This window comes from Tetrao urogallus, assembly GCF_951394365.1.
Source record: "Tetrao urogallus genome assembly, chromosome: 8".
NCBI lineage: Eukaryota > Metazoa > Chordata > Aves > Galliformes > Phasianidae > Tetrao > Tetrao urogallus.
In genome coordinates, this window is record NC_136821.1 from 6501010 (window position 1) to 6602096 (window position 101087).

Consider the following 101087-nt stretch of genomic DNA (forward strand, 5'->3'; position numbering starts at 1 on the left):
TCATAAATTGACTTGCAGTTAATGCACAATGCCATCTAGTGGGAAAATCAACAAGTATGGATGCAAAAAGTTTGTCTAGATATCCCATGAAATGTAAGTCTAATTAATGTCACAACCACTTGTCAGTTTTCATACTGATTTAAATTTAAAGCAAAAGAGCTATAGTTTAATTTTCAAAACCTCCATAATAAAAGATCTTCACCAGATTTGAATATATTCCAAAGATGTTTAATCCGTAAATGCAAGGTATGCAAATCTTGGTCTCAGTGAACTTGTATACACAATGATTGTAGGATATCAAACGGACCTTGGAAGTATCTTGATTTCCTGTTCTAATTTTACTTAAGGGTTGAATTTCTTGATCAATAAAATGAAACACATTTCAAGCTGGTAAGGGAGAGAATTCAAAGAAAAACCTGTGGTTCTGGAGAGTTCCAGATTGAATGATCATCTGCAGAACTATGAGGTCACTTTTCTGTGCCCATAAACAAATAAAAATCAGAAAGAAGATAGTGAAAAAGTGCCTAAAAATCAAATTTATTCAATCTAAAGGAAATAGGCTAGTCATAAGTAGAATAAGTGGCCAAGTGAAGCTACTTGTATCAGATAAGTAACATACTCTGATAATAGCCTTTCTAAAATCGACATCAAGGGAACAATGGAAGAGAAGTAAGCCATCAGAATTTTATCCTTCATAAAAGCATAGCACCTGACATTTATTGGTGAATTAAATCAGTCTCCAAACCTCTGCACATTTTGCATCAATCTGTTTTGATACTGTTCAACTTAGAATTTCCTAGGTAAAAGCTTATGAAACCCTTGATCTTTGTATTATTTCAATCCTACAGATGTAGACAGGAAGGAGCCAGCAGAGATTGCTTAGTTCAGCTATCTCTGAGAAGGATTATTAGCTCCCCTACACATGGTCAAATGTGGATGTAAGTGGATTTTTTCCAGCTGAATTTAGAAATCCTCCAGTGAGGAAGATTCCACCACCTCTCAGTAAACTCTTTTGCTGCTGCATGAAGATCCCAGCAAAGAGTATTTTGTAATGTCCAGTTTCAACCTCAAGCCACAGCTTTTGACCATTGCCCCAGGTAATCTACTCTTACAGGTCTGTTCATTTTTTCCCCTTAGTTATGAGAAGAATACTGAGATACTTTCTTAAGGAAGGGAAAAAGGACAAGCAGTTCTACTGAAGATGTAAAACGGACATTGGTAATAGTAATAAAAAAGTATCTTATGGGCATGAAATGGGTGTGTACAAGCTTTCCAACAGAACAGCGTGAAAATTAAATTAAACGTCTGTGTCTATTGACGCAGTATATACTGAACCCTGATATTGAAAATTCAGGTAGTCTTGATAGTGAAGAAGGAGAAGCTGTTTGTATTACTACATAACTGCACAGCCCTTTAATTTTAGGGCACCATTGACAGCTTTACAGAAAATCCAAACAAAGCAGAAAATGAATTTGTCATAATCCGACTCAGTTATGTGACTGACACCTCCCTCTTCCTTTTTGGTTATGGGACAGTTTTATTGTGGCAGATGTTAAAAACCTCACATTTCCAACTCCAAACAGCAATTGCTGTTCTCTATAATCATCCTAGATAAGCACTCAAGTGCAGATGAACAGAACTCTATTTACAATTTACTTGGCGTAAGAACAGTATAAACATTATATTATTACCTTGGTATAGATCAGTGAAAAGGTATTTCCTCAAATACATACATTGTCTTTTGGTTAGAAAAATAACTGGCAGATGACACTAGTTGCCAAGGAATAAGATTTTAATCCAAGTCACAATTTGGAGAGTTTAAAAGACTGGAAAAGCAAATAGATGTGGGTTGAATACCATTATGCATGGTACATATGCATAAAACACAACATGTTTATTTTCTGGCACAGGTGAATCCCATAATTAAATGCAGCTGGTCCCTTTTCTCATAAAAGTCTTACCTCCAAGGTGGGTATTATCATGTCTTAAAACATATTTTCTGATGCATAAGGTTAGAAATATAAGCTATACATTTGTAATTAACCTGTGGATCTACATTGAACAGGAAACAAATGTGTGTTTATCTTTGTACACAGAACTCTTAAAATTTATGTCTGACATGGTGGGAAAAGATTGCAGTAGGCAGGCATGTCAGAAGGAATGGGCATTGGCTTGGAAATAGGACAGCAGACCCAATCTGTATATAATAAAACATGTTGTGGTTTCTGTGGTTTAAGCATATCAACTTAATGGAAAATTGTGAAAGATACTGGAGTTATGCACATATGTTGGAAATGTCTATCATGAAGATGTATGAATTATAATGAAGAAATTATGAATCATTGAATAAGTTTATTAGAAAATTTTACTGATTCTACTCCCTAGGAATTTCCTAGTTTTCTATTCTTCTGTTCCTTGATGCAGAAATGAAATCTCATCTGCTGATACTCACATATTTATTAAGCTGTGGTTAGAATCTCACTGGAAGAAGACATAGCTCCACATAGCATAAGAAGATCTAGATTTGTCAGAAGTTATTAGAGAAAAAAATAATAAAACTGAAACTCAGCAGCAAAAAAGGAAAACTAGCAATTAAAAATCAGGTTGCCTCCTCTTTAAGATTCAGTTCCCTTTCTTTTCCACCTTTCTTGTACTCTTGCGGATATTATCAATGAAATACTACTACAATTGCCAAATCAGTTTCACTCCATTCACTGGAAACAAAGCATCTTTAGCGATGTAACATAGTTGGGAATGGAGGCACACATCTTTCAGGGCTGAGCAGCATTTATCTGAGCAAAATGGTAAGTTTTGGTTTTGTAGGTAAACCTTTTGGTTTCCCATATTTACACAGAAATTTTAACTCCAATTTACAACAGCTTTTAAAAAAGCATTAAGATGGAAAATGACCGCTGTGAAGAATCTGTTTCCAGAGCTTTTCATTACTGCAAGATGACATATATTGCATGCTGTGTTTTTGTGCCTCCTTTGTTGCAACAACGGCTTTTATTAATGCTGGTGGCTCCTGCTAGCTTGGGCATTTTTTGCAAATATGATCCTGCAATATCATATAGAAGAGTAGGTGCTTATGCGAGGTTCGTCAATTACTTGCCAAGGTCATACATGCTGTATTCCCTGGGAATCATATTATAGGCTCTCTTTCATAGCCTGAAGGAAGTCAGCAAATTATCAAACTCTTTTCTCAAAACAACATTCTGATTATATTTGATCCAAGTTAATAATCAGACTAAAACTATGGAAGTAAGGACTGCACAGCACAGTGAATAATCTATAAAAAGAAAATACTACTTTCATTAAAAGAAGTCTGTTAAATATAGAATCTGGAGGATTTAATCACTAGAGGCATATTTCATCTGTTAGTTTTAGCAGAGAAAGTGTCTCAATGGTGAGAATGATGTAAAGTACCTTACCACTTCATGCACACAACTGAATGAGGATGCTATTACCTCCTGCTGTGGTGCCATGAAGGGCACGTTGATAGAAGTAAGAAATGAACATTTTCTTTCAAATGTCAGGCATAAGGCCTCTGCTAGACCAAACGAAAAAACCTTCCTGGCTAACACCGCCAGAAAAAGGCCATTTTTGTGCTTGGGATGTGTATGAAACAAGGGCCTGAAAACAAAATGGCTAATGGTGACAGAATTGTATTTCTCTTATGTCTTTAAATATAGTAAACATAATCACCAGGCAGGCTGACCAGCTCTTTCCTGATGTGCAAGAGGGCTCCCAGTTGAAGCGCTGCACTCAAGATGTTAGTTAACATGGACTATTGACTAACTAATGTTAATGAAATCAAGAAAACTTTCTTCTCAGAAGCTTCTGGGCACACCACGGTGTTGTTATTTCAGGTGTATGGGAACAGCTGAATCAGGGCCTGAACCTCTGATTGATCACCTGAGGCGAGCAATGAGTCAGCCCTGGGAGTACAGGTGAAGGCAATTCACCCGTGCTGCTGGAAGGGGGGAGCCTGGCTGCGCCTCTCCTGGACCCATTTAAGAGCTGCTACCAGTGGGGAAGGGTCTCTTCTGGAGATCCCTCCTTTAGAGTTTTACAGCGAGCTCAGGACAAGGGTAAGCGCTCTATCTATTCTCTTTTTGGTGTAGTAACCTGCTTAGCTAAACTCTCTTGTTTATTTCATAGTTATGACATCTGTATATTCACTGATTATACACAGGTGAAAGCATTTGTGTCAGTAGTGCTAACAAGAAGATAAAACAGAGAAAGTCCATAGTTTTCTGAATAACTAGTAAACGTGTGATACTTCTGAACTCCACACAGATTGAAAAGGAATAAGAGATGTTCTGCACTTGTACAGTGCAGGCTGAAAGACAAGGACTTATTTCACTGTTGTCACCCATTGGTTCTACTCTCACTCTATATGATACAGTAGCCCCATATTCTTTCTGCCCTTTTGCACTGTGGTACTCTTTGCTGTGCCATAATAGGTGTTGATGGTACTGTGGGGAACATGTTTGAGTGAAACAAAGGGGCTGTGACTCAGGAAGAGAAACTACTGCGCTGCTAAGAGGTTGCTTATTTCCTCAGAAGAATGTCTACCTTGGAAAAGAAAAAATAGATGGGCCTAATCCAAATTTTGTCAAATGTAACAAATTCTGTGGATGCTGGGAGGTAGAGTGGGCCTGAAGGAAAAAGCTCAAATCTGAGAGTGGTTTTTCCGTTTATTCAGAAGAAAGAAGGAGGAAGGTTAGAAAGGAAGAAAGTACAAACCACCACCACAAATAACCTCAGCAAAACCAGACTACAGACAATCCAGATGATGAAAACTCCTGCTTGTCTTCATCTTTTCTGGTTGCTGTAGTGCAAGAGAGCTCCATTTTGTTTGGAGCCACCATTTCATGGAAGCCAGAATGCTATGGAAATTGCAGGTGGTTCTAACAGAGCAAAATTCTGTGAGTGTGTATTAATCTTGCAGCAGCTGCAGCGTTTGGCATAGTATCAGTCTACCCAGACTGAACCCAGGGAAATGGTTCCTTTCCTTTTACTTTGTTCTTGTTCATATCCAACAAAAGGATATTCAAGGGGCCAAGAAATAATATTATATAATTATTATGGTCGGGCCTTTTTCTCTTAATTATCTTTGTGTACACACTTGCTACACAAGAAGTACAACAGGGCTGGAAAATCAGACTCAGGCCTTTAAACCCCCAACTCTACTTTTTTTTTTTATCCAATGGAATATACTTTGGGTAAAGGAGCTATTGTGAGACATAGCAAGCAGTGCTGGAAAGGAAAGCAGTTTCCAGCTTCTGAGGCATGGTGGTCTTTCTGATTTTTCGTAGTTAGCTTATATAAATAATTGCCTGATCTGAATGCCTCTCCATTGTGGAGCTGCTTAAAGTAGCAACTTTGTATTTGTGAAAGGCTGAGTACATCATTTCTCGCATGAGGCCATGTTTCAAAGTACTGAATAGAGAAATTAAAACAAAAAAAAAAAAACAAAAAACAAAAAAAAACAAAAAAAACCCACTAATATTCTTTGCAAGCCTCATATTCTTTGCTATAGCATGAACACTACAGCATTTATCCAGAGACAGCTGCAGACCCTGCCAGTCTGTAAGAACAGCAGCTGAGAACATCTAAAAAAAGAAGGAATATATGAAAGTTGAAAATTGTGGTGAGGTCTTCTTGGCACCTTGTTTTTTCTGCTCAGATCACTTGGAAACCTACTACTTTAACTTCCTTGTAAAGAAGCTGAATTAGGAATCTCCAGGTACTTTCCTCTTGGGACCATTTCTGTAAGTTATAAAAATGCTCAAGTAGCTTAGACAGACTTACAGAAAGGAGGTATTGTTTGATGAGAGTTGCTAGTCTGTCTCCCATTGATGAAAGGAATGGACACATCTCCCTAGAAGAGAAAGGATCCTGCAATAGTTAGGGAGCATTAAACCCCTTAAAGCAATTTCAAGGGACTGTATGAACTCCACAAGGAAGCATACCTCCCAGAAGTACTTGTATCCTTGCCAGATCCTGAAAAGAGATCTGACCCCGATCCTTTGTCTATCACAAGCCTACTAAACTGGTTCTGCTCATTTAAGGATCTTTGTTTCTTTACAAACACATTTTAAGTGACAGTTACTTTAAGAAAATGAAAGAAGGCATTTTCTACTTTTCATTCATATCTTACATGCATACACGTGCAGATGTTTCCTCATATCTTGGAGGTTTAAATGTCACCAAACCTTTGTGAATAATTTGCCAATTAAGAAAAAAAAAAAACCAAACAACAACACAATCATTTCCAACCTCTCCCAACTAAGCCCACACTCAAAAAAAAAAACATTTCCCCAAAATAACTCACTTGTGTTAGCTTATGCAGGTGAGAAACTTTTGACAGTAAGAACAAATAGTCTATAGTACTATAGTATCCATTACTTGAGGGAAAAGTACCCTAGGTATTTCTTATATTCATATTTATGTAGATCCATCTAGTAGAGCAAGAGCCTCACAAAGCAGGGTGGGTTGGCTAAGGGTGAAGATGAAAGGGGCCTGAAGACTTCAAAAATATTTCCTAGGCACAGCAAACTGTACACAAAGGAATCAAGAGATTATGTAAAGAGCAAACACCAACCTCTCACCATGACAGCCAACCCCATTCTGTACAGTTACCTGAATGCCAGCCAGTTCCTAAAATAACAATTGATGTCGCTTTCTTTAATGTTCACTGGTGTTTAATTTTTCAAGTAATCAGTATTTTAAAATATATATTCAAGTGATTTTGAAGATTGCCATACAGGACCAAGAGGTGTTTTAAGGAAAAATTAAGCCATTGTGATGTTCCATGAACCATTCCCAAACTGACATTCCTAAAGCATTGCAAAAACTTTAAGGCAAGATCAACAGTTTATAAAATCATAGTCATACATTTGCATAACTGTTAGGTTCCCCCTGGCCCTTCTGTACTCCCCAAATCTGTTGATTTATTGAGAGAGAAAGACAGCCTCATCTTTATTTAACATAATAGAGATTACATGCATATAGATCAGTGGAGTACTTGGGCTGCAGTGCCTAATGGCCTTCTGATATTTTTCCTAGATGCAAGTCCAAGCACAACGCAGTTCCAAAATTTATGTGCACGCTACCAAGCACGCAACTGGGAGCTGTGCTAGCATGGAAATTGCTTCTGTTTATTTGCACCTCTCGATTTAGTCATTAGAAACCAGCAGAGAAGAAGAAGAAAACAGTTCTGGCACGGATCTATCAGTAACGCTTTCTATTTTTTCCACTTCTGTTCTCCCAAGGCTTTTATTTTTTCCCTCTGTTCCCCAGCCCTGGGAATGGCAGCTGAGTGAACTGGGAGCTCCTCTGGGTGCCGGCAGGCCTCCAGCTCCAACCTCACCCTTCCACGAGACCGCTGTACCTTTTAGGGCAGGTTTTAGCCTAACGTTGTTAACAAAGGACCGTCAGTACAACAAAATTTCTACGTTGTGGGGTCTGGAGAAGGGCGCACATGGCGACAAATGGCTCCGGTGGGCCGAGCGGGCACGCGGCAGCGCTGCCCTCAGCCTTCACCCCAGGGACCGGCTCGGCCGACCGCCTTAATTACGCCCACGGTGCTGGAGCCACCTGCAGGTTCCGAAGGGCGAGAGGCCCGCCGGGGCGGCTCACAAGCAGCCCTTCCCGGCCGATGCCCACAGAAGCAATTCCCGCCCGCCCTTAGGGCAGCCCCGCCGCACGGGACGGCCCATCGCGCGCCGCTCCTCGCGGGGCCGCGCGCCGTACCCGCTGGCGGAGAGCCGCTCCCTGGGGCGGGGAGGGGACGGGCGGCGCGGGGAGGCGGCACCGCTCTCCCACCTGCTCCCCCCCACCCCCGGCGGCGGCGAGGTTAGCGATGAGGCGGCCGTGGGGAGCGGCCGGAGGAGTTTGTTCTCTCCTTGTCTCCCCGATGCTCTGAGCCGGAGTCTCCTCCTCCCTCCGGGCTCGCACCGGGGCTGGATGCTCCGCTCGCTCCTCGCTCCGCAGCCGCCGCCCGATTCCCGCGAGCCATGGAGCCGCCCGCAGCCGCCCTGGACAGCACTCCTGACCCCGCCATCGTGCAGCCCCCCGGGAGCAGCCCGCCCGTGCCTGCCCGGGAGCAGCAGCAGGAGCAGGAGCAGCTACGGATCGGGGAGAGCGGGCGGTTCGGCGAGGGGCCGGAGGACAGAGGTGAGCGCTTCGCACGGTTCCCTCGGGACGAGTCCCGTCACATCCCCGCTCCGTCCCCGGACCCCTCCGAACCGGCATCCGTTTGTCAACCTGCCTCCAACCTACCCCGGGTTTTCCCTTTCCGAGATATTTTTATAAACTCCCTTCGTGGCCGTTCCCACCTCGACCGAAACTCGCCTGCTTGCCGCGGCGCTGCGCGGGAAGAGCCGCTCGGCTGTGAGGGGCGGGCAGGGCGCTGCGGTCCCGTCGTGGCACTTGCGCTACCCCTGCCCCACGAAACTGTTTTGTTATTTACCTGGTTGTCTGACCAGGGATGGAAAGCCGCCGGCTTCCAAACCGCGTCAGTTAGCTTTCCGCCTTAAAGGCGCTGATTTTGGACTCCGTTCCCTGTGTGCGTGGCTCTTGGCTTACCTGCTGCCCCCTGGGAGCGCCGCCAGCTGCCGTTGTAACCCTCCTCCGTAATGCCTCCATAACGCCTCCAGGCTCCCGATTCACGCAATTTGTCTCCATTTTTATTTCACATACCAGGCTTAGCATCTCTCTTGCATTCCTCCTTCCATCCCTCTCCCCTTTCTCTCTCTCTCTCTTTTTTTCCTTTAAGCATCCCAAAGTCACTTCCACGTTCCCATCATACATGTAACCCCGTATCTCCCATTCTTCCCCAGCTCTACAAACTCCTGTTGTGCTTGCTTACATCTCCTGGGTGTGAAGTAGGGCAGCAGTGGGGAAGAGCAGTCACCGTCTTCCTGGCTGGTTTCAGTCACACTGGGGGCATCCGCTTCCCAGGGGAACCTGGCTGTGGTATCCGATGGCGGAGGACAGACATCTTGACTCGGGGCAGTTTGAGGCTTTGGTTCTATTCTAGATCATGGGCACCACAGATTTTGGTTGGGGTTCAGATGTGGATGTTTAAGCGCAGAAATTCTTAATTTGTGCCCAGTATGACAGAGCTAAAGATGAAAGCTGGCCATCTTGGTATGAATTCCTATAAAGGAGAATCTGATATACATAGCCTTATCTCTTCCTTGGAGTGAGAAGAGACTAAAGCTGATTCTATTTCTTTCTCTGTGTTCACACTCTCTCGTAGCCTTTGCAGTATCTTTTTCTCATCACTTTTCCTATAGTCACCAATTCCATCTACAGGCATCATTCCCAGTCGTCATAGAGGAAATCCTGGTATGCTTTTTGCAGGTTGTCCATATTGAAATTGTTACAGTCTGTCCTTTTAGACTGTACTGTTTCTAATGATCCTTTCCTATGAATCATAGCAGATCCAGTTATAGAGATGATACTTCCATGTTTGCTAAAAATAAAAAATAACCTCAAATTTTAGAACAAGATATTTACTCTTTAAGATGCAGATCCAGAATGAGTGGTAATTTTTCAGACGGGGTCTTCTAATGTCTTAGATGAACAATTTTCTATTTGCCTTATCTCTTCCACAAATTCTGTCTTGACATTTTAAAATGATCTCTTAGCCAAACAGAAAAGTACTTCTGGTAAGTCAGCATATGGTAAAGAATATCCTAGAATTGCTTCACAAATATGCCAAGCTTGTGTTCTGCAACTGTTTTTTCTACTTCTGATTTTTTTTTTTTTTTTTTAAGCTGCTAATATAGGAAGGTACTAAAAATAAAAAAATAAAAATCCAGTGGATTTAACCAGCTCATGATCTCTTCTTTACCTCAGGGATGTCTGTGTGTGAAATAAAATATTGGTAGTAAAAACATACAGTATGTTAATTTTAGAATGGAAGAATTTTAGCAGTAGGTATTAGCTTTTCATTTCTGTTGCAATGCAGATTGCAGGTTCTTTCAGAATATCTTTCAGCCTCCAATGGTTGCTTAAAATTTGTTTTGTTATGGTCAGTGGAAAAAAAAATTATGGAGATTTACTTTCTGAATTGTGTTGTTGTGTGTAAATTAATGAGCTGGTGTTGATTTGTGTTATGTGAATCCTGCTATGGGTTTGGCAGTGATGTGAATGAGTTTGTATTATTCCATGCCATCCCCTAGGACACTCCTAAAAACAATATGATCCTTCTAAGGGATTAAAATGTTAAATATGGTAAATGTATTTGAATTCTTATAGGAAGGAAGGGATCACCTCTCTGATAGCTGGAATATACCAGCCATTTTGAGAGAGAGAACGACACACACACACACGGCAGAAGTGGTTCTGTTTTATAAGGATTGCAGTCTCTGTTGTACTGGACATGTGCTTGACACATGAATAGCAATCAGGAGTTCTATGCTAGCCATGGGGCTTATTATTCATTTCTCAATTTAATTAGGATACTATTTGATTTGTAATTATCAACTGTATATGTTGGTCTTCCCAGGTAGTAGTGAGCAGTAGCCATGAACTGTAGGATGTCTTTAAAGAATGAACCAGGTGAGGATGTCTGCCATTCTCTTCTGTGTTTATTTCAGATTTGAGGTCTTGATACTCAGAATTGGCTTAGGGAAACCACCTCGTTTTGCATTCCAACAAGATTTGGGCCTTAATTTAGAATTTTTGAACTGGGGAGAGAGGAGAGGGGGGAAAATACCACAAACATAAGAAGGTGCTCTCTGCATGATTACATTAGTAGAAATTAATTCTTTATTTCAAGATCTGTTTTTAATGACCTCACAGCAGATAGCAATTAAACTGTATATATATACTGAAAAAATATAGGTGAAACATTGCAAAAATACAGACCCATTCCTTTGCACAAGTGAAGGCAGACTGTGTAAGAAATGGCTGTGCAGTCCTGTAAGGGACTCAGACCTTTCAGAGTTGTCATCTGGTAGATTTCAGGTATTAGAAGAACTCACGTAGTAAGAAGCAAACACTGTTTCATAATAGGCCTTCATTTTTTGTTCATGAAGAGGGCAGGGTGTAGTACAAAACGCAGGCAGTATTTTAAGTTTTCTGAGAATACAGGAACAGCATTAAATTAAATTCTCCCAGTTTCTTTCTGGACTCTCATAGAGAAACTCTGTCCACTTTCCTTGCAGGAATAAAAAAGTGTAAAAGATTTTTCCAAGAGGGAGTGAATGTGACCAGCAAGACTTGGATTAGAACTGGTCGTTCTGACAGGCTTGAAATGGCAGAATAAAATCTGGTGGCTGAAATTGTTCCTACCCTTGGACACCTGCCCCTCACTGACACATGCTGCCCCTGAGGCAGAGATGGCTGATCCACTTCTGCATTGATTGCAAAACCAATGCAGTTTACAGCCAGCGTATTACGGTCAGTTGAAATTAATATCTGGTAACATTAACAGACTGAGTTAAGCATGATGTAGAGTCAGGAGTACACCCATAAGCAGATCACTTGTCCTCACCCTCAAAGTGACAATGAGAGAAAGACTGGAGATAAAACTGGGGAAGGTGAGGATATTACAGCTTCAGCTGTTAGATTGTGATCTGCTTCTGTTCTCTAGCCCTTGCCTAAGGTGCGAGACCAGATGAAAGACTGCATTATTAAACTGGTGTTGTGTACACTGGGGGCAGGCGAGATAGTCATCTGAGAAAAGCCACCCACAATTCCTGGAGTAATTTATTAAGAAAGTGAAAAATCATTGCGCCTTCTCTTACCAGCTGAGCAGATTTGAGTTGCAACTTGCTGGTGAAAAGGAAGTATTGGTGTGTTTTAAATGAAATAAGTATCTTCAGCAGGAAAGAATCTGGATGGGATAAACAAAAGACAAGCCTGTTTGGTTATGAATGCAACCCAAAAAGTGGCTTAAAACCCAGGCTGAGAGAACAAAAGCCAATTAAAGCAATTTTATTTTATTTTTTAACTTCAATTCTTTTCTGCTATTTAAAACAAGTGGAAAAAAAAATTCCACTAATGGAAAGCATCAGTAATGAGAGAAAGCAGTCCTGTTTGCTTCTGTTAGCAGACTTTTACCCTGATTGCAGTAAGGCCAGAATTGTTCTTCAATCAGTCCCTAATGCAGCTTCTGGTTGGAGATGTATTCTTGCTATGTGGGACTGTGCTTCAAGGGGTCTTTTCAACTGTGATAGCTTTGCTTCTAAGGAGTGCCTGCTTCTACTTTGATGAGCAATATGCTCACAGTATTTCCGTGCATTGGTAGGTTACTTCTCAGAGACTGTCAGACCTGCATTTTTCTCTGATGTTAATTGTGTTCAGGATCCTGAATTCCTGAAATGATTTTTGGTTTCAATGAGTGTAGCACTGGGCCCTTCATTGTGTGGATGTAAAGGTGGAAAACAGTGATGTAAATTTCTGTTCACTGCTGTACAGTTGCAGTGCTCTTTTAAGTGACTGAGGTGCAAGCTTTCTATTCTTTGTGAAATCAAAACAGCTTGTGTGTGCTTTGCTTGCTTACTCATACATTTTTGATGGCTTCATTCACCTAACCATGATCGTGTGAGGAGGATTTGATTCTGTATTGATTCTAACAGTAATATAGAATGTGAATGTGAGATTTAGGTCTGAACTAACGCAGCTGTGCCTTTAAAAAGAGCAATGTATTGTTCATACCCTCTTTGCTTATTGCTTATCAGGTTTACTAGAAAGCAGTACAAGGCTAAAACCTCATGAAGCTCAAAGCTACAGAAAGAAGGCATTGTGGGTTTCCTGGGTCTCCATTATTGTCACACTGGCTCTTGCAGTGGCTGCTTTCAGTGAGTATTGGGAATATTTTAAATCTTCACGCCTCTTTCTTTTTCTTTTCTCCTCTATTTTTTTTTTTTGTATTTTTTTTTCCTTGTATTCTTTTGGGTTCTCAGAATTTCTCAGAATCTTTGTGGAAGCTTTCTCATGTTTCTTTGCGACTGCTGAAAAGATTTCTCTCTGGGCTGCCTGTGTCTGCAGAGTGCTTATGAATTAGTAAAACTGTTGGTTTTTTTCTGCAAAGAACAAGGTTGTTGAAGGTCGGAGAAAGAAACAGGAGATGTTGATTCCTGCTAGCATTTATGCATGTGAAATTGTTCATTTTACGGAGTACAGTAAAAAATCATTATGCACGGAATTGCCTTTAACCAAAGAGGTCAAATAAGCCTTAATCCACCTGGGATTCATAGTTGCAACAGTATAAGAAATATTAATGAATTATAAGGGGAAATATATAGTTTTTTTTACTTGGCAGGTACTCGAAGACAGTGTTAACGTGGAGGAACAAAACCAGCCTCTTGTTAAGCTGGTGGTTTTCTATAATTCTCAGGACATATTGTCTATTTTGCCTTTACACAAAGAATTCAGGAAAAAAGAACCCAACACATTGAACCAAAACATCTTTACTTTGAAAAATATATTTCTTGTATTTCAAAACAGGAAAAAAACTACTGCGTTGTCTAAATAAAGATATATTTTAGTTTAGTGCAAAAATGCACTGAATTGTCATAAAAACAAAAAGAATTGTGGAACCTGGATCAAAATGTTTGCAATGGTACGTTCTCTACTTAAAGGGGGGGGGGGGGGGGGGGGGGAAGACACAAAAAACCCCATGATTTTTCAGCTTGATAAAGGCAGACTTGCTTTTTTGTTGTGGTTTTTGTTTGTTTTTGAAGCTGCAGCAGCATGTGTTTTATTATCCTAATCTACAGCCTTTGACCTGCTGCTGGAAGTTGGTGTCAGCTCCCAGGAGGCGTTATTAGAATCTGACCAAATGGTCTCTGAAAACTGGACGTACATGACTTGGAGCAATTTTAATAGAAATTCAGGTATAATAGCCTGATTCAAAAAGCAGAGAAAAAGCAGGAATGCTTGAGAGCAAAATCTAGCACTGTAAAAAGAATTTGAATATTAACAACAAAGCAGGACAGCTGAATGAAAAGGCTCTAGTCTGTCTTTTGTACTGAGGAAACTATGTTTTAGAACAAAACAATCTTAGGGAATATTGAGAAATGGCTTGATTTTGTCAGAGTTACAAAATATAAGTACAAAATGGGCAATAAAACACTCAATTTCTTTTAAAAAGATATTTTTAAAAAATTAGGCTGCATAGAAGCTTTTTATTTTCTGTTTTACTTATTTGTGGCAATCATAGTGTTGAGAAACTCTACAAAAAGAAACCCAGAAAAACAACCTAGCAATAAAGAAGGTGGTCTCTGCCTGCATGCACTGTTTCTGCTTGTTCAGTTGCAGTGGATGGCATTGAACTACTGAAGTCAGCTGTTAATAGCAGACTGATTTTTGAATCTTTTCTTGTGATCTGATGGGGCTGAATTTGTGAAGAGCAGAGAGGGAACCAGCTGAAGTATTGTTAGGGCTTCTGCTGTTCTTAACATTAAAACTTTTTAATATTTGAAGAAAATACGGTGGTTCGTCGTTTTGCTTCCCCGTGTCATTTTTGCAGTTCTACTCAGTTTATTGTTTTACACTGGCTGAGCTCACCATTTTTACTGTCCTTTTAGCAGGTTCCTCTAGCCAATCCATGGTTTGGGAGGCATGGCAGCTTACCAGAGTGGTGTCCTGTTTGATATAAATGACGAGTTGTCACTTTTGGGGTGTCTGACACTGCCAGTTCTTTGCAAACACCTGCTATTTAAAGCATCCCATTTCCTTTTTACCCCTTGTCTGTGGTGGTAAGGTGTTAGCAACATATCCCTGATGTTGTATTTCAGTGAAAAATGGGGACCTGCTGTGCTAATTGTGTGACTGCACTGTCTGTTCTCTTGCAGCACTGACTGTATTCTCACTACTCTTTATGATTTCCATAAAAAGTCTCTATGTAAATACTTTCATAGGCCTTAAAATACTTTCTTCTAATGTAACTTACGACACTGCATTTGCAGCTGCAGTTGAAGTCATAAAGATACTTGGCTAGGGAACTGAATTACTTGATAAATGAAGATGAGGCAATGGAGGACCTGAAGGGTAGGAAAAATTCTAAGGGGAACAATGCTTGTTGCATGGTCTGTGTGCAGAATGGGGAGATGGTTCAGAAATCTCCTGGTTCTGTTTTTAACTAGACTTCGTTCTGTTTCTAATGGCCTGCCCCTCTGTATTGGGCTTACTCTTAAAAAGACCTTCTGACCAAAATTTCCACACAGTACAGTGCTGTATGGAAGAGCAGGATGGCTGCTGGACAGCAGGTCTCATTTGGGTCTCTGTGTGTCTTTTCATGACATCTTTCTGCTGCTCTTTAGAACCTATATTCCTGATGGGACATTGCTGGTGGCAACTTTTTGGTAACTGAGGAGGATGGGAAGCAAATTATTGAATGTGTTTTATTTTGGGAGTTAAGTGTGTATAAATTAAAATGATGATATTCTTACATATGCTTGTATATATATATATACATATATATATGTATGTTTTATAATTGCCTCAGGTGATTGGGATTTGTTCTTTCCGATACGGGCTATTTTGTGGGTTTAAGTACTGGAAGGGAGGAGGAGAATTGTTGATGTATGCATCAAAGTTGGGTTTGTTCTCAGCATTTAAGAGGTTGAATTAGTCTAGTTGGGTCTGGAACAAAACAACTGCTTAAGGGAAAATGAAACTGCTATCTTTTGTTCACAAACGTTGAGAAGTAGAACTTCCATAACAGCAAAATCAGGGTTTTCCTTCAACTGAATGAAAAGATCTCTTGCCATCAGGCATTTAATATACTTCATTTTACCACAGAAATGCTGTACTTTTAAAAGACCACTTGGAAGCTTCAGCAGTCTCTAAACACTGCTTTCCCATCTCTAAACACAACACCTGCACTGGATGGTAACTGGGATCCCTTCAGCTCTGGTGCTGCTGAAGGTGTTGCTTGCGAGCACGTAGTTGCACAAGGCTTCTGTGAAGTCCTTAAATACTTCAGTTTGTAAAACTGTTGTTGTCAGCGGAACCTTATGATGTTGTCTACAGTGGCTGTAAGTTAGGCTTGCTTAGGATCAGTTATGCATATTCTGACATTTGTGGGTTTTGTGCAATATGTTTACGTTCAGATACTGAGCAATGCCTGACAGATCAGTCGATTTCACTTTTCATTTCTGTGTTGCCTGAAATATCCATGCTTGTGGAGTTATCATTGAGAGTGGATTTTGATCCTTTCAAATATGTAGTCAGAAACGGAGCCTAGGCACAATAAAAGTTACAAAGATGAATGTTGGCTTGTTGCTCAGCACCCCAAGTAGTAATGGAGTAACCATGTTGATATAATTACATCTCTCTGATATACAGTAACCTAAGAGAAGAACGTTAGCATAATAAAACTCTTTTAATGCATATTTGTGTGTACTATAATAGTGCAATCTTAATCATTTTGTAATAACCATAACTTCTTTCTGTAGCTGCAGTACTGTAAGTTCATAGTGAGCCTTGTTTCAGTGTTACAATAGAGAATGAGGGATTGCTACAGGTGGAATGGAATTTCTGTGTTTTGAAATGTTATTCTTTGTGTCTTGACATTCCTGGTACTAAAGTCTAATTCTGAAAAATACACAAATATGGCTTTTGCTGTTCTAGTTTAGTTTCTACCCAAAGACCTAATCTCTGATAACACTACAAAAGCAGAAAGCATCTCACATTCTCTCTGGTATTTCTTGTCCAGCTTAGATTTGTGATTCACAGAAAGCATTCTGTTCATTCATCTTCTTGATTTGATTAACTAAAATTGATAAAATTGTTTCCCAATGAATGGAGCAGTCATATCAATATATCACAACAACGTACAGATAAAATTCTGCACTGAAAGCCCTCTTTGTAGTCAGAGGTTGGGTAGATTCATAGTCAGAGCTTGATTTAGAATGTATGCCTGCTTTGTGAAGGGTGGCTGTCAAGAAGGAACTTGGAGACAGCCTATCCCAGTGTGGCTGCAGCAGGCCTGAATAGGCTCTGCAAGTGGATGCATCACTGAAAAAGCTGACATTGGGCTATTTGCAAAATGCTGAGGAAAGAGCTGTCAGAAACCAGAAAGTTATTTTATTAAAGCAAACTTCCACGTTGCTGAAATTAGAGAAGCACGTTGCTTAAAACGTGGGGAGAAAGAAGTTTGGGGTTAGAAATTCCTTACAGTTCAGATGGCTCAAGCTAGTTCAGATTCTCTACATTCAAATGCCTACAAACATTAGAAAGTCTGGATCCAGGCCCACTTTTTTTCATTCAAATAACTAAACCCAGCCATCGGATCACATTTTGGCTCACTATAGGACGTGTTTGCTGATTCTTCTCCCCTGTGATGTTATTCTGATGCAGTGAAAATGGAGTTACATGGGAGAAACTGAGCAAGTGAAGATGTCCTCTGGATGCTCAGATGTGGATGTTGTGGTGTAATGCCTCATTTCTCATCTCAGGCATGCTGCCTATACAACTGAGTTGGGGGTGGCTATGTTAATTTATTAATGAATGTATCATTTTCCCAGTGACCTATTCCTAATGTTGCTTGAAAAAAGTTAAATATATGAGGACTTTCCTTCATGTTTGCACAACAACGTTCTCTGGGCACAGAGTGTTAGCACACAGTGCTAACAGAAAATGTAGATAAAGGCTCATGACTCTGAGACTCTTTATTTTGGATGTCCAATTCAACATTCTTTAAAGGTCACTGAATTTTGGAAAAATGCTGGGCATTCTGAACTCAGACCTGTGTAACAGTGTGTCAGCTGTGTACCTGAGCAGAATTCTCCAGGCTCCCCAATGGCATGGAAAGTCTTGGTGTTTTCTCTTCTGGGAGCTGTACAGAATTGCATTTCTCACTCCTGAGGGACTGAGTGCATTTTCAGAAAGTTACGTTTTAGGACAACACCATTCAGAAACTTAAAACCAAATGAAGGGGCTAAATACAGAGTAGAACTATTGTGTGATAGTATGCAAATTCCTTGTTTTTCATTTTCAGGGCAGTTAATTACATCAGCTACACATAGACAGGTGCTTCAGGACTGTAGACTCCCAGAAGTGTTAATGAAATATACAGCTTACGTTCCCAAGGTAAAGTTCTGATAATGGTGACACTTGTGTAGCCCTGTTGACCTCATAGTTGCATCAATACAGTTGAAAACAGAGCTTGGTCCTGTATTATGTTATATGTAAGATGTAAAGGACAAAACTCAATTACCTGTGCAGCACTGGCAAAAGATGGCCTTTTGTACAGGTCAGACCGCACTTCAGAACAGCAAAATACAGTTTTCATTCACTGAAAATGAAATGAGAAGCAAGTAAAAGGGCCTGTCTTTTTTTAGGCATACAAAACTCCAAGTGACTTTCTTGGTAGGAGAAAATAGCATATGGGTGTCAAGTTCAGGACCGATAACTGTTGAAGTGTAGGTCGAAAATCTGCAGCGCTTCACGCATCATGACGTTTTTTACTGAGCTGATGGGCAAATTGTGACAGAAGCCTGTGAGATCTAGGTAGTGTAGATACAGGATGGGATTGTATCTGTATGTTTGAACGGACAAAAATTGAGAAATTGTTGCTGTGCTGGATGTTTATTGAACCAACTGAGTTCATTTTTAAATGCTAACCTTTAAGGTGTAACACCCTGTTCCTTTTTGAAACGTAATAATTCCTTGATCTAAATGGTGACTCCTTCCTGCTGAGAGAAGATGATCTCCAGGAATTAAACTTCAGTGTTGATGCTCAGGGAAAGCTAGAGCTGTAAAATCATTTCATAAAGAATGAGGAACCCTCGAGTGTGCTAAGCTATTTAGTGTACAAATCACAATCGCAAGGCTGTCCCCTGTCCTCCTGTCTGTCTTCGCTGAGATTTAGAGGATTTTTTGTGCAAAGCTGTGCAATAGAGCAGGGCAATATCTAGTCCTAAATAACTGTAACAGTTATTAGCATCTACTGCATTATATAAATCCTATACCATATTAAAAATATATTTATATATTTTCTGGTTTGTTTTCTTCTGCCAGAAATTTTCAAATATTAATGTATTCTAACTTAGTAGACATCAAAATGTAAACTTGTTCCTGATATCAATTTTTAAATAAATGTTCTGCTTTGGTAGGCTCACCTCAGCTCTTACTCACTGTGATTTATCAGTAGCAGTGTTCCTTTTGCTGAAGGTCTGAAGCCTGTTACGTTTTAATACTTTCTGAACATAGATTTTTATTTCCAACTTGCTGGAGGTGACTCAACTTGTTTCGGTATGTGAGGAGGTTATTCTTTTGCATCATTGTCACAAAGCTTGCTGAGGACACAGATGAACAAGTCCAAGCAACTCCTGGTCAACGCTTTGCCTGGAGAACTGTAGGAAGAACTTAATAGCAGTGAAATAATCGCAAGGGCAGTGCCTGCTTCCTTACAACGCAGCTATCAAGTATAGCTCCCAGCAGATCTTTGCCACGTTCCAGTAGAAATACCATTGGTTGACAAATGTGCTTCTAGTTGCCAACACTAGTGATGCACTGGTGGTGATGATGGAAATGAGTGCTTCTGAGAGGCTGAGGGTGTGTATGGAGTGGTAGTGGAGAAAACTGGGATAAGAAAGGGTGGTGTTTCACCAGGTGGCACTGCCTCTTTTAAAGTTGCTCATCCAGAGTTAAGGAAAGGACACTTCTGAAAATCCACCAGCAAGGTCACAAAACTAATTGTCTTGTAGCTCTTATTTCTTACATGCTATGACAGTTTTTAAGAAGAGGCAAGTTAATACTAATCTTGTGAAAAATGCAGTTTGATAAGTTAATCTAATATTTCATTTGAAAATATTTTTTATCACTGTAAGAAGATGTAATAGATGCCCATTACCCTCTGTCAAACTGCTCTGCTTTTCCAGTATGGTGGTAGATGCATTTCTGGCACATTGCAAAATAGTTTCTGTAGTTTGGTCAGTCCATTATTGTAGCTGATCAAAAATGTTACACAGATATAAGTCTAAAACAAAAATAGCTAAAAATACTTTTTTTTTCTTCTTTTTTTTCCATTGGGACAATGGTACTGAGAGATAAAGGTCTGCAGTTCTGATCTCTGATTTACATACTTAGATTTTGATATCCTGTCAAGCCACTGTATTGTCAATTGGTACAAATTATTCCAATTGAAAGACAGGGAGACTTTGTTACGTTGTATTAAAAGGGCAGTGCAACTGGGTGGAATTAGTTTTGTTCCAATAAGGATTATCATAAATCTTTGGCAAAGATGGAAGCCAAATATCTGGAGACTGAGGAAGGCAAGGTAATTTTAAATAAAACATTAACTTTCATTTGCAAATCAACCTCCTCAGAAAAAAGAGGTCCTATGTATTTGTGACTTTCCTGTATGATCTGTTACTATCTTGTGCTCTTTGGATGTGCATAAAAAAAAAAGAAAGAAAAGAGTTCGAGGAGGCAGATTAGTCAGTGCTTAGTCAAAGAAGTGACCAGAAATAACCAGCTGGTATTTTTTTGCTAGACATAAATTGTAGAGGAAGGGGGATAGTCTGACAAATATCATGAAAGTAGACAAGAGCATTGTGCCTTCCAGGAACTGCTATGTGAAAGTGGCTTTTAATGGTTGTAACTGCAAGCTCTGACTTTCTGGAGAGATCTCTGAGCCATTTCTAAGTTAGGTGCAGTGCTGAGATAATGAGATCTTCTGCAGAACTGGATCTGTAGCTGAATCCCAGATGAAGGTTTTTCATTAGATCTCTGTATCTTCTGCTACTGAAGATTATGCATCAAGGAACTGTTAAGTACAATCCATCTTCTCTGTATGCCAAGGTGTGGAAAATGTACTTCCAGGCTCTTTGTCCTCAGATCATTTTTTAATGAAACATATAAATGGTGAAAGAATGACTGCATTTCCCTGAGCTCTGAAAAGAAAAGCTCTCAAATTTTAGAGGAAAGATTTATTATCATTCAGTGGGAGATTTAATAGAATGCAAATGCAGTCTGCAGTTCAGCTAGGATCTGTAACTGGGAGAAATAAAAGTAGTTTCCTGCAATCTCCTGCTAGGCCTGATAGAGTATCTGAATACTGAAGTCTAAATTAGAAAAAAGTTCCTCAAAAATGATATTTTATGGAAGCTGCCTAACTTATGTATGGGATCAAAAGAACGATTTGTGATCTTTCCATGATAAGGATGCTCTTTCAGAACTATGAATGGCTTCAGATATTTAATGACAGATTGGTATTTGGTACCATTAAATCCTCATTGAGTACAAATTTAATGAATCATAGAGAAGTGTTTCTAAATGTTCCGTGCAAAACAGGACAGAGCTGAGTGACACCATCAGACCTGAGCAGCATTATGGAAGTTGGTAACAAAGCTACTAAAGATTGGAAAGGTGAAAGATTGTTTTCTAACCCTGCAGCTGTTCCTTGAGGTGGTGGAAGATCAATTCCTGCTTGGCAAAGAAGTTAGGAGAAAACTGCCAAGCAGCACAACAGTGAGGCAGTCTGTGCTAGCATTGTCTGTGCTGATCAAGTTGTATGCGCACACTGCTGGGGACATAGAAAGAAGGTGAAAGGCATCAGTCTTTGCCTGTTGTTTTGTGAGAGTGTGAATGAGGGCTGGATGGATCACTGCCTACCTCCCAACTTGTTAGACCTCACTGTTCTCTGCCTTGCTGCTGCTGCTAACGTATATCAGACCATAATGCCTAACTGTGTGGAACTAATAGTACCCAAAAGGGCCAATTCGTTTGCTCTTCAATGTGGCACATTAGAAACTAATAATAAACTCTGTATCCTTTTCATTTAGCATGACTTGGTATTTCTGTGTGTAATTAACTGCAACAATAAAAGGAGAGGTAATTTAACAAGTCTCTCTCTAGACATGGAAAAATAGGACAGCAAATTAATTTCTACAGACTGTTAGTTAAGGAAGTAAAATTCATTATGTGCTTTTTACCATGTGAATTCTGATTGTGTGAAGACTGTTGCTATTGCTTGTGCATGGGGGTGAAAAAAAAAGTGATATTAAGACATGGACAGCCAAATGATCCAGTTTTGTGATTTTTGAATCCCAGTGAATGCTTGGGAGAAACCGTGCTCCCTGGAAGAGATTTCTGCCGTTCTCCCACTAAGAGGTGTTTGTTGGGTTGTCGTGTGTAGTTTACCTGCTGAGAAGCATCTGATGGATGAAAACAAGGCTTGGATTTAAGGAATAATGTGGCAAGTGGTTCCTAATGGCCTATGGAGTTTTTTTGGGCTAAGGATCTCCTAAATATGCTTATAATTATTTAAAGGGGGGAGATCTTCAGTTGGAGAAAATTTGCAAGAGATGTTGGCATTCATGGCTTGATATCAATTTAAAACAGATTTGAGCTTTCACGAGCATTTTGAAAGGCTGAGGAAAATAGGTGAAATAACACTAACTCAATTCACAGTGATCTTGCCAAGAATTTACTTCAGGGACTATTCTAGTCCTGGTCGTAGCCCAAGCTTGCTTTGTAGCTTTGGGAAAACTGTTTGCTTTACTGTTGCAAGCTTATTCACCATCTGTACACATCAGGTTTAGGTGCATGAAAAGGTAGATGAATTTTCTGCCAAAAATTGGAGTGTTTTGCTATGTAGTTGATGTGTTTATGTGCATCATATGTCTATGGAAAAAGTGCTCTGAATTTTGCAGTTTTAATTCTAGGAAGTTCTGGCTTTGTCTCAGTACTACTGATTTGTGAGATAATTTCTGTGGTTTGTTGAGGTTTACCTGGTGAAAGCTACTTCAGCATTGCAGGATTTGTTGTGCTGAGGTGGTTGCAATTGAACACATTTAGGAATATTGGACTCACTGCCTGGGCTGTAGTAATTTTACAAAGTGTGCAGTGGAGTGATGTGTTTCGGTTGATGAATTTTGGTTTATATTGCTGTTGTGCTCTAAGGCTGGCTAGCCTGGTAGATTCATCAAGAATATGAGGTAGTGTATGATAGCAAGTTGGATATTAGGAAGAATTAATTTCTTCACTGAAGGAGTGGTCAGGTGTTGGAACAGGCTGCCCTGGGAGGTGGTGGAGTCACTGTGCCTGGAGGTATTAAAGAAAAGAGTTGATGTGGCACTGAAGGACATGGCTTGTTGGCATGGCAGTGATGGGCTGATAGTTGGACTACGTGATCTCAGAGGTCTTTTCCAAACTTAGTGATTCCATAATAATTCCAGTAGCAAAGTACCTCTTTATGGGCATGGATTTCTTTTCTTTGTCCTCCTCTCGTTTGGTAGACAGTAGAGAAGGGTAAATGTTATTAATGTTGCTTTTTCAGTGCTGAGAGAACTATACTTCTAGTTTTGCTCTCAGTAACAGTTTTCACTGGCCAAATAGATTTTGGAAAGGATTTCTTTTAACTTACAACTGCTGTCAAATAAATACCATAGAGAAATGCAGTAAGACAGGAGAATTCTGGGAAATACCTGCCTTGAATTTGAAGTGCAGGGAGGATTTTGATGGCAAAGAGGAGATCCTTATGGAAATTGACTGTTTAAAAAGTTTTTAAGTCTCTTTGAGCAGCAGATAAAAAGCCCTTAGTGTCTGCTGATTGTTGCTATGAACATGTTAGTGAGGCCCTGAATATTTACTTTTAGGAAATAACCCATTTTTTTCCCCTGTCTGACCTGAAGTTTGTAGTAACTTGTCATGTCAGCACAAGTCTGACGTTAATTTTTGCAGGGATGTACTAGGTTTGTGGTACATACAATACTTTTTTGGGTGAACTGAGTAGCTTTTGAAAATGTGGATTGGAATTAGAGAAGCAATACAAAGGAGCTCCTAGAGTTTGAAGGACACATATTAGCACTGAACCTACTTTCTAATGGAAATTAGTAAAATGTATCCAACTGTTGTGTGTGCTCAGGTAGGTCTTGAGAAGGTGTCAGTGTCACATGTGTAGTGGCTGCCAAGTCTTTGTATCTGACTGTTTACAGAGCTGCCATCAGCCTCAGCAGCTTCACTATTCTCATGCTCAGTGTCCCTGGAATGAAAGAAGCCAACGGCTTTTCTGATTATCTTATGGACAGATGACTTGAGTACTTTCAGAAGTGGAAGGTTTTTGCTATTTGCTTTCCTGTAGAATATTTTTATAATCCTGGCTTTGTTGATGTACCATACAGCTGTGAGCACAATCGGCTTTTCCTTTAATGGAAGTCTGAACAATGTGAGCGGTAGGTGGACCTGAAGATTGCCATGGCATTCTCATCATTCAAGAAAGCAGGCATGCTTCCAGTTGAAAAGAAGGACTGGAATCCAGTTGTGTCTATGCTAAACAAAAGTAGAAATCTTCAGTGCACCATCCTGATAAAGAGTCTCCAAACTTGGCTGTACACCACTGTAGAAACAAGCAAGTGATACAAGGAAGTTTTTTTTTATACTCAGCCATCTTGTTCTACACAGGAGACAGCACTAAGGAAAACGGATTTCACAACTGGGTTGCAAAGCTGCAGGCGTAATAATCTGGTTGAACAAGCTGATGTATGTTATAAGGATGCAGGTGCTGTGATTTGGAGCAGTAGTATGTAGTGCATTATTGAATATTGTGTGGAATAGAATTGCATCATGTGGACACAGTGTTTCTCAAGATGCATTCTCAATTTCAGATAAAGTTAGCTCTCAAGAAAATTGAGACAGCTAGGGGTCAGGGTTATAAAACCATTGATTCACTCACATGCTGGTTGGCAGAGTAAGTAAGCTTACTTCTGGCTGCTAGTGAGACAAAACGAATTTAATGAAAAAACAAAAGCTTCCCGTGCTATCTGTTCCTGAAACACATTTAGGAAAAAAAAAAAAAGGCACATTTGAAGGTAAATAATTGAATTTGCTGATGTTCATCCTGCTCAGTTATGTCTTTTTTTAGAATTTCTCATGCAAGTATAAATAGGTTATTTATCAGAAGCAGTGGACACATGAGGGCCTGACCTTTACTTGCAATGAATCGTTTTAGCTATCATCCAAGTGATGTATTTCGCAGTCATCTGTAGTTTAAGAAGTGATATTGCTACCTGAGCCTTACAGCCAGTTTCACAGCAGCATTATTTTGTAAAGCAGTTGATTTGATCTTCAGTTTGAACGTGTCCATCTCTGGGGTGCAATTAGGAGTGGATGCGCATGGTGTCTTTTTCCTGTTGCAGTGGAAAAGGTTTCACATTTGCTATGAGCTAAAAGTGCAAAAGAGTATGTTACTACATATTGCAAGAACAGCTTTTAGACCTAAACATTTACAGTGTGTTCCATGTTTTAATGTTTTGAGTGTACGTATAATGATTTCACTGGGAGGTTAGATAAAATGCGTGGAAATTAGTAAAATGTATCCAGTTAATGATAATGGATAGCTCTTACAGTATGCATAAGCCCTGATTTCACTTGCATGACTTTAATCAGAATTGATTGTGACTTTCACACCCGATGGTGTGAGCCTTGGGATACTGGAACAAAGTGGAGATTGGGAAAGTCACAGCCTGTGTCAGCAGCCTAGTGAAACTAAGAATTAGCCTCCTTCAAGGAAGGACCTTTTTGTTTTGAAGACTCTGCCAGTGAGCATGTGCTCATGCTTTTGAGGTGGGATTTTGGCTGAAGCCAAAATGTATTAGTATTATACCTGTAGTTTCACTGTCACTCAGCTGTCCTCAGATATCTGCCTCTAACTTCATCTATTACCTCGTAAATCCAGTGTAAGGTAATTGTTTTTGCTTAGGTAAATGACATTCTGCTTCTAGTTCTGCTGTTCTGCTGTTGGTTGGTCACTGCATTTTTCTGTTATCACACTGCATTTGGATTTTGAGGGCTTCTATCAGTTCTGGTCACTCTAATTTAAGGTAAAGATTATAAATGAATTAGATATTAGAATTTTAAATGACTGATGCAGTTTTTTGGTTTGTTCTCATGGATATTATTCACATCCTCTTCATGTACCTCTGAAGGATCATGATCTGGAGCTTTGAGTTTTGCTACAGAGGTGTGTATCTAAGTGTTGCTATTATGTACCTTAGAATCTCACGTTTTTGCAGTAAAATTGACTGCTAGTATGGCTATAGAAACTGCAAAAATAGAGAAGATACCTAGGACTTTGAAGGGGATGCTAATGTGGCTGCATATGGTTTTCTTCAATCTCTCTTCTTAGTTCCACCTGTTAAAAAGCAAAAAATAAAAATCATTCTGATTTCTGATGCTGTCTTTTTAAATAATCTTCAGTTCCTCCTGCTGCTGTTGAATGGGGTAAGATCACAGTTTCATGTTTCCATGTCAGCTATAGGTATTGAGTTGAGTTTGAGGTGGGGATGAGAGCCCTGCCCTCTGTAACTTTGTATAAACATCTTCCTCTTCCTTCAGTAGGTCCAGTAGTTCAACAGTAGTACCAACAGTATTAAGACTTCTATGGACTACTTGTCTCTCTCCATTAAAGACATTCCATGTGTCTCATATGGCCTTCCGGGAAAGTTTTCTGCCTTTGGTTGCTCTGCTGAAATCTGTAACTGGAATGAATTGCTCTGTTAATAAATAATTTGCTGATTTGACTGCATTCAGACTCAGCAGTGGCATTAAACTCTAAGTGCAAGAACAAAACCTAACCCTTCATGTCTTGCAGTCATATTTTGTCTCTATCACCTCATCTGTCCCCATGCTTATTTTGGGAGAAATTGAATGGGTTCTTAGTAGAACGCTGTTTTCTTGTTTCTTTCTCTGGAAGGACAAAAGGTGAGAGCAAAGAGGGCTTGTACATTGGTACAAAAGTAGTTCTACTGTTACAGCATCTGAAAGCAAGGCCATTGAAAGTTGCAAATATGCACTCCAAAATTCAGGTGAATTCATATGTTTTATAATGGGCTCTGCTTCAGGGAATTTCTGACATTAAATTTTTATTATCTTTTTCTGCACTAGTGAGAGAATAGTGTGTTGTGGGGCAGTGGGGACTGATGAGAAAATGATGGAAAAAAGCAGCCTTTGATTTTAGTTTCTGTGATTTCTTATTAAATGCAATTTTAAGGTTGTTTTGAAAGGTTTATAATCTTTGACTTATAATGGTGCTCACTGAAACAGAGATGCAGCTGTAACTAGCATTGAGAATGTGGCTATTTTGTTTTAATATTCTCATGTAGAGAATAATAGAAAACAGCCTTTTTTTGTTTGTTTCTGTACTGTAAGACTGACTTTCTTCTAGGAACAAGCATCACGTTTCAGTCCTATGTTACACACTGGCACGCTCTATTTTCTAGGCCAAGTGTTTATGCCCTCTTGTTGCCCTTTTCCCAGTAGTAGATGGAAATAATAACTTTTTATTTCTGTTTCAAAAAGAGTGATTTACAAAGCCCATTAGCACCGCCCAGCAGGAAACGTGCTTCACATCACAGTCTAAGGGAGAAAGCTCCATTGCTGTACAGCTCATTTCATCTTTCCTCCTGCTTCCATCACTACAGACACACGCTCAGGCAAACTGCCATTAAAATAGTGCAGGGTGTTGAGGATCAGTGCGTGGAAATTGTGACTTCAAATATAATGTGAAGGTAATTGCAGTGCTTTGTTTGCAGCATTTACAAGTGTACAGTCTTAGGTACAGCATTTAGGAGTATGCTGGACATATCTTTTATGTAAATTAGAACAAGGTTAAGTACCCATTTCTGTATACGTGTCTGGAGGTTGACTTACCTCACTTGCCCTATTGCTCCCTGCCTCCATCTACACAGGCTGTTTAAAACCTAAGGCTAACATGCTGTGGGAAGCTGCTTTCGGTGGCTCACAGGAAATATAGATGTGTGGCAAGCCTGATTTCCTCCTCCTTTCATACGGAGACAAACTTTCCTCTACTTGGCAAAAGGACAGCTAACATATTTTGGTTATTGAAAATTATTAGTCTTTTCTGTTCAGCTTCTTGTTTGCAATGGCTTCTATGCTCTGGTTTTTCACGTGGGCTATTGCCCTGAGTTATGCAGCTCACAGTGTCTGCCTCTAGTGCCATGCCCCCTTCCACAGTTACTGGTGAAGGATCCAGAACATCGTGTTATTTTTCTGTTTTCTGAAATGATGATTAAATCTGAGCTGGTTTAGAAAATAACATAGTGATTCATAATGCTCTGCAGAGCTCATGTTGAATTTTAAGATTAGTAAAAATAGCAAGGGTGGCTGCTTTGAGCAACTGTCAAGTTTGCGACGCCAAAATTAATTGACAATTTTCTTTCTCCTCTTGTTTGCTTGGATTATAGAAAGGCAGAATTTAGTTTTATGGGATGGTGTGAAAGTAACAGAACCTCGCCTTTAGCCGCAGCTGGGTCAGTGCTGTTAGTCGTGGACTTCAAAGCCATTGTCATTTGTTCAAATGGTTTTCAGCCCCAACAACTGAGTAGCTGATAATCCTAAAAATAAAATTTGGTTTTCCAGAGGTACTTGAGAAGTCAGTGATTTTATACTTGAAGTTTAAAATTGAAAAAGGTTGGAGAAGGAGAAGCAATCTCATTCTGGAAAAGAACGTTAACCTCATGGTGTTTGTTGAGTGAGAGGCTGACTGTGTCCTAAGGCAGACTGGAGCTGTTTGTGTGCACTGCAGCCCCTGGGGGACTAAAGGAGATGAGTGCTCCTCTGTGCATAGTGCCTCCTGACAGGGGAGAATGAGAAAACAGATGCAGTCCAAATACCAATTTTCTGTTGTTGTTCTAATTCCTCTTAAAAGAAGAGGGATATAAATTCAGTGTCAGGTCTGGTGGGCATGGTGGGTTGTTGGGATACAGTGGATAATTTGTCCCCTCTGGTCATTATTTAAATTTTCTTTCTTTCTTTCTTTCTTTCTTTCTTTCTTTCTTTCTTTCTTTCTTTCTTTCTTTCTTTCTTTCTTTCTTCCTTTCTTCCTTTCTTCCTTTCTTCCTTTCTTCCTTTCTTCCTTTCTTCCTTTCTTCCTTTCTTCCTTTCTTCCTTTCTTCCTTTCTTCCTTTCTTCCTTTCTTCCTTTCTTCCTTTCTTCCTTTCTTCCTTTCTTTCCTTTCTTCCTTTCTTTCCTTTCTTTCCTTTCTTTCCTTTCTTTCCTTTCTTTCCTTTCTTTCCTTTCTTTCCTTTCTTTCCTTTCTTTCCTTTCTTTCCTTTCTTTCCTTTCTTTCCTTTCTTTCCTTTCTTTCCTTTCTTTCCTTTCTTTCCTTTCTTTCCCCTGTGGGCATAAATCTTTTGAAAAACAGGGGAAAATCTTTCTTTTGTGAAGAAATAGCATTTAGGATAAAAATTCCATTAGAATCAGATTACATGTTCAATAATTTAAGGTGCTGTTTTAGAAGTTATAAAACTCAAAGGAGCTGCATGTTGCCTTTTTTTGTTTCTCCCCACCTTCTTTTTCTTCCCCCTGTCCCGTCATCCCCACCCCAAAATTGCCCATTTGTTTTGGACCTGAACCTGCTTTCTTTGAGTGCTTACATAGCACGTCTAAAGCTACTCTGATTACTGAACACTGTATTTATTACACTTCTATTTTAGGTGAAATTCTGATCTCTAGGTCAGCTCAGAGAGTAGGGCTGGGATTTCCTCCCTACCCATAAATCTGTAATGTAGTATCTTCATCATTAATGTTACTTTGTAATGCAGTAGCTTCAGGTCCCATATTCTCCAGACTGCCACTTTGAGATTAGAGGAATGTAAGGGCATCCATCCTCCTCACCATAAAGAGCTACAGTTTGATGGGAGCTGCTAAACTCTGATGTCTGCTGATATGGTGTTTGTTGGGTAGTGCTTTGCTGTGAGGTAGCAGGTAGGGCAGAAAGGGGAAGATATTTTTGCACAGATGCTAACTTTTGCCATTGGTAAAACAGAATCACAGAATGGCCTGGGTTGGAAGGGACCTCAAGGACCATGAATCCCCAACCCCCCTACCACAGGCAGGCACAAGATAATTCCACATTTGTTTCCTTCTCTCCCATAATGCAATTCCTTTGCGTTTTGCCAGTTTACATTTATCCACTGCCACACAGATGGTCCTGAAATTACGGTCCCAGTTCCCTCACGCTATTTACCAGGGCACCCACGCACCCAATAGCACCTGTGACTGCTGGGGCACTCTAAGGCAGCGATGGAGCTGACATCCCCCCAAAAAGCTGCATTTCAATACCTCTCATTACTGCCAGCCTGTCCTGATTGGTTCATCTAAATTAACTTGTGAGCCATCCCCATCTGCTGCACTAAACCTTCTTCCATTGTACACCAATTTCTGAGGGACAACACTCATTTTGCAGATTCTGCATATGCTATGAGAACAGCTGTAGATAACCGTTAATAGCATGGGTGCAATACCATCCTTCCCATCAGGATCTCTGATATTTTGTAGCTGAGCATTAACCTGTTGTATTTGGCCACTGGCTATAGGACTTAACAGGTATTTTTTCACCCATTAATAAGTATGTAGACTGCAGCACCACTGTCCCAAGCTTGCAAAATCCATGCCAGTATTCCTTTCCCACTCTTTTGCCGATAGATCTCTAGAAATTCCCTTGACTCTTCTGGAGTATAAGTGTCAGTGATCTCAACCTTTCCATCTGCCCTCTCCTGCTGCCCCCTTGATATGAGGGGTTGTGCTCTTGCTGCCTCCCCATCTGAATCCAACTCAAATTCAACCTCAAAGTCCAAGAATTCACTTCTAATATTTCCATCTCATTCTTTGGGATCTCATGAAGGTTTTGTGGTAAAACTATGAGCTTAGGGAATCAAAAGCTCACGTTTTCCAGAGATCTGCACCTTTGTGGCACTGCCAGCTGTTCTACAGTGCCATGCAGTCTGTGGCATTGCTTTGCTTGAGTAGTAATTTTTGCATGATTGCCTTTACATCTCATAAAGTCCTGACCTCCTTTTCCAGCTCTCTCGTTTTATTCTGTAATGCTACAGCTTTATGCTCCAGAGCTAATAGCCATTCAGTCTCTCCGCTAACTTGGGAGAAGACTTTGATGCTACTTTCCGTAACAATTCATGCACAGACATCTCAATTACCTGGGGGATACCCACCACCCAGTCACTGAGTTCAGGCCACACTTCTGGCAGGGCCATTGTAGCTAGGAAAGCAGCTAGGGGAATCCAGCACTTGTGCCCTCCCCAGTCCGTGACTATTTGCTGGCCATGACATGACTGCTCCCATGTCCTGCACCAAATGTGTGAGTCAGCACAGGCAGGCAACAGGAGCAATCATGGACTCGCAGCTGAAGTGCCAAGAGAAATATGGCCTTCACCTTACCAAGCAGGGGATTACTGAAGCAGCGAGCAGAGAGAAGCACACAAGCGGGGAAGCAGGTACCACTGAGTTCCACACTAGAGGATCCCTGACCTGATGCTGTGAGGGGTTTTGAAAGGTTCACGCAATTGCAGTTTACTACCATGCTGTGTCTTCACTGGGTTTGATCTCCATACCAAGGCAGGTAGCTCTAGCATGTCCAGTACCAAACACCTAAGTTATCTAGCACAGATGTCTTACTTCTCAAGCACACGGCAGATAAACAGCAATCGATAGTGTGTACGGAAAGCAGAGGATGGCAATAGTGCTCATGGGTACTTCCAATAGTAAGCATAATGTGGCTCACCAAAAAAGTAGTCCTAAATGTGCATTGATTTTTGTAAGGAGGAAACAAAATGACTTCCAATGCAATGTTTATTTTATTAGCGCAAGAGTTCAGAAGGTATCTTATAAATTTATAGCTCTGCTTTGAAGCAACCTAGTGGAGAGAAAATGTAATTTTAAAATTACACAAGGAATTAAATTGGTACAAGCTCAAAACACCAAGCTATTTTAACAAGTGGGGTACTGTATAAATGAATAGATTAAAGCTGTGTTTGTGTCAAACCTGAAGGTGCTACCACTGTGGAATTCTACACCATCAGCTTTCACACATCACGTGTCAGCTGTGTAGGATGCATTGCTGTTAAAACAGTAAGAATATCAAAGGAAGTGCTTGTGAGATGTCTGATGTATTATGTCTGATAATTAATGTTAATTATGCGACAGATCATTCATATGAAAATGTTTGGTTAAGGCAGTTTTGGAAATGGTGAGCTTGAGTTGAAATAGGGACTTCTTTGGAAGTACTGGTTTTTTCATCGTTCCTTAAAGTGACGATGCATGGAGGTAGAATAAAGAATAACGATATCATGTTTTGATTCCTTAATACTGACATTTGATCTTCATATATGTATAATTTCAGGAATCTTGTATAAAGATAAGATTGGTTCAGAGATGAAGATTTGTGTTAAAGACTCAGAAAGGACTGATTAGACTATGTGTTTTGCTGTACTGCTGACATCACAGCATGAGCTTTTCTGGTTTGAACTTTTGCTGAAAGCATTTAGAGGAACTGGAGAATCTCACATTTTTGGTAGCTAATATTTTGCCTAAGGGGAACAGTTCCTTCTTACGCAATTCTTATTTCGTATCCTGGAATAGTGCCTTCTGATGTCTTAGCATTTGGAAGCACAAGTGCTACGTGGTATGAATTATTCAGTGTTCTTGAAATACCATTTATAGCATAATACAGTATAGTCTTACTGGTGGTTTCAAAGCATACTTAGTCTGTGGGCTAACTTTATATGGGCCTTGGCCTAAGGGAAGCTACTGCTGCTGTTCAGTTCCTCAGCTCCATCAGTTCCTGATCATGCTACTTGAGAAGGAGGAAATTGGAAGCTACACTGGAAACTTCCTCTCATTGCATCTAATCAACTAATCATGTTTTATTAGGTTTATGAGCAAGTGTGTTTCAAGACTTTGACAAATGTGTGGTTCTTCCTGTACGTGCACAGAAAGAGATGTTGGATTCCTTTTCGTGTCTTTACTGCTGTTCTAATATCAAGGGTCAGCTAGGGCAATGGTAGTTCTCCAGGCACATCTTCAGCAAAAACCTGAAATTAGTAACTGGCAGTATCTCAAGATGTTCTCTGAATCATGTTCTGCTGTGGACAAAGATGTGTAATTGTTGATCAGTGCGTGCTTCAGTTCTGAAGTAGCTATGAATTCAAATTCAGGCTAAGGATTTAAATGTCTCCTATCAATCAATCTGGCATGAGTAACCTCTGTACTTTTCAGTATGTGCTCTTCTAATGCATTTATATCCTGAGAAATGAGATGGAGTTCTATAGGCCCTTGGTCGCTGGTGTGCAATTTAAGGATAGCAACCATTGGTTGTTTTTAAGTATCTGAGCTTTGTATTTTTGCTAATGGAATAATACCTTGTAATGCATGTATATTGAATTGCCTTATTATCAGTTAGCTGTGCAGACACACAAAAGCCACAAATACAATAGAATCATTCAGTGAAGCTCATTTAACCTTATTTAATATAAGAGGGATCACTTATGAAAAGTTATGGGATATTTCATTTAGAGGTTGGTGCTTTGATTTTTTCTTCTTAGAAGAAACTGGCATTTGTAGAATCATTTGAATTGGAAGCAAAAGCACATTTTCTGCTAAAAAACAGCCGAAAGCAAAGCAGTAATTGGACACCCTGTTCTAATAATAAACTGAAAATATGTTTTGTAGGAACCATGCTGTGGTATATACCTCGTTTGCTCAGACTCATCAGTGATGCAACACAAAATGGCATGTCATTGCCTGGTTGACAGACTTTGTGCTGTTGTTTAACTAGAAGCTCCCTTCTACCATTTCAGTTTGCTGCTTCCCCTAAGAGTATTTTAAATGGTGCATTTTTAATGTGACACACCTCAGAGATCAATATCATGAAAATGCATTTTAAGGAAAAGCTATTCAATGATTTATCCAGGAAATGCAGAGCATGGGCAGATCCTTGTCCCTTGCCTATATGAAGCTCACAATCTAAGCATTAAATCTAATGACGATAAGAAATCCCAGAATTTACAGTTGTTGCTATTAAGAAAGATGAATGTAAGGACTTTTAGACCTTAGTTATGCAAAAACCATTTTCAGATAGGAAGATTCTGAATTATTCATCTTGCAGTCATGCATCAACACATATATGGGTCCCTTGAGAAACCAATGCTGCGTGTTCTGTTTGTTATTTTTGGTTTTGTTTTGTCAGTGTTTTGCAGGGAGACTGGCAATTACTAAACCAGTATAACTGAAAACCACTCTTGTAATGGTAGACCTAAGTAATTTGACCAACTGGCAGGGATTACATCTAAAATTTATTTGGATTTTATTGTTTTCTACTTTACATGTATATAAACCTCAGCTAATTTCATTATGCTTTCCTTTTGAATAAAATCAGCTGTAATAGGCTTACAGATCCATTTAAATACATTTTGCAGACTCTACACATAATGGCTGTTATATAAAGTGCTATTGTCTCAGACTGGATATCCCACAGATCCTTGATATTGCATTGTTCTTAAAATTAACACTTTCCTAAAGATGACCATAATAAAGCTTAATTTTTACTTATTGCAGTATGGCCCCTTTCCCAACCACTGATACAAAAGCCTTAATTAGTTTGTATGATGACATATGGCAGCACAGGGATAGCCTGGATTTACATGCATAGGCTGTAGTGTATCTGGGGAGCTCTGATCTGTCAGGAGACACTGTCTGCTCTGGAGCTCCCAGTAGCTGTTGCAGCCTACAAAGTGACTTTTTAGCTGTGGGCATCCAGGTAGTGATTTAGGCATCAGTAACTTTTGGGCTTCTTGCAGTAGTCCTGGATTTAGATGCTTGTTGTAGGAAAACCTTCCCAGTTAACATAGATTAAATCAGCAAGGATCAAAGTGGTTTGTTGATTTGCTAATGACATGTAATTAACTGGCAATTAGTAAATTGTACATTAAGATTCAGTATCAGTAGTACAATAGATAACCACAAGATTAGACACATACAAAATATTTCCGTACAACTTTGAATTTCTAAATACTCTTTTAAAACTGAATCTAAGGCAGTATGCATGCCCCTTCCTCCTCCTAACTGATAGGCAGTATTGGGAACACGTCTTCTCTGGTGATGTGCTGTGCTGTCACATACCTCTCCAACTGGGGATGGGGCTGTTCTTGCCTGCAGATGTTAACCAAATCAAGTTTTGGCTACTGCTGTTTCCACCATTCTTTCCCTCAACACTTTGTTTACTCTACATAGCCCAAGAAATTGTTGCAGTGTTGAAAAATGCTGTATCACGAGAAATGAAATAGGAGGGCTTAGGTTTAGTAATGAGTTCCTTCATGTCTTTATGTTCCCACTTACTGAAATACTTTCACTGGACAAGTTTGTATTCCTGTGCACCCATTCCCCCTACCCTCACCTAACAGCTTCAAGCCCTTTGCTTCCATTTACCATCTGCCCATTAGGCTGATCTTTGACTGGTTAATTGAATAAAATATTTTGTTCTCTCAGACAAGGAATTCTGAAGTTTTGTCACCTTTTACATAAACATTTCAAAGACAGATTGGTGTTTCTTGTTCTGTCTGTATTGAATTCCTAAAAGAAGGCCAAAATTTGGCTGGTTGGCTGGGTCCTGCAGGGATCTTTAAATCATACATTTAGTATCTTACTCTTTGAAGGCACAGAACTGATAAGTAAGCAGAGATGGAAATAGGATGTCAGTGATCAGTGTGCTAGCTCCTGGCCTAAGGACATCCTGGCCTAAGCAATCATCGGAGGCAACTTTACCAATAGCTCTTAGTGAATTACTAATAGTTTTCATGTAGGTAGCTGTGTGATGAGGACCTGCAAAAATATGGCAGTGGAAAGGGGTTTGTTCCAGGGCTTTTGGTCTTTGAGTTGAAGAATAAGAACTGCAGCCTTCAGCATTTCTGGAAACCCTGGGAGGTGTAAACGTTGGCTTAGCTTAAAAGCTGAGTAATTCACTCAGAAAGCAGTGAACAGTCTGCAGTGTGCTTTTTTTTGCCTCTGAGCTCTGCCAATGTATATTATGGAGAAATGGCTAAATGAGGAAATGCATGAAAACATTTCCTCAATTCACACCTCCCACTCAAGTGACAGTTCAAAAACTGAGTCAGAAAGGCTAAGAATCGCTCAAAAGTAGTGCTGGAATTTGGCACTGGCTTTGGATCCAGGATTTCATCTTCATTTTGTAGTATACTACCTGCTGCTGTCATCAACTGCCTTAAATCTTAGCCAGTGAAAGTCCTTCATTGAAGACTGATAGTTCCAAATCAGTAATTTTTTCTCACTTATTCAGATTTCTGGTTGTGGAAATCCTTTGAGTTTCTTTAGCAACAAATAGCAAACTGCTGTTGTTTTAACTTTGATTTTTCTAGACTTGTTCCATATTTGAGTACACAAAATTTAACTGTATTGTCCGTGGCTATAGCTATCCAAAGAAGTAAAATACTGATGGATTGCCCATGTGAAGGTAAAAACTCAGTATGTGTTAGTATTGTAAACATTGTAGAAAGTTTTATTCCTAGATTTGGGGGTTTACTGGCTAATGTCTGTAAAAACTGCTTCTATATAATAAGATGCAACAGCTAATGCTCATCCTTCCAGCAGCTGAATATCAGATATATAGGAGATGCTGAAGCTGAACTACCTAAGAGAGCTGGACTTGCTGCAAAACTGTCTCACAAACACATAGGGCTTTCCTTTTGAGAATTGTCTGTCCTGTTCTTCGTTACCTTATTATATTATGAACCATCATTCTGGCTGCTGGATGGTGGCTGAGGTGTTGTTTTGCTTATCTTAATTGTACTCCATCAAACAACAGCACAGCGCTGCTCAGCTTTTGGATGTGAAAGATCCTGGAACAAACCCGGCATTGCTACAGCTTGGAAATAATGGAGGAGGATATGGCAGTAAGTCAGTCAAGAGCTGCAGCCAAAACTGTGCGCCGTATTTTGGTTAGCAGGGAGTCAGTGAAAGAATAATGCTCTGCTGCTGCTACGATGAGTCTGGCAGTTCTCTCTTCCTGTCTCATCCATTCTGGTTACAGATGTCTCATTCATCAGTGGAGTACCAGTTTGGGAGGGACTTGCTGGATATAGATACAATCTCTGCTGTATCTGGTGGGCATGCAGTAATTCAAAACCCAGAAGGAGCTAGTTTTGTTTCAGGTAGTCATGTGAGCATCCGGAAATAAAAGTGTGGCTTAAATTTTGTGAAGGCAGTAAAGGAGTGTGAAAGGAGGCTCACAGAGCAGTGATAGCTGTAATTGCAATGCTGAGAAAAGGCAGATTTGTTTTGAGCACATTCTGTCTGAGTGGCTGTTTATTTACTTGTTCAGCTTTCACGGAAGCAGCAATATTTTTGTAAAGCCCCTTTGAGCGCTACATTAAGTCATCTTAATACATTTATTTCTGTGGTAGTAAAAAGCATATAGATAGCAAGGGTTAACAAGAACTCATGCTACCTGCTGTCCTTCAAATCCTGAAGATGGTGGTGAGTGAATAACCTTGCCCACATGCATCAAAATCCTCAAATTAGAATTCATCTGTCAATCCTTTCATGAGCAAATAGTAAGGTGCACTTGTTAGTGCTGCTAACATCCCTGTGTGAGATGTGACTCACATAATGCATGTTATGTACCTGGGTTTAAGCTGGCCTGGCAGGGTGAATATGTTTGCTTAGTAATAGGTGTCCTGCTAATAGTTCATATATCTAGCAGAAAAGGCTGCATGTTACAAAAGCAGTCATGTTGCTTGATATAACATGGCCAACAGTAGTATTTCATTGGTATGGACATGCTTCTTGATTGAGTTTCCTATCAAGAGTAAACATTACAGTAAAAACTGCACAGTTAAGGAGTTTTTAGCGGGGGGGGGTTTATAGGGGAAAATTCTTGCTCAAGCGTTTCTGTTTGGGACTAGATGGTGTGGAAATGTTGCCTTGTTTGAGAATTGGTCCTTGGTCATAACAAGTGCAAAAATCTCTCCTCTGCCTGTCATCAGCTCTGCTGGCAGAATGAAAGAAGGAAATTCCCATAGTTAATAAATGACACATAGCCCTTAGACATCACACTTATTTTTTTGTGCCTCTTCCCACATCTGACAAGTAGTTGCTTAAATATGCTGTTTTGTAAAAATAATCTTATTTTAAAGTCCTGTGTGGTGCTGGGTGATTTCAGAGTGTGAGGGACCCTGGCTGCTCCGTTGCCTGGGGAGCAGTTAACACAGCTGGGTGTTACTCCTGGGATGCCAGGGTAGAAGCATCCCCAAGAATCTGTGAGGTATTCCCACACTGTGCTCCATATTAAAATGCCACATTTCTTAGAGAAGTCTGTCTTTGTGTGGTTTCTTTTTTTTTTTTTTTTCCTTCTCTGTATGTTTTTCATTTGCTGAAATCCTACTGAGGATAATTAGCAAATAATCCTCTGAAAGGCTATCTAATTAATGGAAAATTGGAGTTGCATGATTTGGCTCCAGAGATGAAAGGAATCTACATTTCTGGGTGCAAGAATGGCCCTGTGTTATCTTTCCTTAATATATTTCAGGGATGTAAAGTAATAGGTCAGGAAGGCTCCAAATCTTTTAATGCTTACCCCTACAATCTACTGAAATAATGAAGAATACAGAGTTACTTAGGAGAATTTGGGCAATCCTGCCAGTTTAAATGAGATATTAATATTGCTGAGATTTGCCAATTTCTATGGGGGTTTGCAGAATCAAGACAGCTAAGTGACACCTGTTAATTGACTACATTCATCTGTTCATCCTTTCTTGAATGCATGTTATGACTTAACTTCTTCTCTATCATTGTCTCCTTCTAAAGCAACACACCAGCCCACGTGCCAGCAAACGCTATGCTCGTAATCTTGCTATTTTGTAGTAATTAAATTGGAGATGTCTGCATTTATCAGAAAGAAGGGTAATACGGTGATCCAAAATTTTATTCATTTGCTTAATAAAACTCGTATTCTAGTGCTAATAATTAGCATGCTCATTCAGAATAGGAAGGTTGGCACGGTAGATTTAAATCTGCCTTCCCACCATCAACTCCAGCCCTGCACATGCATTCTCTAACTTGCTCATTTGCAGTAGGTGCAGGTTTTCAGATGTAAATTGGGTAATCCTCATTAACTAAAAACTGGACATAGCAGTACAGTTTTAGAATAACCCTAATGCCCTTTTCCCCTCAATCCAAATCAAATTATGGCATACACAGAAATTGCCATACGGTTCAAACATAGACAATGGCTAAATGTGATGCAGAGGCACATCCTGTTTATTCCAGAAGGAGCAAGTGTTGATTGAAACGTGTTTGCTGAACATCCCTTGAGATGTGTGGTTCTGTTTATAGTACTTGCCTTTGCTCTGGAGGGAACTGATTAACTCTATTTAAATGCTACAGCAGAAGAGCGAGTCTAAAAGAAAATAAGATGAAATGTTTTGTCTATTATCGTCTACTTCCTGTTAGTACCTAATATTATCTATTTTATTTGTGTATCTCTAAAGAAAATCCAGGGACTAATAAAGATGAGCTTAATCCTGTCTCATGCATTTCCCTATAGGTCATTAGATCATTACTTTGTATTTGCCAACAAGAAAGTGATGTGCTGTGATGCTCCCCAGTGTCATTTTATTCTGGAATATCTTTATGTAAGTCAAAGATTTACATAAAAGTTATGAGATGTTAGAAAAAGCTCTATATTCTTTGCATGGGAAGAAAAGGGCCTGAAATAGAAAGCTCACACAAGAGGCTGATTTCCATTTTAGTAAAGAAACTAAAAAATGTGGATTATTAGGACAGTTTAAACACGCTGTCTCTAACGAAAACAGCATCTGCTACAGTACATAGCACTCCCAATCCTTTGAGCTCCATTCTTCCTAAATAAGCTGATCCATATTTTGTGCCATCATGGGTGCAAATTATCACCTCTTCCTGCAGGTTGTGTCTTCAGAGGTCCACTCCCAAGAAGACAGTCCTACTGTCAGAAACGAGCAGTTGCAAACCCAGGGATGTAAAATAATAATAACATCAACTGCACGCCAGTTTTAAATTAGAATACCTATGTAAATGTCTCTGTAGGTCTTTGCAGCGAAAAAAGAATTATTTTCTTTTCTTGGAAAAGGTTGGCTGTTCTTTTTTTCTTTTCTCTCCTTATGTGTTTGTAGGATGGTTCTAAAGTTTCTTCAACTGATTATAAAGGAATGAAATTGCAATTTGTTCCTAGGGCTATCACAACTACTTTTTTGAATGTAGATTGAAAATAATGTTGACGCTTAGAGATTAACATGTCCATGGTAGTAGAAGCTGTACACGGTTTTAAGGTTTTTTACAGATTCTCAAGTGCAGAAAGCAGGAAAGAAAGCATGATGTCACCTTTGTACTTTGAAGCTCAGCTGGAAACAGAGGAGTGTATCTATCCTGAGAAATTTTTCAGTGTTTATAAATACTACCAAAAAGGAATTAAAACAATCAATGGAAGATCCCTCTGAAATGCTCACTCTGACTGTCGAAACATTAAAAAAAAATCCTTTCCCCTGAGTTATTGTAAGTTTCCATATGGAGCATAAGTTACAGTGAAGGTCCTCAGTTTTCCAACACAGTTGAATTTTTCAAGACAAAATTTGTTGAAGTTGTCTTTTTCTGAGTCAGGATATGGTGCCTCACTGCTTCTCATAAAAAAGTATGAAAATTATGCTGGGTTTTGTTGTCAAAATTTTTCAGTGTTCAATTAACAACAATATAAATGATTTTTATAATATTTCTCCCTCAAATAATGCTGAGAAGAGGAACATTGCACCCACTTCACAAACAATAGCAGCCCGAGGAATATGAAAGATTTATGTTCATTTATACAATGTTTAAAGTAAGAGCACTTCACAGCATGTGGCTGTCAGTGTTGTCATGGCAGCAACTGAAGATGTCAGAACTGGACAAAGCAGAAAACTTAGGTCTGCCCAAGCTGAAGCCAGCAGCCCGCCTGTTTTGTTGTGCTTGAAAAGAATGAGAGCAGTTTGGCCTGCTGATTTCTTCATTTAGAATCAAGGCTTTCTCTAGTTTAAAAAAATAAGAAAGGATGTGCAAGAAGAATGGCGTGAAACACACAACCCAACCATTGAATGTTGCTTCTCTCGTTTTGCTATGGCAGCTTATGTTGTATTAGAAAAATGGGAAAAGGAATAGCTGGTTTCACTGGTTGAGTTGGCAGACTGCTTAAGCCCTGATATAGTTCCCTTTTCTTTCCCCATTTTAAGAGTTTTTGCGGATGGCACGTGGCTGGGATCTGAGGAAGGATGCCCTACTAATGGGTCTTAAGTGTGGCTCTTCTTTTGGGTTCTTTGGTGTAAGTAACTTCTCACAACTTATCATATAGCCTGTAGGGACCATTCTGTGTATTTCCAAATGTAGTACGTTGCCACATCTGTCAGCTCAGTTTGGTTTGCTTCCTCCCATTTTGTGTGTTTTTGTACCTATGTAAACATGAAGACACACGGCAGCGTATTTTGCTTTGCACTGCTAAACTTTCTTTAGTTGGAAGATGCATACAAATGACTTTGTTTTTTAAAAATTTTTATTTGGCATGAACTGTGCTTTGCTGCACTTTATTGCAGCTTCTCGAATTCTTAGTGAAGCGTAGGGGACCAAGGGCTTAGGGTAACACTGAAAGAGTGTATGTTCTTCCATTCTGTTAGGAGTTGATTAGCTTCAAAAGCAAGACCTGTTATTTGAAGATCTTTTGTTACAGAGCTTTGTAGATCCTTCAAGAGTGACTTAGGACGCTACGTCATGTTTAATAGGTTTTAATGCATTTTTGTGAAAGGTTAACAGTCCACTTATGTAAGTATATATACTTTCTCATTGATATTGAGTGACAATAAAGTAATATTTACAATATAAATTGTTGATCTGTATGCTCAGATCAAATGAAATTGCTTCAATGATTTTGATGGGCACTGGGTGAGATCCGAGTCTAATGATGAGTGCTGTATTACAGTGGGGTATGTAATTACATTTGGTGATTGATTTTCAGTTCTCTCCTTGTTTAACCAATGGCAATGCTATGCTGATCTTTCTCAAAGTGTAGGAAATGTGTACAAGTACAGTGAGTCACTGCATGCCAGCAAGGTTTTGTAAATGCCATGGTGCAGAAGGTGACTAACAGGGATGATGAGTCTTTGTTGTTGTCGTTAGCCTGGCTTTAAAAAGGACCTAGAAAAGGTGTTAGGTATTTCAGTTTTAAAAAATAAAAAGGTAACTAATCTCATTGTACACAAATACAACAGACATATAAAAGCAATCAAGCATTATTTGAAGTTCTGTTTAAATCTGTTTTGCAGTGAGATTTTTTGGTAGTGATTTTTTTGTATGGAGCTGTGCAAGTTCAGAGTGGTGCTGAGAGGAAAAGGATGCTGTACATCCACTGCAGGTCACTGCAAGATAGAAATTAAAACAATCCTAACACCAGGGGAACATGAGGTATGAGGGGAAACTGAATTGTTGCATGCAGAGACAGTATGCACTAGTATATAAAAAGCTAATTTTATGGTGTTTATAAAATTGTTTTGATTTGCTTCATACATGCGTTTTTTTAACTTTATTTCTGTATCAATGAACTTTTCTCTTAAGAATTGCATTTTTTGACACTTGCCATGAAATTAGTAATCTAGTCTTTGTTGTATTCAGTTATGTACAGCTCCCAGACACCTGCACCTTGTTTTACAAATTATTTCCCAGTAGAACTTAACAATTCATTGATTCCACTTGCATCAGTATAAAGCTACAGATTTAATCCAAAACCTGTTAGGTCATCTAAGAACATCGAAGTTATGGATCAAAAAACCATTGCTGTGTGTGTTCCGTGACAGAAGTAAACAACTGAGAAAAATCATTTCCATTGAGTAATGTACAGCATTAAAAAAATCATTCACAGTTTTATTTAAAGTTCTTGCCATTGTATTCACTTACTAACTCTTCATGAAAATTTCTTCTTAGTCTTGATGCCATTTCTTTCTAATTAAAAGCTTGTATAACAAAAAGAGCGACAGCAAAACCCCTTTGTTTGCTAAAAGAGAAGGTGTATACTGTTGGACATGAAGGGGTTTATCCTGGGATTACGCTGCGTCTTAGAGTAGCAGTGCATGGAAAACAGAAATTAACTGGTGTTCTTTGAGTTTTATTAATTTGATTACATGTTGTAAGTAGTAATTTGAAGCCTTTTAATCTACTAATGTTTTAACATCACATCTTATCTGATGTTACTTGGACCACTTTTTTGTCCAAGTAAATTAAACTCCTCTAACAGAGACAGAAATGCAAGTTTGATGACTTTGATTGAAATTAGCAGTGGACGTGTCAAGTTAATTACTCTAAAACTGGAGAAATGCAAAGGAGTGTGCTATGTGTGGTGATACTGAGACAGGTTGCCCAAGGAGGCTGTGGATGCTCCAGCCCTGGAGGCACTCAAGGCCAGGCTGGATGTGGCTCTGGGCAGCCTGGTGTGGTGGTTGGCAACTCTGCACATAGCAGGGGGTTGGAAATGGATGATCATTGTGGTCCTTTTCAACACAGGCCATTCTATGGTGCTATGATTCTATGTTTATCATTTACTGTTTCAGAACACTGCATTCTCCAGAGGAGCTGTTAAGACTGTCCTGATTTTGTATATTACAGAGTAGGATTTCATGCTGCTTCCTACCTATTATTAAGATTGTGCAACTAGAGGAAGACTGGAATAGTTTCAAAATGTTTTTATTAAAAACAACAGTATCACATACTTCCAATAAACTTTTATTTGTAATTACTGCATTATAAAGCTACAAAGCCTTATTATAAACACAGAAGAAAAGGAATTTGTTACTAAGACTCGTGTTTAGTTGTAGGTTTTATTGAACGTCTCAGAGCCCACAGCTAACCTAATATATTGGCTTTGTGCACTAAGCCCAGTTGGAGTGCAGTTCTGTGTGTTCTGGGTGCCTGTTTTCTGTGCTGTCCTTGCTAGTAGAATGTCTGTGTTACAGCACCGAAGGACTGATGACAAGCTTCTTTATTGTGGCCCTTAGCAATAGGTTGCTAAGATTAGCACTCTGAGAAAGTGATCTGTGTGAAGGGCTTTCAATTCTTTCCTACAATCATAGTCAACAGAGAACTATCAGACAGCTGCTTCTCCATCTGACAGGTTTGCTTATATATCAGCCCAGAAAGATAAAAAAAGATAACACAGGATCTCCTTTTCTTCTTCCTGACTTTTGATTTCCTTGGCAGAAGTGTCTGTGTTCAGAACGTGGATTTCTAATTAAATCTGGCTATGGATGCTGAGTTTTCACTGTTAGGTGGTCTGTACAAAAGAATTAATAACCCAGTCTTTTTCACATTCTGGCAACGTATGAGAAGTAGAGGGTTTGCAATCTTTTAGTTGCTGAGCTGAACTCACGCTAACAAAAGGAACAAAATATCTTTTATTTAAAAAAAATATGGGCAAACAAGGTCCAGCAAAGTGAAAGCCTTCTGGACTTGCACAGCTTAAAGTGCATTTGGGAACAGAAAATAGTGAAGTTATTAGATAGTGAAGAGCTAACATGCCTTCCACTAAAGGCAAAGCTAAATACAAGTAAGAGATGATTGCTTTTGTAGAATGAGAGCTGGATATCCAAGCTATACTTGGGCAGCTTACTATATTTTCTTCTAAGCTTACAAAATGGCCTTCATTAGGAAGAACCCAGCAAGCACCATTTCATCTGTCAGAGTTAGAGAACTCTAAGATGCTATATCCTGGGAATAACCACACTTGGCTGGAAGTCAATACAATCAACAGCTTGCTTACACGCAGCGAGTAGCAACATATATGTACAAGCCTGCAATTCTCTCCCTTTTTAATCAGTAATTTTACTTGCAGTTAACTGTATTACTTAACTGTTTTGTACACAGAAGATAATCTTCTCTAACAGAGGTAGGAATGTAAGTGAAATGTTACTTTGATCAGATCTCATGATTTGCTATTGAAATACAAGATAAAATCAGCCTGTTGGTCTGAATGAACAGCAAGATGACATTTATGATTGTCACTTGCTTTCCAGTTAATTTATCATAGAAATGATTAATAGGGTAAGATTCTAGGCAATAATGTGCCATGAGATATCCAGTAATACAATAAATCTAAATAGATGTTGATAGCACAGCACAGAAATAAAATTAAACGATAATCGTATTTGCAGATTCAAAGCTATAGTAGTCAGTTGTATATTTATTCATATTAGCAAAATTGACCAGTAAATAGAATGTGCAAAGTTGTGGCAGTTATTCCAGTTTCCAGATAAGTGTCATTTTATTCCAGCTTTTCTATTTTTCTTTTTCTTATTTTATTTTCTTATTTTATTCCACTTTTTCTATGTTTGAACTTATGTGTCTGACAAATACCCCAAAGAGATGAGTTCTTGAACGTGCAGACCAGTAAGAGGATTGCTGGTGGTTTTACACTTTTAAAAAGAAGATTCTGAGAATGTGGGAACTCCCCTGTGAGGATTTTACAGGTGTGAGTTGCTAAATGGCTCCATGCCAACATTGGCTGCATCTACAGCCCTAAAAATCTGAATGGCCTTTTCCTGCAGTCAGTGGGAGTATCTAAAACTCCCTACACCAAAAAGCAACTTAAAATTAGAATAATGTTTTTAAATAAGAAGACAGACTTAACATTTCTCCATTAATTTACAGAGGTGTCTGGAATGCTTTGCATTCTTATTATCCCTTTGTAACGAAATCTCTACACTATTGCACTATATTCTGACAACTGTTTAATTGTATTTGGCAGCTTGTTTTGGTTCTGGAACAGCTTGTTAGCCATCTAATTAAAATGGGGATTACTGTGATATGTAGTCTGTCTCTTAAATTTATAGGGAGGATGAAAAAGGATGTAAAGAAGTCAAATTATTTTTCAATGATAAAAAAAGCTCCCCAGCTCAAATCTTACTTCTTTTTCATATTTGTAATGTCATTACAGTGCTCAGAGACCAAACATTTAATATGAGACTCAATGACATGAGTATGAATTTCTTCTAGCATTATCTTTGCATACCATGTTTCAATCTCTGTACGAAAGCAGTGTGTAGGGAAATAAAAACAAGCATAATTAGGCTTCCCTCTTGCACTGCTCCCATTGTTGATGGAGGGACACAGTTGTGACGGGAGTCTCTGATTAGTCTAAGAAATGCTGTGGATGGTGCTGGTCTGCATGGAAGAACAGTTGGCTCTGGAAAGAAAGCTTGCTGCCCTGCTGTGTTGGGTTGTGCTCTGTTCCCTCTGGCTTCCAGGTTGCAGTGACCATTCCCTGTCCCAGGATCCTTCATGAACCAGATCAGGTCACAAATGGGCTCCCGTGAAGGAAACAGCCTTGAATTTTTAAATCACAAATGTGTATTTGCAGAGAATTTATTCTAGTTCTGTTTATCTTCTAGAGCAGGACTTGCCACCTGTTAGCTGAGGGAGGAACCAGACAAAAATACCAAGGGAAGTGTCAAGCAAATACCTTAGCTTACCCCCACTCCTTCTAACAGATTTCCTGTTGCTTTTATATGCAATGGCAAAATAGAGCACAGCTAAATCTTTTTGCCAGAAATTGTTTAAAGCAAGGAGTCAAAACCAACCAGCCTGTTTTATTTCTTCTCATTTAACTGAGTTTGAACACAGTTTATAATAGGTCTTTCACATAATTAATTTGGGTATCTTCATTGTTAGATGTCCAGCTGAAAGTTTTGTGAGGACTTATTTTTCTGTGTTCCGAATTGAAGAACTTTGAAAAGTATGTAAACCTGAGGTTGCCAAAAATAATCACTTTTGTGTTCCAGAGTCTCACTGCATTTGTTTTACATAACTCTAAAAGAGAAAAGAAAAACTGCTCATAATAACCATAAAAAATGCTCTTAATAACAGCACATCAGTGGGTTTGCATTAGTCGCGTCAAATATTAGGACAATTAATTAAAAAAAAGTTAAAAAAAAGTTATAATTACATTACAGTAATGTATGATAAAGGACAACCCAAAATTATTTTCATTATGTTTTATTCAGTGCCTGTTACACTTTTACAGTGCTGCTGTATTCCTATAGAAAAGCGAGTCTGCTTTGGTTTTCAGAGGTCTGTTGAAATACTTGTGTAAAAATAGAGCATCTTACAACTGTTAAGGGAATGCTATAAAGATCATTTTTAACTGGGTTGCCATTTTCAGTATTTAACTTTTGCGTTTCTAAAAGTTAAGGCAGTGCTTTTAGAATGTGAAATATCATAAAAGGCAAATTACCATACTAAACAACTTATCCAAATAGATGTGACGTTCTTGGAGTCTGCTGTCATTCTTTGCAGAATCTCTAGATGCTTCCATATGGCAAACTGCTTTTCGTGTGTGTAATATCTTGAAATGTTGAAATACTTCAGTGGCATGTTATAGCTAAGAACTCTAAAAAAGGGAATGTTTAAGGCCTTTCCAAAAGTTATGCAAGAAGGGAGCACGATGTGTGATGTGACAACCACGTGGATCTAGCAGCCTTTCTCAACAGCTACACTTCAGAGTGCACTTATTCTGGTTCCATTACCCTCAAATCTCTTAGAATCCTCTATCCAGTTCTCTTTCCTTACCTGTGAAATGAAGGGACTGCTCTGATTGTTTTAGATTATTTTTGAGGTCATTGTAAATACAGCTATATGGCTGTGATCTTCTGTTGGAGAGCCAGTCAGAGTTGTCCCAGATGTTTACTGTAAGATTTTAAAGTGAAATTCATGGTTTTTCACTTTACTAATTAGAAACCAGGTCTGTGGGGTGCTGGACAGGCATTCTGGTTAGTTACGTACATCCTTTGTTGGCCACAGAATTTTGCAATTTAATGCTACTTCTACTTTTTTTTTTTTTTTTTTTTTTTTTTTTAACATACACGTGTGTGTGTGTGTGTGTAGACACATTTATTGTTGGTTGGGCTGTACAGTTAGCCTAAATCCATGCATGTAAATTCTACAGTTATCTGTCTGAGCTGGAGCTTGCCTATGAAATCATTTTTTCTTTGATTTGTGAGGATGTCTCAGTCTTTCCAGTGTGACCCCAGGACACAGACTTCCCAGGACATGAGAAAAGTGACAATATTTCAGCTCAGCTCAGCTTATTAACAGTTCAGACTCCTGCCAGCAGCATCCAGCCTGGGCATTCTTGTAAGCTAAAGGCTGGATGGCTCTGCTGATGGATTTCCAGTAAAAGATATTTAGCCTCAGTTGAAGCTGTTAATGACTTGAGCACAACTTGTGAGCATGAGTTGCCTGGGTTTCTGTGAAGCTTCCAAAAAGCTCTTGCTTATTCTGCTTAGGTAGGTTAAAGCAACTGACTAAATTCCTAAGAATTCATTACACTGTAGATCTGAACAGTTCCAACTTTACCTCCAGTCAGTAAAACATCAACAAAATAGGAAAGAAGTTGCCACCAGAGAGTCTCCTAAGTGGAATAACCTTGATTTGGATACAGAGGGTTACAAATCTTGGCCCCATGGCTTTAGAAACAGCTGTTGAGTTTGTTCAGCATCGCATCATTCAGCATTTCTGGTCACTTGTGGTGTTTTTCAGCCAAAGTAACATCTATTCCTTGTTTGTGTTCAGAGCCAAACTGCCTTCTTTGGCTTTGGAAGCTGGTGTCAAGCTTGAAATTGCAAAGCTTTTGGGCTGTAATTACAAACAGGAAAAGCTTCCCAGGGAAATATGGAGTTACGGACATTTGCAACATTTTAAACTTTTTCGGTTATTGTCATTGAGTTTCAGTAGCATGATATTACTAAAGGGCACTGTGCTTTAATGTCACTGCACTGAATTATTTAGAGGTGATTCAACTGCCACCATTTGAAATGCAGCAGGTTAAACTGTGCACCTGTACATTCAAATATGCGGTGTTTTCACCATGTGCATGCAAGGACATGTCTCTTACACAACGTTAAGTGTTAAAAATAGCCCTATTCTTAAATGCAAGCATTTGCATTTAGCATCTTTACAAAGCTCAGCCTGAGAAAACTGGAGCAATAACATATGGATGCTCTTCTTCTTCCTGCCCCCTGCAAAGCCACAACTAAACTAAAATTGCGCTCCTCCTTTTCTAGCTCTCTCTCTTTTTTTCTTTCCCTTGGTATGATTTATTTTCAGATAATGTCATTTGAAAACAGAAAGTTGGCATGTGGGAAAGGAAGCACAGGAGAATGTGAAGCAGTGGGATGGTGAGCAGGAGGCTCCTGCTTCCTCCCTGAGTGGACACTGCAGTGACTGCTCTGCATGGTGCTTGAGCTCATGGCACGGGCTCCTGAGCAACCTTGGTAACTCTGCCTTTCTGTAGTTGCCTACTTCTGTTTTTTTGTGTGTTTTTTTTCTTTTTTTTTCAAAAGGCTTTCCCTTTCCTCATGTAATTTAGCCTCATTGTGTTGAAAGAGTGACATGGACCAGACTGCTGTGGTGTATTTGATTTATCAGGTTTTAGTGCTGTATGAACCAAAGTGTGTCAGGCAAGGCTTGTTGTTTATGGGAGTAATTTCAGCAGCTGTTAGAAGAGACATTACTACTACTGAAATCTGGAACTGATTTACTCTTGATCTGCGTCCCTTTGTCATTCACTGTTTGCTTGCTTTTCACATTACTGGTACTCTCTAGGGAATTGTCTCGTGTGTACTGTAGACAAAAGTGATTGATTGTTCTCTCCGCATGGATAACTTTTCCATCATTTATAAAGTAATTCATTGGTTTTTTTGCAGTAGGATTTTTTCATAGTTAATGATCTAAAAACCAGAGCGCGTAGTTCAGTCCTGCTAAGTTCCAGAGCTGGTGTGCTCACTGGTGGCACGGGCCAGTGAAAGCATGAATCTCAGAATTGCAGAATATCTGAAGTTGGAAGGGACCCACAAAGATCGTTGAACCCAATTCCTGGCTTCACACAGGAAATTCCCAGAATCCAAACCCTATGTCTGAGAGCACTGTTCAAACACTTCTTGAACTCCTGTGGCTTGAGGCTGTTATCACTGCCCTGGGCAGCCTATTCCATAATCACCACCACTCTCTGGTCAGAACCTTTTCCTAACACCCAGCCTGACCCTCCCCTGGTGCTGAGTGCTCTTCTCGTACTAAATAGGAACATGAAGGCAAATTATTTGAAGTGAATCAACAGAGTAAGTCAACTTTCAGTCTGGACAGCTTTGCTATTTGAGATTGCTGCAACTGGTGAGCACCATGGTATGCTGAATAGCCTTTTTGGGAAAACTGTATCCACACTGCCTGCTTGAAAGCTAGTACTGTGGCTTTTTATTATTGGAAATGGAAGTTTCACGGTACTTTACCATTAAGCAGTGATGCAGTGGCGAGAAAAATACTCTGAGAAAATGTATGAACAAATGGAATTAAGGGAGAACTGATTGGTTTTATTCTTTGCAAGAACCACAATAAGTAGATTATTTAAAAGTTATGAAACCGAAGCTTTGAAAAATAAATAGTTTCAGAAAAAGAGGTCTGAGAATCAGAGGTGATAAGAATAATTATTTTTTCGAAGATGTCAGCAAATTGGAAGTAATTTTTTAGGTTAAACAATTCACAATACTCTGAGACAGTACTGTTTATTAGTAAATTGGGAAAATAAATGATATACAATGTTGTAATTTACAGAAGTCAAGAATGTTATGGAAATCTGTAGTTACTAAATATTTTACCATTGCAATAGATTAAAACAATCAAAAAATTCTATTACATGAGTGTATGAATGGAAGACATGCCCAGAAGATGTTGTTGCCACTGATGACATGTACATAACACTGATGGATGGCACTGGCTCTGCCCATGCAGATTAAATGTCTGGCAGTCATCTCCCAGATCCTGGCTGTGCCATGGTTATTTGTAGCATATTGCAGGAACTGTGGATGTGCACATAAACTCCATTTATTTCACTCTAGTAAAATTTCTATGTGGGGGGAAAAAAGGTACCTGGGGAAATAAGTGTGTACCAGCTGGTATTGGCACACATCAGCTGAATTTACATCAAGTTTTAATGGCAATAGAGCCGTGATTGTTCTTTGCTTTGGTTGCTGTGGGGGGAACGTTTTTGTGGCTTTTTAAAAAGGTATTTCTCATTTAGTTTCCCAGGTTTGGAATGGAATTATTTTGAAGTATTTATTTTTGATGTTTTACCGACACTGGGATCTAAAACCAGGCTGTAATTCAGTTCCAGTTCTGATGCAGTACAGCTTCCAGTCCTCTCGCTCTGCTCTGCACAATCTGCAAGATACGCACAGTGCTACAGTAGTAAAAAACCTGACATTTTCAGTGATGTTTAAATGATTTCTGCTAAGTGAAGGTCATGTGTTTTGAAGCCCCAGCATTTTATGTGCAGGCATACAGGTGTATCTGTCAAAAGGTTAAAGTTAAGATGAATGTGCTATGTCACAGAATCACAGAATCACAGAATCACAGAATCACCCGGGTTGGAAGGGACCTCAAGGATCATGTAGTTCCAACCCCCCTGCCTAGCAGGGCCACCAAACATACACATTTAGATCAGTCCCATGTCCCACCAAAAACTTCCCAAAAATAGTGTCCCCTCTCCAAGTAGATAACAGAAGATTTTCTGACAGACAGAGGAGATGTTTTTGTGAACCATTCATTGCAAAGCAAAGATGTCTGGCTGGGAGAACTGGAGGCAGAGTTAATTCTCTGTCCTTTTTCTTGCCTTATCTGTTTGTACAAAAAGGTACCAGGTGCTCTCCCTACACAGATAACGGAGAGCCCTGGGGTTCCTGTGAGTGCAGAATCTCTGGGAGCACATTTGAGACGGTTAAATTTGGCAAAGGCTAGCAGGAGACCAGGCAGCTGGGGGCTTACATTGGTGCCATTTTGTTAGGGGCCTGACCATAGGATTTTTGAGGCACGTAGGAACAGGAATGAAAGAAATTTGTGGTTAAGGGAGTATTTTTCTTTATTTGGAATTAGTTTGGTGGGAATAAAGGAATTATAGGATAATTTGACCTGTGCTTTGGCAGACCTCACAAATTGATGTTGCTGTACAGGTAGAAGCAGTGGTAGATTTGTGTCTTACTGCGCTGCCTCTATTTTTAGTTTCTGACCGCTTGCAAATTCTGTTTACAAATGTCAGGAAAATGCATTAGGATTATCTGCATTGTTGTAGAGGTAATGAAATGCTGGCCAGTTTAGCCGATAGAGCAGCTAAACACAGGCTCCCACTGACATGTCAGTGTAGCTGCTAAATGCACACTGTGGCTCCACGGGACTTCTAAGCTACCTGTGCTACTCTTTCCTTATTGCTTGTTTCCTGTCATCCTGATTTAATATGGAGATTAGGAATCTTTTAATTATTTTTTTTTTAATTCTTTTAACATCAGAAGCTCATCTGAGAGTAACTAAGAATGTGCATTGAGGAGAAAGGAGGGGCTGGGATGAGGGTTCAGCAAGAGCTCCTTAATCCATTCCTGCAATGCTATGTGTAGCTCATGGAGCATGGCAGTTATACTGGAGGCACAAGGACTGAGAGTCCCTAGCCCTTCTGTCAGCGATCTCTAGCACTTGGTCTTTTATTGTAGCATTTTACAAGGGATTGCTAGGGATACCAGCCCTCAGAAAGTCTTTTCTGCCACTCTTATTCACTAGCCAGCAAGAGGCTAGTGAATTCCACTTTGAAGGCAGTCTAGAAGTAGAAATAGGAGGAAAGTATGGCTTTGAATGAATGTTAGAGTACAAAGGCAATAACTCCCAGAACAGAGCAACCTTGTGTGTACCTGTGAATGCCCAGTTTTGGTAGTGCGATTTCTCCAGTTTTTGAAGCTGTGTGTCTCTAAGGAAGCATGCAATGGAAATCTGATGGGAAACATATTTTTATGCCATGAAGTGTTTAAACTTGCAGCTGGAACACTGCAGGCTCACGTCAGCTTGTCAAGTGTAGCTGTTGCCTGGCATGTCTGACCAAGAAATAGAGGCTTTTTTTTCACCTAGGTGATGAAGGGTGGGAAGTCTTGATTTAGTAGTGAGAGGGAGATGTAAATCCATGCTTACTGTCCGAATACTTTACAACTGAGAAAAAATGAACCTGGAAAGGAACTTGCCTTTTCTTCATGTTTTGTAACGAGAGTCTAAATATTTGTGATATATGGCATGCATGTGTCCAGAGCTAGATGTTAGATGAATAAACAAAGGGTTATTTATTCCAAGATTTTAATTGCTGTTTATTCAGATAAGTACCACAGAGCTGTAGCTTGCAATTACTGAAAAGAACAGTCACACCACAGCAGCTCTGTTCTGCCAAGCTGTTCTAATGAATGATGAAATACTGAAAACTAGCCATTGCTTTTGTCAGCCTGATACTGACAGTTGTTGATGAGTCTTTTTTTTTTTTAGCTCTTTATTTTTATGAAAATGTACTTTTAATAGTAAATTAGCAGATAGCTGTTGATGAAAAAGTGGTAAAATTAATCCTGTGCTTTATTCATAGTCAGCTTTAGTACTGGAACTGGAGTGCTGTGTGCATTTTGATCAGGGAGAACAGGTTCACTTAGTCCTGCTCTCAACCCTCAGTCTGCAAAATGCAGCAAGGAAACCACAGCTGCTCGGTGCCTGGGGGCTTGCTCATAGCCATAGCAGTGCTTTTGGCCTCCAAAAGCAGTTTGATGCAGTCCCAGATCCAAGTGATGGCATTTTCTCTTCTGTGCTTCTTTGTTGGGATTCCTCTGTGCTATTGGGGGTGGTTTTTTTTTTTTTTTTTTTTTTTTTTTTGCAGAGTACTGTCTACAACTGGAAACTGTGAGATGGTGGAACTAGGATGCATAGAATCAAATGATTTAAATGACACATTTTTTCCTCCTAAACTTTAGCCTATTTTTAAAGAGTCAATTTAGAGGCAAAATGCTGTCAAAAGTGAAGCTGGTTAAAATGTTTCCCATTACTACTTCTGCTTTTGGAAATCATTGTTTCAGTGGAATTTGAAACATTTCTTGTGGCTGTGTGAATAACACGTAGGCTTTTTGGCAAAAAGATGACAGACAAGGTGTGTGAATGGGCCTGCATAACTTCATGTCAGCCAGCTGGTGGTCGGGTGGACTCTTGTGCCTTGCTGGAGCAAAAAGCACTTTGGGACGGGAATTTTTCTAAAAGTCTGAAATTGTTATTTTACTCAGAACCTCATCTGAAAGACAGCATACTTCATAAACACCGGTTTCTGAATGCTCTGCTAAACTTTATCCCACTACTGTTTTGAAAGAAAGAAAAGCATCTCTTGATGACCTCTAGGTCTCGTACCCTTTTTCTAAGTGTTGGGCAGGTTATTCTAGTAGCAGCTGGGTGAAGATAAGTCCATGTGTTGAAACTAGTTTTCTAGTTTCCAGCCGAGAGAAGAAAGGATACAAACAAACAAATAAATAAATAAAAATAAAATATTTAAATGATTCTAAATAATAATTTTCTTTCCTTTAGCTGTCTCCGTAATGAGATACAGTGCATCATCGTTTGGATTTGCTGTAAGTAGAAATAAGAGCTAAGTATTCTCTACTTTTTTTTATCTGGTCTTTCTGAACACGAAATACTTTTTTTTTTGTAAGTTCATGGTAACATTAACAAATGCAATGGTGGATTAGAAAAATTACTGTTGAAGTAAAGCTTTGGAAGGAATAATGGAAATATTTTCATTTTAATTCTTTGGTTTCTGACTGCTGAGGCTTACACAGAAGTTAATATTTATATCTCATCATTGGTAGGAATTATCTACCAGATATGGTTATCTTCTATAAAATCTATCAACTTACTCTGTTCCCTTGTTAAACTTTGAGCAAAATTCTGAAGTTCCTTCTGAACTTTGCATGTCCTTCCTACTGGAAGACGAGGCTAAAACTACAGCAGACTTTGGCACTTTCCTTCTGTAATTGTTGCCATGGTTCTCCTGATCAGTGGCAGAGCAAAAAAATTCCTTATGACATGCACAGTGCCTGATTTCAAACAGTTTAGCATTTACTTTCAAATTTGAAAGATAGACTGACTCTGTAGAAAGTTTGACATATGAAAATTTTTAAAGTGGCTCAAACATTTTTTTTTTTTTTTTTTGAAATTTTTAGGTATTACCTGAAGTTGTTTCTTAATTTGCTGGAAATACAAACATTCTCTGTTTTAAGAGTGAAATAGAGAAATATGGAATCTTGACAAACTGGGATTTTGGCAAAGTTAAATGTTCTTTGCTTTGAAACAAAACGTCCTACTGAAGAAAATTCATGAATTTTCAGGGAAAAGAAATATTTGGCAGGCATTTTCAAACACTTTTCTTTTAGAATCTTTGCATATGAATCATATTTGCAGTATTGTAACTCTTGTGGTGCCACAGTATCAGTTTTTTTTTTTTTTTTTTTTAACTCCTCCAGATCCAGATTATGGATTACAAGTAGAAAGTTCTTAATCTCTTGCTCGACTGGATGAGTTCTGAAGTGCATCATTGTGCAAAAATACATGGCAAGATCAATTTAATGAATGTAAATCCTACTTTCATTAAAATGATTCATTTGTAGCTGCTTTGTGCCTGTGCAGCAGGATGGTAAATATGTTGCTGTTAGTATTTGTGGGCATGTTGTTGGCCCACAAAACAACTGACTCTGTATCTCTTTCAGTTTGATGCTACCCTGGATGTTTTGTCGTCAGCGATAGTTTTGTGGCGTTACAGCAACGCAGCTGCTGTACATTCTGCACACAGGGAGTACATGTAAGTACACTTAATTGCTTTTGGCTTTGATATAGGCCTGCAGAGCTTTGGCTGTCAAGCTGTGATGTTGAGAAAAAAAACATTTTGTAAGTATTCATTCCTTATGCCCATTTTCTGCTTGGACCCAAACACATAAACTGTACTGGAGCAGACTTCCCTATGTTTGTGATTTTCATTTTCCTTTAGGCCAGTGTAGGAATTGTTAGGGCTTTGGGCTTTTTTCCTTGCAGCATCTGTGTTAGAAGAATTGTATCTGCAATCTGTAATGGACTGTAAGTCTCTTATTTTGCCTATTTCTCTGTTATTCTTCTCGGGGTATCCCTTCAAAATTGTTGTTTATATTATGTATATGCCACCTTTAAAAACACTGAATATATGTCAAACACCTTCTTTTTAAATGTAAATCTCTTTATCTTCTTGTGATATTGTTAGAAGTTGAAGTTACAGAACACCTGATAAGACTGAGTTTCTATTAGTGATTTGGTAGCAAGGTGACATACTTTATTTGTACTACTATACAAATTGAGACATAGGCGCACACACAGATCTCCTTTTTATTGCAGAACGACTATTGTCTTGGTAAATAAGAGTATTACCAGTATTTGCATGTCTTCTCTAGGGAAAAATGTATTTGCTTGAAAAGAAAGCATATTTAATTATTGCTTTTAGAATCCTATGGGAAAAAATAATCTTTAGATGGCAGCAGTGTATTGACCACAGTGGAGACTGTAATCTGTGTCATTTCATTGTGTAGCATTTTCACTGGTGATGCATGTGGTACCTGAGAAGATCAGATTGACTTTGGCTAAAGAATTGTTCTGGATAGTGCATAAAGACAGCTTCTACCTCCTGATCACATTTCTAGTACACTGAGATGCAAAAGATGCAACACTGTAGAACCTTTATCTGCCCTGTTCTGGTTCTGCGTTGCCACTGCTAGTAGTACCCAGTCTGGCTTGTTTGAAGATAATTCCACTGTCCTCTGGAATGGACTATCATTGTATTACATAGGGGGATGTGATAGTTTTTGTCCTCAAACACCTCTAATGAAGTCCCTTCCACAGAAAGGGATGCCTGAATGAAAGTGGGTTTTTTATTACTGGTGGACTCAAGGGGAAAAAAAATACACAGAAGGAACTACAACTTGTCTTCATAATTCTTTCCTATAAACTAAGAAAACTGTAAGCAGTATTTTTAAATTCATTAACTAGGGCTCGTGCAACAGCTTGGTCAGTGTTGTGAATCCCTTTCTGGCACAATTCCATGCATAATAGTTTGGAATTAATGGTCATAGAAAACTGATGTGGCATTGATTCATAAAAATAAATACAGAAATATGTGATCAAAATTAGCCTATCTGCACAAATTTGGAGATCTTAGCAGACATTTCCTGAGCATCTTGCTCTTGTGGGCGTCTGCAGAGATTCCTGTCGACATTTAATTAACATATTTTTGAAATCTCCTTCTGCTGAACAGTGAACATTGTTAAGTACTTCATAGGGAAAATAAATCCCAGTACAAAAGAAGAATCAACATATCCCCATGGCTAAGCCAACAACGTGAACAAGCAAAGTGGCAAACATATTTCTCGAAGTTGGGAGGATTGGCTGACATGCCTGAAGGCTGTGTTGCCATTCAGCGAGACCTGGACAGGCTGGAGAGCTGGGCAGAAAAAAACCGGATGAGGTTTAACAAAAGCAAGTGTAGAGTCTTGCATCTGGGGAGGAATAATTGCATGCACCAGTACAGGTTGGGGGATGAGCTGCTGGAGGGGAGCTCTGCGGAAAGGGACCTGGGTGTCCTGGTGGATGACAGGTTGGCCATGAGCCAGCAGTGTGCCCTTGTGGCCAAGAGGGCCAATGGCATCCTGGGGTGCATTAAAAAGAGCGTGGCCAGCAGGTCGAGGGAGGTGATCCTCCCCCTCTACTCTGCCCTGGTAAGGCCTCATCTGGAGCACTGCGTCCAGCTCTGGGCTCCCCAGTACAAAAAAAGACAAGGACCTCTTGGAAAGTGTCCAGCAGAGGGCCACGAAGATGGTGAAGGGCCTGGAGCATCTCCCCTATGAGGAAAGGCTGAGTGAACTGGGTCTGTTCAGCCTTGAGAAAAGAAGACTGAGAGGGGACCTGATCCAGGTCTATAAATATCTAAGGTGTGGGGGGCAGAATGGCGAGGCCGGACTGTTTTCAGTGGTGAGTGGAGACAGGACAAGGGGAAACGGCTGGAAACTGCAGCATAGGAAGTTCCGCACAAACATGCGCAAGAACTTCTTTACAGTGAGGTGACGGAGCACTGGAACAGGCTGCCCAGGGAGGTGGTGGAGTCTCCTTCTCTGGAGATGTTCAAGACCTGCCTGGATGCCTACCTGTGCGACCTGCTGTAGGGAACCTGCTTTGGCAGGGGGATTGGACTCGATGATCTCTGGAGGTCCCTTCCAACCCCTACAATTCTGTGATATTTTCCCGCTTTTCATGCTCTTTATAAATTTGCTTTCATACAATCCCTCTTCTTTACATAAAGCTAAATTAAGCCAATATATTACTTGCCATGCCTTCTAGTTGAAGACACCAAAGATTACGTGGTGAGATACTGAGTTAAAGAATACAACTATATGCTAGGAATATTAATCACTGGGTAGGCAATCTGGTTATTGCTTAGTTTCTAGATTTGACAAGACAACGATCATTTTATAGACGAGCAAAGATGATTTTATCTTAAGGCAGTTCCTACTGGGTCAAATTTTTGAGAGAGGCATATTTCTAGTTTCCTGTTGTGTTTAATCAATCTTTTGCTTGAAAGACCACATGCAATTAATTTTTGTCTCTGCTGGGAAAATGTTGTGTGACTTCCTGGCTGCTTACTTAACTTTTTAAATAATTATTGTACTGTATGTGACTATAACTACACCTGTTCTTTCACAATTCTTATTTTATTTGTGCCAGGGAAAACCATCTCTAAGACTTTTGAACAGTTTGGTCATAATTTACATAGGTGCTTGTGTCATGCTGTGCATTGTTCATGTTTCTGTGTGCCCAGCTGTACTTTGCCTTGCTGTAGAAGCCAAATGCCTGCCCAGAACCCAGCATTTCTATAAACACATTACTGCATTTACTAGAATGAGGTGTGTACAGTTTTGCTCTTCATTTGTGGGTCTCTCTTTTTATTGATTTAAATACATTTTTGTCTCCTAATGTACCTAAAAATAATTTGTATCCCAAATTCCTTGACAGGAGCCAAGTGAAATTGCCAGTAAATTATGTGTTATAAATTTATAAAAGAAATTATTTTATAAACTTGACAGAAGGAAATTGATGCAGAATCTGCTGAAATCAGTGGAAACCTCTCACTGAAGGGCTAAGATAGATCCTGCCCTGTTAGGCTTTGTTGAGAGAGAATATGAACATAGAGTGGAAAACAGAACCCTAGAAAAAGATATAGAGAATACAGCTTGATTCATTATTTATGATCAATTAAATGCTTACAATGAGATGCTAAGATACGAAAGAATATATTTAATTTAGCATAATCTTGCTAAAATGTAGCCATATGGAAGTGAGAGATGGAGCATTTCATGAGCTGGTACTCAGAATGAGCAGTGGAAAACTGTGCTCTGTGCCAAGTTCTGTTAAGTCAAACTGATGCATTGCCGTTTGACTTCAGGGGGATTGTAGTTCTGTATCTACTGTAAAAATGTGCCCTGCTGAGTTTAACTTTTTACTAGTTCATTTGATTTCTCTCCTTTTCTGGAGCAAGAGGCGAAGGTACTTTTTGGTGTACGTGTGACCAGAGTTCTACAATGTACATCTTTGATAATTCTCATGGCATTTAACACATGTAACCTAAAATATATTTTAACTTACCTTTGGGATTCACCCTGCTTTGAAATTCTCTGAAATTGGTGGCCCAAAGAGATCAACTTACAGACTAATGCAAGTCTTCTATGGATGGAGAATTTTTCTTAAGTTGTTGTGAAAAGATTTAGCTGGTTAGATTTGAGGTGTGTCTTAAGTTATGACTAATTTTTTTATGCCTTATTTTTAAATATAGTGGCTTTGAACATACAGTGGATATTGATTAAGATCAGATATAAGCCACTGTAAGTCATGTGAGACATTGCTTGACTTTGTCTAGCTGCCTTATTAATCAAAATATGTGTAGGAGTGGGGTGAACATTGAAAACATTTTTGTGACTGATATTCCTTGGATAGTTTCTCACTTCTCTATCTTACTGTTTTGGCAGTCAAATAAAAGGGCCAAGTCTCTCAACTACTCAACACGGGCTATAGTGTTTACATGTGTTTTTTAAGAGTTTTTGAAAGAATTGTAGAACTTGAGGAGTGCAGGAATTGGGAGAGACCTGAAAGGAAGGATACCTGGAAAGAAAGTCAGAGTACATGGTTTCTGAGTGCTTGACTTGCTCGGCATGATCTGCTGGGTTGCAAAAGGGAATTTGGAGGTATTGAGTGAATTATCTAAAAGGCAGCAATCCAAACGTCCAAGAAGAGGTGTGTGCTGACATAACGAGAGAGGTAATGTTGAATTTCAACCAAAGATGAAAACTTATGACTGAATGTCCTTGCAATTTCCTGTTTTTCTTTATAAGAGGAAAAACTGAGAGAAAGGAATAAACTCTGATACAGCTGATTAAAAATACAATAGGATGACTATCTGTGCACTTCAGACAAGTGCTTACCACTTAATGATGAGGATTTTTGTGCAGCACTGTGTCTGCAGATTTGCATCTGTAAGTTTTATTGTGGAGGGGTTGGGGTTGGCGAGCACCTCTGGAGATCATTTCTTTTCAAAGCAACGTCAATAAAGCAGGTTGCTCAGGCCCATTTCTGGTTGGAATGTGAATATCTCCAGGGATGGAGGGTTAGCATGCTCTCTGCATAACCTCTTTCAGATGAGTATTTCTTGTATTTCAGTTTGTAACCATTGCCTCTTGTCCTGTCACTGGATGAGAGATCTCTACGAAGCTAGATAAGTGTGCAGATGTGCCAGGATAAAATTCTGAAGCCAGTCTTCTGTTTTATGTTATTTAAATATTGAGCTGTCACTGAGCAATTCCAGATGCACCAGGAGATCTGAGCAGTGTACACATATTCCTGAATATTCTGCCCCTTAGTTAATCTTCAGTGACATAACAACTTCTTGGGATGCTGAAGGAATTCTAGGTTTTGTTGGTGGTGGAGAAAATTTATTGAAACTGATGAGGTAGTAGCAGTTTTTCATGTACATAAATAAACCCAGTGAATAGCTGTAAAGTCATTTGCTAATAGAAACCTGGCTCATTGGGGATCTGGAAAAATGTCTCACCAGAGCTGCAAATAGTAACTAGCTATACAGCCAAAGGTCAACTCTTTGATCTGGTAAATTCAGGGATGAAGTACTTAAATTGAAGCAGTGGAACTGAGTGTGAGGAGGTAGTGATAACTGCCACTAAAAAAATGAAAGCCTGAGAAAACAGAATAACAAACTTAGGGCACATAGGCTTGTGAAAAATCTGTAAAGGATGCAACTTTTAATGTGTAGTTGGTGGGAAAAGTCTCAAACCTGTGAACAAAGGAAACATCTCCCATTTGATTCTCCTTCTGTTCAGGAAATAGTGCTTTGCTCATTGTAAATTAATACAGTTGGCAGCCTCAGGTCAAATATTCAGTTCAAATGGAGTAATGTTCTTTGTAGGTTATAAGGTAGTAATGATGCTGTGTTACAGAGCTGCAATTGCATTTTGCTGCTGTGTGGTGCAGGGGCTGTTTCTGCTTATGCCCTCAGGACCCAATGCTCCTAGGATTTTTTTGTGCCTTTTTTTTCTTTTTGAGCTTATATCTTTAGTGTTGCAAAGACTAACTGTGCAGCATATTTAACACAGTGATTCTTGACAGCTACAGCTGATGTTTATTATATATTATTTTGTACATGCTATCAAGTTAAATTCTCTATTTTCCCAAGAACCAATCTGTCAACATCTTTCTGAAGCCAGTGCCAGAGTAAATAAAAAACCTTACTCATAATGAGCACACTGGATAAACCAAGAGCAAAAACCTGATGTTGTTTTCAATTCTTCCTTTATTGTGAAGTCCAGACCCCAACTATTCTAACTTTTACTATTGTAATAAGAAAATAAAATTGTATAATGGGCAAATAATTCCTAATAAACTCATAGTTTATTAGGTCATAATAAGTAACAAACTCATGTATGTCTTTTATTCTCATATTGGTGAATCTGTCATTCAAAATATTAACTTCAGAATTAAAATAACAGGAATTAGATATTCTCATGTGTGTCAGATAAGGCTGCATATATCTGTCACACACCTCTACCAGCTGCTGAGAAAAGCTTTTTGCCAGGTGAAAATAGGCATTCCTGTCTGCAGTGAAGCAGCGTATTATTCTGGAGTGCTCTTTCTCTATGGGTAAGATGATGCTTCACTTGGAAGAGTAGGAGGCTTAAATTATCTCCACTTCTGTATTTATTTTGCATGTTATTTCCCTACCTTATGCTAGATTTAAAAACAATGAATCAAGAATTGGGAAGATTTTGCTGACATTGCAGCTTTGTTATTAGATGTTGTCTAAAAGCTTTACTATATGTTAGTAACTTAACTTCAATCTCCATACATTAACCTAAGCTGTGGCAGCTAGATTTGATACTGTCAGAGTGCTAAACCTGTTGGCAAAGTGAAAAATGCCTGCCCCGAGGATTTGACTCTTAATAGGTTCTTAAATTAATGTAAGAGTTAACCAGTTAATCCTCATCCATTTTTACATCCAGAAAAGCAGAGCTGTAAGAAATCCAAGCACTTCTACCTTAGTTTGAGCTATAGCTATAAGAAAAATATTCTATTTTTCCTCAGGGATGATGTAAATAGGAAACTTGACTCATTATGAGTGTGCTAGATGCAACTACTAGAAAATCTCTCACAAACTTCACTGTCCTACCCATCTGCTCACTGTTAAAGGTGTACATCTTATTTTTATTCTGCATATGTTACACAACATATGCACAAAGATATGTATATAAGAAAACTTCTCTAGGAAAATATTACGTAGATATTCTCACATATGGGCTACCATGAAGAGAAGGACAGACAGGAATACAGATATTCTGACCTGTCCAGGACATCGTGCACTAGTGTTGAAATTTAGGACTATGTAACAGTTGATAAGGGAGTCAGAATATTTAAAAGCACTTCATCAAACATGAATACCAATGATACCAAAAGCCAGTTCAGAACACCTCTTGACCACAAACTTACAGGGTATGAATCTTTTTTCTTAAGCTTTCTCAGAACTACTCTGCCAATTATTTTTCACAGAATGTGCATCACTACCAGCTTCTGATTGTAAGCAGCCTTTTCAGGGAAATGGAGCAGTGCAGCTACCAGGCATGTCAGTGTTTCAAATGCTGCCATGGACCAGTAGATGTTTTTCTAGGAGATGGATACAGCTTTGAACAGCTTTTCTGTAATAACCTTACATATTCTTAGGCATGTGACCTCTGGAGAAGCCTAGTCAAGTGACCAGAAACTCTTCCCAGTTGCTTAGTTACCTTCTTTTTGCAATTTAGAGTTAAGCAAACAGCAGTAATAGAATCATCTATAAAGCTCTGTTCAGTAAGTAGACACCCGCTCTGAAAATACCTGAGGGATCTGTCCTTTGCTGTAGTATTCCCTTTGTCAGCATGGGTATCATATGGATATAAATACTCCTTGGTCATCTTTTTTCTTCTGCTCTTTAGTTTCTCATGCAATTCACTTTTGGAGGCCAGGGAGAATAAGTGTGTGAATGCTATCCCTCTTCAATTGCTAGGGAAAATTGCTGAATGCCTTCTTTAAAGATCTGTCACATTGTCAAGTCCTACAGAACTGTGTCTGTAGATACCAGAAGTGGGCAGGTCAATGTGACTGCTGAGAAAATGTGAGTGAATGATAATGAATTTGTGTAAAGACTTCTAACTTGCTAAGAAAATTTAGAGATAGGTGGAACACTGAAACAGAGTGAGCCTTTCCTTCCAAAGTATTTGAAACCTTTTCTTCTGTATTGGTTATATTCAGATGACATCACTTGACAATATTTACTTCAGGCTTGGTCATGGTAGCCTTAATGAAGCTACACTGATTAAACAACATGGGTATTTAGTCATGCAGTATGGACATTGAGACATAGCTACTCTTGCCCTCAAAGCTACAAAGAGTTGGAAACTGTCTTTCATGGGAGGAAATGGCTGTCATACAGCTAGGCTAGGTCAGGCTCTACTTTCTTTTGGTTCACAATAAGAGAACATACTGATCCAAATCATTGCAGAGTGTACAGTTTATTGATACAAAGCAAACAAACATAAGCAGCACAGAATTTTCAAGATTTTCAGTTTCAGTACTGTATTAAATTTTCATGTACATATTGGCTCCGCTCTACAGGCTAATTCTACTAAATGAGTACTGTCAATTTAGGTGGCTTTGAATGAAAATAATTCTCTCAATTCAGACCCAACAGTATCAGTCACATCTGAAAAAGCTATGGATAATTTTATCTGTGCTGTACCTAAGAAAGAGATGCACAGATGGCAGAATCCAAACCTAACCACAGTTAGGGGCAAACCTCTGTGGCGGGAGGAAAAAACTCTTTTGTGATGAGTGAAAGGAATAGCTAAGTGATCCGGAAAAATGTCAAATGCATGGAGATAGCTATGAATCCAACTCTGCAGTTCTTGTCTAATTCTTTGCCACCTGCAGTTTGTCCTCCTGGGGAGCGTGCATGTCTCTCCGTCTGAAGGAGCAGAGTGCAGTTTGCAAAATACATGTTTGGCTATGCTTCAGTGTCTACTTTACAGAAGGAGAATTTTTTTTTTTTTAAGTGACACTGAACATTTCTAAATCATTTTTTCTTCTGCAACATGTAGACAAAATATTATATCCTGATACAGTACTGGATACAAGTCTTAGAGGTGCTTTGGTAAGCTGTATTGTAAGGCTGCACCATTTCTTCATAAATCAATTAAGTTGTATTCAGGCAAAGAGTGAAGCAATTATAAATTTTGCTTTTATCCAGAGAGAAATGCATGTGTGTGTACATTCATGCACACACACACACACAATTCTCACACGCAGAGTTTATACTAAATAAAAACTAGTGAATGTATATATTTATACATTCTAAAATCTGTTTCTAACAGTGTGGCATCTGTAGACTTGGCAATGATTTTAGTGTAGCCAGATCCAAAATCTATTTAATTGATGAAAACCTTTCCTTTTACTTCACTGGTAGTTATTTAGGCAGTATTTATATATATTGCAAAGTATTCACACACACATACATACACATACATATGTTATGTGTATATAATTGTGTTCTGTATTGGAATTTGATAATCACCATAAAAGAATGAGTATCACAGAAATTCTCAAAAGACTTTGATTTCCATCTTCAGAGGACTGTCAGAGTCTGTGCTCACCTGCTTTAAGGCTACCAAGGAACCAGAAAATGGGACCTAAGAGATTTCAAGTTCTCTAGGTTGTACAAATGCCTTTAGGCTTTTGTTGGCAGATTTTTAATAGATGGAGAATCAAATTATTTATGGAACTGTTGCTGTAGTGCATCTGCACGATTTTAATGGATGTACCTATTCTGCAGTGACTAGTTGAACTTGAGAGCGTGATGCGAGTTTTAAAAGGCCTGTAGCATTTTCAACATGAAATATGTCCCCAACATTGTTGAGTCTCAGATATAAGCAGCATTTCCCCTATGTGCTCTGAAAAAAGAAGTTAGTGTGATAACATTGTCTATTTTTAAATACATAATTGAGGAAAGTGCTTTCAATAATGATTTGTAATAATAGTTGAATCCCCTTTGGTTTGTTATCTTTTTTTTGTTTGTTTTGTTTTTATGTTGAGGAAAAGAAGTAGCTGTATTGCTGCTAACCTGGATTCTGACTGTTAGAGGTGGATTGGAACACGTGCAATGAACCCCTTTGTTCCTATGTATCTTAAAGTGACTCTGTTCCCTCTTCACTCAGCAACAGGCAGGTGTAAACACTGAACAGCAGTGAGTGTGTATAGATTGGTGTCCAAGTCTTCATCAGTAACTAAACCTGATAACAAAAAAGCTGCACTGAAAACATTAAAAAAAAAAACACAAAACAAACAAAAGCAATACAAACAAACAAACAAAAACAAAAAAAAAACCAACAGTGTAACTAATTGGACACAAAAGAACTTAATATCCAGTAGCAAAGCATGACAAAGAAGCAGGAACCTCAAGACTTTTTGCCTATATGTTACAGTAATATGCCACAGTGGCTAATAATTGTTCTTTTTGGAGTAAGAACTTTAACGAGCTTAGAGGCAGATTTTAGAGTCTTAGTCTTTGCAGTTCTGGATGTCACCCTAAGAAATAGTATGGCTAGACCTGTCTCAGCAGTACTGCAAAACGGGTAGCAAGGAAGAAATGTTAGTGTGTTGTTATTCTGATCTCTGTCTTTTGAAATAATTGGCAGCAGAGCTGTGCTTGTGGCAAAGCGTGAAGCTTCCCTTCTCCCACTGGAACCAAGCAGAAGAGCCTTCCCCTTCAGTGGCTGCTTACACCCTGAAATGATCTCTGACTATTTCCCATTGTGTATTATTTGTCCTCTGACTTTTCAGAGTCCTCTTTGTCTACCTCTGCCTTCCTCTACCTCATTCCCATCAGCCAGAAACCATTGGTTTGCCACCCCTTTGGTAAACAGAGACTGAGTTTGTTTCTCTGAGTTCTCAACGATTTTGTCTACACTTAAATCTTGGCCTGGCTACAAAAGGAATGATATATTTGGCTATTACAATCAGAATATAAGAGCTGCCACAATACAAATGTTAGAAGAAAGAAGCCTCATTCTGTTTAAACAGACTGACTTTCTCTTATCTGGAATAAATGTGGTGTAGGTTATTGCAAGCTTCCAATTTATTCATGAATTCACAGCATGTAATTTGTATTTGGTTATGGGAAGAAGGAATGAAAACAAGAATACCAGAAAAATGGAGAGGAAAAAAAATGCAACTGGACTCAGAAGATGATTTAATCTTTTCTCATTTGAACTCTGGAGGATTCATTAGTGGCTTTACTCATAGATTAAATCATATATTCGTCATAAAAGTGATTTGCTGAAAAAACTCATATTACTCCAGGGCTTAGAACTCATATTGCACTTAGTGGCCTGCAGCACATTTTAATGCTACTTTTCAGTTCCTTGTGAAGTAACAGTTTTCGCACTACCTCTTCACTCAGAGGTGAAAACAGCCTCTGTAGATTTTAACATTTCCTTTTCTGTGGGCTGTGGGACTTATTTCATGCAGAAAGACCTCAACAGAACCTGCAGAGGGAAAGATTTTGTTAATAAAGATTCATGGGCTTATAGGGTAATTCAGGTTGAATGGGGCCTTGGAAAGTTTCTAGTCCAATCTCCTGCTCAAAGCAGTCAGCACTGACACCAGAATGAGTTGCTCAGAGCTTTACCCAATTGATTCTTAAAGACTTTCAAGGATAGAGGCTGCACAACCTCTGTAATCAGATCTCATGGTGGAAAGTAGTCCATTTCTTTTAGAAGAATGTATACAGTAAGATTCTTAACAACCCAAAACCCTGATAGCTATAAAGTCTAACTTGAAGGATGCACACTGATTGGAAATATATGGATAAATTGAATGAGTGAATTAGTGAAAAGTGGATAACTTGTATGCATATTATGCAATATATTTTAGTCTAAGTTGAATGAGTCAAGAAGGTTCAGCATGACTGGGGCACAACTGACTAAATCATTTGGGGATTGCTTTACTGGGAAATTGAGAAACTGTAAGAGCACCTGAGAAGAGCTGCCTCTCTGTGTATCTGTGTCTATAGAGTGACACATCCCACTACATTTTGTTATGGGAAAGTTTAACTTCCCAGATTTAATGTGGTAAAAATGTTACAGGAACATCCAGATGCAGGTCTCAGCTGAGGCTGTATGGAAACATGGAGTCTTTCCCTCAGACTTTGTTCTCTGATCTATGGTCCTCACAAACTACACCTGCAAAATCCTTGTGAAGTGATACCTGGAGATAAGGTTTTGGGTTTTTTTTTCTACTTAAAATGTGATTGTTGCTATCTTACCAGTAGAAAGGAAAGCTTTTAAAAAATTGAGCATGCTTGTGCATCCAAATGTTTGGTTGTGATTCAGAATGGAGTGCTATGCTGAGGTTACTGCTGGATCTCAGTGAGCAATTTCAATGATGCCTCAATAGCAGTGCTAGAGAACTGTGCAGTGTTTACCATCAGCAACTCAGATGAACTAAGCCTAGCAGTATAGACAACACTGAGGAATAAGTATTTCTGGCTTTGGCTGATTTTTTTTTTTATTCCATATAGAATATTTTTTTTAGGTCCATAAATGATGTTAAGAAAAAGTATCTGAACCTGATCATTTTAGTTCTTGCTTTTTACATTAGATCCAAAATAACATCTTTGGTAGTAGGTATTATTGCTCAGTAAGGAGGGAGGCTAGATTTTTAATATTGCATTTTTTATCATGTTAATAGAGCTGAGAAGTAATTAGACTGCTGCTGGCAATCTTGTTTTATTCCACATGGTGTCATCACATGGCAGGGATAATTTTAATGAATTTGAAGTGTGCTGGTAAAATTGTTTTCAGGATGTAACAGAAATACTACCAAGTACGTGAAAAACTTTTCCCTCTGTGCTGCTAAAATAGTTCTATCTGAGAGCTGCTAAGAGACTGTTAGCACATACTTGCAGATTGCATTTATGTTCATCACTAATTTTTTTCGGAATCCTTAATTATGTTGCACAGCCTCTACTGAATGGTAGAGCAGATTGACTTGAAAGAAAGAATTACCGTGAGCTTCATGATGAACTCTCCTCATTGGTACAGTGTCATTGCATTCCACTCACCAGTAAGGTAGCAGGATGTTAATTAAGAAGTGAAGCATCTTGCTGTGAGTATTTTATAGCTGTCAATTGGTATGAGGAAGACTCTTTTATGAGTCATCCTTGTGAAACTTACCTCAGATCCATTTTGAGATAATATATAGCAAAGCTTGTCTCTGTGGGTGCATTTCTAACTCCTTAATTATTTTTGTCTGTTTATTATTATTATTATTATTACAAAATATTATAAATATAAGCACCTGAGAGTCTAAATTGACATTGGCTGCTGCTAATGCAGAATAGTAACCGCCTTGGCTCAGGCAAAGAGTAGTCAGTGTGGCAAGAACTGTATAAAATTGCTCTGTTACACTGAGAATTTACCACCACACACACTGGAATGAGTTTGGTCTTTAGTTCTTGACTGAAATATTACAGAATTTTGCTCTTATTGCTACTTGCAGAGAGTGGAAATAAATAATACCAAACGTAAGACAAAATTAAAGATAAATCTTTCTTAAAAGACTGTTCTGCTGTGTCTGCAGATGCAAATGAATTGAATAGTTGGACTTTCTTTTCTTTGGAAAAAGACAAGGGGAAAAAAGCAACTGAGCTGTCATCTGTATGTTGTGAAATACAGTTCCACTGATCTTCTCATTTTGGTTGCTGTGACTGCCCATATCCAGGACTGGTGTTATTCAAAGTGGATATTTATAGAGTTGTATAAATATACATGGGCTGTAGGTGGGTTGTTGTACTGGTACCATAATGAGTTGTAGTACTGCTTTCAGAAAAAGGAAATTGTCAGGCTGTGCATGCCCATAATCAAGCTTTGTCTTGGAGACATGGGTTTAGATGTTAGTAGTGGAAGTACGACTAGGAGTAGTCAAAGCTCAAAAGCCATACAAATTGTTTTAAAGTCCACACAGTTTAATTCTGAATTCCTGAGGCAGTAGTATGAGTGATTTATCAGTTTTATCTGTGACAAAGTTAGATTGAAAAGCTGACAAAATTGATGAATTCATTTTTTAATACAGTGAATTATACTTTGTATTGTCTTCTGGCTTTTCATATAGAAATACTGCGTCAAAAGCGCATCAAGAAATATGCTCTGCAGATCGTCTTCTGCTTCAGAAAGACTTTGCAGTTTTGCTGTTAAAACTGTAACATTAAATACCTTCTATTGACTACTTAGTGATATAATTTTGATTATTCTTACATTCCCAGTGCTGATTCACTTCACCTTGTCCTTTCTGAGTCAGTCTGTTGTTCTTTATGCTGTATTCTGAAAGATTCTAGAAAGCTCATTGTCTACAAAAATCCAGTCATGTTTTACCATTGTTTTAAAGCGCTTTGGCTCCATTTTCTTTGTACTTCTTTCTGTTCAGAAGATTTTAGAAGAAATACTACATAGAAATGAAGAAAATTTCAGATTAATGCATTCCCTGTCAGATCTCTTCTGGTGCCTGTCAAACCTATAGTGGTCAATTATTTTGTGTTGTAGAATATATATATAGAGATAGAGATAAATTATATCTCTAATGATGTAGTAAAGATTTAGTGGGAAGACAACATGTATTAACCCATGTAGAAATGCCTGCAAAATAAGTGCAGGATTTAAAAGAATTTTTTCTTACATTGCTTTTAAAGTAAGAGTAAGGTATTTACTTACACTTGAAGGTTTCTTACATAGCTAATGCTGGCTTTCACAAAAAATGCATGCATTGTTTTTTTCTGCTTCAATTCAAGATGGAACTTCTAATGCTTCAGGTTTTTGAAATCAAACAGGGAGAAACTTTGACTTCTAAGAAAACTGATAGGGAATTGTGGATCCTGCTAAAAACTTCTTACAAGAGTGAATTTGCTGTGACACGATAACCTTGAAGGAACATTTAGGTAATGGGGCCTGATTCTTCAGTCATGAAAACTGGGAATAGCACTGAGCTCTGGAAAGGTTTGGCAAGTGTGTGGGGGAACTATGGCCTTGCTGGGTAGAATCACGTTATCCACCTGCATGTGCCATGCTGGTGAAGAGCCCAGCACAGTGAGCAGAATGTGGGCAGAAGCTGTGGTGTGGAGAATCTGTAGGCAGGGAGGGCTGTGGGAACACCCAGCTCACAGCCATGTGCTGTTGCTTTCCTCCATGTGTTTAGAGACTGGCAGTCCCCGGGTCAGTGTGAGTCCTCTCCACACAGAATCACCGAGGCTGGAAAAGAGATCACCTAGTCCTGCACTGATAGATTTATGGTAGGATAGAGTCAGGCTGATTAATGCATCTAGCAAGAACTTTTTGAATGTTTTTCTTAATAGGCAGCAGGCAGAAACTGAACACAGTTTCCAATGGGAGATGGGAGGTGTAAGGAAGAGATACTGACGGCTCATCATACTTGGAGATCTGCTAATCAAGGGGGGCACTGGGCAGAGTGCCCTCATGCCTCAGGGGACCTGAAGAACATTACTGTATGGCAATTCCAAACCCATGGTATTTGGAAATTACTACCTGGGTCTTTTTTTTTTTTTTTTTTTTTCCAGTCAAACCAAATTTCTGTTTAGCACTTTCTCCATTAGTTTTAAAGTTTCTTCTGAGTTGCCTTGAACTTGTTTAGAAATGGCAGTTTGCTCATCCAGTGAAATGAATGTTATTAACAAAACTGCATTTACCTCCAACCTTGGCACTAACACCTTTCACTTGCAGCTGGAAACAGTTAATGTAGATACAAAACAGTTGTGTAATTGGTAGCAGATGGAAATTATCGAGCTAGTATGAAAGTTTTTGTTGTCTAATGGGCTTGAAAAGGGCCAGGTTACAATCTATTTTTCCTATCGTCCATGATAGTTAAACTTCAGATTAACTTTTGGAGGCTTCTTATTTGGTTGTATTTTTTATGATTTGCAGTTTAGGTAGAAATCTGGCAAAAGAAGTTAAAATAAATCGCTATGCACCATTTTGTTCTCGTGGCTTTGCAGGTAAATTGATACACTCCCGAGGACAAGAAACACGTATTTTTGCACTTAAAGTACTTTGCCATTACTCATGAATTTTGCATGGCAGTGGATTCCAAAAGCCAGCATATGAAGGAGAAGCTAGGCTTGACTGAATGCTGAGTCAAGCCTCAGACTGTATTTCTCTCTGCTATTAATACTCTTGCCACTGTTATAATGTACTTTTTCTTTCTTCTTTTAGCTATTTACAGCTAAGTATGGATAGGGGAGTTTTTCTGACACAGTAAAACTTATCTAGGAAATAATATAAGCAGCTCAAGATTGCTGAAGTTATTATTTGTCTGCTGGCATAAGCAAAAATACAAAATTGAAGTTAGAAATGTGTGGTGGAAGAGTTTACAAAGAAAGCACAAAGAGTCCAATGTAAGTGAGAGCTGAATCCAGGCACTGGTCAGGGCAAGCACTCATTCGCTGGGCCCATTCAGCTTGTGCCAGCAAGGCTGCTGCCAAACCTTTGGGAAGTTTGCTCATCTTCCCCAGAAGATGTTTACAGGGAATAGAAGATATGCCAGTGGAAGGTGATGTTTCACTGTCTCCTCTTGCTTTGGTGTTAAACAGAACGTGTCAGCACAAAAAGTTTAGTGCATTGTTCCCAACTTGAGGATTTGTGGTTATATTGGTTTAAGCCTGCTGTGAATGATGAAACAGGTTTTTCATCAGCATTGCTTTCAGATGAAATGTCAGCAATTCTTGCAGAAAGTGTTTGTCTCTTGTTTCTGCCTGTCACTGGCACAGCGAATGGCCAACTTCTGTGAACCAGTTCTGTGCTCAAGGTACCTGACTCCTGCTTTTGTCCCAGGCAAGTGAGTAGAAATTTCAGTAGTTGTTTATCTACTCCAAAATAAAATAATCATAACAGAAGTGATCACGAAGGATGGTGAATTATAAACTGTCTAGGCTATAACAGTACTAAACATGTGAGAATTAATGCATAAGGGTGGTACTGAAAGGTTTTCAGTTTGGCATTCTTGGTCAAGATGCTCTGACAGGTCTCTCTGCAGTGATCCATTCAGATAAGGTGAAACTATAATTCTCTGAGAGGAATCAACAGCAGAACAGGGATCTGCTTGCAAATATGCATTGGGAAACTGAAAGCCCTGTAATTTTCCATTCTGCTTATTCCTCTTAAGAGATGAACTTTCCTCCCACACCTTTGGCCATTTACTGATCACCTCTAACTGCAGATGTAACAGAGCTGTGCCTACCTAAAACAAATAACTGGTCCAGCATATACCATTCTGGTGCTGGAAAGGGTGCTGGCCTCTGCATTTTCTGTACTCTGGAGAAGGGCAGCTTCTTTATGAGATCTTGCCTGCAGGACTATATGGATTGTCCACGGTGTGTTTTAGTGTTCCCTGTGTTGGGGAATAAAAAATCACCAGCTGCCCACTTTCACCACTGCTGTGTCTTTTGACCTAGGCAGAGCAGTATCAGTCCAACTGCAGTCCCTCGGTCGAGTTTGATGTGGGCATTATGTGTGTTGCCATCCAGCAGATCACCTGATGTCTGAATTGTTAAAAATAGTAGCATGCTGCTGGAATAGTTACGGGATCTGTAGACTGAGCTAACAGAGAGGTACCAAATGATGAGTATCAAACAAAGGAAATATAAATTTTGGAGAAAAAAATTGTACATTTAAAATTGCATTAAATTGCTCTCGCTGTGCATGTGTTTATAGTACTTTGCTATTTTCTAAGAGTTGTTATCTGAAAATCAATTAGTGAACTGGCTATGCATATATCAATGCTTACCAAGACTTTCTGTTTTTGTGCCAGATCTTAGCAAAACACAAAAACAGACTGAGAGAAACAGACCTCGAGGGGAATGTGTGGTAAATCATCAGTAGCAGAAGAGGCATGGCCTTCTCCCCCATTCTCAATCTGAAACATCTGTCCTGTCTTTTCATACACAGACTGGATTTTAAGAACTGGGAAGGATCAGGATGTTTCTTTTCATTCTGTTCTTTAATTCCAGCCTCTACCTTTACATATATAAGATTTTTTTACCAGTAAAATTTTGTTGTTTGTTATGCATCATCCGGAATTTTCAACTCTCTCACTGCTATGTTCTTAACTTTTTTTTTTCTAGAGCCTGTGTTATCTTGGGTGTCATATTCCTCCTATCATCTATATGTATTGTGATCAAAGCTATTCACGATCTTGCAAAGAGGGTTCTTCCAGAAGTGGTAAGTTGATTCATGTTCTTTGAAGTATTTACTTTATCCCTCACACTGCCAGTGATACAGAGAAAGGCCAAAGTCTCCTTCTAGTTTTTAAAGGTTTTTATAGGCTTGACTCCACATTTTCTTCTCTACGGTTACATCTACAGGCCAAGTCTTTCTCAGCATAATCATTTAAAACTTTTATACAGGACTGCAGAAGTTTACTTATAGTGAGGCAGTCTCTCTGGGCGTAATGGAAGTGGTGGAATTTTGATAGGAGAATCTTTCCACAGTTTAGTACTATTTCATTATCTTCATTTGGAAAAAAGCTTTTCTTTTCCCCCAGCTCTTGCCTCCAATTCCAAAGCCACGTGCAAGTAGCAAGAACAAAAGAGGTAAAGGGAGAATGCTGGGTGAAACAGCTGGCTTTTCAACCAGCTCACCATGGAGCATCACAAAGGGTTTTTCTCCTGCTCTCTGCTTTGTATTGGTTATGAAAGCCAATCCCTACCTGGCCTACAGAGCAACTTTCCCCAGGAGCCCTAATCTCAGCTCTGCTCTGTCCTATCCTCCTTGCTTTCTTCCAGTAACGGTTATTAACTTCCCTGAGCTCTATTCAGCCAAATCAGCTGCTCATTGGAAAAGCCATTTGGCAGTGGTTCCACTCCCAGAAGACTGTTCCTAAAGTGCCCCAAAAAAGTTAGGCTTAGATTTAGTTATTGTATAAACTACCTGACCTGGGCGTTTTGCATTCAGCCTTGAAGTATTGTCTATTTGTAATGTACAGACTTTTACGTCAGGGCTTCTCCCATACAAGTATCACTCTTCACATATAATTGCAACTCCTTACTTTTGTCCAAGAGGTGGAGGCAGAGCTGGGGGGGGGAAAGAAAAAAAGCTAAAATGAAATTTGAATCCATTACCATGTTAGCAGTGCAGATGACCTACTGGGTGCTGTATTGTCATGGCAACTTTTGAAAAACTGGCCAACAACAGAACGTAGTTTTCAGTAGCATGGTGAAATTTGAACAACCACAAGTAGCATAGCTAAAGCCTATGAATTAATGCATTATTGAATTGAAGCCAAATGCATTGTATGGCTGCAAGTGATTCGTGTTCTCTTTGCATTTCACTTTTCCTCTTTTCCACTCTTCATAATTTACTGCCTCCTCGGTTTTACCAGTGTAAACAGCACATGTAGTTATTCCCCAGCCTGGTTCTGTCAAAATGATCTAGGTTAACTTGAACACTTTTAGTAGTCATTTCTCCAACTCAACCAAAACATTGTGACAGAACTGGGTTAGGGAGCGAGCGTGGATGCCTGTGTGCCAGCAAAGCAGAAGGAAATCCTGGTAAGGGTGGGGGAAGACCCTACACTGATGGTCAGGTAAAAGACAACCTCTTAACTTAGCTGTACCCAAACAGTGCATCTGGCTGCAGTTGGACTTGTATTGAGCGAGAAAATGAAGTCTAGGTATAAGAAGCAGCAGTAGGCCAAGAAGGCTTGATGGTAGCATGGGTCAGATTAATTTGGATGACTCCATCTAATTCATGGGGGGTGAATAAACAGCTAGTGTTTTCAGCAGTAGAAACAAAAGTTTAAAAGGTATGCCATCTTCCATCATTACAGGTATCATCTGTAGCTGAGGACTCTGTTTCTTACGTGGAAAGAAAAGTCTCTGAGACATGTTGTAATTTCTTGTATTTTAACAAAAAAATTTTTGAAGTCTGTGTAAAGCAGGAATAAAATTTGGTATCTACAGAAAAGTGTCCAGAAAGAGCAGGTCCCACTATGTTTCAAAGTCCTGTAGGAATTTGCTCAGATCCCATCTGTAACAGACTACCTCGGATTCAGACTTTGGTGGCCTAAAAACTGTATTGAGTGGGTGGATTCTACTTACATTTGACCCAGTATGAGGATAAATATTTTGTTCCTGTGACGTCAGGCTGTCTGACTCTCAAGTAATATCAATTGTTGGAAAGATGTGTCTGGCAGGGCACAGACTGTGGCTCTCTAGTTGCAGGATGAATGCCACGTTCACACAGAAAGGGTTTTTCATACCTTCTGATTTTGCCTGGAAGGTAGGTTGGAACAAGGAATGAAAAAAACATGATGCTTCTGTCCTTCCATCTCTTAAATGACAAGGCAAGGATTCTCTTCTCAAAGTCTTCCAGTACCTTACACTGTGTGAAATTGATTCAGGTAAGGGTTTCATAACAGTTGAAAGATCTCTTTGTAAACTAAGGATAACACTGGCAAAAAAAGACAACTGAGAGAACAGGATTATAACAAATACATTACTGTGAATAATAGCCAGTGAGGTATTGAACGTAAAGCTTACTATATTAAAGATACTTAAGGAAAAGAATGTTGTTCAGTGGAAACCTGTTCTGTTGCTCTAGCCGTGCCCGAATCTGATATGATTTTCTATTTGTGTAATGCTCTCTTAGCATTACTCAGTGCTCTCTGTCTCAGTAGAAATAGTTTTTCTTCCCAGTTCTTTGGGTCTTTGCTGGTCAAAGATGTTTTTAGATAACCTGCAGCCACTTAGGCAATGCCATTAGCTCAGAAGAGTGGAAATCTGCTCAAATGCAATCAGCCAGAGCATAAGTTTCTGCTTCTACTCTTTTATCTGGAGTGTTACCAAAGTTATACAAAAGTTACCAAACTTATACAAAAGAAGCATAAAGAGCTCCTTACTGGAGTAAGATGACGGAGGTTACAGTGTCTCACATATGAGTCATAATTGCATGATGCTTTTGTATAGTTGGTCTGAAATAGTCTTTCTTGAAGCAAAGGTCATTAAAGGTGTGGGTACTTTTCAAAGTGTGTGAAATTTTAAATGTGTGACTTCAGTCTGATGGGTCGATGTGGTTCAACCCAACTGGAAAATATTGCTCTCAGTATTCAGATGCTGATTGCAAACTAATGCTGTCAATTTTTCTTAAAGACAGAAATTGTTTTCTGAGTGCTGCTCTAATAGTTGTGTGCATCACTGTCAGAACTGTAAAGTCTGTTTTTTACATCTTAATTTGTTGTAAACTTCCATGACTTTGCCAAAATTAGAAATTGGAAGCAATTGTATCTTCTGTGTTCATCTTAATTTGTGTTAGTTTAAGAGAAAATAGTATGCAGTGTGGACAGATTAAATTTAACAGAACAATCAATCAGGTATCCTTTAGTGAGTTGTAGCATGCTTAGATTAAAAACCTAAAAATATAGTTAATCATTTTGGACTCATTCTGGATCATCATTTATACAAAGTTTGTTGTATTTCTTGTTGTATAGAAGATATACAGTGTTTTCTATCTGTCTGTTTTTACTATTCGTGCAGTGAGAAAGATTTTTCCTTAAAAAGAATTTGAGATCTTTATTACAGAGATTCTGTTGTCCTTGAAGTGGATGGATCATGGCCAAGTGGCTTTTATGAAAATACTGCTAACAAGAAAGGATGAGGAATTCATGTGACTAAGAAATCATTTGAAATGCTTTTTCAAGTGTTTGGAACACAGATTTTGTTTGTGTGGACATTTAGAAAAGGAGTATGTTGTATTTTTGTCGTTTTGTACAATGATTTAACTGCAGGTCTGACAGTCCTCACCAGGATTCAGACAACCAAAAAGAGAATGACAGTTGTACTTACGGCATTTCCAGCTTGAGCACCCCATCCATTACATAAGGGGCTTAAATGCCCACAGTTCCTTGTTAGACTGCAGAGAGGATCTGCTTAATTTGCAGGCCTGGCTCACAGGATAGCTCAGTGAGGCACTTTTCAATCTCAGAATTCAAAGCTGAATTCTCTTTTATACCACGCTGAGCATAATTTCATTGAAACACACTGAATGACAGTAGTTCCAGTGTTCAGAATTTTGAGGGGCACAATCCTGACAGCAGCAGGTGGGCCTGCTTCTGTAATCTGCATCTCTGCACATCCCATGGCTTTGGGGATCCAAGCTTGTGGTTCCCTGTTTCTTCTATCGATTTCTAGAAACAGTTTTTAAAGCTCTGTATGTTTTTAGTATCAGCAATATCCTGTGATGCTGTAATTGTGCACTGTGGGAAGGAATACTCCATTTTGTGGTTTAACTGTTTTCTGATATCATAGAATCATAGAATGGTAGATTTTCAAAGAATTTCATTGGTTGCCTCCATAATTCCTGTATTGGAAGAGGTACTTAATTATTGTTTCCCAGTTAATCACCTCCATCCCATCGTAAGCCTACTTTCATACGTCCCACTTGTCCTTTCTGACAGCAGGAGAGCCTCTTCTGTCTAATCACTTCTCACGTGGGAGATATTCATTATCTTTGGTCACCACTGACTTCCTTTGTAAGTTTCTTTTCAGTTTTGTCTCCATTTTCAGACGGTGAAGCCCAAAGAACCCATATGATTGAAGGTATAAGAGTCACCAGAGACTGATATTTTATATTCATTTTTCCAAATTGCTGTTGAGCACTAAATTGGTATTTCTACAGAACTTTAAACTGTAACTTCCATATTCTGCAGTCAGTTGCCTGTTCAGAAATTGCCACTGCTATGTAAACTTAGGGTTTTTCCTATGCACGTTATGTTATCTAATAATTGAAAAGAAGCCTGCTCTGAAAAATGGCATTCTGTGTCAGGAGAGTTGGTCGGTGAATTAATTATTCACATACAATAGCATAATTAATGTAAGAATTCAATTCTATCATGGGAAGAAGTTTCCTTTTAAATAACTGAGATATGTGTTAATCCCCAAGGTTTGAAATACAATCCCTTCTGCTAGCATTTTCAATATTTGTGATACAGAGCAGTGCTTTCCAACAGCTGGTCCATAGGATTATATTATTGTGTTTTTAAATGAGTTAAATCATGAAGTCATGAATTATAAAGTTGACAATAAAATGTAGAAATAGGAGAAACTAAAGGGAACTAAAAGGATCTGTTTGTCCAAACAGCCTGGAAACCACCAACATTGAATATACATGGTGAGAAGCGTAATGGATTGTTGTTCTCCTACGTATGCCTTTAGGAGCAATGTGCAGAGCCCTGTAGGTGAATATCCCATCTTACTTATTGCAAGTACTACTACTAGGGCGATTCCTCCAATGTTTCTACAATTCTTGTGAAAAATAGTATGAAACCAACCATTCTTTCTATGTAGGGCAGTTTTTGACTTACATTGAGCACCAGAGGACAGAATCGGGTTCATCAGACAGGTGCTGCTTTTCAGAAAGCCATGCTGGCTACACCTGGTTGCCTGATTGCCCTGTATGGGCCGTGAGATGACATCGCTGGTACTGAGGTCACACTGGTAAGCCTGTAATTCCCTCAGTAGTCCTTCCTGCCCTTCTTGTACACTGGAGTCAGATGTGGAAACTGACAGTCAGCTGGGACCTCCCCAGTTAGCCTGGACTGTAAATGAAGATGAATCCTTTGTGTATGTTCTGGAGATGATCTGACTGACATCTCAGCTTGCCTGGAGTTTGCAGAGATGCTTCATTTTCTTTCGGAGACAGATTTGTGTGGGTGTGTATGTAGACACAGTTTCTGTATGCATCAACACACAAGCACAAGTTATTTCTTGATCAGGCTGTGACCTCCTTTCTCATTTGTCTGAAAATGTTTTTAATAAAAGCATTCATATTTTATAAATTTAGAGATGTAGTGGCACACCTCTAAATTTGTGAACACTTGTTTTTGAAGGAAGTCTTATTTCTCTCCTATCGTTATCACATAGCTGGGATGCTTGCGTATTTGTTCTAGATTTCTTGGTAAAAGAAAGGCATAGGTGTGCTGTAGGGAGGCCTGGGCAGTGCCCTCTGTCTGGTTTAAGTCTGTAATTCTGCCGTGGGCTTTCTCTGTGTGAGTGCAGGTGCCTAAACATTGAATGTCTTCGGAGGAAGGGGTGGCTGTGAATGTATTCACTTGGAAAGCACAGAAAAGTCACAAAATTCTTGATTTGTTTTTTTTCACAAGACAGAGGGACGCACTGCTGCAGTTACAAATCCCGCTTATCCCTATGTAGCAGCAAAACTTTATTTTTGTAGGTCCTGTTTCAGCATGATGTGCCACAGTTATTATTGCAGTGATGAACTCCTGGCCCCTAGGGAAAAAAATTGCCACTCATCAGTTCTTTTTTTTTTTTCTTTTCTCCTCACTTTCTTTGTTCCTAAAGCACTTGCAGGAATTGTTAGAAGTAGGCCAGCTGCTCTTCTTTCCAGGGTATTTGGAATTACATTTTCTGATAATTTTGGCTGTTCTTCATTACATCTGACTTAGAAAGTTAATCAACATTTGGCACTGGGAATATAAACCTTTGCTGTGTTTACCCTTCCACTTAATTTTAAATGAATCATTCTCAGATCACGTAACTTCAGTTGGTTCTTTTTTTTCTACAGTATTGAGTATTGAACCTAAAATAGAATCACTTCTCTGTGGCTCAGAAATGATTTACTTTTTTATTTTTTTTTCCTAGCTATCAGATTCAGAGTATTTTTCCTACTGTTACTCACAGCATTTGTTCTCCAGCCTATGTTGGCCATAATAAGGCAATTCCCATTGGAAAAGGAATTACCATTTCTTTATTGTTGTTTCAGAGAGCTTTATCCATAGGCAGTACCAACCCTGCAGACTTGGTGCATATATTTAGTGCTACTCCATGTTGATGACGTTATGCTTTGATTTCTGCATTTAAAACTCACATTAAGCATAGTTTTCAAGCATTGTTTTGTGTTTGGATTTGCTAGTGTTAGCATTTGACAGCTCTCCAATAACAATTCTTTTTTTTTTTTTTTGCCTTTTTACCTTCTCCATGTCTATCACTATATATTCTTGAATAATAAGTATGCAATGGTATATTTCAATTTGACTGTTGCCACCAAGAATTTGGAAGCATTTTCTATTTGAGAAGGCTAAAACCAGCCCAACCCAGCAACACTGAGAGTGACTGTTTTAATTTCACCTGGGGTTGTAAATCAATACCCATTTACTATTCAGTTACTGCTTATGTTTCCCCAGATAATAGTATAACACGTGTAATGTCAATGCAGTTTGGCATTTGTCCTCATTAGTATGGCAAAGGACACTTTTTTGCAAGAGTAAGCAAGCATCACACCATATTTCTGACATTTCCTTCAGAACAAAGAAGGAAAATGTAATCAATTTGTATACAAAAGACGTGATGCACATCTGATGTGGCGCCTCCAATGCTTTTATAAATGAAATCCCTTGTAAGATTAGGCTGCTTGTAATTCTATCAAATATTATTGATTGTTGAACGGAAGCTAGGAGTGGCACAGTGTAGCTTTTTGAGCTCTAGTTTATTTGCTAATTCAGTCATTTATAATAAATGCGTAATATATTTAACATCAGCAGCTGAATTAGAGGTCAGTAACAATATAGGAAATACTGCTTGTGACCAGTGTGCCTAAGGTGTGTCCTCATACATGCTTCTCTTTATTTTCTTACATATATGCATATCATTTATTGCATACCATTTCAAATCAAATGACTGAGCATATGAATTATACTTTAGAATCTTGTTTTATAATGATCACAGTGATATTTCATATGGTATGGTGCTTTGCTGTTTGGCCTTAAGCAATTAATTTAGCCCTAAAACAAGCATGTTGTGATTGGTGAGGATGTTGCAGATATGAAAACCAGGTGAAATATAGCTGGTTACTTTTCCTTAGCTCTGGCTTACAAGTTTTTTTAAGGGATTAATGAAAAGTCTTGCTTTCAGGTCTTAGCACAGCGATAGGAAGTAAGTGCTGGCCATGCGGTGGGTTGTGTGATACAGATTGCTGGTCACCCCTCAGGTGATGCCCTTCACAGCCCCTGTTCTGTGATCAGCTCTCACCTTACTGCCGTCATTATTTAGTTCTTGAAGTGCTCTGCTCCGTGGAATTGCTTTGTCACAGTGCTTCAGCACCAAAGGTGCAAGTTGAAGCATTCATAAGAATTTTTTTTGGTGCTAATAATAGATCTCTATGTCTCATTGTGAAGAGTTTGCTACCTGAGTCAGACACGGGGCTGTCTGTTTGTTTTCTGATGGTGCAAAGCAATTAAAACCTTCATCCCTTTTGAAGTCAGCTGGTGAGATGGGCCTCCAGCTTCCCAGAATCTGCCTCTAGGCTGATTACATAAACTATTCATTACTTGTGAGAAAGCAGGATAGAAATTTGGACTCTCTAACTGTATAAACATCATCCTTCAGGAGAAGAGCAGGGGAACCAGTCCTTTCTGGTTAACTTCGGAGAGCGGCCTGCCAGCAGTGTGCAGGATGGGTGAGGTGAGAGGGAGCTGAGGATCAGGCTGATGTGGGGATGCAAGACAGGTGGTGAGGAGCAGAGAGGGGCAAAATCGGTATTTAACACCACAAAGCTGCTCAGTTTGGCCTAGGCACAACATTGCTTCTGCCAACAGCAGCTACAGCGTTCCAGAAATACAGACCTCCCTCATGAGCCAAGGCGTCTCGTTTTATTTTAAACCCTTCTTTCCCGGGCAAGGCTCAGCAGAGAAGAGGTACCACACCGCAAAACATTGCCTTCTCTGGGTCCGGGAGAGAGGAATGGGATGAAGGAGTAGTACCAGCAGCTCCCAGCTGTGTCCAGGTCAAGAGAAAGCTGAGGAGAGTGGAAGGAAAGCTGCAGCTGTGGGAGGAGAAGCAGCAGCTTACCTTGGGTCAGAGTACAGGAAGGCCAAAGAGGAGAATCACGCATACAGATTTTAACCTTAATTTCACACGTGATGTGACCACTGGTTAGGAGCACTGAAGATTCTGTCTTGCTCCAATACCAGTAAATACCTTTTCACTCAACACTGTAACCTGAAGGTGAAGTGAAAACATTTCTGCATCCCCAAAGTGAAAATGAGTGTAAAGGGTGGTAAATGCAGGATGGAGGGGGAAAAAGTAATGGGTAGAAATAATGTGGTTTGAAAATAGGGCAAAGTCTTAAAGTCAGAATTAGGAAGATGCCAGGAGCACAAATCAGCTAAAATTTAGTTACTAGCCTGAGAATTGTGTTAGAGCATCTCCACCTACTAAGCCAAGCACTGAAGCATCCCCTGCAGCTTTTTTTAGTTTCTACAATAGATTTGGAAAGATCGAAGTCTCAACACCATCAACAAATTTTCCTTAAGCCTCAAGATGACTTTTTTTAGTGAGATATTTGAAAGCAGGCACAAAAGAATTGTCACGTTTTTTGAAGGCCTCCGTTCTCATTTGCACAGGTGGGGACAGTGCATTGGGACGAAGTGCAGGAAGGCTGCCTGCTGACCACTATTATTCCCTTTCTGGGACCAAAGAAAGCATTGTATGAAAGCTTTCTTTTGGGGCACTGTCACCGTCAGGCTGAGCAGCTAGCTTTGTGCACACTGTTGTTTTATACATGAAGCCATCTAGTAGGATGGCATGTCCATTCACTGAGGCTTCGTGTAGGGTGTAATAGTAATGAGTGAATATGATCAAAAGAAATGGAAAAGGAAGAGCTTTATTTACGACGTTGAGAAGCTTTTACCATATGGAAATGATCAGAATTTAAATTTTTATCATCTGTCACAATTTGCTGCTGCTGCTTTAATTAAAATAACACCATGAATACGTACGGTGAGTCTGGCAAGATGTGCTTCGTGCTGTTAATGACCGTCAGATGCTAAGGCAAAGGGACACAGAGGGGGCACAGTGGAGGGAAGATCCTGAGGGAGACAGTGCCAGATGGCTGGGCTTATTTTATTAATTTAGCTCTGTGTTCTGGCCTCTTGTCTTCCTTTCTTCCAAGGATGGGTTGCTTCACTGGCAGTCACTTCACATCATGGTACGACGTGTTTAACTCTCAGAGCACTGCAGCAGCAAGGGGAGTGCACCAGCCCCGTGTGCCCTTGCTCTGTAGCCCTGAGGATCAGGTGGTCAGTGTTGTTCCTTCCAGCTGTCACATTCTCTGCGACCCTCTGCTATGTGGCCTAGCAGCAGAGCCAGCTGCTGTCCTAAACCACTTCCAGCCTCTCTCCGTGTGTGGGCCCCAAGGAGCATTTCGAGCAGCTCTTTGCCCTGTTGCAAAACCTTCTTGCTTGATGCTTCTTCCAGCTGCCTGGGCATCCAGAAAGCACAGCAAAGGCCTGGGAGTCAAAGTAGGTGATTTTTTTTTACACTTCAGTTTTGTCTCCTCGCCTGGTACTGCAGTGTCGGCTGCCTCCGTGTGGGTGTTGTGTGGAACTGCTCTGAGCTGGTGATCATTAGGTATTAATTAAGTTTTGACATCCAGAGGAAAAAAGAGGGAAAGGAATCTTCTGACAAAACCTATTCTGAACAGACTAAAGCAAGGAGAGGAGACTTTTAGTTACTTTCCCTTCTCTGTGATGGCAGAGAAGCTCTGATGAATCAGATCTCCTGCTGTATTGGTGGCTGTCGATTTAGTATTAGAAACAAAATGAGCTTATGCTCTATTATTAAAAAAATGATCTGGAAGTTTTTTGAGTTCCTGAAATCTCTATAAAATTTTGGCTTAATTAATTATTATCTATTTATTAAGAACATGTATCACATTTAAGTTGTCTTGGCTGCCAGTAAAGCAATTAGTGAGATTATTTTTGATCACGATACAATAGCTGGAACACATGTCAAGATGCATGCCAGTGGTCCGTGAGTTTGGTAAGGCTGAAAAATCCCAAACCACCTGAATTCACCCCAGAAATCTATGTTATGATCGAAATACTGTGGCACCCCTTTGCACTGCTCTTTTCATGCCCTTCACTGTCACCCTTTAAATCCTGCTTGACTCTTTTGAGCAGCAGTAACTCCTGAGAGGCAGTTCCTGTTGCCCATCAGGTAGTGACCAACTGGGTTGGTATTCTGGAGCAAGAAAAATGAAATGCAGGGCCTTCATATGCTTGAAAGCATCATGATCAGGTTTTTGTCACTCTTACAATTGCAAATTAAGTGCAAAGAAATTGGCTCGTCTAAGGAACGTTTGTGTGAGAACGGCACTCTGCTAGCTTGGGGTGGAGACTCAGTGGTCCTTGGGTTGATGTTGCACATTGTTCTGCTTCAGGTTATTCTTACTCATGCTGTATATTTAATATTAGTTAAAATATTTAGTTAAGTGTTAGCTGAGATTAGATTAAAATTGGAAGACCAATGAGAGTTTGTCAGATTATCAAAACTATATCTTGGGGCATAGTAAATATACTAGGCTGACATCAAGAAAACGTTACTAGACCTTCCATAGCCCTCCAAAATTGCTTGAGTACAATCCAGTCATTTTGGTAGAATAACTTTATCCATGTTGTTTATCCCACTGTTACCCAGTTGCCTTAATTCTGTTTTCTAACTGCTTGTGTTCCGTGCTCTTTCCCTCAGCACATTTTGTTGTAATATTCATTATTGTACCAGGACTAGAAGGAATGGGCTCTTGGCAGACAGAGAATGAAGTAGTTTGAAAATACAACATAGGAAACTGTACTAAAACATACCAAATACTGTTTTGTATGACCCCCCAGGCTGTGGGGATGTGAGCACGTCACACCCACGTCACACCAATACCTTGCTAAGCAGTTTTTCATCCTTATCTCATTTCTTTGCACCTTGAGTTGCCGCTAAAATAAAATAATGGAAATGGATGGAGCTGCTGATGAATCATCGTGACAGCGTTCACTATAAGTGGGGGTTTTGGCCAGAGTATTTCAATCAGTAACAGGGTCCCTGTGGCACTGGCCCACTTAGACCTGCAGATAAAAATATTCTTGCTGTTTCCTTTATTTGTACTGATGTTACAACAGCTTAAATTAAAGCTTGTTTTAAGAGTAATATAATTCATCTACTTTGAAGCACTGTGGTCAGGTGGCAAGAAGAAACACAAGGATTGCTGTTAGGTGCCTGATTGCAGCAGCTGTGTTTCAGTACCCAGCGGTTTCCTCGCATCCCACCTGTAACCATTGGATTAACACAGTGGAAGGGCAATACAGGGGTGTAATAGCAAAGGGACCAGCACAAGTGGGATGGTGTTACAAAGGAAAAGTCCTCACCCATTTCTGAAGATCCAGGCTCACAGGAAAGACTCCACAAGGGAGGGATCTCCAACCAGAGATCTTCCCACAGTGGCAGTCAGCCATTAAATGGGATCTAAGAGAGGTGCAGGCAGGCTCCACCCCTTCTGGTCACACACATCAATTGCCTTCACCTGTGCTCCTGTTTCTTGGACCAGACTTTACATTACTTTAGAAAGATTATTGAATTATTATTTCTTGCACACAAAAAAATCAACAAATGTCTGGTAAGTGGAATCTCAATCCTTCATCCTGCATGCAGACTTCCTTATTGATTGCATTAGACGTTAGGTTACTAGGCAGCCCGCAGTCAGCACAGCAGGTGGTTCATCTCAATCTCAGGAGTTTGAGTCTATTCAAAATGTGTTGCTTGGAACCATCATTAATTATGTTTGCAAGAGCAATTACTGCTGTCTGGAAGCCATAATCTAGGAAATCTTTTTCTCAGGTTGTATACTTCAATGGCACAAATAATTGCATACTAACTATATTAGTATTTGTAATTTAATTATACTGCACAGGACCAGAAAATAGACTAATGTCTGACATCTTTTCTTTCAGGATGACTTTCTGTATAGTGTCTCCGTTTTAAGTGGCATCCTCTGCACTGTTTTGGCAGTAATCAAGTTTATGCTGGGCAAGGTCCTTACAAGCAGAGCACTGATAACTGATGGTGAGTGTGAATACAAACCTGTTGCACTTACAGATTCTCCCAGGGAATGTGGTAGACCCAGAGATACAAGTGATCCCTGCACAAGGGCAGCTGGGGAAGTGTACTGAAATGAGAAAGTGGAAAAACACAAAACAGAGCAATTTTTGACCTCTGGCTTCTTACATAGATGCATCAGCTGCAATGAGTACCTCTGATGGAAGTCAAACAGTTAATGGGTAGCTAGTGAGCAATAACGAAAAGTTAGGGAAAGCACATAATATACATTAGGTGTATATAGGCCAGAGGTTGGAATAGTGTAGAGATATGACAACAATTTGTAGAGATTTGGCTAAGTCACATCTGTCCTCATTGCCTACACCTGGTGAACAGGTTCATCCCTACTGCTGAAATACAGAAAGTCTGCTGCAGAAAAAGCCATTCTGCTTTCAGTAGGAGTCTCAGACATCATTCAGACTTCCTCCTATAGAGGTAATTTGCTGCCCTGGTTCTTTTCCTGTCACCTGCTCAGTACAACTAGTACAGTAAGACACGTGGAAAACAATGCCACTGCTTATTTGTAAAGGCATGTGCAAGGCATGTTTTGAGGTGAGCTCCAGTACTCCTCTCACTTACAAGGCTAAAGCTTGTGGATCTTCAGAAAGCTCCAGAGGGCTGCTCTGGAAACATGTGAGCCCGTGGGAGGATGGAGATGTCACAGATCCCTACAAATCTCCATCACATGACAGTTTGAAATGTTCTGTTAGGATACACAGTACTGTGTAAATGATTCATGGATTGTGGAATGTAAATTATTTTACTCTGCTAAAAATTTCACTTTAAGGAAACTCAATTTTCAGTTTACTCTTGGGATGCATGTAATTACTTTATCTTAAGATATTTAAACCTACTTAATTATTTTGTGATAGATGGGAACACATACATTTTATATTGTCCCACATATAAATACTTTGTGTCTATTTATGTATTAAAATAAGCAAAAAAAGAAGCAGCAGTGCAGAATGTAGAACTAAGCTCCTGCCTCTCTCTGTGTGTAGCTGCAATAGTCGTTGTTTCTGTTCCTTAGTCTAGATTTTCCTAGACATTTTGAATCAAAAAGGATCTCCAGCCTGCAAAATGGGTTCTGGAAAGGATCCTGGGAGCTGCAGACCAGTGAGTCTGCCTTATTTTGCTGTCAGTGTAAGCAGGACATGTTTGCTAGGCAGATTAACCTCCGCTCTAAAAAAAAAACGTGTGGCTTGTTTTTTAAGCAGCCAGTTTTTCAGACAAAATATTAGGTGAAAAATTCCTGAATAATTCTAGCTTTGAGTTGGGAAATTGCTTCCTTCCTAATTACATCCTTGAGCTAATTATATTGCCACTGAGCTGGAGCTTGCTCATTCTTTGATTAAAAAAATTAGGGAATAAGATATACAATTACCTTGCTCTGCTTATTACCTCTATTTTCTTCCTTCTAGGACTATTTTAGAAAACGTAGGAGGCTGGTATTACCATGTGTACTTAAATATCTTCTTTCACAAAAAAACATTTACATATATGCTTAGTTGATTAACAACCAGGAGGAGACGGTATGATTCAATACCCGAGACAGATTTAGCACTCCCTTGCAATTCTTTTTTTAGTGTTTTCTGTTTCCTACTAACTTACCTCCTGTGATCACTGGCTGTGTACCAGCAAACTGTATTGAGTAATTCAAGCATACATTTTTCTTTCTCAAAAATACATGTATTTTTTTCTCTTGTACATGCCAATCTCTATTAAGGAGACATGTATATATGTACATATTTAAAGAACAGAGCTTTACAACCATAGATTTTTGAAGCCTAAATGTATTAATCCTTATGAAACAAAACATTACTTGTACAATTTGTGTACAATAAAAGTTCATGGCCTTTTGGATAATAAAAACAGCTCTTTCCTATCTTGAATCTTGTACCATCTCAAAGAACAAATGTAGGGATGAGACAGGCAGGTCTGTCTGTAGGTTTTAGATACCCATTTCCTTCCCAGATTTTGCCACCTGTTTTTTCCTGTGCTGACCTTATGCACAGAACATGGTGTCTGGATTCATACCTGCAGCTGCTGCATGATTTCCTGCCACACCAACAAAGAAAGGTTTGCCTGAATGGAAAAGAGACAATTTCCTTTGTAAGTAGCTTTTTGATCATTTGGAAGCATCAGCCAATAATGACAAGAAGATGTCTTATTATTTCCTGACTTTTGGATATCGTGCTAATAGAATATGGATTAAGCTGGTACATGGAACTGGCACTGGTATAAATTTATAGTGAATTAATTTATACTTAATATATTATACATGCACAATATATATTTCATTCACAGTAGAAGTAGTATGTTATACTTCTTGGGAATACAAGCAGACTAGGCACTAACAGAGTGCTTTGGGCATATGCTGGTTTAGATATACTGGTATAATTATTCCAGTAATCAATCATGCATATGCAAGATTTGTGATCCCAGTGGCATTACCAGTCACAAAAAATTCCAGATCCTTTTCTTGTAGCTCTGGGAGCCTGATACCTTTGTATTCCTCAATCTGCCACAGACTTGCTAAGTAACACGTGCTTTGCCATGCAAGGTTTCCTTTGGATTTAAATACCTACTGACAAAGGTCTGGTGCATCTTAAAGTATGGATGGATTATAAAAGTATTTCAGCTATAGAAGTAGTCAAGTGTTAGCTGCATCTTGGAGAAATGACTTAGTGTGGATGGGGTGGGATGTGATCAGCCTGGCTCAAAGAAGACATTCAGAAGTAAGTGTCATGCATGTGGTTGTTGGCAGACACGGAGAATTGGGCTGACTAAAGTTGACTTAACACAAAATATTGGCTATTTCAAGTTAGACTTTTTCTTTTGTCATCAAGGTATCTACCAAATGAATGCATTATCAGGGACATTTTTTTGTTGTAGCACAGCAGCAATGCATTCTGGCTTACTGTGGAACATAAAAATCAGAAAAAGGGAGTTTGGAAACGAAAAGAATACAATCTTGAAAAATAATCTCTGAAAAATAATCATAGTAACAAAGAAGAGCTGAAGGAAAAATGACACTAATCATTCTAAATCTCTGGAAAGATTTTAAAGGGACGATCTTGGAAAGGAACAGTTTAAAAAAGAGAGAAAGAAAGGAATCCAAAATGATGTCTATAGAATTTATGAGTAATAGATATGAATCTTCCTGGGATTATTGTGTGTCTTCCCTAATGCAGTCAGCGGTGCGTGCAGCTCTGAGCTATTGTGCTCAGAGAAAAACAAATATCTGGAATGGAGTAAAAACCTCTGTGATAACATCTGTGAACAGTTATTGTGTGAAATCATTTTCTTTTTAATGAGCATCTTGGGTATCCTGGACTCTAGCTGACTCCTGTTCAGAGAAAGGAAGAGACTTCAAGTCCCTTACTGATCTTCCTTTGATGTTCCAGTCAGGGCTCGCCGTGTGTGCTGCAGTACTAATTACCTTATGGAGATGATCTTGGGAAGATATCTATGCAAGGGGATACAGCCAGCCAACCACTGGTTTACAGCTCAGAGGTAGTTGGTTCTGATTCGCGATGATGAGCTGCAAGAGGAAGAAATGCTGCACTGTCAGAGTCAGCATGGAGCAGTGCAGCTTTTGAAGGATTTAGCATCAAGAAAGGAAAGCTGTTTGAAAAAAACAGCAGCTAGAATTAGGATTTGGAACTCAATAGGGTCATGAGAAACAGTTGGGACCAACTGAACCAAGACACCCAGTACAAGGAAATGGAGGTAAACTCCAATATCAGAACAGACAAGTGCCAGAGCTTAAAAACTGGTCACACACCAGAGATTGCAAGTTTGATTTGTAGAACAGAAGCATTGCAGTCTGCTGCCTAATGGTGCAAACAAATGGCACGCAGGACACCTCACACAGGGATCTTCGCCCTCTCTGCAGTACTGGCACAAACTCAGCTTTTCTCCCTACAGGTGAACTCCTCTCATGTGACTTTGTTGAGATTTGGTTCTTCCTCTTTTTTTTTCCTTCTTTCTTTCTCTGTCTAGGCTTCAACTCTCTTGTAGGTGGAATAATGGGATTTTCCATCCTTCTTAGCGCAGAAGTCTTTAAACACAATTCTTCTGTCTGGTATCTGGATGGCAGTATAGGAGTTCTAATTGGACTTACAATATTTGCCTATGGAATCAAGTGAGTATCTCCTGCTAGTAGGTATTTCAGTATGCAATGAAGATGGGCAGTCTTTTTAATGTAAAAAGTCATAGCTCCTAAATGCCTGTGTAACTCCAGTTACTGCAATTTATTAGACCAGCTGCCAACAGTGTGGCACAGCGCATGGAAACAGACAAAAGAGTGTCTGTCTCACATCAGTAGGAAAGAAGCCAGAACTTAAAAGAAATTAGAATTGTTTTAATGAGGCATTTCTTTACCTGCATTTGGAAATATAGTAATGAAACAGTTTTGGCTTCAAAACATTCAAAAAATAACCAATAATTTCAGGATTGGTCTTACCTGCGATTTCTGTCTTACCTCCACCATGTAACAACTTTTGAACTGGAAGTTAGCTAGCTTTTTTCAAATAATATTGTTTCTACTGAATGTTAAGATTATTTGTTGACTCCAGACATCAGAAACAGAATAATATTGAATGAAGCTCTGCTATAATTTCCCTTGCCTGCAAGGAATATGAGGGTTTTGTGTTTCATTGCTCTTTCTGCATAAGAAAAAGGGGACACGCAGCATCTTATTCAATTGGAATCATGACTGTTGAGAGGTGGACTTTGAATGCAGTAAGTTCTCAGCTGGAAGCTGTGTGTTTTTCTTCTCTTCATTGGAAAACTGGGAAACTAGCATTTTAATGGAGAATACCATTTTTGAAAAATCACTGTGACCACTCTTATTTCCACTGCAAAACTAGCTGTTCTGGAAAACTGTAGAGGCAAACCAGTGCTGAAGTATTTAAATGTACCAAACAGCCTCAGAAGCCTTTGGAACAGCCTCAGAAGCCATGCTGCACCCACGCCATCATTTGCTTCTGCATGGTGCTGTGCATTTCTGCATAACCACTCCTGTGCTCTCCTTTGCAGGTTGCTTATTGATATGGTGCCCCGCGTACGGCAAACGCGCCACTATGAAATGTTTGAGTGAAGATCACACACCTCTTCTTTGTAAGGACTCTAAAACTTCAGCAGTTTGGGCAAGTGGTGCCAATGGTATTTTATTCAATATGCCGTTTGTTTCCCGTGGTCCGTTTTTGTTGAAGTTTGTTTTAATGGGAAATCTCTCTGTAAAATTGGCATATGTGCACACTGCTTGCAATTCAGTGAAACAGCAGCATTTTTCTTTCAATATGCTATTGATTCCTGTGACGATAGAAAACATGCAGTTTGCAGTTCTAGCCCAGCTGCCACATTGTATATTCTGAAGTGAAAGTGTTCTTAATGATGTGATAAACCTGTGGGTAAAGAAGTGCCAGTTTCAGATCTTGTTTATTTGCCCTGGCCTGTATTTTCCTAAACACATGCTGTAACAGAAGTGCAATCCTTGCTAACCTCTTTGGCTATGGAATATCCTGTTGTAAAGAGCGGACTCCAAGTGCTGTGTTGCTTTGGAACACTTACCTGGGATCTCCCTTCATCCCTTTTTAAATAGGCCCACAGAAAGAGAGGCTACAAACCTTTCTGGGATCAGAGCGGTTCTTCATCTGAGCCCTAACCTGAGCGAAGCGATACCTCTTCAACTTAAATTCTATTTTTTCTTAAGAAGACACTGTTTGCTTTGCATGGACCAAACAAGCACACACAGTATTACTGTACAGACCAAAGCCAAGAAGTCACGCAAGGAAGAGAAGCTGCTTGAGGAATGGGACTTTTTATTCTATTATACTTTACACAGACGTGTTGGTGTGTGTGACTGTGGTTGCTCTGTAGTCTGATGATGGCACAGCAGTGGCGCAACTGGGTGGTGAGACAGAGATCTATTTATTAGATTTAGATTGTTCTGTAAAGTGTTGCTCACCTTCCATCGCACATCTTACGTATTACTAGCAGGTTAAATTATCAAAGAAACTCGATGTATAAACAATAAAACTGGTATCTATTTTATACAATACCGTAAGTAACATTTAAAAACTATTTCCAGAATGTACCATAGAGCAAAGTCTTCCTGTATATCAGCCTATTAAACTGGATTCTCTGGCTATATCCATTTTCTCTTTATTTTATATATTTCAGGTTGGCTTTCACAACACAGAGCCACTATATTGCTTCTGTTTATCACAGGTGGATTAAAAATAGCAGACAGTCCACTGCAGAGGTTGAAATTGGATTGTGGTAAGTAGCCAAGTAGCTAGAAACCCCCATTTTTAGCTCCTCTACAATAGATTATGTAAATGAGAGTAGATCTATAATGAGACTGTTCAGTGACTGATGTACAGTGGGGACACTAATAGTTTACTGACGCCTTGTGTCATCTACAACCATATTTCCCTTCAAATGTCACACAGCAAGTTGTCAGCCAGGTTCCCCAGGGTCCTTATTAAAGGCAAGCTCCCACTCATGTGTGTAGGAAGAGACACCGAAAGTACAGGACAGTGTCAGTGTGAGGTGCACAGCACTGGCACAATGGCCCTTGCTGTCTCTTGAAACAGAACAGAAAAGTCTTTATTGCAAAATGAATTCTGTTCTGCTGCTACAGTTGGCTTACAGATATTTTGGATTAAGTTTATATAATTGTTTGTATACAAGCTCCTTAATATTGTGACTATCAGTGTCCTGGTGGTACTTGAGCCTTTGCTGGTGCTGGATGATGACAGACACATCACATGTCACTCAGCGTAAGATAGAAGCTCAGCACTCGCCAAGACAAAGGAGGTACTTTATAAGCTTATTCAGCACAAGGATGTCTTGTACAGCAATTGTCCCTGTTTTCATTAGGTGGATTTTTAAACATCACGTACCACCCCAAAATCCTTTCTTCATGCACACGTTCCTAATTCCTTATGCTTATGCTTAGTCCTGATATTTTCCCATTCTGTTTCTTTTCTAACTCCAAGTCCACTGAAGAGAGCCATGGAAAAGGCATCTTCCTGCTGATTAACTCAGTTTTCTCAAGCATCTTCAGCACCAGAATCATAGAACCAGACCCAGAACATAGCTATATTGTGTATTTCTTATTTTTTGCTGGTTTTATTAGTACTGTTTACCCTTTTCCACCTCTCTTGCTTCTGTAATCCCAGCATCAGTCATTTAGTGACAATTAGGAACTGCCCAAAGCACTGCTCTGCAGGGCTGTGCACTACAGCAGCCAGGTTCTAGCACAGACCAGCACCCAGAAGAGCAGCAAGAAGGTAAAACGGGTTGTGGTGAGACACCTAAGTGCAGTGAGCTTGGTGGCACAGAACTCCTACTTCATGGACAGAACGTAGGACATCAAACCAGCTCACATTTTAAAGCAGCCTGTTAAAATACTGAGTGCAGTGTGTGCACAGGGAGCTTTGGCTGTGTTCATCCATGAAGCAAAGCTGAGGGAATCCTCTTTTCTAGGTGGTGGTTGTAAGTGCAGACTCCAGCTGCACAGCTCTTGAAAATGAGAGGTGGTTGAACAAGCTCATACTTTTCTTATCACAGTAACATAAACCAAATACAGAAGTGTTTCAGTTACCATGGATGCTTCAAAGCACTTCTGGTATTAGCAGGTTAATTCAAGAAAATAAGTAAAATACTTGAGACTTCAAAGGAAAAAGACCAGGCAATAGTGATACACAGAAGTGAGCACAGATCCATACTGCCATACTTTTTATGGCTCATTACAATTGAAATGAAAATAAATGCTCATCCAGTTTACCAGAATGCTGTGCTCCATCCAGACACCCTCAAAGGTAAAATTTTCAATAGTAGCTTTCTTTATTACCTGTCTGTGCCAGCCGCTCTGTAATTATGAGATAGCAAGCAGGTTCCAGCCACACTCACTGAAGATGGAACTTCCAACAGCAGGGGTAGCCTGGGAGCACTTGGATCACCTTAACCTTGGTACTGCCCAACACAGCATTGGTGACTGCAAGCTTGTCAAACTGACAGATGCTCTCGGTTGTGCAGAGGGCAAAGAGAATGAAGTTCATACATGAAACAGCACAGAGTGCAAACTGATACTTACTAAAGCACGTCCAAACTCAGAGCTGCAAATCCCTGAAAATGTCAGTGAATCTGAGTTGAGGCTTTGAATTTATCCATGTAGTACAGCAGAGAAGGAAGCTATCAAAACCCCACACCATGCTTTGCATGTGCCAGACATGAGGTGTATTTTGCATACCTTCATTGTTAAGCAGTGGAAATTGATAGTTTTCCACCTCTGGCTGAAAGCCAGGTTTTTGAGCCCAGAAATTACCAAACTAGAATCCCTTGCCAATTCAGTCCACTTCTAGCCTTGTAGGTAAGCCATAAATAACCAGCATTCAACCACCATCTGAAAATGATGTTGCAGAACTGGACTTGAAGACCGCAGACAGGCGCTTCCTCAGACAACGTCAAATTAAGCTCTCAGTATGCACACTTCTGAGCTCTCCTCACTAATGATAATACCATTTGCATTTCTGCAATCTCAGCTGCCTGGGAGCACATAGACATTTCTGGGAGCCAGAGCGGTAAGGAAGCATTGAAGCTACTGGCCAAACGCTAGCCCTGATACACTGATCTGTGAGAATACCTCATCCTGGACTTGCAAGTGTTTCACTGTGCTCACAGCACTTTTAATTTCTCAGCACTGCTTTCAGGTATGTGCTGCTGCTATGTTACATGCACTGCCATGCAGCAGTACTGTTACAAAGCACTGTGCTGACATGCACTGCTCATCAGGCATCAGAACTGAGACAGGAGAGGCACAAACCCACATTCCTGTGGGTCCAGGTTATGCAACTGGAGAGTAATTAAATCAAACACCAGCCAATCAAGGGACCTGTCCTGCTGCTCCCACACCTGGGAGCAGGATGCTTTCTCACTCCTGTCAGCCCCAGGATGAGCCTGTGGGGAGGCAGTGACCAGTTCCTGCATGTTACCTGTTCCACGCTATCAGCTGCATGCTGGGGTTGGCACCGCTGAGCCTCAGGCAGAACTTGGGAGCAGAATCATGGTGGCACTGCATGGACAGCCAGGAGCGGTGCAGGCATCAGCAAGAACATCAGCTGGAGAGCTGAAAGTGCATTTGATAGAAAGCCTTTGCAGAGGAGTTTGTTTTGCAAGTAGTTCTGTACTCTGGATGCAGTGTGCTGCCAGCGTCCACAATCTTCCTTTGGGCTGAAAATTATTAGGAAGTATGTCTAACTATTGGAGAGGGAAAGTTGCTCTCCTGAAATGAATCTTGATTTTATTTGTCTTTAAATCTAATTTAGATTTAGAACAAAGCAAAACAAAGACAACAAAGTGTCCTTTCTTACCACTGGGATGTGGGCCGTGCTTCTGCTGCGTGGGCAGCTGCGGGCTGCGGATTGTCACACAGATGCAACTCTGGATCCATGGCAGCTCACAGATTTGCCATTTATGCACAAAGCAATCATAGATCCAAATCACACAAGAAAAAGGTTTATTGAAAAATAAAGTTCTCCCTAGTTTTTTTTCTACAACAGTGAAAACAAAGCATTTTTCTATGCCATTAAAGTACAGACATTTACGTTTCTAAAAAAAATAAAATAATCTTATCCTATTGAACCCCAGTAACTTGACAGTATCTGAATCACTGTGTTCTCATCTTTCCGAATCAAACTGTTTGAATGCAATATAGTGGAACACAACCATTCAAATAAAGACTTTAGCAGAGATTTCCAACTGAACACACACAGTAACCAGCCTGACCCTGAAGTTCTTACAAAACTATAAAAACTCCAAATTATTTTCCGCAAAAAGCAGCCTTTGTTTTTACAGATTTCAGCAGGTTTTTGTTTGATTTCTCCCCTTACAGTGCTACAGGGATTACTCAGAATTTTCTAGCCTTTCCCTATGGAGATGCCTCCAGGGAAGGAATGAGACCAGAAAGCAGAGAGCTGCTCTGTGTCACCCTGCTGCGCTCAGCCAGAGAGAGAACTCAGCTCAACCCAGCAGAGTGAGCATTCCTTTAAGTTTTATATTTCTCTTGTTGCAATCTGCAGGGTAAGTTTTCTCAGAAAATTGACTCCCTTTTCCTTTTGCTAAAAACTGCCATTTCCTCCTCCTCTGCTGTATTCCTTTGTGAAAACTAAATAAAATGATTTTCACTGTCACCATATTACAGCAAGCTTGTTAATGAGCATAACAAATGAGTCCTGGGTATAACCCTACTAAAACAAACTGCCCTCAGACGGCCATTCAGCATGATTTACCGTGTACCTGTGTGACACCGGGAACAGCTGCAGTTCTGCCGGGAGCTGGGCCGGGCCGTGTGACACACACTGCAGCGTGGGGAAGGTGGAGTTACAACTCCTTTTATCAGCGCTTTGAGGACCTGACTTTATTTACCCATTTAATAAGCAGGTTGCGTCGTGTTATTGGGAGAGGTCTGCAGAATCAGAGCCCAACACTAGTTTTAATTAAATGAGTGTGTAAAGGATGACTCACGTGGAAGCTGCGCTTTGTTACTTTTCCCTGGAAGAAAGAACACGAGCAATGCCACACAGCTGAGGTTCAGCCTCTTTCAACAATTTTCAACACATCCCTACAGTAAACATTTTACACTTGATACATGGAGTTTGCTGTACATTCCATTTAAATATAATATTTGGAACTTACAAACTAACTTAAAAAAACCCAACAACTCCAGAGCTACTTAAAAATATGAAGACAAGATTTAAGTCACTGACCATTAAACAAAATGTTTTAACACTACAGTACAGCAGAGTTATTAAAGCATACTTAAATGAAACCTGTCCCTGGCCTTTCCAGCCTGACCAGAAGCCCATATCAGCCAGTGCACCGTTCTCAACTTTACAGTGGTGCCTGAATTGTTGGGGACAAAGGAGAACCACAAATGGAAACCAATCCTAAGTCAAAAGCTGAAGGCAAAGCAGCTGCAGGGAAAATGTCACACAGAACCATGGCAAAAAGCTAGCACCCCTCAAAAAAAGGCTTTAAAGTCGAAAATGGTAACTGATATTCTCTTTAAAACAAACAATCAAAACAAAACTAGACTCTAGCACTCCAAAATGCAGAGCGGACAGTTATTTAACCAGGTTCTGAACCAATACTATTATGGTGAGTCACACCAACTTAGTGATGATAAATGCTACGGCAGCAAGCAAAACTGGCTGCTGGTAACATGCACAGCATAACCTGCAAGGGTTTAGTCTTCATCTGTAGGGTGGTGCTTTATCAAAAAGGGAGAGCTGTTTTCTTTAATTTGAAGAGAAATTAATGGGGGAGTCCTGCTACCAGTGAAGCCAGTGGGAGTTGTGAAATTAATTACTTGGATGAGAATTGTACCCAGCCTCATTTATCCCCTTTCCTTTTCACTGGAGTAAAATCTGGTCCTGAAACGCACTGTGAACAAAATACATGCCTAAGAAAGCAACTTGAATTTTGTTTATTTTGAGTAAGTAGCAGCTTGTAACCCATCTTTGTAATTTAGAGGGGACGCTCATTTCTGAGAAGGGAGGCATGTCTTTAGTTAGAGGACAACCCAAGGACACACGGAAGGATTTAAAGGTCAGAACAATGTGATTAAGCAAGGAGAGAAGACATTGGTGAACAGCCTCACTTGCACCTGATGGTAATTTTGGACAAGTCTGAGCACCTGTCAGTGAGCAAGTTACAAACAGCTGCGAGCGTTTGCAGCAGAGCTGAGCAGGGAGTGCACAGAAACCTGGCTCTGTCTTCAAGCCTGTGCTGCTGAACCTGGAGCAGCAGCTGTTAGACAAAATATCCTCACAGAAATGAAAATAGAGATTTCTGCAGTCAGATGAACAGCCAGAATTCCCTCTCCACTGAGGCTGATACATTTGGATATGCACTCATACATTTGGATATAAAGGACTGCATGTTAGGAGCACCAGGAGTCACCCTGCGCACTTCCATCTGAACACACTTGTATGTGAAAAATCAAGTGCCTCCCAAATCCAGTGCAGATCTTAATTCTTCCACTTAATCAAATCAGGTGTGACTATTCCTACAGGTTTTTTGTTAGCACTGTCACCCAGGAGAATGCAGCGGGTGCAGTTTGCTCTCTGTCTTTACAAAGACATCTGTCCCAGCAGAAGCATTCATGTCCAATTACAGACATTCAGTAAAAGGCATTTCACTAGCAGAAGCAAATTTTGGTAAGAATCAGTGATGTTTGGGTATCTTTTATCTTATTAACCCTTATGTTTTTAGAGCAGATCTTCCTGCTATTTCAAAACATTCAGAATTTGTTCTGCTAACAGATATACAGTGACCAAGCACTGGGTTTTACCTGCAGTTAGTGTTCCATTATATTTGTTCAGACAGTGTCCACATTAAAAGCAGCCATCCAAACCCCAAAGTAAAGAAAAAAAAAGGCACATAAACATTAAATATTTGTAGGAGAAACAATCTGCTATAAACAAACACAGCTGGGACTATAAAGCACAAAAAGAAACAAACTAAGCAAAAAATGCAAAAAAGCAACTCTATTTATACATGTGCAAATCAACTTGCATATATGAAATAAATGAGGTTTTTATTGGCATTTTTAAACAGTGTGTATTTACCAACTTTACCTTTCAAAGGCAAGCCATAATTTTATGTTAATAAATATGTAAATGCTTCTCTCAAGTTTTCTAATCTCATAGGAACAACATTTTTTGAAAAAACTAGGTCACATACAAAAATACAAAATTTTAAAACAAAGAATGTCTTGATATGAGAGTCATGTTTAAAAGCTTGTAAAACCTTCTTCTATGCAACTTTTGACATTTTTCCTCCCCCACCAACCACCGGTCAATATATTCCACTGCCAAGTCATGCAGAAACCTGACTTCTGATTTCAGAGCAGAAGGAGCTGCAGGCCTTACTGGCGGACTGAGCTCTGCGGCCTGGCCCCACCTCAAGGACCCCAAGTGGAATATTGTGACTCCACCTTTACTCTTTCACTAGGAAGGAAGATAGTTCTGACACTTGGACAGAAGGCTGGCCTCTGTTCTAAAATGGGGATTTTTTACACGTTACTAAATTGTTCAAAACTGTAATAGTCCCACCTGGATTTGCCTGAGTGCTTATCTGCAGAAGGGCTCTGCATGATTTACTGATGCATGGGCAACACTGCTCTGTGATGGAGAGTGAAACATCAGCACACTACAGTTTGTTCACTCACAGTTCTTAGAGGATCTCTTTTACAGAAATTTGATTGAAGCTGTATTTCATAAAAGTAACACTTCTGAAAGAAGAGGTCCAGCTACTGTGTTTTAAGTTAACAACGCAGGCCTGTGAGACTACAGCTCTTGATTCTTTTTTCTTTAAGATTAAGGACTCATTCTCTATAGATTTCAGTGGAAATAGAATCAGACCCAAATGATCCTGAAACCGGATTTAGATATCCTGTCCGTGGCTGAAATGCCAGCGGCACCAGTGTTTGCTGTTTCACTTTTGCCAGTATGCGGTAATTCAGCTCAGTAGGCTAAGAGAGAAATAGTGCTACAGCATGAAAAAAAAACAGCTTATAATAGACTCTCCCTGCTGTGGTAAATGCAGACTTACCATTGAGCAAAGCACTAGACCAGAAAATCTTATAATAACAAATACCAAAACCCTCCCCATCTATAAAAGCTTAGAGGCAAAATAAAATGCAATATGCCGTGTGGACCATACAGCGGTGGGAGTCAAGCAAATACGTATTTACAGCAAGAATTACACTGCAACAAAAACTACGTGTTTTGCATTTGTAAGTGCACACATCCACATTTTTGTTTCCGATGTAATTCTCTGATATGTCATTCTGAATTAAAATCCTGCCTGAGGAACCTCAGGCTGAACTAGGAGAGACAAATCTCTGCTGTTGCCCCCACATTCAGCACCAGGTAGAAATACACACTGCCATTAATATACAGGGCTTTCCAGTTGCATAAATATGCACAGCTATGTGGGGAATAGGTGATATAAACACAAAATGCACTGTTGCATCTGCTCAGACCCATTTTGAATCCTCCTCCAGCTCTGCTGGGGTATTAAAACTATTGCAAACTACGCTTCTGTTGACTGAAGCAAATGCTGAGATATGCTAAGAGTGCTCATACTAGTTGTGTTTTTTTTCCTCACACAACATGTTTGCCTCATTAAAGGGCCCTGTTATTCTGCTTTTGGAAAATTACTCTAAGATACAGCAGATTTTTCCTGGCATCCCAGGAACTTCAACATTCCCACACAGCCTTGTGGCCGCCCCACAGCCTCAGGATTACAGTCCTGAGTTCTCAGCAGTCCTATGTATGGAGTGTTACAGTGTAACACCATCAGGAGTGCTGAGGCAGGAAACCAATTGGAAAAAGGTAATTTGCTGTTTTCACATTGAAACTTAACAATTTTCGGCTCCCTTGTTTTAAAAGTTTATCCAGGACTAAAAAGCAGTTCCCTCCAATGGTCTTTGGTAGGTCAAGAGACGGGAAAACAAAAGTTTCTATGCTTTTCATGGCTACTCAGTAACGGTCATTTTCATGAAAAAAACCCTTCATGCCAATGGAGTTTTTTCCAACACAGAAAGAACACGTTCACATCCCAAAGTGCTGACTATGACTGCTTTCAAAATACACCACGGACTGGTTTCTCACTGACCTTAGCAAATTGTTTCCTGTCTACAAATGGTGCTGCCAAGCGTGCCACCTTCTGCTGAGAAGAACCATAGTTACCT

General features: G+C 39.5%; 1 protein-coding gene across 1 annotated transcript; it reads left to right on the forward strand.

Annotated features, from left to right (window-relative positions):
* Nucleotides 1–8024: 8024 nt before the first annotated feature.
* Nucleotides 8025–91418, forward strand: TMEM163 (transmembrane protein 163; the record flags this gene model as incomplete). Its single annotated transcript, XM_079538768.1, is given in 10 exon segments — nucleotides 8025–8184; nucleotides 12705–12824; nucleotides 54253–54296; nucleotides 55431–55522; nucleotides 73508–73604; nucleotides 73927–73947; nucleotides 73949–73975; nucleotides 86170–86281; nucleotides 90320–90461; nucleotides 91358–91418. Coding segments are annotated over 10 exon segments (876 nt in total).
* Between the last annotated feature and the right edge of the window lie 9669 nt (nucleotides 91419–101087).